The 138630-nt window shown below is 42.4% G+C and overlaps 3 protein-coding genes and 1 pseudogene across 9 annotated transcripts; 1 reads left to right on the top strand and 3 right to left on the bottom strand.

Moving 5' to 3' along the window:
- Window positions 1-16600: 16600 nt before the first annotated feature.
- usf2 (upstream transcription factor 2, c-fos interacting) lies at window positions 16601-45786 on the top strand. 4 transcript variants are annotated; one of them, XM_036971298.1, is made up of 12 exons: window positions 16601-17093; window positions 35039-35120; window positions 35295-35347; window positions 35457-35569; window positions 35853-35972; window positions 36055-36217; window positions 37392-37479; window positions 37756-37800; window positions 38347-38405; window positions 44017-44111; window positions 44346-44474; window positions 44781-45786. In XM_036971298.1, exons 1-12 carry the CDS (start codon window positions 17066-17068, stop codon window positions 44868-44870), a joined length of 1065 nt encoding a protein of 354 aa, XP_036827193.1. In that variant the 5' UTR covers window positions 16601-17065; the 3' UTR covers window positions 44871-45786. The 4 variants fall into 4 exon arrangements, with proteins under 4 accessions (XP_036827193.1, XP_036827194.1, XP_036827195.1 ...); XM_036971299.1 differs by having other exon boundaries at window positions 16602-17093; window positions 35295-35335; XM_036971300.1 differs by lacking the exon at window positions 35039-35120 and having other exon boundaries at window positions 16602-17093.
- Window positions 45787-51282: 5496 nt separating this feature from the next.
- Window positions 51283-52179, bottom strand: LOC110488463 (annotated as a pseudogene).
- Window positions 52180-73741: 21562 nt separating this feature from the next.
- tekt2 (tektin 2 (testicular)) lies at window positions 73742-85520 on the bottom strand. 3 transcript variants are annotated; one of them, XM_036971582.1, is made up of 10 exons: window positions 85307-85520; window positions 83831-84050; window positions 83485-83610; window positions 83081-83286; window positions 81589-81732; window positions 77730-77844; window positions 77268-77369; window positions 74791-74934; window positions 74542-74621; window positions 73742-74415 (listed from the first exon to the last, which is right to left on the bottom strand). In XM_036971582.1, the coding sequence occupies exons 2-10, from the start codon at window positions 84032-84034 to the stop codon at window positions 74217-74219; spliced, it is 1320 nt and encodes a 439-aa protein (XP_036827477.1). In that variant the 5' UTR covers window positions 84035-84050; window positions 85307-85520; the 3' UTR covers window positions 73742-74216. The 3 variants fall into 3 exon arrangements, with proteins under 3 accessions (XP_036827477.1, XP_036827475.1, XP_036827476.1); XM_036971580.1 differs by having other exon boundaries at window positions 77268-77375; window positions 85307-85517; XM_036971581.1 differs by lacking the exon at window positions 85307-85520 and adding an exon at window positions 84474-84724 and having other exon boundaries at window positions 77268-77375.
- A 3519-nt stretch (window positions 85521-89039) lies between these two features.
- LOC110530849 (protein argonaute-3) lies at window positions 89040-131147 on the bottom strand. Of its 2 annotated transcripts, none has more exons than XM_036971833.1 (19): window positions 130564-131147; window positions 113996-114167; window positions 113734-113854; window positions 113400-113608; window positions 107940-108076; window positions 104795-104929; window positions 104437-104524; window positions 104096-104243; window positions 103730-103849; window positions 103307-103450; window positions 102616-102782; window positions 99163-99347; window positions 97258-97417; window positions 93458-93548; window positions 93062-93256; window positions 92735-92869; window positions 92533-92634; window positions 92072-92271; window positions 89040-91874 (listed from the first exon to the last, which is right to left on the bottom strand). In XM_036971833.1, the coding sequence occupies exons 1-19, from the start codon at window positions 130580-130582 to the stop codon at window positions 91766-91768; spliced, it is 2637 nt and encodes an 878-aa protein (XP_036827728.1). In that variant the 5' UTR covers window positions 130583-131147; the 3' UTR covers window positions 89040-91765. The 2 variants fall into 2 exon arrangements, with proteins under 2 accessions (XP_036827728.1, XP_036827729.1); XM_036971834.1 differs by having other exon boundaries at window positions 102616-102749.
- Window positions 131148-138630: the final 7483 nt, after the last annotated feature.

The following is a 138630-nucleotide window of genomic DNA, read 5'->3' as shown; positions in this document are numbered from 1 at the left end:
AGAAGAACTACTGAATATAAGATCAGCGTCAACTCACCATCAGTACGACCAAGAATATGTTTTTCGCGACGCGGATCCTGTGTTCTGTCTTACAAACAGGACAACGGAATGGACTCCATGCAGCAACCCAAAAAAACGACTCCGAAAAAGAGGGAAACGAGGCGATCTTCTGGTCAGACTCCGGAGATGGGCACACTGTGCACCACTCCCTAGCATTCTTCTTGCCAATGTACAATCTCTTGACAACAAGGTTGATGAAATCCAAGCAAGGGTAGCATTCCAGAGGGACATCAGAGACTGTAACGTTCTTTGCTTCACGGAAACATGGCTCACTGGAGAGACGCTATCCGAGGCGGTGCAGCCAACGGGTTTCTCCACGCATCGCGCCGACAGAAACAAACATCTTTCTGGTAAGAAGAGTGGCGGGGGCGTATGCCTCATGACTAACGAGACGTTGTGATGAAAGAAACATACAGGAACTCAAATCCTTCTGTTCACCTGATTTAGAATTCCTCACAATCAAATGTAGACCGCATTATCTACCAAGAGAATTCTCTTCGATTATAATCACAGCCGTATATATCCCCCCCAAGCAGACACATCGATGGCTCGGAACGAACTTTATTTAACTCTTTGCAAACTGGAAACCATTTATCCGGAGGCTGCATTCATTGTAGCTGGGGATTTTAACAAGGCTTATCTGAAAACAAGACTCCCTACATTTTATCAGCATATCGATTGCGCAACCAGGGGTGGTAAAACCTTGGATCATTGTTACTCTAATTTCCGCGATGCATATAAGGCCCTGCCCCGCCCCCCTTTCGGAAAAGCTGACCACAACTCCATTTTGTTGATCCCTGCCTACAGACAGAAACTAAAACAAGAGGCTCCCACGCTGAGGTCTGTCCAACGCTGGTCCGACCAAGCTGACTCCACACTCCAAGACTGCTTCCATCACGTGGACTGGGATATGTTTCGTATTGCGTCAGATAACAATATTGACGAATACGCTGATTCGGTGTGGGAGTTCATTAGAACGTGCGTTGAAGATGTCATTCCCATAGCAACGATTAAAACATTCCCTAACCAGAAACCGTGGATTGATGGCAGCATTCGCGTGAAACTGAAAGCGCGAACCACTGCTTTTAATCAGGGCAAGGTGTCTGGTAACATGACCGAATACAAACAGTGCAGCTATTCCCTCCGCAAGGCTATCAAACAAGCTAAGCGCCAGTACAGAGACAAAGTAGAATCTCAATTCAACGGCTCAGACACAAGAAGCATGTGGCAGGGTCTACAGTCAATCACGGACTACAAGAAGAAATCCAGCCCAGTCACGGACCAGGATGTCTTGCTCCCAGGCAGACTAAATAACTTTTTTGCCCGCTTTGAGGACAATACAGTGCCACTGACACGGCCTGCAACGAAAACATGCGGTCTCTCCTTCACTGCAGCCGAGGTGAGTAAGACATTTAAACGTGTTAACCCTCGCAAGGCTGCAGGCCCTGACGGCATCCCCAGCCGCGCCCTCAGAGCATGCGCAGACCAGCTGGCTGGTGTGTTTACGGACATATTCAATCAATCCCTATACCAGTCTGCTGTTCCCACATGCTTCAAGAGGGCCACCATTGTTCCTGTTCCCAAGAAAGCTAAGGTAACTGAGCTAAACGACTACCGCCCCGTAGCACTCACTTCCGTCATCATGAAGTGCTTTGAGAGACTAGTCAAGGACCATATCACCTCCATCCTACCTGACACCCTAGACCCACTCCAATTTGCTTACCGCCCAAATAGGTCCACAGACGATGCAATCTCAACCACACTGCACACTGCCCTAACCCATCTGGACAAGAGGAATACCTATGTGAGAATGCTGTTCATCGACTACAGCTCGGCATTCAACACCATAGTACCCTCCAAGCTCGTCATCAAGCTCGAGACCCTTGGTCTCGACCCCGCCCTCTGCAACTGGGTACTGGACTTCCTGACGGGCCGCCCCCAGGTGGTGAGGGTAGGCAACAACATCTCCTCCCCGCTGATCCTCAACACTGGGGCCACACAAGGGTGCGTTCTGAGCCCTCTCCTGTACTCCCTGTTCACCCACGACTGCGTGGCCACGCACGCCTCCAACTCAATCATCAAGTTTGCGGACGACACAACAGTGGTAGGCTTGATTACCAACAACGATGAGACGGCCTACAGGGAGGAGGTGAGGGCCCTCGGAGTGTGGTGTCAGGAAAATAACCTCACACTCAACGTCAACAAAACTAAGGAGATGATTGTGGACTTCAGGAAACAGCAGAGGGAACACCCCCCTATCCACATCGATGGAACAGTAGTGGAGAGGGTAGCAAGTTTTAAGTTCCTCGGCATACACATCACAGACAAACTGAATTGGTCCACTCACACAGACAGCATCGTGAAGAAGGCGCAGCAGCGCCTCTTCAACCTCAGGAGGCTGAAGAAATTCGGCTTGTCACCAAAAGCACTCACAAACTTCTACAGATCCACAATCGAGAGCATCCTGGCGGGCTGTATCACCGCCTGGTACGGCAACTGCTCCGCCCTCAACCATAAGGCTCTCCAGAGGGTAGTGAGGTCTGCACAACGCATCACCGGGGGCAAACTACCTGCCCTCCAGGACACCTACACCACCCGATGTTACAGGAAGGCCATAAAGATCATCAAGGACATCAACCACCCGAGCCACTGCCTGTTCACCCCGCTATCATCCAGAAGGCGAGGTCAGTACAGGTGCATCAAAGCTGGGACCGAGAGACTGAAAAACAGCTTCTATCTCAAGGCCATCAGACTGTTAAACAGCCACCACTAACATTGAGTGGTTGCTGCCAACACACTGACATTGACACTGACTCAACTCCAGCTACTTTAATAATGGGAATTGATGGGAAATGATGTAAATATATCACTAGCCACTTTAAACAATGCTACCTTATATAATGTTACTTACCCTACATTATTCATCTCATATGCATACGTATATACTGTACTCTATATCATTGACTGCATCCTTATGTAATACATGTATCACTAGCCACTTTAATAACTATGCCACTTTGTTTACATACTCACCTCATTTGTATATACTGTACTCGATACCATCTACTGTATCTTGCCTATGCTGCCCTGTACCATCACTCATTCATATATCCTTATGTACATATTCTTTATCCCCTTACACTGTGTATAAGACAGTAGTTTTGGAATTGTTAGTTAGATTACTTGTTGGTTATTACTGCATTGTCGGAACTAGAAGCACAAGCATTTCGCTACACTCGCATTAACATCTGCTAACCATGTGTATGTGACAAATACAATTTGATTTGATTTGATTTGATAGTGTGGCAGACTACACGGTGGATTTTTACACGTTGACGACTGAGAGTGCCTGGAACCCGGAAGCATTGTTCGACATGTGCTTCACAGATTATCGGAGGTGATCAAAGATGAGCTCACAGCCTGGGAGTTTCCCATGGACCTCAACTCCCCCATAGCCTTGGCCATCTGGATTGATGGGCGGCTACGAGAACGTAGGAGGGAGAGGAAATCTGTTGCGTCGCTTTCACTCACACTCGATTCCCACCTCGACTCCCGGACTCCCAGAAAACCCAGAAGGCAGTTCCTGAGAAACTCCGACGTCACCCAAGTGCTCACGAGAATTGCTGAGGGCGGTCAACCCGCCTCCTCCAGAGCCCAAGCTACTGGGAAGGGCTCGATTGTCTCCAGATTAACGTTTACGCAGACTGAACACCAGGAGCTGTCTGTATTACGGGACTACAGAACATCATCATCACACCACCACAACCAGCCTGCAATGTTGACATGCGGCTTGATGGATGCATGTACTCATGTGGTTTTCTCCATAACCTAGTGCAGTCATAAACTGCGATCATGTCAGCCGACACTCAAGCCATCAGCTCGCTGTCAAGCCATCAGCTCTTCAGTTTCCACCTGAATTTGCGTATGTGAATAGACAACACTTTACAGTATCGAATGTTTTCTGGTAGGGAAACTGAGTCATATGCAATCTCATGCAGCACTCCACCAATCAGGCCTTCATGGTAGAGTGGCCAGACAGAGCAACTCCTCAGTAAAAAGCACATTATGGCCTGCTTGGAGTTTGCCAAAAGGCACCTAAAGACTCTCAGACCATGAGAAACAAGAATCTCTGGTCTGATGAAACCAAGATTGAACTCTTTGGCCTGAATTCCAAGCGTCACATCTGGAGGAAACCTGGCACCATCCCTACTGTGAAGCATGGTGGTGGCAGCATCATTCTGTGGGGATGTTTTTCAGCGGCAGGGACTGGGAGACTTGTCAGGATCGATGAACAGAGCAAAGTACAGAGATCCTTGATGAAAACCTGCTCCATAGCGCTCAGGACCTCAGACTGGGGTGAAGGTTCACCTTCCAACATGAAATTTGCAAAACATTCTAAAACCTGTTTTCTTTGTCATTATGTGGTTTTGTTTGCCACACCATTACAGAACATCATGATGAGTGGGCTGTAACTTAACATTTAGAAAAAGTCAAGGGGTCTGAATACTTTCCGAAGGCACTGTAAAAGCTAGATTTTAGCAAAAGTATAAACAACTGTTTCACAAATCCTCTTGTTACTTTTGATAAACAAATGTATTGAGCTAGCGATCTGCCATTCTGGGCATTACATAATAGGCTGCACTAGCACAACTAGCTTGTGTCCACAACTAGTTTGCTTATAACTTTATTTGAAAAAAAAAAAATGAAAAAAAAAAGCTTTATCCACTGCCTCTCACATTACCCAAAGCCAACAGGACAGTGGTACTGTAGGCTCAGCTGGAGCAATCCTTGAGTGAAAAGTAAATGGCAGCACTGCAAATAAATGCAATGCTAATTTGTGGTGAAGCCAAATCAAGTAACACTACTACCAAATATTTATATAACTAACCCAAGGTACTCTAATTTCTCCAATTAATCTGTTTTTGCTGTCTTTTGTCACTTGAGTGGCCTCTATTGTCATAATGTGGAACTGAAGACTTGACTGTTTTGCGAGAACAAGGAGAAGTCCTTTGTCATGTATGGCCAAATGCTTAATTCGTAGGTTGATAACAGAAATTGACAGAGAAATATTTGAGTGAACATTTTATTTCAGGGTATAAGGGGAAGAGACATTACAGGCTATCCAAAAGAAAACCATCGTCCTCCCCCTGGCAGATATCAGACCTAAATCATTAGATGTAAAACCTGCATAAATATATGCAGGTTTTATCACATCTCAGCGATATGCTGTCTTATATCAGGTGTTTGACACTTAAAAGCAAATCAAATGAGTGCATTAAATGATTAGAGTATACTGTACAGCGCGTGTCTGACTATTATTACAGGAGTTAAAAAAACAGTAGCCTACTTTGAGCTAAGAATAAGTGCTAACAAAGTAACAAGAAGCAGACCCCTAAACAGTAATAGGACAATAAGAAATATAGGATATCTTAAAAAAACAAAAAAAAATGGAAAACCTATGTGCAACTATAACACATTGACGAGATTGGTTTGACATGAGCGAGACATACTGTAAGAACAATGTGCTGGTGTTACATCAATACATATTATGGGTACATGGGCTTCGATACAATACAGGAACGATACTTTTTAGGGTAAACCTACCTAACCACACTAAGGATGATTACAGTTGAACACAATGTACATCTGTTGAGGCAGGGAACTTTGGCTAGCTACGTTATGGCCCACTTAAACCCTTAGATTCTGCCACTCAAATGAACATGCAGATGCAACAAAATAGTGAAATAAAATGTTCAAAAGTTATGGGGTGGCAGTATGTGCTTTGCGCAACTGAACCCCTTCTGCAGAATCCATACTGTGACCTGTAAGATAATGCACACAGAGATGGTGCATTGGCTGCAAAATGTACACTTATAACACACAGAAACATCCAATAGCACATTTCATTACCTCACAGAACATAACTGTTGAGATGAAGTAGTAGATGCCTGCGTCAAAGTCCTTGCCATGCGATGACTCTGTATATCTTCCTTATGAGGGCCTCTTCGCACTTGGAGACTGCAGGATGAGCAAACTTGGACCCTTCTTGTCTCATCCTGAAGGATCCAGCCACTTGCTCATCCGGTCATTTGTGACTGTGCCGTAGGGAAAGCTCTCGGTATGCAATATAATAGTTAAGTGAAAGGGTACTGTTAGTCATGCAAATTGTAGTTGAGAGACTCATCAAGACAATCAATTTCTTCAGACAAGAAAATTGTCTCAATGTCTTCGTCAGTGAGGGCATCAACGCCGAGGTGGCGGTGGAGAGCAAGTGTTCTGGAAAATACCAAGTGATAAAGGTCATTTTTTATTGATCAAATGTTGTACTCCAATAGCAAAATTTCTGCATGAAGAAGCCGGGTGGCTGTACCGACTCTGATGACGTATTAGTTAGCCATGTTTCCGTGAAACAACGAACGTTACAATCTCTGATGTCTCTCTGGAAGGCAACCCTTGCTCAGATTGTCTACCTTGTTGTCAAGAGACTGGACATTGGCGAGTAGTATGCTCGGAGCGGTGCGTGATGTACCCGTCTACGGAGCCTGACCGCTCCGTCTGCCCCTTCTGCGGCGCCGTTTGGGTCGCCGGCTGGGATCCAATCCATTGTCCTGGGTGGTGGACCAAACAGAGGAGCCGCTTCGGGAAAGTCGTATTCCTGGTCGTAATGTTGGTGAGTTGACATTGCTCTTATATCCAATAGTTCCTGTATGTAATATAAGCTAATATTTCCTGGGGTAAGAATGTCAGAAATAACACATTAAAAAAAATACTGCATAGTTTCCTAGGAACGCGAAGCGAGCATCTCTGTCGATGCCGGAAGTTAGAGCATGCACAGACCAGCTGGCTGGTGTGTTTACGGACATATTCAATTAATCCTTATCCCAGTCTGCTGTTCCCACATGCTTCAAGAGGGCCACCATTGTTCCTGTTCCCAAGAAAGCGAAGGTAACAGAGCTAAATGACTAAATGAAGTGCTTTGAGACTAGTCAAGGACCATGTCACCTCCACCCTACCTGATACCCTAGACCCACTCTAATTTGCTTACCGCCCCAATAGGTCCACAGATGACGCAATCACAATCACACTGCCCTAACCCATCTGGACAAGAGGAATACCAATGTAAGAATGCTGTTCATCGACTACAGCTCAGCATTTAACACCATAGTACCCTCCAAACTCGTCATCAAGCTCGAGACCCTGGGTCTCGACCCCGCCCTGTGCAACTGGGTCCTGGACTTCCTGACGGGCCGCCCCCAGGTGGTGAGGGTAGGTAACAACATCTCCACTCAGCTGATCCTCATCAATGGGTTCCCACAAGGGTGCGTTCTCAGCCCTCTCCTGTACTCCCTGTTCACCCACGGCTGCGTGGCCATGTACGCCTTCAACTCAATCATCAAGATTACAGACGACACTACAGTGCTAGGCTTGATAACCAACAACGACGAGACGGCCTACAGGGAGGAGGTGAGGGCCCTCGTAGTCTGGTGTCAGGAAAATAACCTCACACTCAATGTCAACAAAACAAAGGAGATGATTGTGGACTTCATGAAACAGCAGAGGGAGCAGCCCACTATCCACATCGACGGGACAGAAGAGAAGAAGGTGGAAAGTTAAGTTCCTCGGCGTACACATCACGGACAAACTGAAATGGTCCACCCACACAGACGGAGTGGTGAAGAAGGCGCAGCAGCGCCTCTTCAACCTCAGGAGGCTGAAGAAATTCGGCGTGTCACCAAAAACACACAAACTTTTACAGATGCACAGTTTAAAGCATCCAATCGGGCTGCATCACCGCCTGGTACGGCAACTGCTCTGTTCACAACCGTAAGGCTCTCCAGAGGGTAGTGAGGTCTGCACAACGCATCCCTGGGGGCAAACTACCTGCCCTCCAGGACACCTACACCACCCGATGTCACAGGAAGGCCAAAAAAATCATCAAGGACAACAACCACCCAAGCCACTGTCTGTTCACCCTGCTATCATCCAGACGGCGAGGTCAGTACAGGTGCATCAAAGCGGAGACTGAGAGACTGAAAAACAGCTTATATCTCAAGGATGGTGAATTTTACTAAAGTAGGAGGAGGAGGCCGTACTGACCAAGATGCATGCTGGCCATTTCGGAGTGAAGGGCAAGTTTGACAAAATCAACCCAAGCTTCTTCAGACGTAGACTTGTCAAGGAGGTGGACAGCGGCAAGTGAAATAATCTTTTGTTTATCAAACACATTCTATTGTATTTGAATTTATTATGATATCAATTAATGTCATATCAGAGGACACAATGTTTAAATTTGTCACTTTGTGCTTATAGGTCAGTACCTCAAGCCTGCCAGAAGTTTGAGAGGGTGAAGACTGTGGTGCCGGAGTTGAAGCCCATCAAAGTTGTTTCACCATGATACATGATCGGAAAGTGTCCCAATTCAAATTTTGCCCTGATACAGTGGATATTTAGTCAGCCATTTAGTCAGCCACCAATTGTGCAAGTTCTCCCACTTAAAAAGATGACAGAGGCCTGTAATTTTCATCATAGGTACACTTCAACTATGACAGACAAAATTAGAAAAAAATCCAGAAAATCACATTGTAGGATTTTTTATGAATTTATTTGCAAATTATGGTGGAAAATAAGTATTTGGTCAATAAAAAAAGTTTCTCTCAATACTTTGTTATATACCCTTTGTTGGCAATGACAGAGGTCAAACGTTTTCTGTAAGTCTTCACAAGGTTTTCACACACTGTTGCTGGTATTTTGGCCCATTCCTCCATGCAGATCTCCTCTAGAGCAGTGATGTTTTGGGGCTGTTGCTGGGCAACACGGACTTTCAAATCATTCCAAAGATTTTCTATGGGGTTGAGATCTGGAGACTGACTAGGCCACTCCAGGACCTTGAAATGCTTCTTATGAAGCCACTCCTTCGTTGCCCGGGCGGTGTGTTTGGGATCATTGTCATGCTGAAAGACCCAGCCACGTTTCATCTTCAATGCCCTTGCTGATGGAAGGAGGATTTCACTCAAAATCTCACGATACATGTCCCCATTCCTTCTTTCCTTTACACGGACCAGTCGTCCTGGTCCCTTTGCAGAAAAACAGCCCCAAAGCATGATGTTTCCACCCCCATGCGTCACAGTAGGTATGGTGTTCTTTGGATGCAACTCAGCATTCTTTGTCCTCCAAACACGACGAGTTGAGTTTTTACCAAAAAGTTATATTTTGGTTTCATCTGACCATATGACATTCTCCCAATCTTCTTCTGGATCATCCAAATGCTCTCTAGCAAACTTCAGATGGGCCTGGACATGTACTGGCTTAAGCAGGGGGACACGTCTGGCACTGCAGGATTTGAGTCCCTGGCAGCATAGTGTGTTACTGATGGTAGGCTTTGTTACTTTGGTCCCAGCTCTCTGCAGGTCATTCACTAGGTCCCCTGTGTGGTTCTGGGATTTTTGCTCACCGTTCTTGTGATCATTTTGACCCCACGGGGTGAGATCTTGCGTGGAGCCCCAGATCGAGGGTGATTATCAGTGGTCTTGTATGTCTTCCATTTCCTAATAATTGCTCCCATAGTTGATATCTTCAAACCAAGCTGCTTATCTATTGCAGAGTCTTCCCAGCCTGGTGCAGGTCTACAATTTTGTTTCTGGTGTCCTTTGACCGCTCCTTGGTCTTGGCCGTAGTGGAGTTTGGAGTGTGACTGTTTGAGGTTGTGGACAGGTGTCTTTTATACTGATAACAGGTTCAAACAGGTGCCATTGATACAGGTAACGAGTGGAGGACAGAGGAGCCTCTTAAAGAAGAAGTTACAGTATTACGGTTTTCTTCTGGTGAAAGAGAGGCGGACCAAAAAGCAGCGTGGTTATTTATAAACATCTTTAATAAAGATGATAACGTGAACAATATACTTATACAAAACAAGAAAACGTGGAAAACGGAAAACAGTCCTAACTGGTGCAAAACACAGAGACAGGAACAATCACCCAGGAAATACCCAAAGAATATGGCTGCCTAAATATGGTTCCCAATCAGAGACAACGATAAACACCTGCCTCTGATTGAGAACCACTCTAGGCAACCATAGACTTTCCTAGACAACTCTACTAAACACAACCCCATAAATCTGATAAACCCCTAGACAAGACAAGACACATAAAATCACCCATGTCACACCCTGGCCTGACCAAAATAATAAAGAAAACACAAAATACTAAGGCCAGGGCGTGACAGTAGTACCCCCGCTCCCAAAGGTGGCGGCTCTGGCGCGGGACGTGGACCCCACTCCAACATAGTCTTAGTCTGCTTTCTTAGCGTCCTTAGAGTGGCGACCCTCGCCGCCGACCTTGGCCTACTAATCTTAACAAAGGGCCCCACTGGACTGAGGGGCAGCTCGGGACTGAGGGACAGCTCGGACTGAGGTAGCTCGGGACTGAGGGGTAGCTCGGGACTGAGGGGTAGCTCGGGACTGAGAGGAAGCTCGGGACTGAGAGGAAGCTCAGGCAGGTTGATGGCTCTGGCAGATCCTGGCTGACTGGTGGCTCTGGCAGATCCTGGCTGACTGGCAGCTCTAGCAGATCCTGGCTGACTGGTGGATCCTGGCTGAATGGCGGATCCTGGCTGAATGGCGGCTCCTGGCTGACTGGCGGCTCTGGCGGATCCTGGCAGACTGGCGGCTCTGGCGGATCCTGGCAGACTGGCGGCTCTGGCGGATCCTGGCAGACTGGCGGCTCTGGCGGATCCTGGCAGACTGGCGGATCCTGGCTGACTGGCGGCTCTGGCGGATCCTGGCGGCTCTGGCTGCTCCATGCTGACTGGCGGCTTTGGCTGCTCCATGCTGACTGGCGGCTCTGGCTGCTCCATGCTGACTGGCGGCTCTGGCAGCTCCATGCTGACTGGCGGCTCTGGCTGCTCCATGCTGACTGGCGGCTCTGGCTGCTCCATGCTGACTGGCGGCTCTGGCTGCTCCGTGCTGACTGGCGGCTCTGGCTGCTCCGTGCTGACAGGCGGCTCTGGCTGCTCCATGCTGACAGGCGGCTCTGGCTGCTCCATACAGACGGGAGACTCTGGCGGCTCATGACAGACGGGAGACTCTGGCGGCTCATGACAGACGGGAGACTCTGGCGGCTCATGACAGACGGGAGACTCTGGCGGCTCATGACAGACGGGAGACTCTGGCGGCTCATGACAGACGGGAGACTCTGGCGGCTCATGACAGACGGGAGACTCTGGCAGCGCTGGACAGGCGGGAGACTCCGGCAGCTCTGGACAGACGAAGCGCACTGCAGGCCTGGTACGTTGTGCTGGCACTGGTGGTACTGGGCTGAGGACACGCATAGGAAGCCTGGTGCGGGGAGCTGCCACCGGAGGGCTGGTGCGTGGAGGTGTTACTGGAAAGACCGGACCGTGCAGGCGCACTGGAGCTCTTGAGCACCGAGCCTGCCCAACCTTACCTGGTTGAATGCTCTCGGTTGCCCTGCCAGTGCGGCGAGGTGGAATAGCCCGCACTGGGCTGTGCAGGTGAACCGGGGACACCATGCGTAAGGCTGGTGCCATGTATGCCGGCCCAAGGAGACGCACTGGAGACCAGATGCGTAGAGCCGGCTTCATGGCACCTGGCTCGATGCCCACTCTAGCCCGGCCGATACGAGGAGCTGGTATGTACAGCACCGGGCTATGCACCCGCACTGGGGAACCCGTGCGCTCCACAGCATAACACGGTGCCTGCCCGGTCTCTCCAGCCCCCCGGTAAGCACAGGAAGTTGTCGCAGGTCTCCTACCTGGCTTCGCCATACTCCCTGTGTTCCCCCTCCCAATACATTTTTGGGGCTGACTCTCGGGCTTCCATCCACGCCGCCGTGCTCGTCTCTCCAACTCCATTCTCCTATAACCCTTCTCGCACTGCTCCAGCGAATCCCAGGCGGGCTCCGGCACTCTCCCTGGGTCGACCGTCCACCTGTCTATTTCCTCCCAAGTCGTATAGTCCTGACTTCGCTGCTCCTGCTGCCGCTGCCTGTCACCACGCCGCTTGGTTCTGTTGTGGTGGGTGATTCTGTTACGGTTTTCTTCTGGTGAAAGAGAGGCGGACCAAAACGCAGCGTGGTTATTTATAAACATCTTTAATAAAGATGATAACGTGAACAATATACTTATACAAAACAAGAAAACGTGGAAAACAGTCCTAACTGGTGCAAAACACAGAGACAGGAACAATCACCCACAAAATACCCAAAGAATATGGCTGCCTAAATATGGTTCCCAATCAGAGACAGTGATAAACACCTGCCTCTGATTGAGAACCACTCTAGGCAACCATAGACTTTCCTAGACAACTCTACTAAACACAACCCCATAAATCTAATAAACCCCTAGACAAGACAAGACACATAAATCACCCATGGCACACCCTGGCCTGACCAAAATAATAAAGAAAACACAAAATACTAAGGCCAGGGCATGACATACAGGTCTGTGAGAGCCAGAAATCTTGCAGGTTTGTAGGTGACCAAATACTTATTTTCCACCATAATTTGCAAATAAATAAATTAAAAATCCTACAATGTGATTTTCTGGATTTTTTTTCTCATTTTGTCTGTCATAGTTGAAGTGTACCTATGATGAAAATTACAGGCCTCTCTCATCTTTTTAAGTGGGAGAACTTGCACAATTGGTGGCTGACTAAATACTTTTTTGCCCCACTGTAAATTGTTTTGTAATGGTTGACCACAGCAGAGTTCAGTATTATAGAATGTGTGTGTGTGTGTGTCAGTATCCTTACAAATATGAAAATCTGCATACTGTATGGCACAGATATGGGTAAGAATAAAGTGATATTCTCTCTAACACTTTAAATGTTTGGGGTGGACCTCATCGGACCGTTCACGAAATCCAGCAATGGCAACAGCTAGTGTCTGACGGCGAACGATCACTTTACCAAGTGCGTGGAGGCCACACCATTAAGGTCAGTAAAGCAAGAGAACGTGCTTAACTCTAAATCACCTTCTGCAACCCATTAAAAAGGGTCCTTGTAACCAAAAATGTATTTCCGTTTTGTATGATACCTATCAAGGACGAGACTGGAGCCGCAGCTGTTGACTGAGGTAAACAATGCAATTGTATAAACAATTATTGCATATACTGTAGTCTTTCAAATTTGTGATTGACTATAATGTACTTTCAGATCACTGTTGATGAACCAGATCGGAACTCCTTTGAGGACCACATTCAAGCACAGACTGAGAAGGATGTGGAGGTTTTCGACCAGGTAAAAATTGTAATTTATTTTCTGGCCCTCGAAGAGATATGTAAGAAATGTATTTGTAATATGAAATATAATTGCATATATTCCTGTTATCAATCAAGGTGAGACTGAACATCGAAAAGGCAAAGGAGAAACAGAAGGAGAGCTACCGGAGGAGAATCAAGCAGACCAAGTGCAGGAGACATCCAGGCAAATTACTTGGTTTGGAAGAAGGAAGAAATTATGGCAAGACCTGGGGATCAGGCTATACCTTCCGAAACTGTTGAAAAGTGCATATCTCCCATTTACAACCCTGCACTAAGTCATACATTTTTTTCACAGTAAAGTTTAACCTGTGTTGCTTGTTTACGTCTGTCTCCTACCATGTTCCCTTTAACTAGATTGGAAAGCTGCCGCGGTCATCCCCCTCTTCAAAGGGGGAGACACTCTAGACCCAAACTGCTACAGACCTATATATCCTACCCTGCATCTCTAAGGTGTTCGAAAGCCAAGTTAACAAACAGATTACTGGCCTCCCGGGTGGCGCAGTGGTTAAGGGCGCTGTACTGCAGCGCCAGCTGTGCCATCAGAGAGACTCTGGCTCTGTCGTAACCGGCCGCGACCGGGAGGTCCATGGGGCGACGCACAATTGGCCTAGCGTCGTCCGGGTTAGGGAGGGCTTGGTCGGTGGGGATGTCCTTGTCTCATCGCGCACCAGTGACTCCTGTGGCGGGCCGGGCGCAGTGCACGCTAGCCAAGGTTGCCAGGTGCACGGTGTTTCCTCCGACACATTGGTGCGGCTGGCTTCCGGGTTGGATGCGCGCTGTGTTAAAGAAGCAGTGCGCCGGGCCTCCCGGGTGGCGCAGTGGTTAAGGGCGCTGTACTGCAGCGTCAGCTGTGCCATCAGAGTCCTGGGTTCGCGCCCAGGCTCTGTCGTAACCGGCCGCGACCGGGAGGTCCGTGGGGCGACGCACAATTGGCCTAGCGTCGCCCGGGTTAGGGAGGGCTTAGAACCAGCTGCCAGTGTTCACAGTGCTCAGGTGTTCGTTAAGCTACACAGCGATTATTATTATTTATGATCACAGATCATTGCACCTGTTCATAGCCCATCTGTATAAAGCCCATCTATCTACCTTATCCCCATACTGTATTTATTTATTTAGCTCATTTTGCACCACAGATCTCTACTTGCACATCCATCTTTTGCACATTTACCATTCCAGTGTTTAATTGCCATATTGTAATTACTTCGCTACCATGGCCTATTTATTGCCTTAACTCCCTTATTTGACCTAATTTCCACTCACTGTATATAGACTTTGTTTTCTTTTTTTCTACTGTATTATTGACTGTATGTTTTGTTCATTCCATGTGTAACTCTGTGTTGTTGTATGTGTCGAACTGCTATGCTTTATCTTGGCCAGGTCGCAGTTGCAAATGAGAACTTGTTCTCAACTAGCCTGTCTGGTTAAATAAAGGTGAAAAAAAAGAAGAAAAAAACTGCTCCTGTTCTCCAGGAGCTAGGGGTTCTGCCCAACACCCAGGACTGGATGCACCTGATGTCCTCCATTACCAACCACCCTGCAACTTTTTATTACATCATCTACAGATACTCTTATTGTCATGTTATTATATGCCAAGAAAGTGGTCTTGCTCTATCATACTGGGCACACAATATGTGAGATAACACTAGTACTGCAAACACTCAGAACAAAGATAGCAGGCCCTGGACTTTTCAGCCTCTCTCTTCAAGTCCCCCTTCCGAGACTGGCTGCCTGTTGAAAACAAGTGACAGGCATAACCTCCCACCCACACAGCAACCTCCTCTATATCCCACGCACCAGAATTTAGTATTTTAGTCTATGATTGCCATGTGAGTGTAAAAAAAATGGCACAACTGTACCCAAAACATATCAATGTTTATATATAAAAATCTTAAATACTACCAGGTTGGTTTTCACAGCTGTTTCACCAGGTGTTCATTATTGTAAGTTGTAAGGTTTCCTTTGAGGGTATTTATTAGTTCCAGCAGCCTAGTGGTTAGTGTTGGACTAGTAACCGAAAGGTTGCAAGATCGAATCCCCAAGCTAACAATCTGTCATTCTGCTCCTGAACAAGGCAGTTAACCCACTGTTCCTATGCCAATCATTGAAAATAAGAATTTGTTCTTAACTGACTTGCCTAGTTAAATAAAGTTTTTTTTATTTTTATAAATAAATATCCTAGGACCTACAATAGATACATATATATTCAACATCAAGGGTGTACTAATGAGCTATGCAAGAAATTATATTATTTCAGTGTAATAATAGGGCAGGTTAAAATACTGACTTTGTAATCTGTAAGGTAAGTAACATTAATGTGTCAAGCAGATTACATTTTCTTAGCTATTTCCGAAATGTAGTAACATTTAAGACATGGATGTTATGTTGTTAACAAGATGCCCAAAAGTAGTTAGAAGTAATGTTTTCATTTTATTAGCTAAACACAACTCGTTGAAACAGCTACATTTTTGCGGAAATCAGCCTTATTTGCATAGCAGGGATGAAAAGAACATAATTTAGACATGTAATGATCTCCAAAATTCAAATCATTAGATCATCATACCATTGATACAGCAATGAAAGTGACCGTGGGACACTTTTTGGCTGGGGGCCATTATTTGGCATGACAGGCCCACAACCTCCAGGGGACCAACAACCCCCCAAAACAATGTCTGTTGGCCCTTACAAAAAAATATAGCAGTTTTAAAACTGCAATTAAAGTGCAGTAACTACAGTCGACTGTGGTATTGTGGACACAGTAATTGTGGAATAACTGCAGTGTTCTGTAATTATACTGCACTCTGACTGCAGTTACACAGCAAAATTACTGCAGTAAAAAAAAAAAAAAATTTAGACGCAGTATTTCTTTGACAGAAACTTTTTTGGTAATGTGGGGCTGTGGAGCTCAGGGGTCCCCGTGCATGTGCACAACATGCTCATTAGTAAAGTTAGGCTGCTGATTTCAATTGCACTAGACACTGTGCTTGACTCTGCCATGAGCTCACCGGAGCTGAGTACCAGCACCCCAAATGTTATACTCCTTGAGCTTCTGTTTCTCTTATAGAATATTAGCTCAAAAGTATTGTGGAGCTCCTGCACCTAAATATAAACAGGACTTAGACCCAACATGAATACCGGAACCTATTTCAGTCAGTCCAGCACTGACTACACAAACTTTTGTTCAAGGCTGAGCTAGAACTATTCGGATACAATACTTTAATTTCACAAGTTCAGCGGAATCAAAAGTCAACCCGTGCTTAGAATAGACTCCACTCCATACTTTATTATCCACAACGACAAGGCAACTTTAGACGCAGCCTTGCGGATGGATACATTTAACAGCACTACGAGTGCAAATAGCCCGACCAGGGAACAATAAATAAAACATTTATAGAAATCAACCAGTTAATCACGGAAATATCTGCCAAATTCCCATCTATAAATCCGACGGTAAATGTCGTTAGAAGCTTTTACAGTAGCCAATTCTGACACCAGAATCTCGCATTTTCCAAGAAGAGGGGGACGTGATAGAGTCAAAAGAACACACAAAAACGAAAGCACCCTTCCAGCTCTGCAGCGGTCTCCATTTTAACTGTTTGCCCAGTCGGTACCTCACGTGTTCTGGACGGTCTTTCTCACATGACCCTTGTTTGTCCCCGTGATCAGTACTTCCAACTCCGTTTTTCAGTGTCGCTGAATATCACATTTTAAACTGTAACCTTCATGGATATGCATGAACAGAGTTTGGACAGCTCTACAGGGTAAGAAAACGCATTCTACGCTCACAATAGCTTCACAGGCCTAGGCACCGTCTTTGCAACACATTAGCGCTAGCTATATGAACAAATGTTTTATTTTCTGTAATATATTTCGTTTTGTAAATCCAATGCATAAGACCAATATCTTAACGTGTTTGTCTAATATGTCGTGCTTTGCATTCAGTTATTATTGCTATGGTTTATTTACTCGACTCAGTCAAGCGAGACCAGCGACAGTCGTGTAGGTCAATTGTGTAGCTGTAACTGTCAAATTATTACAACCGTTTTAATGTCAGTGATGTGATTAGAAAATGTATGATGTCGCTTTTTTTTTGTTGAGAAATACATCAAAATAAGATTCATAATAATGCACGATTTATATACACAACTTCTATACTTCTCAGTGTTACGTCAGTAGAAAAATTTACATTATCCTCCTGTGATTTGTTTGCAACCCATGATGAACAGCAATGATAATATCATTATGGGTTACATGAAACTGGCTACATTTGAATAATGCATTTGTTTCAATGATTCCATTATATTATTGTGCAATATTCCACTATTGGTTTAATAATAATTTCTAATTTGTAAAGCGCGTTCTCACACCCAAGGCGCATCCTTATAAAGCTTTTCTGAACCGCACGGTCTTGAGCTGTGCCTTCAGTTCGAAGGATTAAAAGTGGCCGTTACCAATTTGTCAACGTTTTCGAAGTGGAGGGAAAGTCTAGTGTTGACCTGCTGATGCATGCAAATCTGATTACAAAAAACGTCAGCCAATATGCGTCAATTTGACTAATTCAACTTTAGCAGTCTAGTATGGTGATGAGTCCACTTTTTTTCCCGTAACACAACGCCAGGGGCACTCTTGCTACTTATATCAGTGCACAGTAACACGGAACACAAACCGTAAAATATCAAAACAAACTCTGAACATTAATTTGGGGACAGGTCGAAAAGCATTAAACATGCTTGCACTTGCGAGCTAATTTGTCCTATTTAGGTAGGTTGCTGTTGCTAGCTAATTTGTCCTGGGATATAAACATTGAGTTGCTATTTTACCTGAAATGCACAAGGTCTTCTACTCCGACAATTAATCCACACATCAAATGGTCAACCGAATCGTTTCTAGTCATCTCTCCCCGTCCAAGCTTTTTCATCTTTGAACTTATATGGTGAATGGCATCTACACTTTCATAGTATTACCATGACAACTGGCAAAACAGTTCATCTTTCAATCATCCACGTGGGTATAACCAATGAGGAGATGGCATGTTGGTACCTGCTTCTATAAACCAATGAGGAGATGGGAGAGGCAGGACTTGCAGCGCAATCTGCTTCAGAAATAGGAATTACTTCTATTTTAGCCCTTGGCAAAGCAGACGTGCACAAGCAGTGTGGGTGCAATAATGGAATAACAAATATTCCTACATTTATTTTGCAACGCGAGCGGTATAGTCAGGGTATAAGAAGTACACAGTAATGCACGGATTGACTCCTAACCCGCAGTCTCCTGTTATATCCGCAGGGCTGACTGTTTTAGGGTTGTTAGGCTAAATATTGTGTGGATGAAGGGCAGGCGGGTTGAATAAAGAGAACAATACATTAAAAAAAGTCCATAAAGGTATAATATTATGCAATTTATATCTATAGGCTACCTTGAGGTTTTTCTTTAATTATGTTTGGCTATTTAGGGCCTAACTACGCACACTAAATACCCAACACGCCAATCCCCAAATACTTTTGGGAACGGGCAGAAAAAGGTAATGCTGATTTTTGGAGGCAAAAAGCAGAATGTCGGAGTTTAATTCAATATTAAAAAGCTGCGAAATGTAGAGTGGAAAATAAGAGAAGGGAGGGCAAGAAAAGTAATGTTTGGGAAATATTTGTTGAAGTGGTAAAAGAGGATGATACCATTGCCGGTGTTGTGCCAAATCTCCCCCATGCCAGGAACCCCCCCTCTTTGCACACTCACTTCATTGCTGCGACTTCTTTGCTAGTTGAGATTTCTAATCACGTTAGGCTGCGTTTCATTAGATTTTTTATGTCGGTTTGATCACGGGGGAGGCACTAGTAATGTCTGCAGTTTTTGGTTTGGCTATTTGTTTCAAATGTATGAGTCTATAAATAAATCTCTTTGACAAAATTTGCCATCTCTCCCATGTCTTATTCAACTAGTAATTGTTCTGAAATGTTTATTGCTTGCCTACATTTTACTCCCTCCTCTATGTTTAATATAACACACATATATAAATTATACATTTCGTTTGCCTATCCTGACGTGAAGTTTGTTCTATAGAAAATATTTGACTATGATGTGTGCAACAGAAAGTATTTGACTCTAGCCACAAAATTAAGGAAATTAGAAAGGCCATTTTCTTGCCTGCCGAAATCTCCCCCTAATAATTTCCTTAATTTTGTGGCTAGAGTCAGATACCTTCTGTGCCACACATCAGAGTCAAATACTATCTATAGAACAAACTTCACGTCAGGATAGGCAACCAAAATGAATAATTAATGTACAGTTGAAGTCGGAAGTTTGCATACTTAGGTTCAAACTTTTCAACCACTCCACAAATTTCTTGTTAACAAACTATACTTTTGGCAAGTCGGTTAGGACATCTACTTTGTGCATGACACAAGTAATTTTTCCAACAATTGTTTACAGACAGATTATTTCACTTACAATTCACTGTATCACAATTCCAGTGGGTCAGAAGTTTACATACACTAAGTTGACTGCCTTTAAACAAAAATTCCAGAAAATTATGTCATGGCTTTAGAAGCTTCTGATAGGCTAATTGACATAATTTGAGTCAATTGGATGTGTATCTGTGGATGTATTTCAAGGCCTACCTTCAAACTCAGTGCCTCTTCGCTTGACGTCATGAGGAAATTAAAAGAAATCAGCCAAGACCTCAGGGAAAAAAATGGTAGACCTCCACAAGTCTGGTTCATCCTTGACTTGTGGAGGTCTGAAGGTACCACGTTCATCTGTACAAACAATGGTAAGCAAGTATAAACACCATGGGACCACGCAGCCGTCATACCGCTCCTAGAGATTAACCTACTTTAGTGTGGAAAGTGCAAATCAATCCCAGAACAACAGTAAAGGACCTTGTAAAGATGCTGGAGGAAACAGGTGCAAAAGTATCTATATCCACAATTAAACAAGTCCTATATCAACATAACCTGAAAGGCTGCTCAGCGAGTAAGAACGATTTGCAACTGCACATGGGGACAGAGATGGTACTTTCTTGAGAAATGTCCTCTCGTCTGATGAAACAAAACTAGAACTGTTTGGCCATAATGATCATTATGTTTGGAGGAAAAAGGGGGAAGCTTGCAAGCCGAAGAACACAATCCCAACCATGAAGCATGGGGGTGGCAGCATCATGTTGTGGGGGTGCTTTGCTTCCGGTAGTGACTGGTGCACTTCACAAAATAGATGGCTTCACAAGGAAGGAAAATTATATGGATATATTTAGGCAACATCTCAAGACATCAGTCAGGAAGTTAAAGCTTGGTCGCAAATGGGTTTTCCAAATGGACAATGAGACCAGGCATACTTTCAAAGTTGTGACAAAATGGCTTAAGGACAACAAAGTCAAGGTATTGGAGTCGCCATCACAAAGCCCTGAGCTCAATCCTATAGAAAATGTGTGGGAAGAACTGAAAAAGCATGTGTGAACAAGGAGTCTTAAACACCTGACTCAGTTACACCAGGTCTGTGAGGAGGAATGGGCCAAAATTCACCCAACTTATTGTGGGAAGCTTGTGGAAGCCTACCTGTAACGTTTGACCCAAGTTAAACAATTTTAAAGGCAATACTACCAAATACTAATTGAGTGTGTGAATCATAAAACACGGGACGAGATGTTAAAAACTGTCCATTGTGCCAATAGATGGAATGCACTCACATGAGATTTGCCGTGATGTTGACAGAGTGGCATGGGAGGTTTATTTCTTAGACTGGGTTAAGATGTCAATTTTGGGACACGTCCTCAGTAGTGTGCCTTCGAATCAGTGGGTGTTTCGGCCTTTAATCACTAAACACCCTCATCAAAGGTGGCCAGCTAAAGGGTGATCAAGCCTTAGTTTGTGTCCCATGCCCAATTAAGATGTCTCATGGGACTATGCAAGGCAGGGGCGTCCTCTTCCCTGAGCCAGCCCTACAGCTGACCGCATACCTTGTATGCCCTCCTCAAGTTGTAGGGATCTGAATTGGGTTCTCATGTGGGGGTGGGGGGGGGGGGGGGGGGGTCATGAAGTTATAGCCCAGCAAGGGTCCTTCCGTTTGATCCAGATCCACTGGCTGCCTCTTTCAGCTGCTTGAGAAACTGCTCGGACGGTCTGCCGCAGAGCCTGTCCATGGATTCCAAGTTCTTTCAGCAACCTGATGGTGGAAGAAGCCACAAATCCTCTGCATCCCACTTCAACTGGCCAGACTTTTGCATTCCAGCTACGCTGAGATGCATATGCTGCCAACTCTGTGTAACGCAGTTTCTTACGCTCCTAGGCCTCTTCAACAGAGTTTTCCCACGGGACTGTGAGCTCTATGATGTACACAGCCATGTCTGGCCTAAGGTTGGTAGAAGCAATCTCAGGTGGAAAAATGAGTTGCTGGCCAAAATCGACAAGCATCTCCCAGTCCCGGCCATGGCTAGGTTTCTGGCTTTGTAGGAGGATGCTTGGGCCTTTTCTGTCCCTCCCAGATGAATATTGTCATTTTGATGGGATTGCTTGTTTTTGGAGGTAATGAATTGGTTGCACTCCTCTTGGTCTCAAGTGCTGCAGCCTGGCTCTTGAGGACCTGATTGTGCCTCCAGGTGTAGCAGCCTTGTGAGAGGCTGGTCTTGCAACCTGTCATTATATGCCTGAGAGTCGCTGGAGCTGGGCAGAGGGGGCAGGTCGAGTCCTCGCCATACCATTGTTGTAGGTTTTTTGGTGATGGAAGCACATCAACTCTTATGATGAAGTTGATGTTGCTTGCCTCCATTTGCCAAAGCTCACTCCAGTGGATCTTTCTCCTCTCCAGGCCTTCCCTCCATGTCCATTGCCCTTGTTTAGCAAGAGAGACAGCCTTTGCACTTCTTGCAGTCTCCTCCTGTCTGCGCACCTCCTCGACCACCAGCTTCCTGCGTTCAGATGTTGTTGCCTTATGGAACGTTGGTTTGCTTGCTGCCAGGTCAAAGCCTCCTCTTCCATGCTGGATATTCCCCACAATGTCTTGGTGTCTCAGGGCTGATGTTGCTTGCTGCACAGCCTTGGATGATGTCCATTTCTGTCCAGTTTGTAGAGGAGGTGCAGCCTTGCTAATGGTCTGGTCTTTGGAGTCCTTCAATGTCATCTGAAGTCTTACTTTAGAGCACTTGTACTCCTCCGTTAGACTTGTAAGAGGTAGTTCAAGGACCCGTTTGCCATAGAGGCCGATGTTACTGAGGCATTGTGGGACACCCAGCCATTTCTTCACGTATGAGGTAATGGTTTGCTCCATCTTCTCCACTGTTGTTATTGGGACCTCATAGACGGTGAGTGGCCATATTACCCGGGGGAGAAGTCCAAACTGTAGGCACCAAAGCTTGAGCTTTCCAGGCAGTTGGGTCTTGTTGATGTTCTCAAGACCGTCGGCAATGTCCTGCCTTACTTGCTGCACTTGATCTTTATCCCGGAGGCTTTCGTTGTACCATCAAACCCAGGCTCTTGACGGGTTGCTCAGACACCGTTGGTATCGGGTCATCTCCAATGCAGAAACTCACATCTTTAAGCTTGACTATGGAGATGCTTCGAGATTTGCTTGGCTTGATTTTCATCCGGGCCCACTTGATGTTATCCTGCAGTTTTGCAAGTAGCTGCCTGGTGCATGCTGCAGTGGTGGTCAGTGTAGTCATGTCATCCATGTATGCTCGGATAGGTGGGAGACGGAGCCCTTCCTTAGTTCTCTCACCGCCGACCACCCATCTCGATGCCCCGATGATGACTTTCATGGCCATAGTGAAGGCCAGAGGTGAAATTGTACAGCCTGCCATTGTGCCTACTTCCAAGCACTGTCATGTTGTTGTGAAGTCAGGTCTTGGAAATAGGCCTTTACCAGTGTAGTGATGGGTTCTGGTACTTGGAAAATGTTGAAGGATTCCCAGAGGAGTTCATGGGGAACTGAGCCAAAGGCATTGGCCAGGTCGATGAAGATGACAGAGGTCTCTCTTGTTCTTCTTAGCTGTTTGGATCTGGTGCCAAATCATACTAGTATGTTCCAGGCAACCAGAGAAACCAGGAATGCCGCTTTCTGTACAGATGTATCAATGTACTTGTTCCTTTCCAGATAAGTGGACAGCCTCTGTGCTATTATACTAAAAAAGATCTTCCCTTCGACGTTGAGAAGGGAGATTGGTCGGAATTGACTGATGTCTGTCGCATCCTTCTCTTTCGGGATTAGCACACCACCAGCCCTTCGCCATGCCTTTGGTATTATTTCCTTCTGCCACACTATCCTCATGAGCCTCCTAAGAAAGCGTAGAACATCCGGGGCGTTCTTGTAGAGCTTGTATGGTACTCCATTAGGACCAGGAGCCGAGGCCGATCTTGCTCTTCGGACAACGTTCTCTACTTCCTTCCATTTTGGAGGGTCAGTGTCCAGATTGAATTCTGGTTGTTGAATTGGTGGGATGTCATGTGGGATGATTATCTGCTCATGCCTTTTCATGTCCTGGTGGACCTTTTCCAGATGTTCTTCCAGTTCTGGCTTTGGAGTTTTTAGGATTCCGCACTTTTCCTTTGCGAAGAGGTCTTTGACAAACTTAACGTTTTTTTTTATAGAACCGTGTTCTTGAGTGTTCCTTCCTCCTACGAAGTTTCCTTAAGTTTTCCGCTCTTTGCAAGGTTGCCAGCTGACATTTTAATGTCTGCTTGGAGTAGCATGAGACCTTCTCTCTCTGCATCAGAGACCTTCTTCCACTGCTTTCTCAGCTGCCTTCTCTCTCTGACAAATATCTTGATCTCTTGCTGCCTCCTAGATTTGGCTGGCGCGGGTGGTGTCTTGCCACTTCTCCTTTCTTTTACTCCAAAGCGCTCTTCCCCATAGTGGTAGATGTCTCCCATCCTTTCAAGCTTTTTCTCTGCTGTTCCAGAGAACCTGTTGTTCCAAGATTTGTCAGGTCGTTGTTGATTGTTTCCCACTCTCTCTTTTCAACAGCTTTGGGCCACTTCACACTCGGTCTGTGCCCTTTGATCTTTTCCTCTTTTAGAGGTCTCTGTGGTTGGGTGAGTTCATCCACCGGCATTTCTGTGCTTGTGTTATCCTCCTCCGTTACAAGGATGCTGATGCTCTGCGAACTTTGGTTTGCGTCCCGTCGCTGTGCTTCATTCGACTGATTTGACTGGCTGCTTTGTAAGAAGTACTGCGAGGTCCCTGTCTCTGCTCTCCCAAGCACCTTTTCCTCCCTTGATGGATCCTTAACCCCCTTGCTGATGTTACTCTCTCCCAACCACAGCTGCACACCTGAAGTGTGTGTCCTGCTGCTGTTATGGTTGTCTCATGTCTGTGTTCCTACTCGTAGTCGTTTCCGTTCCTGGGTCCGTAACTGTGTGATCAGTCATTGAGCCATCTTGCGCCCCAGCTCTCGCAGGCTCTAGGGGTATGTTCCTTTGTTGACTTTCAGTAGCACTTAGCGGGTGTTTCCAACATACTGAAGCAGTGTCGGAGAAGTCCAACATGGGTAGCTAGCCCATGACAGCCCCAGTGGGGTCTATTCCCTCCGGTCAGCTGTCTCTCCAAGCTGTCACACAGACTTTCCTATGTTGTCAGCTGTCCTTTCACAGCAGTCACTGGACTGGTCCAGATAATCAGAATCATAAAACACGGGACGAGATGTTAAAAACTGTCCATTGTGCCAATAGATGGAATGCACTTACATGAGATTTGTGAACTTCTGACCCACTGGGAATGTAATGAATTAAATAAAAGCTGAAATAAATCACTCTCTATTATTCTGACACTTCACATTCTTAAAATAAAGTGGTGATCCTAACTGACCTAAGATAGGGAATTTTTCCTAGGATTAAATGTCAGGCATTGTGAAAAACTGAGTTTAAAAGTATTTGGCTAAGGTGTATGTAAACTTCCAACTTCAACCGTATTTATTTTAGCATCTTGAAAGAATTATACCGTCTGAAGGTGCTATGTTTCAGCGTCATAAAAACTGATAGTATTCCAACCACATAAAATAGGCCTATTCATCCAAGCCAAACAGAAATCTTATCAGAAACATTTTGGGTCATTTTCACAGATTTCTCTTTCCTTACAACCGGTGAAACTGATGTAATATGGCCATTTTGCAAAGAAAATATTTCCTGTTATTTTTTTTGGCGGGGGGGTGGTTGTTACATTTTCATTAGGGATGGTAATTGAATAACCGTGTAACTGACGGTTATGGATGAAGCCCGCCATGAAAATAAAATAACCGTCAAAACTGTTTAAATAGGTCTACATGCATTTGAGGATTTATTTTATGTCAACTTCATTTTCATGTAGATAAACATGACCTAATAGCGGGAGTGTTGACTTATGACAAAAGCAATTGTTTTGCTAACTTTGTCTGGCTATTAAATGTACTATGTCTCCTCTTTCCAACTTTCCTTTGATGCTTGAGCAGCTCATCCCTAGATGTGCGGGGTGTAGAGCACTATAGGCAACAAAAAAAATTATGTGTGGACTTTCTTTTATTCAATGCACATTTTCATTGCTTGCTAGTAAATAAATCGGCTTTTAGACAAACTTTTTTTACTTTTTTTATTTTTTACTTCATTAATTATTCAACAGCAGTCAACAAGATTGTTCTGGCTCTGTGGCCTAAAATGCTCAGATTTTGTGTCAAGTGGACACGTGCCATCCTCTCCAACCTGGCATGGTATTATTTGATACAGAATATTTTCTTAATTGATAGACTGGCCGATATACCACCCTAGACGAGACAAAAAAAAAATGCCACCCACATATACCCACAAAGTAGAATACCGTTAATCCCTGTCATTTGGTTACATACATTTCTGTTAATGCAATGTATTAATTACAGTAATATACCCATCTCATTGTCAGAGTGGAAATGTTGTTTGCAGAGCTCACAACTTGCTACACTTGTGAGAAACAAGTTTTGGTTTATTTCATACCATAATTTACATGCTCCATGTGAGAGCAATGAGCATGTGTCTGGTTTCTCTATCCTGTTAGTGTTGATGGCACGCAAGTCCTGAGCACACATAAAAGTATCTGGCCTGCTTAACGTAAATGTCAAATGTAGGAAAGTGCCCCGTTGGGCTTCTGTCATTTTTTTATTTTCTTCACCTCACACAGTAAGACAATGAATTCCATAGAAGTATTATAATAATATTTATATTTTACATGCATCCTTTCCAACACTCTCCCCTTTGATAATCAGTATTGCTGATAAATATGCTGTTGCGTGTATTTGTTTCTTTTAGTGATTGTCAATGTCATCTTCATGCTATAGCATAGCTGTCCCCTTCATACTTTCCTTGTCAATTCATTATCTTCTAGCCTACTTTTGGTAGACCTAGGTTTTTTAATACATTTAAGGAAAGGCAAAATATTTGCTCTTGAGTCTGACATGCGTTGGTGGCTTTGATTGACGTGTGCTTTTACAGGGGTGGGTGTGTGAGTTTGCTGACTCTCTATAGGCCTATATGTCCATTTAGAAAGTTTCCTTAACCTCTAGCTTCGAGCAATCCCGTATCCGGGAGCGTAATCATAGCCTCAAGTTCATTACCATAACGCAACGTTTCCTATTCATGAAAATCGCAAATGAAATAAATATATTCAAACACAAGCTTAGCCTTTTGTTAACAACACTGTCATCTCAGATTTTCAAAATATGCTTTTCAACCAAAGCTACACAAGCATTTGTGTAAGAGTATTGATAGCTAGCATAGCATTAAGCCTAGCATTCAGCAGGCAACATTTTCACAAAAACAAGAAAAGCATTAAAATAAAATAATTTACCTTTGAAGAACTTCGGATGTTTTCAATGACGATAGATAGCAAATGTTCATTTTTTCCAAAAATCTTATTTGTGTTGACGAAATAGCTCCGTTTTGTTCATCACGTTTGGCTAAGAAAAACACCGGAAAATGCAGTCACTTACAACGCCAAACTTTTTTCCAAATTAGCTCCATAATATCGACAGAAACATGGCAAACGTTGTTTCGAATCAATCCTCAAGGTGTTTTTCACATATCTATTCGATAATCTATCAGTGGTGGCAGTTGCCTTCTCATCAGAAGCAAACGGAAAAATACTGCAGCCGGAGATTACGCAATAATTGCGACGGAGGACACCAGGCGACCCACCTGGTAGATGTAGTCTCTTATGGTCAATCTTCCAATGATATGCCTACAAATACGTCACAATGCTGCAGACACCTTGGGGAAAACGTGGAAAACGTAAGCTGACTCCTAGCTCCTTCACAGCCATATAAGGAGTCATTGCCATGAGGCGGTTTCAAAAAATGCGGCACTTCCTGATTGTATTTTTATCTGGGTTTTTTCTGTAACATCAGTTCTGTGGCACTCACAGACAATATCTTTGCAGTTTTGGAAACGTCAGTGTTTTCTTTTCAAAGCTGTCAATTATATGCATAGTCGAGCATCTTTTTGTGACAAAATATCTTGTTTAAAACAGGAACGTTTTTCATCCAAAAATTAAAACAGCGCCCCCTATATCCAAGAATCAAGTATCTTGTCTGGACACCATCTCTTTATTAAAAAGTAAATGCTGCTGTCCTGATTTAATATTGTTGAATACCAATTTTTAGGAGCTTAGGCTACATTATTTCTCTGATTACGGTGTCCTCTCTTTGAAGAACATATGCCAATGCCATCGAATGACAGCAACCGGGTTTGTGACGTTATGTGAATATTTCGGGAAAAGTGGGAGAAAGCCCATCAGAATTTGTTTGAATGGTTTTGTGCGTCGAAATAGGATCTGCATTTATTTTTTTTATATACAGAAAAGCCAACCTATGATGAAAATTACAGGCCTCATCTTTTCAAGTGGGAGAACTTGCACAATTGGTTGCTGACTAAATACTTTTTTGCCCCACTGTACTGTACTCTATACCATCTTGCCTATGCCGTTCGGTCATCGCTCATTCATATATTTTTATGTACATATTCGTGTTCATTCCTTTACACTTGTGTGTGTATAAGGTGGTTGTTGTGAAATTGTTAGGTTATATTACTTGTTAGATATTACTGCATGGTCTGAACTAGAAGCACAAGCATTTCGCTACACTCGCAATAACTGCTAACCATGTGTTTGTGACAAATAAATTTGATTTGATATGTCTTTGTTTTGACTCTGTTAATGTTGTCAATACGAAAATGCGCAGATTCTCTCCAACCTGGCACTTCTTTAATTTGTTCATTTTAATAAGTAATAACCTGAATAATAATGAAACGCCATGATAGTTCAAAGTGTATTGGCTTGTTTCAAATAGGTTTTATTAAGAAGCATATCTATGTAAACAAGTGTACAAACATTATTTTTTTTCTCTTCCCCATCCCCGAACAGTTGTTGGTGACCGTGTACATTGGCCTGGCCAATTATTTAACCTCATATTACAAGACGTCATAGCTCAAATTTTCATCTCAGTCCCAAAGCATCTTTGCTCCACGAAAGAACCAGAAATTATGTAACTTTACCGATGTCAACTAGATAGATTGAATGCTTCAATCATTTATGACATTCTGGTGAGCAAGGGTTTATTTAGTTATCTAGGACAACGTAATGACAGAAATGGGGCCTCCCAAGTGACGCAGCAATCTAAGGCACTGCGTCGCAGTGCTAGAGGTGTCACTACAGACTTGGGTTCGATCCTGGGCTGTTTCACAACCGGCCGTGATCAGGAGTCCCATAGGGCGGCGCACAATTGGCCCAGCATCGTCCGGGTTTGGCCAGGGGGGCTTTACTTGGATCATTGTGCTCTAGCGAGTTTTTCTGGTGGGCTGTGCGCCTGGAGCCTGACGTTGAACTGTGTTTCCTCTGACACATTGGTGCGACTGGCTTCCGGGTTAAGCGGGCGGGTGTTAAGAAGCGCGGTTTGGCGGGTCATGTTTCGGAGGATGCATGACGAAACCTTTGCCTTCTGAGCCCGTTGGGGAGTTGCAGCGATGAGACAAGATCTAAATTGGGGAGAAAAAGGGGTGTAAAAAAATTATATAATGAGGAGAGGTTAATGTAACAAATAGCCTAAATTGGTTGAAATTATATGCAGAAACATATCAAAATCAGTCACAACAAATCCTTCACCCCCGTCAAAAAAATAGCTCTGCCTTTCCTGCATTGCATTTTCTATATTAACGGGTTAGTCGGGTGCGGGCTGCCGATTTTTTTTATTTTTATTTTTTATTTTTTTTATTTTTTAAACTTTTTCATATATAGTCTGCCGGTTGCGGATGGCTTATTAGCAACTGCAGGCAGGTGAACAGATGGCTGACTCATTGCACCACTAGTACACACAGTCACTTATAGTCCAGCGAATAGGTTAAATAATTGTTCAATTGTATGATAAAAGTATCAGACTTGGTACATTACTACTAGATACATTAAGGAACATTTTTAAAGATTGGAGGCAGTATGGGAAGCTTGTCAGTTAATCTGGATGTCCTGTTCAAAGAAAAATAGGGTAGTCATTCCAAACGATATAAAAATGGATTTGTAATATAATCTACCTACTATATAAACTGGTACGGTAATCTAGACAATTATCATCATAAAGTACTCTTAAGGCCTTCATGGAGGTCACACCAAGTTTGTTTTGACCATAGACCAGTGGTTATTGGGGGGGTGGACTTTGAGAGAGCCACCAAATTTTACACACACCTAGGGCATGTCTAAATAAGTATTTTGGGCTAAAGTGCCATCACAGATGTTGTCCTTTACCCCCCCCCCCACTGGCGGTCATTTCCAATGTGGCCGCTGAAAAATAGGCAATGATGAAAGACACCCATGATGGGGGAACTTTTTGGATAGATTTCACCAGGGATACTCTGATAATGTTAGGGAGCAAGCAGACACCAGTGTTCCAATATGTATTAAGGACATGTGGTTGGACATGGTGAAGTTGGATTTGTTTGTGGTTCTGTAACAAAGGAGACATTATAAGCAGGTTGCATTACATAATGTAAAGGTGATAAGGACGAATCAGGGCAGGCCTTATAATGTGACAAGTGTGTGGCATTGAGAGAGTCAACAGGTGAAATCAACTTGGTTGATAAAGTACATTTCAGTAGTATGCTGCTCCAATCACGATTCACATCTCCTAAAATAATTGGTACATACAGCCCAATGATGGCTTAAAATGTTTGAGGGGGGTCTGGAAAACAAAAATAAGATGCCATATATACATATTCTTAAATTTTTTGTAGAAAAATGCTGAAAATGTGTGCAAAACAAATTGGCTAGTTCTAGTAGTTGACATGTAAACACTTTTTAAAAAGTAATATGGGTGTTCGCTGAAGCTTATTGATTGCAATGATACAGTTGAAGTCGGAAGTTTACATACACCTTAGCCAAATATATTTAAACTCAGTTTTCACAATTCCTGACATTTAAATCAAGTAAAAATTCCCTGTCTTAGGTCAGTTAAGATCACCACTTTTTAATTAAGAATGTGAAATGTCAGAATAATAGTAGAGAGAATGATATAATTCAGCTTTTATTTCTTTCATCACATTCCCAGTGGATCAGAAGTTTACATGCACTCAATTAGTGTTTGGTAGCATTGCCTTTAAATTGTTTAACTTGGGTCAAACGTTCAGGGTAGCCTCCCACAATAAGTTGGGTGAATTTTGGCCCATTCCTCCTGACCGAGCTGGTGTAACTGAGTCAGGTTTGTAGGCCTCATTGCTCACAAATTTTCTATGCGATAGAAGTCAGAGCTTTGTGATGGCCACTCCAATACCTTGACTTTGTTGTCCTTAAGCCATTTTGCCACAACTTTGGAAGTATGCTTGGTATCATTGTCCATGTGAAAGACCCATTTGTGACCAAGCTTTAACTTTCTGTTTTGAGATGTTGCTTCATTATATCCACATAATTTTCCTCCATCATGATGCCATCTATTTTGTGAAGTGCACCAGTCCCTCCTGCAGCAAAGCACCCTCACAACATGATGCTGCATCCCCTGTGCTTCACGGTTGGGATGGTGTTCTTAAGCTTGCAAGCATCCCCCTTTTTACTCCTAACATAATGATGGTCATTATGGCCAAACAGTTCTACTTTTGTTTCATCAAACCAGAGGACATTTCTCCAAAAAGTACGATCTTTGTCCCCATGTGCAGTTGCAAACCGTAGTCTGGCTTCTTTATGGCAGTTTTGGAGCAATGGCTTTTTCCTTGCTGAGCCGCCTTTTCAGGTTATGTCAGTATAGGACTTGTCTTACTGTGGATATAGATAATTTTGTACCTGTTTCCTCCAGCGTCTTCACAAGGTCCTTTGCTGTTGTTCTGAGATTGATTTGCACTTTTGGCACCAAATTATGTTCATCTCTAGGAGACAGAACGGATCTCCTTCCTGAGCGGTAGGAAGGCTGCGTGGTCCCATGGTGTTACGTACCATTGTTTGTACAGATGAACGTGGTACCTTCAAGCGTTTGGAAATTGTTCCCAAGGATGAACCAGACTTGTGGAGGTCTACAATTTTTTTCGGAGGTCTTGGCTGATTTCTTTTGATTTTCCCATGATGTCAAGCGAAGAGGCACTGAGTTCTAAGGTAGGCCTTGAAATACATCCACAGGTACACCTCTAATTGCCTCAAATTATGTCAATCAGAACCTTCTAAAGCCATGACATCATTTTCTGGATTTTTCCAAGCTGTTTAAAGGCACAGTCAACTTAGTGTATGTAAACTTCTGACCCACTGGAATTGTGATACAGTGAGTTTTATAAGTGAAATAATTGGTCTGTAAACAATTGTTGGAAAAAGTACACTTGTGTCATGCACAAAGTAGATTTCCTATCAGACTTGCTATAGTTAGTTAACAAGAAATTTGTGGAGTGGTTGAAAAATGAGTTTTAATGACTTCAACCTAAGTGTATGTAAACTTCCGACTTCAACTATATACAGTTCCTTTAGAATGTATTTACAACCTTTGACATTTTGCTGTGTTACAGTCTGAATTTAAAATGGATTATATTGAGATTTTTTTGTATGTTTAATAAAAAATGTGAGGCTGAAATGCCTTGAGGCAACAAGTATTCAACCCCTTTGTTATGGCAAGCCTAAATAAGTTCAGGAGTAAAAATTTGCTTAACCAGTCACATAATAAGTTGCATGGACTCTGTGCAATAATAGTGTTATACATGATTTTTGAATGACTACCTCATCGCTGTAGTCCACACATAAGGTAAGGTCCCTCAGTCGAGCAGTTAATTTCAAACGCAGATTCAACCTCAAAGAGCAGGGAGGTTTCCAATGCCTCGCAAAGAAGGGCACCTATTGGTAGATGGGTAAAAATAATAAAAGCAGACATTGAATATCCCTTTGAGGATGGTGTATTAATTACACTTTGGATGGTGTATGAATGCACCCAGTCTCTGCAAAGATACAGTGGTCCTTCCTAATTTAGTTGCCGGAGAGGAAGGAAACCACTCAGGGATTTCGCCATGAGGCCAACAGTTAGAGTTTAATGGCTGTGACAGGAGAAAACAACCGAGGATGGGTCAGTAAAATTGTACACTACTGGTCATAAGTTTTTTAACAACTACTCATTCAAGGGTTTTTCTTTATTTTTACTGTTTTCTTCATTGTAGAATAATAGTTAAGACTTCAAACTATGAAATAACACATGGAATCATGTAGTAACCCAAAAAGTGTTAAACAAATCTAAATATATTTTATATTTGAGATTCTTCTAATAGCTACTCTGGCATTCTCTCAACCAGCTTCATGGGGTAGTCACCTGGAATGCATTTCAATTAACAGGTGTGTTTTCTTAAGTTAATTTGGGGAATTTTGGGATATACACAGAAGATAGCCCTATTTGGTAAAAGACCAAGTCCGTATTATGGCAAGAACAGCTCAAATAAGCAAAGAGAAACGACAGTCCGTCATTACTTTTTATTACTTTGTCAGTGACTACAGAAAATGTCAAGAACTTTGAAAGTTTCTTCAAGTGTAGTTGCAAAAACCATCAAGCACTATGATGAAACTGGCTCTCATGAAGATCACCACAGGAATGGAAGACCCAGAGTTACCTCTGCTGCAGAGGATAAGTGCATTAGACTTACCAGCCTCAGAAATTGCAGCCCAAATAATTTCTTCACAAAGTTCAAGTAACAGACACTTCTCAACATGAACTGTTCAAAGGAGACCGTGTGAATCAGTTCTTCATGGTCGAATTGCTGCAAAGAAACCACTACTAAAGGACACAAATAATAAGAAGAGACTTGCTTGGGCCAAGAAACACGAGCAATGGACATTAGACTGGTGGAAATTTCTCCATTGGTCTGATGAGTCCAAATGTGAGATTTTTGGTTCCAACCGCCGTGTCGTTGTGTGAACAGATGGTCTCCGTATGTGTATTTCCCACAGTGAAGCATGGAGGAGGAGGTGTTATGGGGGTGCTTTGCTGGTGATACTGTCTGTGATTTATTTAGAATTCAAGGCACACTTAACCAGTATGGCTACCACAGCGTTCTGCAGCGATACGCCATCCCATCTGGTTTGGGCTTAGTGAGACTATCATTTGTTTTTTAATAGGACAATGACCTAACACACCTCCATGCTGTGTAAGGGCTATTTGACCAAGAAGGAGAGCGATGGAGTGCTACATCAGATGACCTGGCCTCCACAATCCCCCGACCTCAACTGAATTGAGATGGTTTGGGATGAGTCGGACCGCAGAGTGAAGGAAATGCAGCCAACAAGTGCTCGGCACATGTGGGAACTCCATTAAGACTGTTGGAAAAGCATTCCAGGTGAAGCTGGTTGAGAGAATGCAAAGCTGTGTGTGCAAAGCTGCCATTGAGGCAAAGGGTGGCTATTTTGAAGAATCTCAAATATAAAATATATTTTGATGTGTTTAACACTTTTTTGGTTACTACATGAATCCATATGTGTTATTTCATAATTGTGATGTCTTAAAATAGTAAAAATAAAGAAAACCCTTGAATGAGTAGGTGTTCTAAAACGTTTGACCGGTAGTGTAGTTACTTCACAATACTAACCTAATTTGACAGAGTGAAAAGAAGGAAGCCTGTACAGAATAAAATAAATATTCCAAAACATGCATCAGGCACTAAAGTAATACTGTAAAAAATGTGGCAAAGCAATTCACTTTCTGTCCTCAATTCAAAGTGTTATGTTTGTGTCAAATCCAATACAACACATTAGTGACTACCACTCCATATTTTCAATCATAATTTGTATGCTTGGAAACGTTAAGGATTGGAGTTTTTAGGATAAAAAATAAACCGAATGGAGTTAAGCAACAATAAAATCTGTAATAAGTCAAGGGGTATGAGTACTTTCTGAAGGCACTGTAATATAATATTATGTTTTGTGTAAATTTTTGGAAAAACTACAGCAAACCTTCCCTGTACACGTCACTCTTTATGTAAAATCCCATGGCAATGTATTATGTCCTGGTGGCCTTTGGTCGCCAGGGGGTAATGGACAAAATATACGATGGCTCTAGCCAAAAATACTTCTTTAGACATGTCCCAGCTGTGTGTGTATTTTAGTGGCTGTATCAAAGTCCACAATTTTTCCCGTAGACACTGGACTATGATCAAAATAACCTCAATTATGACCCCCATGAAGGTCTTAAAGCTATTTTATGATCAGAATTATTGTCTTTATTATCTGTGGGGTTTATATAGTGGGCAGATAAAAACATTGTTTGGAGTGATTTTACCCTATTCTCTTTTAACAGGAAATCCGATTGGCAGCCATTTATTAAAATGGCCGCACTGGTTGACTGACATGCTTCCCAGACTGCCTCCAATCTTTAAAATGTTCGTTAAGGTATTTAGTATTAGTGTATCAAGTTTGATACTTGTATCATAAAGTGGAACGATCTTGGTATATTACGTTCTTATCTGCTGGACTATTATTAATTAGCCTATTGCACACAGCTGATCAATTGAATAGGAGTGTTATAACAAAAAAATCCCTTCTCTTTCCGTCAGTCACGAGAAACAGGAAACAGAGGAGATTCTCCAACTGGAAGGTAGGTATCGGGGTGTGTGAAATTTACTCAGTTCAAACAGATAATTATGGAATTTGTATGTGTGTGAGAGAGAGAGAGCTTAAGTGTGAGTTCTAACATGCTAGTGTGTTTTTCTCAAAAGGTGTGGGGACGGAGGAGCAGACTGCAGCTACCATAGAGAGTGTACAGCAGGCCGTAGCTTTTGCGGATCATAATGTTCAATACCAGTTCCGCACAGAGAACAGTGGAGGACAGGTGAGCTCAATCAATGACCTAGCTAATTTTGAACACACACAGTTCTTACTACCACAGTAACACAAAATCCCCCTTGTCTGGATGAACAAATGACAAGAAGAATCTGTAGATTGTGTAAATGATTTTGTCTGTACATTCTGTTTATTGTTGTCAGCACCATTTCTCCAGGTCAAATTCCTGGTACATGTCAAATGTACTTGGCGAAGAATCAGAATAAACCATATATCTGAAATGTTTGCCATACTCCTGTCCGGACCTCTCCCCTTGACTTTCTTCACTCCAGGTGACCTATCGTGTGGTCCAAGTGACAGATGACCAGCTAGAGGCAGCAGGCGACGGGACTGGGGCAGTCAGTGTGGTTTCCACTGCTGCATTTACTGGAGTACAGCAAGCAGTGGCACAGGTGTGTGTGTTGGCATGGCATACCCTATCATCTTAGGGGAGTAGTGCTGTCTAATTTGCCTTTTCTCTCGCTCTCTCTCTAGGCTGTCATTCAGAACCCCTTCAGTAATGAGGGTAGTCCGGCGGGGGAGACAGTGGGTGGGGAAACGCGTTTTGCCTATTTCCCTGCTGCCACAGTCAGTGTCAGTGATGGGGCAGCCACAGCAGTGTCGGTGCAGGCTGACCCAACACTCACACAGGCCGGAGGTGAGTAGCCACCAATCCTAGTATGAAACCCACATATAGTGTACCCATTCACTAGTGCAGCTCACTTAATGTTATGGTATTGAACAAAGATATACTGTATACATGTATTTTTTTTTTTTACAAATTAATTTGTAACCATCTCTTCTGAGTTCCAATCATTTTTAACCTAGTATCTTGGTGTTGGGGTATGTTCGTCTGTAGTCATAATGTGAAGGTTAATGTGTGTATAACCATAAATAATGTAGTGCAGTGCCTCCACCTAATAAGTAATGTAACCCTAAAGATATATATTTACAGGGGAAAAAAGCACAAATAGATATCCCCTTGAACTATGATAAAGAATGATCACAACAAACAAGATGTAGTCATTCTTTATTATTAAAGTCAAGACGTATCAATTCAGTTTCAATCCAAAACTCAAGCTTGAATCAAGTTATTAACCAAAAATGATCAACATAATTTTAATTACATCTATGTACACTTAATTAGTAAGGACCTGATACTCACAGCCCTAAATCCAGACCGTGACTGATGAGAAGCGAACGGGCCAATGGCTGTCCCATTCAAACACGGTAGATAAAAAGTCCCTCTTCTGAAAAGGATAAAAACACAGTACTCCTCGAATAATGGAGACTGGTCCCAATGTAGCTAATTATATAGCTACAGTTCATTGTTTGTTTTACCACAACCAGCAGATAACATTAGTAAAATCACCCAGAGCTCAGTCTCTCACAGCATCTGTCTGTCGAGCCTCTGAGCGGAGAGAAAAAACAGAAATCATCCAATGATAGTTGAACCAAAAACAAATCCAATGCTGTCCTCACGGTGGTCTGGGATGCGGGACTAGCTAAGAGTTCATCACTTTGGTTTACCGCATTACAACAGCTTTTTAAAGCAATAGCTAAAACAATGAAATAGCCGTCTTGCTAGCTCACGGAGTACACAGGGTGGTCCTCCCTTCACTCTCTCGTGTGTCTAACTGTTGCCTTGTGATGGTCTATCTCCAAAATATGTCCCACATGCAACAGTAAATAATTGTCTGTAAAAATACATGTATTTGACTGAATATAGTTTTGACTATTGCCTTTATCTCAATAGGGCCAGAGACATTAAGTCACAATAGTCTTTCTTGGGAATCCTATAAATCCCTGATTTGTATTACCTCTGACACCAGGTCAGTTCTATGTGATGATGAGCCCACCTGATGTGTTGCAAGCTGGCACGCCAAGGACCATTGCCCCTCGCACACAAACCTACACCACGTGAGTAAGGCTTCACCTGCCACACAGTTTAGTGTTCCATACACATTCATCACACCCCAATGCTCCTCCATCTATGTGGTTCATCTCACTTCTCCCTCCCAACTCCACATTGGAATGGACTTTCCCTAGCTAAACCTTCACGAAATTATCACCTCTTTGTATTTACCTGCCAAATTTGGCATGATTGGTTTGTGATTGTGTGTATCATGAGAAAACATTCAATTGAAATCAAAACGTGAGAAAACAAAAACTGTCCCACTTGCCTGCCATCCCCAGAGACCACGGTGAAAATGAGATACTACAGCATGGCAGTTCAAACTGGTGAGGACAACTTTCGCTCGCATTCTCTAAAACTAACCCCCTCTCCTCCCATCCTTGGCAGATGTGTGGTGAATCCACAAGTCGTGATGAATCATATGTTTTAGTGTACCTGTCAGGTGAACGTGATGTATAGTGTGTGTGTGTGTATATAGCTTTGGGTTATAGGTTCACCGAAGGAGTCCACTTCAATGGGGCGAGGAAACGTCTCGGGAATACTTTATTTGGATAGTCCATCCATAGATACTCTGCAGTCAGTAACATTTCAGATCACAATCTACTAACCCTAGCCTTATCTTAACCCTAAACTTAAGCCTTACTTTAACCATAACCCTAACATTAACAAGCAGTTGTTAATCAATAGATAATTTGTTGATAGTATGATGGATTCATGCAGGTCCCGTGTGGCTCAGTTGCTAGAGCCTGGCACTTGCAATGCCAGAGTTGTTGGTTCAATTCCCATAGGGGGCCAGTACAGTGTTTTTATGAGTGTGTATTTTACAGTGCTTAACAGGGACATAATGTTATCATTTATTTGTCTCTTTGCAGGAAGATGGATGGTCCACGGGCACCTAGGGATGAGAGAAGGAGAGCGCAACACAATGAAGGTAAACTGATTACAGAAAGTATGTATCTGGCAAATGGAAACTTGAAAGTAAAAGTTCAGATTTACCATGGGCATAGAGAGAAAAAGGAGGAGCATTACGATTTTTTTTGTTGTTGTATAATAACACTGAACAAAATTATAAATGCAACATGTAAAGATTTCGTCCCATGTTTCATGAGCTGAAATAAAAGGCCCTAGAAATGTTCCATGCGCACAAAAAGCGTATTTCTCTAAAATGTGCACATATTCGTTACATCCCTGTGTGGCTGATCAAGAAACTGATTAAACAACATGATCATTACACAGGTGCGCTTTGTGCTGGGTACAATAAAAGGCCACTCTAAAATGTGCAGCTTTCTCACACAAAAAATACCACAGATGGCTCAAGTTTTGAGGGCGCTTGCGATAGGCTTGCTGACTGCAGGAATGTCCACCAGCGCTGTTGCCAGATAATTGAGTGTTAATTTCTACCACAAACCACCTCCAACATCGTTTTAGAGAGTTTATCAGTACATTCAACCGGCCTCACAACCGCAGACCACGTGTAACCACGCCAGCCCAGGACTTCTACATCCAGCTTCTTAACCTGCAGGATTGTCTGAGACCAGCCACCTGGACAGCTGGTAAAACTGTGGGTTTCTGAAGAATTTATGCACAAACTGTCAGAAACCGCCTCGGGGAAAGTTCATCTGCGTGCTCGTCATCCTCACCAGGGTCTTGATCTGACTGCAGTTCAGCATCATAACAGACTTCAGTGGGCAAATGCTCTCTTTCGATGGCCACTGGCAAGCTAGAGAAGTGTGCTCTTCACGGATGAATCCCAGGTTTCAACTGTACTGGGCAGATGGCAGTCGTGTGGGCGAGCGGTTTTCTGATATCAACGTTGTGAACAGAGTGCCCCATGGTGGCAGGCATAAGCTACGGACAACAAACACAATTGCATTTTATCGATTGCAATTTTAATGCACAGAGAGATGCCATGATGAGATCCTGAGGACAATTGTTGTGCCACTCTTATGCCGCCATCACCTCATGTTTCAGCATTATAATGCACAGTCCCATGTCACAAGAATCTGTACACAATTCCTGGAAGCTGAAATTGTCCTGCATAATCACCAGTGGCCTGCATAATCACCAGACATGTCACCCATTGAGCATGTTTGGCATGCTCTAGATTGACGTGTACAATGGCGTGTTCCAGTTCCGGCTAATATCCAGCAACTTCGCACAGCCAATGAAAAGGAGTGGGGCAAAATCTTTCAGGCCACAATCAACAGCCTGACCAACTCTATGCGAAGAAGATGTCACGCTGAATGAGGCAAATGGTGGTCAAACCAGATACTTACTGGTTTTCTGATCCATGCCCCTCTTTTTTTTTATTTTTAGAATCTGTGACCAACGGATGCATATCTGTTTTCCCAGTCATGTGAAATCTATAGATTAGGGCCTAATGAATTTATTTGAATTGACTGATTTCCTTATGAACTGTATCTCAGTAAAATCTTTGAAATTGTTGCATGTTGCGTTTTTGATATTTTTGTTCAGTTGAGTATATTGTGTAAATGGTGTTGACCCGAGGCTTAATCCCTCTGTTCGTTATGTGATCTTGTATTGGAACCGTAGCTCCTTCAAATTATTAAGATATGGCATTATTAGAGTGCTATCTGAAAGCCACTAATAACATCATTCACATACTGTCAACACTCATTACATTTAGCATCAACTGATAAACCACGAGTACCATCAATCTTTCAATTTTATCACTCTCTTTGTTAGTTTCGGTAGTCTCCATATCTATTTCCTTCAACTAGGATCATTATACTCTTCCCGATAGAAAAACCCTGTCAATCACTACGGATCACTCTCGAACAATGTTTTGCTTTTACCCCTATTGTAAGGTTTAATGGATGGGGGATGATGCCATTGTCCCCCTTTTACATTTTAGTCTACCTTAGCAATGATATATATTTATTACCAATTTCCGTTGGATATTCACTTTCTGCCTCACACTCATTAACTGTCTATTATTTTGAGATTTAATATGACCGAAATTATAAAATACATCGGTCAATTCAGAAATGGAGACATTATTTAAGGTAACTCTTGAGACTTGAGTTTCTATCTGGGATCAACATTTATTATAACTGGGCTAGCACTGCCTAACAGTCCACTGTTAAAGAAGTACTCTGTGCATAAGGTTTCTGGTACCTGAGACAGAATCGACTGAGAGACCGAGCCAGTTTCCCACTCCGTCTTGTGGAGTTGTTCAATTTAGCCTACTCGCGGATTGGTATAGAACTTCATTGCTGGGGATATCAACGAAAACTCCATCAGGAGTACAATAAATTGTAGCCATAAGTTAAACAAGTCTACCTATCAAGTTAAAAGGTTGCGTGGGTGAATACAGAAAATCATGTTCAACATTCAATGGTCCTATTGAACACGGCATGGGTTTTGTTTCAGAATGTATTACCAGGGTGGTATTTATTTAATTCTTTACGAAGGCTCTGATTAACGTGGCAATGATATTTGTCATTGGAAGCTGTTTAAAAAGCATAGAACATGCTCCAACCTTTGTTTAAGACATTATTTCACAGACCCTTTAGACCAGGGGTGTCAAACTCAAATACCCAGTGGGCCAAAATGTAAAACCTGAACAAAGCCACGGGCCAACATTGAACAAATTAACCTTTTAATATGGACCCAAACAAGTTTTGCTTTAACATTGAATATGGAACAAGCATCGCTTATTACCATACAATATATAATTTAATAGTGGAGACATGCAAAATCGAATTTCAAATGAAAAAACACATCAATGGCATTCATTTATTAAATAAATAAAATTGAAATAAAAATTGTATGCCTCTTTTCTATTTGCAGCCTTCTGATTTAAATACCAAAATAAACTTTTTCCACTGGCTAATAATTTTACAAATAAAATAATAATAAATCAATCAACCATTCAAGCCCATGCCTTGTCGCAAGAAAAAGTGCATAAAGAAAACGTTAATTATTGCACACTGGTCTAATCTGATGTGCCCAAGCCAGATACTTGGCATCTCTTCTTGGATGCTAGTTCATCAATGTCTGGGCTCAAGCTCTGAGCTGAAGAAATCCTCAGTATCGAGCGAAGATGTTCATCAGTCAGACGTCTCCTGTGAGTTGTTTTGGTCATGTTCATCGAGGAGAAAAGTTGCTCGCATAGATAAGTGCTGCCGAACATGGAGAGCATCTGAGCAGCTTGGGTGCGGAGCTGAGGCATTGTGTCAGGGATGAACCGTGGAAACTGTGCGGCGCCCACAGCATCATACTTTGACTTCAGCGTGTCGTTGCACTGGAGTTCAATCAGCTCCATTTGGATGTTGGTTGGTGCATTTTCCACATCAACTGCGAAGGGATTACTAAGCAGTTCAAACTTGCATTTCTGGGCATCGAAGTCGGCAAATCGCCGGCTAAACTCAGCGGCGAGAACACTGAGTTTTTCAGCAAACTGTGCGCATGGGAACACGGCGGTAGAGATCTGCGCTTTTATGGATTGGCAGCAGGGAAAATGGCAAGGGTTTCCTTGCAGCATCTGATTCTCCCACAGGCACAGTTTAGTTTTGAAGGCCCTCACTGCAGCGTACATGTCTGTGATGATGCGCCCCCGCCCCTGAAGCTGCAGGTTCAGCGCATCGAGATGGCTCGAGATGTCACAGAGAAAGGCCAGCTCACACAGGAACTTTTGCTCCCGGAGCTCTGCTGTATCCTTCCCTTTGGTTTCCAGGAATTGACATATTTCCTCACGCAGCTCGAAACATCTGTTCAGTACTTTTCCTCTGCTTAGCCATCTCACCTCTGTGTGATACGGCACGTCTGCTTATTCCGAACCACACTCCTCCAGAAAAGATTTAAACTGGCGGTGATTTAGACCTTTGGCTCTTATAAAGTTAACTACCTGTGTTACTGTGGTCATAACATGTTCCATCTTTAGGACTTTGGCACACAGTGCTTCCTGATGTATGATGCAGTGGTAAACAGTTAGCTCACCTGCACAGTTCTCTTCCCGCATCTTCTCCCGAACCATGCCCACCAGTCCACTCTTTTTACCGCACATCGCGGCCAGAGTTTGACACCCATGCTTTAGACTGTCATTCAGTGCTTTAACCTTATCATTATCAAATGATCCGTAAAGGGGCCACTGAACATTTCTCCAAATACTTTTTACACCACCTACATACGTCTAGGTGTGGGTGCACAAGTGTGTATTGTTTTTTGTTTAGTTTTTTACTTTATAAAATCTCTAGTAACCCATTATATACGCATACTTTTTCATCTCTCTTTATCCAACTACACCTCTCAACCGACACAATTCTACCAACTTCATTAACCGTACCTTCAATGCAGTCCAACCGATTCCTGCTGTAAAGTAGTCTAAACTATGTGTATTCAATGTAGGCTCTCTGATTCCTGCTAATACATACAGTATCACAACTAACTTTTCACTTATTACCAATCTAATAATTTGTTAACTTCCTGTAATTACATCAACCTTCTCACTTACAGTGCATTCGGGAACTATTCAGACCCCTCGACTTTTTCCAAATTTTGTTATGTTACAGCCATTCTTAAATGGATAACATTGTTTTTTCCCCTTCGTCAATCTTCCACACAAAAATGGAAATTGACATTTTACATAAGTTTTCAGACCCTTTACTCAGTACTTTACTCAGCACTTAATTTACTCAGTGACAGCGATTACAGCCTCGAGTCTTCTTGGGTACAAGCTTGGCACACCTGTATTTGGGGAGTTTCTCACATTCTTCTCTGCGAATCCTCTCAAGCTCTGTCAGGTTGGGTGGGGAGTGTCACTGCACAGCTATTTTCAGATCTCTCCAGAAATATTTGATCATGTCCAGGCTCTGGCTGGGCCACTCAAGGAAATTTAGAGACTTGTCCCGAAGCCACTCCTGCATTGTCTTGGCTGTGTGCTTTAGGGTTGTTGTCCTGAGCGCTCTGGAGCAGGTTCATCTAGTCTCCTAGCCGCTGAAAAACATCCCCACAGCATGATGCTGCCACCACCATGCTTCACCGCAGGGATGGTGCCATTTTTCCTCCAGACGTGACGCTTGGCATTCAGGCCACAGAATTAAATCTGGGTTTCATCAGACCAGAGAATACTGTTTGTCATGGTCTCAGAGTCCTTTAGGTGCCTTTTGTCAAACTCCGATCAGGCTGTCATGTGCCTTTTTACTGAGGAGTGGCTTCCATCTGTCCACTACCATAAATGCCTGAATGGTGGAGTGCTGCAGAAAATGGTTGTCCTTCCGGAAGGTTCTCCCATCTCCACAGAGGAACTCTGGAGCTCTGTCAGAATGAGTTCTTGTTCACCTCCCTGACCAAGGCCATTCTCCCCCGATTGCTCAGTTTGGCCGGACAGTCAGCTCTAGGAAGAGTCTAGAATAAGCCTGTAACATGACAAAATATGGAAAAAGTCAAGGGGTCTGAATACTTTCCGAATGCACTGTATCCCTTGAAGTTACAACAGCTCACCCCAAATTCTACCACCACAGGAGTATGGCTCATGCTGTAGTTTTGACAACTAAAATATGGGATTATTGTGTTTGCAGTGGAAAGACGGAGAAGAGACAAGATCAACAACTGGATTGTCACCCTCTCAAAGATCATCCCAGACTGCAACATAGACAGTACCAAGACTGGAGCAGTGAGTGTGGTCAATTTGCCTATAGAGATTAAGTCCCATAGAACCAACTTTATCAGGACACAGATTAAGCCTAGTCCTGGACTAGAAAACATGCTCAATGGAAACTCTCCATTGAAATAGGTTTTTAGTCCAAAACTAGGCTTAATCTGTGTCTGAGAATCTGATCCGCAATGGCAGATTGTTCAAAATCACGGTTTCTTATAATAGAAGTAATGTGCAACCTCTTCTCTCCAGAGTAAAGGAGGGATCCTGTCGAAAGCGTGTGACTACATCCGGGAGCTGAGACAGAATAACCAGAGATTGCAGGACAGCTTCAAAGAGGTGTTGAGAGTTCAGGCAGACAACGAGCTACTCAAACAACAGGTACACACTTATATGTGTAACTCGCACATTCCACTATGCTGTCTGTTTCGTCAACACGTCCGGTGTATTCATTGGTTCACATTGTAGCAAAACATTTTACAACAGAAAAATGTTGCAACGAAAAAGATAATTGCTTAAATTTATTTTAGTCCCTCCCTGTTTCAGCCCGTTTGCATTTGTTTGGTAATTTTTCATGCCTATGTATGAAGGTCTTATAAAATGCCTACATTGAAGTCTTCTCACATTTGGAAGTGTTGGCATTTGGTTGTTAACATTGTTTAATTGCGACGTTCTGTCATGTTATAGATTGAGGAGATGAAGAATGACAATGCACTGCTTCGAGCTCAGCTACAACAGCACGGCATAGAGATCAATGGAGATACGACACCACAGTGATCTACTGGACACACACACACACACTTACTCACTGGAACACTGGTAAAATACAAATACTTATAGAATGCATGAAAGTACACATGCTCACGTGTATGCATCATCAGAAATTGCCACGCATACACACAGAACAGAGGGCTTGAGAGGAAGAAGTGGACTGCTGACTGATCAATCCCCCTCCAACCTCCACACACACTCTCTTCCAAGGCTGAAAGCTGAAATTCATGACTCTAACTAAATTAGTTCCCCACTTCTGCTCAAAGACATTTTCCAAATGTCGTGCATTCACCTAACTCTGTTTTTGTTATGGACAATGACAATTCACATTTATTCTGTTTTAATCTGCTGCAGTTTTCCATGACTTTTTTTGGCATTTGTTGTGAGTTATACTACTGTGTCTGACATGAATGAATCATTTTGTTTGTCATTTAATGTATTAGTTTACAATCATGCAAATATAGGGCTGAACTTTGCTGTTCCATTTTCTCTTAGAGATTACAAACCATGGTAGACATCAGGCACCTTCATCCTTTGATGCACACCATTTCAAAGGGTTGTTTCATTGTCAAGTGGGGGTAGATAAGAGAATATTGATCTAAGCTGTTTTAAAGGCCTGCGATGTAAAGGTATGGTTGTTGTATTAACACTAGGCCTGACATCGCAGACGATCAGGGCAGTAGGTGATAGCATAGCTCAGGTCATTAGGACAATATATAATATTGGTTCCCAAATGAATTTCAGTCCCCTCTTCCTTGCTTTAATTCCTCTTATCTCTTGTATTGTCCCATCTGGTGCACAGTAAATCATTTAACCTGAATATCAGTCTCACTATATGGTAATGATGCATATTGGGCATGAAATCATGGTATGTATCTGCTTGTGATAGGTCACTTACCGGAATTCAATACATTAATTGGAGCATGTGTCAGCATTGCCATGTATTTTTTATTTATTTTTATTTCACCTTTATTTAACCAGGTAGGCTAGTTGAGAACAAGTTCTCATTTGCAACTGCGACCTGGCCAAGATAAAGCATAGCAGTATGAGCAGACAACACAGAGTTACACATGGAGTAAACAATTAACAAGTCAATAACACAGTAGAAAACAAAGGGGGAGTCTATATACAATGTGTGCAAAAGGCATGAGGTAGGCGAATAATTACAATTTTGCAGATTAACACTGGAGTGATAAATGATCAGATGGTCATGTACAGGTAGAGATATTGGTGTGCAAAAGAGCAGAAAAATAAATAAATAAAAACAGTATGGGGATGAGGTAGGTGAAAATGGGTGGGCTATTTACCAATAGACTATGTACAGCTGCAGCGATCGGTTAGCTGCTCAGATAGCTGATGTTTGAAGTTGGTGAGGGAGATAAAAGTCTCCAACTTCAGCGATTTTTGCAATTCGTTCCAGTCACAGGCAGCAGAGTACTGGAACGAAAGGCGGCCAAATGAGGTGTTGGCTTTAGGGATGATCAGTGAGATACACCTGCTGGAGCGCGTGCTACAGATGGGTGTTGCCATCGTGACCAGTGAGCTGAGATAAGGCGGAGCTTTACCTAGCATGGACTTGTAGATGACCTGGAGCCAGTGGGTCTGGCGACGGATATGTAGCGAGGGCCAGCCGACTAGAGCATACAAGTCGCAGTGGTGGGTGGTATAAGGTGCTTTAGTGACAAAACGGATGGCACTGTGATAGACTGCATCCAGTTTGCTGAGTAGAGTGTTGGAAGCCATTTTGTAGATGACATCGCCGAAGTCGAGGATCGGTAGGATAGTCAGTTTTACTAGGGTAAGCTTGGCGGCGTGAGTGAAGGAGGCTTTGTTGCGGAATAGAAAGCCGACTCTTGATATAAGATGATAAATATCCCTGAGTCTCTATGATAGGGGATGTTCATTTACAGGCATTCAATTCAAATTTGGGACACTCAACTAAATATTGAGGATCTGAGGGAGAGTTGTCTATTATGGAATTTCACCATGTCCTCCAGTAATTTATATGTTTGGGAACCAGTGCTATGAAGGATAATTGTAGCACATCCCAGGTCAGCAGTGCTTTAAGGAATTGTTTGTGAGTGAAGGTTGTCAGCATCCTTGTTTTATCTCCACTGAAAGCAATCACAGCATGGCATTCTAACCACTGGCAAAATTTATTCCAATTGTACAACATTTCAATGTTTATACCATAGCATTGGATTGGTTCTGTAGTAAGGTGGAGGTGCATTTTCAAGAGCTATATGCCCAATTCCAAGTCGATCCCTAGGCCCTACACTTGGATTGGATAGGTAAGCAATGTGGTGTTTGCATTCTGATTGGCTAGGTGACATTTTCCGCATTGCTTACATCATATCCTTTTACGCCTAGTGCCTTGGGGATAGAGGCAGGAGGTGGGTTTGGAATTGAGTTTCTGAACCAATCCTTTATTGGTTCTGTTTTGAGGGGTCCAGACACGCTAGCGATTTCACTTGGTTTTGAGAAACTTGGACCACCCGAAATAGACTTCCTCATTGCTCGTTCTGCAGTTTTTTTTTTCTTCTTTTTTTTTTAAATATATATTTTTTTTTTTTAATTTTTTTTTTTAACCTTTTATTTTACTAGGCAAGTCAGTTAAGAACAAATTCTTATTTTCAATGACGGCCTAGGAACAGTGGGTTAACTGCCTGTTCAGGGGCAGAACGACAGATTTGTACCTTGTCAGCTCGGGGATTCGAACTTGCAACCTTTCGGTTACTAGTCCAACGCTCTAACCACTAGGCTACCCTGCCGCCCTGTGTAGCCCACTCAGCAGAGCTGGTAGGGGAAATGGCTTGAGTCGAATCAAATGGAATATAATGTTGCGGATAAAGTTGAAATTGTGTTATTCCGAAGTGTACAACATCTAAAGACCTGCATCACTATACTGAGAGTGTGGCCATTTCTAAAATAATGTATTTTTCCGTAGCTCCTATACTGCAGAACGAGCAATGAGAAAGTCTATTTCGGGTGGTCGAAGTTTCTCAAAACCAAGTGAAATCGTTAAAAAAGTGGACCCTTATATAACATACTATTTACATTTAAAAAAATATTTGTTCGGACATGGTGAAGCAATCCTTTACCCCCTTATAAAAAAAACTTGGGGGCATCTTGTCTGTTTAAAACACCTTATCCAGGGGAGTGGCTAACCTAATGTTTACTGCTCGCTATAATTATCCCTATCTGGCTCGAAGTACCATGAAAAAGAGTGGTCCTTTGAGACAGATATGGACAACAATATACTATATAACTGAAACAAATATGGACAACAGACTTTAGTTTCATTAGCATGAGCTAGCAGGGAGAATATAGTTGCCATGTAATTTTGAACTTGTAGGTCAATTTGACTTGTATTGCCAATAGGGCTGTCCCCGACTGAAGAAAACTCTTGGTCCACCAAGAGTCAGCTGTTCTTTCGACCAATCGATTGGTCAAACATTTTTAAACATGTATTTTTCCATATATAGACACACCCAATGTGTTTTAATAAATTCTACTATATGCATTGAGCATGTCTGATGCTTTAAGACACAAATGACTCAAGAGGGAGCCAGAGATAAAGATAACCAAAAAGAAGGCCAAGTAAAACGCTGGAGAAAGCTCTCACTGAAGATTCAGTTAAGCACCTTGGGGAGTGCCACTGCAGCGGCCGCTGTCAAGCATATAAAACCTGTCAATGTTTTAGCCTACTCCGTAGTTGCATTCTACCTTACTGTTTTCAAGTGGTATGTCATATTCGTTGTTGAACTATGAGCAAACCGCTGTTTGCACTATTTGCATTCTACTTTTTGTTTGTCTTAAGTAGGACGTAGACACTGTATGTACCGGTAGGTAAATCTTAGGCTATGATTAGGCTCATTTGCGTGTGCCGTCTGGAAAGAATCTGCCGGATACACAGTTGAATGAAAGGGGATGTTTGGCATATATGTTATTAGTAATACACCATACAATTCAGGAAAACGCATTTGTTATAAAATATTTTTATTAGTGTTACACCATTGCTATTACATAACTTAACCATATACAATTTCAGTAGCACAATTAGTGCCTTCAGAAAGTATTCATAACCCTTGACTTATTACACATTTTGTTGTGTTAAAGGCTGAATTCAAACTCTATTACTTTTTTTCACCAATCTACACACTACCCCATAATGAAAAAATGAAAATATGATTTTAGAAATGTTTGTAAATGTATTAAATTAAATACAGAAATATCTAATTGACATAAGTATTCACACCCCTAAGTCAATACTTTGTAGAAGCAACTATGGCAGAGATTACAGCTGTGTGTCTTTCTGGGTAAGTCTCTAAGCGCTTTCCACACCTGGATTGTGCAACATTTTCCCATATATTATATTCAAATGCCTTCATACTTTGTCAAATTAGTTCTTGATCATTTTCAGGATTTGCCATAGGTTTTCAAGTAGATTTAAGTCAACTGTAATTCGTCCACTCACTGTCTTCTTGATAAGCAACTCCAGTGTAGATCTAGCCTTGTTTTAGGTTATTGTCCTGCTGAGAGATGAATACATCTCCCAGTATCTGGTGGAAAGCAGACTGAACCAGATTTTCCTCTAGGATTTGTCCTGTGCTTAGCTCCATTCTGTTTATTTTTTTATCCTGAAAAACTCACCAGTCTTTAACGATTACAAGCATACACATAACATGATGTCGCCACCACTATTTTTGAAAATATGGAGTGTGGTACTCAGTAATGTGTTGTATTGGATTTGCCCCAAGCATAACACTTTGTATTCTCGACAAAAAGTGAATTACTTTGCCACATTTTTTTGCTGTATTACTGTAGTGCTTTGTTGCAAACAGGATGCATATTTTGGAATATGTGTATTCTCTGCAGGCTTCCTTCTTTTCACTCTGTCAATTAGGTTAGTTACTACAATGTTGTTGATCCATCCTCAGTTTTCTCCTATTACAGCCATTAAACTCTGTTACTGTTTTTAAGTCACCATTGGCCTCATGGTGAAAACCCTGACTGGTTTCCTTCCTCTCCGGCAACTGAATTAGGAAGGACGCCTATATCTTTGTAGTGACTGGGTGTATTCATACACGAACTAAAGTGTAATTAATAACGTCACTATGCTCAAAGGGATATTCAATGTCGGCTTTTATTATTTTTACCCATCTACCAATAAGTGCCCTTCTTTGCAAAGCATTGGAAACCTCCCTTTGGTTGAATCTGTGTTTGAAATTCACTGCTCGACTGAGGGACCTTACCTTATGTGTGGACTACAGCGATGAGGTAGTCATTAAAAAATAATGTTAAACACTATTGCACAGAGTGAATCCTTGCAAGTTATTATGTGACTTGTTAAACACATCTTTACTCCTGAATTTATTTAGGTTTACCATAACAAAGGGGTTGAATACTTACTGACTCAAGGCATTTCAGCTTTTAATGTAAACGTTTTGAAAAACATCATTCACTTTCACATTATAGGATATTGTGTGTTGGCCAGTCACAAAATGTGGAAAAAGTCAAGGAGTGGGAATACTTTCTGAAGGCACTGTATGGACTTTGATGTCACACTAAGATGGCACACTCCATCACACTGGATTGGTCCACTGAGACAGGCACGAATCAGACAGGTGTCTTGTGTGCCGTGAAGAAAATATAAATACGCGACAGCTCAACCGAAAAATGATCTGCCGACCAACAGCCTATTGACCAAGCAATTGACCATTTGACTGATTAAATGGGGTCAGCCCTAATTGCCAATCTGCTGCGTCAAACAAGGCACTAAACTGAATTCAATCCCATTGTATCTATAATGTTAGAATGTACTGGTAAACTAATAACCAACACATAGTTCACTGAATATACAGGACTCAAAAAGAGCATTTATCTGTATTTATCTAGACCAGCACAAAGGAGTGCAGGTGTCTATTGGCGTGGATTACAGTTTGGAGAAGGAGCTCATGATTGCTGAATGGATGTCAAACGGTCCTTATCAGTTCTTTTGCATCACTGAACCCCTGTCTTGTTTACAGTTCCTATCATTGGAAAGAGGAGCCTGGTACACTGTGACACTGCTGTATAATCTCCCCATGTTTGCACATCCTGCTTTACATGTTTGTTACATTAAATTAACTCAATTATAGACATCTTTCACACCCACTTCTGGACTCATACAGCCTCTGGTTCTAATTTATTTCTTCCAAGCCCCATAGAGCAAGTATATTTTATGGGTGTTGCCTACTGGTCAGAGCAAAATTTAAGTGATAAGGGAGATCGATTTATTCGAACTGCACAAACTGTGGTTTGTTGAGGCGTGGGTAATGGTTGTACCATAATTGTGGCACTCCTTTTGGTAGCGTAATCAATCATAGGTAGGAACTTTGATAACATTAATTATCTTCGCAAACTTTTCCAACAGTTTCATAACATAACAGAATACACCTAATACATACTGTATAGAATACATAATTGCACTTAAAACATACATAAACCTTCATACACACTCAAGGGGGTCATGTTTCTCTGTATTTATCAGTCTTGAAGGCTACCAATGGGGGGCAGCAGTGAAGCTCCTGAAGCTGTGACTGAGCATGCCTCTGACAGACGCAGAGAAGTAGAAGATGATGGGGTCCAGGCAGGCATTGATGGTACTGGAGAGCAACGCTACATCACTCCAACTCTCGCCCTCTTTCCGAACGAACCCCACCACATGGGAAATGGTGTAGGGTCCAAAGCAGAGGGCAAACACCAACAGCTCGATGTTGGGCAGCGGAGACAGAATGCAGATGAAGTTGACATAGCAAAAGAGGCAGACGAGGAAAGGTACCAGGAATAGCTCCAGACGCACTGGGAGAAGGATGCTGAGCTGGTCTTGGGTGAAGTTCAGGTAGAACGTTGTCTGGGGATTATCCATTACGATCCCATTATTGTATATCCACTGGGAGCATAGCACAATGTTCATGATGCTGAGGTTCAGTGAAGACACCACCACCCAACGTATCTGATAGGGAAGGCCACATCAAGCTAGCGCTCCACACTCACCGCGGTCTGGAGGAGGGTGCTGTCGTAGATGGTGGAGTAAAACAGGAAACTAGTGACTGGACACAGGATGAAGGGGAGGTTCCAGTTCATATCATCCTTCATCTTGAGGGGCAGGAAGATTAGGTCCAAGATGGTCAAGTTGAGTAGCAGGATGTCAATGTAGGCAGGTTTGCGGTGCACGTTTTTGGCAAAAGTTGCAGAATGCCAGGATGTTGGCAGGTACTCCAATCACGAAGGTGACAATGTAAACGGACAGCAACAGATGAATGATTGGCATGGCGATTAGCCTACTCCATCAGTTATTGACACTTGGAGGCTCAACACAGCTGAGTGTTGAGTTGGAATGTGTAATATCTCTTTTGGGACTGTTGCAGCAATGTGTTACCAAACAGATGTCCCATAACAATATCCCATGTGATGTCCCATGAGATACTAATTTTCAGACATTATCTGTCAGCATTTCAGTAGGTAACACTACTCGTTAGCCATATTTTTGTCTGATTTTGTGTTTGATTGTTCACCTGTATAAAAATATAAGCCTCAACTTGACTTTTTTATAAAACTTTAGTTAATGTAAATGTATTACCTGTGTTCTGAATAAGTAAAATCATTAGTAGAGATTGGATTGATGCATACATTCAGAATTAACTCAATGTTAACAATATACAAAATAAATAAATAAACTGAGTGTACAAAACATTATGAACACCTTCCTAATAGCACCCCTTGCACCCCTTTTACTCTCAGAACATCCTAAATTCGTCAGGGCATGGACTCTACAAGGTGTCAAAAGTATTCCACAGGGATGCTGGCCTATGTTGACTCCAGTGCTTCTCACAGTTATGTCAAGTTGGCTGGATTTCTTTTGGGTGAGGGACCATTCTTGAGACACAGGAAACTGTTGAGCATTAAAAACCCTATCAACGTTGCAGTTCTTGACAAACTAAAACTGGTCTGCCTAGCACCTACGACCATAACCCGTTCAAAGGAACTTACATCTTTTGTCTTACCCATACAATCCATGTCTCAATTGTCTCAAGGCTTTAAAATCCTTATTTAACCTGTCTCCTTCCCTTCATTTACAGTGATTGAAGTGGATTTAACAAGTGACATCAATAAGGGATCATAGCTTTCATCTGGATTCACCTGGTCAGTCCATGTCATGGAAAGAGCAGTGTATTGTCTGTTGTGGTGAAGTTTTATGAATAACCCCTCTTTTGTACTGATACAAAGCAAAAACAGTTTTTTAGAAATACCTTATTTGCATAAGTATTCAGACCCTTTGCTATGACCGTCGAAATTGAGCTTAGGTGCATCCGGTTTCCATTGATCATCCTTGAGATGTTTCTGCAACTTGATTGGTGTCACGGTTGTCGTAAGAACGGGACCAAGGCCCAGCGGATGTTGAGTTCCACATATTTATTGAAAAGTGAAACTAAACGTGACTACGTGGTGCACAGGCACAAATACAAAACAATATCCCACAAACACAGGTGGGAAAAATAGCTACTTAAATATGATCCCCAATTAGAGACAACGATTACCAGCTGCCTCTAATTGGGAATCATACAAAACACAAACATAGAAATATTTAACTAGAATACCCCCTAGTCACGCCCTGACCTACTACACCATAGAGAAACAAGGGCTCTCTATGGTCAGGGCGTGACAATTAGAGTCCATCTGTGGTAAATTCAATTGATTTGACATGATTTGGAAAAGCACACACCAGTCTATACAAGGGCCCACAGTTGGCAGTGCATGTCAGAGCAAAAACCAGGCCATGAGGTTGAAATAATTATCCGTAGAGCTCCGAGACAGGATTGTGTCGAGGCACAGATTTGGGGAAGGATACCAAAAAAGGTCTGCACCATTGAAGGTCCCCAAGAACATAGTGACCTCCTTCATTCTTAAATGAAAGAAGTTTGGAACCACCAAGACTCTTCCTAGAGCTGTCGGTCTGGCCAAACTGAGCAAGGCCTTGGTCAGGGAGGTGACCAACAACACAATGGTCACTCTGACAGAGCTCCAGAGTTCCTCTGTGGAGATGGGAGAACCTTCCAGTAGGACAACCATCTCTGCAGCATTCCACCAAATCAGGCCTTTATTGCACAGTGGCCAGACAGAAGTCAGTCCTCAGTAAAAGGGCACATGACAACCTTCTTGGAGTTTTCCAAAAGGCACCAATAGAACATGATTCTCTGGTCTGATGAAACCAAGATTAAACTTTTTGGCCTGAATGCTAACCGTCACGTCTGGATGAAACCTGGCACCATCCCCATGGTTAAGCATGGTGGTGGCAGAATCATGCTGTTTTTCAGTGGCAGAGACTGGGAGACTAGTCAGGATCGAGGGAAAGATGAACGGAGCAAAGTGAAAGAGATCCTTGATGAAAACCTGCTCCAGAGAGCTCAGGACCTCAGACTGGGGTGAGAGTTCACCTTCCAACAGGACAACAACCCTAAGTACACAGGAGGACGCAGGAGTGACTTCGGGACAAGTCTCTGAATGTCCTTGAGTGGCCCAGCCAGAGCTCGGACTTAAACCCGATCAAAAATCTCTGGAGAGACCTGAAAATAGCTATGTAGCGGCACTCCCATTCCAACCTGACAGAGCTTGAGAGGATCACATTTCTGCACTGCTAGAGATGTCCCGGTCAACTTTAAGTGCTGTCATTGTGAAGTGGAAACGTCTAGGAGCAACAATGGCTCAGCCTCGAAGTGGTAGGACACACAAGCTCACAGAACACGACTGCCGAGTACTAAAGCATGTAGCGTTTAAAAATCATCTTTCCTAGTTTGCATAACAAGTCCCTACAGCAATATTCATCATCAGTGTATTTTTTTATTTATTATGGATCCCCATTAGCTGCTGCCAAGGCCCCTACTCTACTACCACATCAAATCAAATCAAATGTTATTCGTCACATGCACCGAATACAACAGGTGTTGTAGACCTTACAGTGAAATCCTTAGTTACCAGCCCCTAACAGTGCAGTTTAAAAAATATGGATAAGAATAAGAGATAAAGGTAACAAGTAATTAAAGAGGAGCAGTAAAAAATAACAATATATACAGGGGGTGCCAGTACAGAATCAATGTGCGGGGGCACCGGTTAGTTGAGGTAATATGTACATGTAGGTAGAGTGAATTACAGTGAGTATGCGTAGATGACAACATAGAGTGGCAGTGGTGTGGAGAGGGGAGTGGGGGGGGGGGGGGGGGGCAATGTGAATAGTCTGGGTAGCCATTTGACTAGATGTTCAGGAGTCTTATGGCTTGGGGGTAGAAGCTGTTTAGAAGCCTCTTGGACCGAGACTTGGCGCTCCGGTACCACTTGCCGTGTGGTAGCAGGGAGAATAGTCTATGACTAGGGTGGCTGGAGTCTTTGACAATTAAAAGGGCCTACCTCTGACACCACCTGGTATAGAAGTCCTGGATGGCAGGAAGCTTGGCTCCAGTGATGTACTGGGCCATTCGCACTACACTCAATGTGTAGATGTCGGTGATCAGGCCTACCACTGTTGTCATCGGCAAATTTAATGATGGTGTTGGAGTCGTGCCTGGCCATGCAGTCATGAGTGAACAGGGAGTACAGGAGGGGGCTGAGCACGCACCCTTGAGGGGCCCCTGTGTTGAGGATCAGCGTGGCGGATGTGTTGTTACCGACCCTTACCACCTGAAATCGGCCCGTCAGGAAGTCCAGGATCCAGTTGCAAAGGGAGGTGTTTAGTCCCTGGGTCCTTAGCTTATTTATGAGCTTGAGGGGCACTATGGTGTTGAACGCTGAGGTGTAGTAAATGAATAGCATTGTCACATACAGTTTAAGTCGGAAGTTTACATACACTGAGGTTAGACTCATTAAAACTCATTTTTCAACTGCTCCACAAATTTCTTGTTAACAAACTATAGTTTTGGCAAGTCGGTTAGGACACCTACTTTGTGCATGACACAAGTAATTTTTCCAACAATTGTTTACAGACAGATTATTTCACTTATAATTCCCTGTATCACAATTCCAGTGGGTCAGAAGTTTACATACACTAAGTTGACTGTGCCTTTAAACAGCTTGGAAAATTCCAGAAAATATTTATAAACTTTGAACTTCAACTGTAGGTATTCGTTTTGTCAAGGTGTGAAAGGGGATTGTGGAGTGCAATAGGGACTGTGTCATCTGTGGATCTGTTGTGGCGGTATGCAAATTGGTGTGGGTCTAGGGTTTCTGGGATGATGGTGTTGATGTGAGCCATGACCAGCCTTTCAAAGCACTTCATTGCTACAGTCGTGAGTGCTACGGGTCGGTAGTCATTTAGGCAGGTTACCTTAGTGTTCTTGGGCACAGGCACTATGGTGGTCTGCTTAAGCATGTTGGTACTACAGAGTCGGTCAGGGAGAGGTTGAAAATGTCAGTGAAGACACGTGGTTGGTCAGCGCATGATCACAGTACATGTCCTGGTAATCCGTCTGGCCCTGCGGCCTTGTGAATGATGACCTGTCTAAAGGTCTTACTCACATCGGTTGTGGAGAGATTAATCACACAGTCTTCTGGTACAGCTGATGCTCTCATGAATGTTTCAGTGTTATTTGCCTCGAAGCGAGCATACAAGTAGTTTAGCTCGTCCGGTAGGCTCGTGTCATTGGGCAGATCTCGGCTGTGCTTCCCTTTGTAGTCTGTAATGGTTTACAGGCCCAGCCACATCCGACGAGTGTCAGAGCTGGTGTAGTACGACTCAAACTTAGTCCTGTATTGACGCTTGCCTGTTTGATGGTTCGTCGGAAGGCATAGCGGGATTTCTTATAAGCTTTCGGGTTAGAGTCCCTCTCCTTGAAAGCGACAGCTCTTGCCTTTACCTCAGTGCGGATGCTGCCTGTAGTCCATGGTTTCTGGTTGGGGTATGTATGTAAGGTCACTGTGGGGACGACGTCATCGATGCACTTATTAATGAACCCAATGACAGATGTGGTGTACTCCTCAATGCCATTAGAGGAATCCCAGAACCTATTCCAGTCTGTGCTAGCAAAACAGTCCTGTAGCTTAGCATCTGCTTCATCTGACCACTTTTTTATTGATCTAGTCACTGGTGCTTTCTGCTTTAGTTTTTGATTGTAAGCAGGAATCAAGAGGATGGAATTATGGTCATATTTGTCAAATGGAGGGTGAGGGAGAGCTTTGTATGCATCTCTGTGTGTGAAGTATAGGTGGTCCAGAGTACTTTTCCCTATGTTTGCACATTTAACATATTGATACAAATTAGGTAAAATTAAGTTTTCCTGCATTAAAGTCTCCGGCCACTAAGAGTGTCGCCTCTGGGTGAACGTTTTCTTGTTTGCTTATGGTGGAATACAGCTCATTAAATGTTATCTTGGTGCCAGCCTCTGACTGTGGTGGTATGTAAACAGCTACAAAGAATATAGATGAGATCTCTCTCGGTAGGTAATGTGGTCTGCAGCTTATCATGAGAAACTCTACCTCAGGTGAGCAATGGCTCGAGACTTCCTTAGATATCGTGCACCAGCTGTTGTTGACAAAAATACATAGACCGCCGCCACTTGTCTTACCAGACACCGCTGTTCTATCCTGCCGGTACATCATATAACCAGCCAGCTGTATGTTGATATTGTTGTCATTCAGCCACGACTCCGTGAAGCATAACATGTTAAAGTTTTTAATGTCCCGTTGATAGTTTAATCTTCCCAATAACTCGTCCATTTTATTGTCCAATGTTTGCATGTTTGCAAGCTGAATTGGGGGGTATGGGGGTTTATTCAATCGCCTCCTACTCCTCAGAAGGCAGCCTGTTCCCGAGGGAGCCATATATCCTCCGCCTCAGGCTGGTCAGAGTCTTGAAAGAAGAAAAAGGATTCTGCTAGTCAGTGGTGAGTAATCTCAGTCCTGATGTCTAGAAGTTATTTTCGGTCATAAGAGATGGTAGCGGCAACATTATGTACAAAAATAGTACAAAAATAAGTTACAAACAATGCAGATAAACAAAAAAAACACAATCGGTTGGGGGCACGTAAACGTCTGCCTTCTGCTCCGGCACCATTTTCTGCTCCGCCGCCATTTTACATACAGTGCCTTGCAAAAGTATTCATCCCCCTTGGCGTTTTTCCTATTTTGTTGCAGTACGAATCTATTAATAAACCAATTAGGCACATTTGGACAGTCTTGATACAACATTTTGAACAGATATGCAATGGTTCATTGGATCAGTCTAAAACTTTGCACATACACTGCTGTGCATACACTGCTCTGATGGTCAAAGTCTAAATTGCACCTGGGCTGGAATAATATATTATGGCCTTTCTCTTGCATTTCAAAGATGATGGACAAAAAAACAAAAACATGTTTTTTTCTTTGTATTATCTTTTACCAGATCTAATGTGTTATATTCTCCTACATTAATTTCACATTTCCACAAACTTCAAAGCGTTCCCTTTCAAATGGTATCAATAATATGCATATCCTTGCTTCAGGTCCTGTTAGATTTGGGTATGTCATTTTAGGCGATTATATTTTTTTAAAGGGGTGGATCCTTAAGATCAGTATAAAAAAGACATGGCAGATACAGTTGGTCAGCCATTAAATCATTGTGCTTTGATTGTGAAAATATTAGATATAGAAATAATTTGGGAATCATCTGTTTCTGCCCACCAGATGGCAGAGTCAATCGTTAAAGAGTTGCACCAATGTTAGGGACTCATTTGATCATGTGGTATGCTTAAAAGAAAACACGAGACACAAAAATGTGAGTTTGTTACATTTTGTGAAGACAAATGTATCTCATTCACACTACAACACACTTAAACTCCCATGAATAAATGTTTATTAAAGAGTCAAGTCTCGCATGCTCTAGTCCTGATGATATTCTAAGTGACTGACTGGCTATTAATAACAAAGGGTTGGTGATGGGGGTCAATCACATTTACACTGCATTCACTATACAGGCTCATAAATGACTGGATCCAGCATTTTCAACTAATGACAATAGAGAAAAGCAATGAAATTACATAATGATATTTATAAGTCTTAATAAGTATTTCGCAGCATACCACATCACAGGCACTTGTCAGTCTGACTATCAGCATCACTTTGTGCTGCCAGTACGTTTGAGGATCAATCGGATGACTTTGGGGTCTTTGTGGCTATATATTTTCAAGATCCATGGAGGTGAGTTTGTCATTAGAATACTCAAACGTAACATTTTGAATATACTAACCTGAGGTGTCAATAATTAGACAGGATACAGTCCATTTCGCAATTTTCTTCAAAGTCACCTACTCAGTATCCCAGGGTCACTAAGACATTATGGTAACCAGACAATCAGATCAAATGAAACAATAATCTGTTTTACCCTGGTCTAGGGAGATGGAAGTGGTTTTGCTCAAGGAAGTGGAAAGTGAGAGCAAATTAGTCACGAAAAGTATCAAAGTATCAAAAGTATCAAAATCCAAACCAAAAAGGAACCCTTTCCCTCTCCACTAGCTCTCTTTGGGCCTAGTTATAGGACCTTAAAACTCCTGTCAATCATAACTCACCACCCATCTACCTTATTCTATTGGCCGTCTACTATTTGTTAAGTTGAGCCAGTTTTTACATTCAGCATCACTCCATCATAGGAAGTATAGTATTCTTTCTAACAAAGATATCTAGATATACTCTATTTCAGGATGTTGTGTATGCATGGAAATAAACAGAATTCATGTGAACATTACACTTTTCAGAACATAGCTTGTGACCTCTTGGCACAACTTACCCTGGGTATGGGGTAAATTAAGCCACGGGACAGGGTTAGTTAAGCCGCATTATGAAACTTCTAACACATTAATTTGTTTTACATGGTGAAAATCTGTTTTTTTGGACCTAACTTGCTTACCATTTTTTCCATGTGGTTTCTTCCTTCACAGACTCCATGAAACGTCTTCCTAAATATTTGGTAAAATTATAATTTTGTGTATGGTTTCCTAGAAACAAGGGTGGCTCAATTTACCCCACTCTCCCTTACATACATGTTTGGTTTCAGTGTCACATTTAACTCGTACACGAACACCAATACATGCAAGTGTGTTGTGGTATTGTTCTTTGCTGAATTTGCTGACTTGAAACTTAGTCATTAAGAGGTCCGGAAATAACCTAAATTAAATAACGCAGGGCCCCGGAGCTGGAAGCTGAAGTAGGGGTAGGTGGTACTGGTGGAGGGAGCGCTGGAAATGAGGTGGGAAGGCCACTCCTCTCCCATCGGTCCATCCTCTCCATCATCTGATCCATGGCTGACCAAAGTGAAGAACAGTGGTGTGATGAAGGACCCTCTCCTCCATTGATGGGAGAGGAGGTGTGGCTGCTCCTGCTGATTCCATAATGAGGTGCGGGATTCTGTCACGGCTGACTAGGTGTGTAGATAAAAATCAGGCGCAGAGAGTTCCAGGGGAAAGATGCACTTTAATCCGGCACCAAAAGTAAATGCCCAAACACACAGGGCGCAAAACACTGACCAACTCAAAACACAGGGTAACAACGGTCCGGAGAACAAACAACACCAACGACACAAATGTAATCCCATACAACAACAAAGGGGCGGATTCCACTCGCTAAATAGGGAAGCAAATCAAGAACACACAAAATAGGAACAGGTGTAACTAATGAAACAAAACTAACCGAAAGGAAAAAGGGATCGGTGGCGGCTAGTAGGCCGGTGACAACGACCGCCGAGCGCCAACTTCGGCGGGAGTCGTGACACACTGCTGCTCGATCATCCTATTTTTCCAACTTCATTGAGGAAAATAAAAACAATCCAAAATGTATTTTCGATACTGTCGCAAAGCTAACTAAAAAGCAGCATTCCTCAATGAACTTCTTTGAAGAAAAGATCATGATCATTAAAAAGCAAATTATGGACTCCTCTTTAAATCTGTGTATTCTTCCAAAGCTCAGTTGTACTGAGTCTGCACAACTCTGCCAGGACCTAGGAACAAGGGAGACACTCAAGTGTTTTAGTACTATATCTCTTGACACAATGATGAAAATAATCATGGCCTCCAAACCTTCAAGCTGCATACTAGACCCTATTCCAACTAAACTACTGAAAGAGCTGCTTCCTGTGCTTGGCCCTCCTATGTTGAACATAATAAATGGATATCTATACACCGGATGTGTACCAAACTCACTAAAAGTGGCAGTAATAAAGCCTCTCTTGAAAAAGCCAAACCTTGACCCAGAAAATATTTAAAAAACTATTGGCCTATATCAAATCTCCCATTCCTCTCAATTTCTTTTGAAAAAGCTGTTGCGCAGCAACTCATTGCCTTTCTGAAGACAAACAATGTATACAAAACGCTTCAGTCTGGTTTTAGACCCCATCATAGCACTGAGACTGCACTTGTGAAGGTAGTAAATTATCTTTTAATTGCGTCAGACCGAGGCTCTGCATCTGTCCTAGTGCTCCTAGACCTTAGTGCTGCTTTTGATGCCATCGATCACCACATTATTTTTGTTAGCGCTGCAGTCATTACAAGAGAGAGGAGAGCATAATGATATACTGACCTTTCAACCCAAAACTGTTGGGAGACAGCTATCTGAACGGAATTATTCAACTAACATCTCAGCTGACATTGCTGTCTCATTCACTTCCTGTCATGACTCCAAACTAAGATATTACATGGTAGATTTATAATGACAAAGTTCTGCTACTTCTTTCATTTCTATTGAAGTGTTTGAAGATTATTTTCAGGAACACCTGTCACGTTCTGACCTTAGTTCTTTTATTATGTCTTTGTTTTAGTATGGTCAGGGCGTGAGTTGGGTGGGTTGTCTATGTTCTATGTTGTGTTTGCGTTTGCGTTTGGCCTGGTATGGTTCTCAATCAGAGGCAGGTGTCGTTAGTTGTGTCTGATTGAGAATCATACTTAAGGTAGCCTTTTCCCACTTGTGTTTCGTGGGTGTTTATTTTCGGTTCTGTGTTTTATTTCACCGTTCAGGACTGTTCGTTTGTCGTTTAATTGTTTTTGTTTCAGTGTTCACTATTCGTATTAAAAATCAAGATGAACACTTACCACGCTGCGCTATGGTCCTCTCCTTCATACGACGACCGTTACAACACCTGTACAAAGGAAATGGATAATGGCTACGAATAAGGGGCAAAATTAAAAGAAAAAAAGAAAAAAAGAAAGATACCCAGTTTCTTACAGTAAATAGAAAAATATACCAGAATACATTCAAACTATTTTTATGAATCTGACTTTTTAAACAACGTCTCCATTGTAATTAGTCACTCAGCTGATAATAGTTCTCCTGCCCTCACTCTTGGTGGCGCAATCCAGACCAGACCATCACAGTAGAGGGCTCAACACTAGCTCATCTCAGAACACTTTTGGTAAATGTCCTTTCCACCTGTAAAAATCTTTCCACCTCTCATAAGCAACAAAGGTTCTTCATATGATCACTGTGGTTTGTTATCAAGAGCTTTCTAAAGATTTCAGAGCATAGAAAGCATAGAGTATAATTTTGTCCTTAACTATTTCCCACTCCCACATCTTGCATGTCTTGTTTGTACAGATTATTCCTGATTTAACTTGGAAATGTTTGCTCCGGTCTGACTGTCGGTCAGCGACGCCACTCCCCTCACATTTGCCAGAGGGTCCCATGTGATGGTGTTGCTACCATGGTGGTGGCACCCTTCTGTCCGGGTGTATCTGCTGGGCCTACCACAGAGCCTTCCCATGAGGTTGTGGGGCGTTGCCGGAGACCGCATCAGCATGACCACAGGAAGACGTTACAGGAGCTGGACAGCATGGTCTCAGTCCTCTAGTGGACTTTCAACTGCAGCACAAAGCCCACAATGTGTGAGGCGTTGTAGGGTGTGTAGCACACCACAAACACAGCCAGAGTGGAGATAGCTGTGGCCAGGTTGCGACTCTTTTCTATGGTGGGCAGGACCGCCACACCAGAGCCACTCAGCGTAGCGTGTAGAAGGTGGTCACGACCAGTGGCAGCCAGAAGAGGAGGAGTGCCATCTCCAAGCGCAGCAGCAGCAGCAGGTCTAGCCGGTCCTGGATGAAGTTCTCAAAGCAGACTGACGTGTTACGGCTGGAGGTGGACACAAAGCCACCCCGCCTTCTGCCACCAGACCCAGACCACAAGGCGGCGCTGATGAAGTAGGAGATGCAGCCCTGCCGGTACAGCTTGTTGCTGATTGGAAAGGCGATGCTGAGGTAGCGGCCCACCGTCACAACCATGAGGAAGAGGCAGCTACCGTAGATCGAGGCACCAGCAGGTTGGAGGGGAGGCCCAGCAGGACCGTGAAGGAGTTGCCTATCAGGGAGACACTGTCCTCACACCTCCTGCTCAGTAGTCCAGGAGCATAGAAGGCACTGCATCAGAAGCAACTTCTGAAGTCTCGATTCTGCAACGCTCCATTTCTGCAAGTAAAATCATTTGAGATGGGTAGAAAAAAAACATCTGCCCTGTGGCAGACGTAATGGATGTTAAAATATAAGCTCTCTTGAAGCAACTCGGTTGAAAACAAATTCCAAAGCACATATGGTAAATACTCACAGATCCTCTCCTGTTAATCAGTCCTCTAGCTTCAATGTGTGGACAGCATTCCTCTTGTGAAGTCAACGCGCATCAATAGTACAGTTTCCCACCGTGCAAGCACATCGCTCTTGAGCAAACTCCTATCTCCTCCACACACAGGCTTGGCACTGAGCCAGATAGAGCAGTTAGGCAGAATCAACTCTTTGGTGACGGAGAGCGGAAGTGGGGTAATACTGGCGTGTGTTTGTGTGTGTGGGCATGAAGGGGCAGGGTGCAGCATGACAGGTAGACAGATAAGGGAAGGTGCCCATTCAAGCATTTAGGAGCAACCAGCCTGTCTTCTCTAGGATAGGGGGCAGCATTTGGAATTTTGGATGAAAAGCATGCCCAAATTCAACTGCCTGCTACTCATCCCCAGAAGAAAAGATATGCATATTATTAGTAGTTTTGGATAGAAAACACTGAAGTTTCTAAAACTGTTTGAATCATGTCTGTGAGTATAACAGAACTTATGTGGCGTGGCAGGCAAAACCCAGAGGACAAACCATTCAGAGGTTGGATGGTTGTGTGTGCAAAAAAAATATATATATCTTCGAAGAGAAGAGGATAACTGATATATGAGTGATATGTGAGAAAATAAAGGATGACTTGTGAGTTCTATTATTTAAAAAACATATCACTGATATATGATATATCATTACAAAAACAATACCCCCCCTCAGTGTGCAGCTTTGTTCAAAGAGAGAAACCTGAAAAGACAGCTACCCTTATCTACAAGTATTACATTTATTCCTCCATCACCATGGGACAGTTTCCCAGACACAGATAAAAGCCTAGTCCTGGACTAGAAAGCAAGGTCAATGGAGAATCTCCATTTAAATATGTGTTTAGTACAGGACTAAGCTTGATATATGTCTGGGAAACCTGCCTTTTACGTTTTACTTGTCAATTTGAGGTAGCTTTAATCTCTGAATTGGTATTTAGAATAGCCTTTATTTCCTTTATTCAATGAAACGCAAATAATAATTAAATATCATTGCTGTTGGTTTGGTTTCTACATCACTGACACATTGACACACACACAGGTGTGATAGAGAGCAGAGGAAGTCCATTTTTACTTAAAAGCAAAACCATCCTTCACCTGAAGTGTGCAATGTGATCTGTGCAGGGTGCAGTATGATATGTGCAGTGTGATGTGTACAATGTGATCTGTTAATTGTGCGATGTGTGTGTACAGATATAGTATCTTAATTTGATCACTCTGTTGTTGTTGACAAATTCAAATGAGCCTCGTGATTTACAGTACCAGTCAAAAGTTTGGACACCTACTCATTCCAGTGTTTTTCTTGATTTTTACTATTTTCTACATTGTAGAAATAATAGTGAAGACAACAAAACTATGAAATAATACATGTGAAATAATGTAGTAACCAAAAAATATTATATTATATTTGAGATTCTTCAAATAGCCACCCTTTGCCTTGATGAAAACAGAGGATAAGTTAATAAGTTAAGTTAACCGGCTCAGAAATTGTAGCCCAAATAAATGGTTCATAGAGTTCAAGTAACAAACACATCTCAACAACTGTTCAGAGGAGACTGTGTGAATCAGGCCTTCATAGTCAAATTGCTGCAAAGAAACCACTACTAAAGGACACCAATAAGAAGAAGAGACTTGATTGGGCCAAGAAACACGAGCAATGGACATTAGACCGGTGGAAATTTGTCCTTTGGTCTAGAGTTCAATTTTGAGATTTTTGGTTCCAATCGCTTTGCCTTTATGAGGTGTAATGTGGGTGAACGGATGATCTCCTCATGTGTATTTCCCACCGTGAAGCATGTTGGAGGAGGTGTTATGGTGTGGGGGTGCTTTGCTGGTGACACTGTGATTTATTTAGAATTCAAGGCACACTTAACTAGCATCACTACCACAGCATTCTGCAGCGATACGCCATCCCGTCTGGTTTGGGCTTACATTTCTTTTTCACCATGACAATGACCCAACTCACCTCCAGGCTGTGTAAGTGCTATTTTACCAAGAAGGAGAGTGACGGAATCAGATGACCTGACCTCCACAATTCCCCGACCTCAACCAAATTCAGATGATTTGGGATGAGTCGGACTGCAGAGTGAAGGAAAAGCAGCCAACAAGTGCTCAGCATATGTGGAAACTCTTTCAAGACTGTTGGAAAAGCATTCCAGGTTAAGCTGGTTGAGAGACTGCCAAGAGTGTGCAAAGCTGTCAAGGGAAAGGGTGGCTACTTTGAAGAATATAAAATATATTTAGATTTTTTTTGGTTACTACATGATTCCATGTGTTATTTCATAGTTTTGATGTCGTCACTATTATTCTACAATGTAGAAAATAGAAAATAGTAAACATAAAAACCCTTGAATGAGTAGGTATTCTAAAACTTGTATCCAAAATCCAACTATAGCTTACTGTAGCCTAATTTCCTGTTAGAAATTCTAACTTTAAAAAAAAATATATCTAATCGTCCTGCTGCAGGGATATTTCACTCCTGCGACAAAACTGGTCAAATTAAGATCCCAAGTGGCAAGAAAAAGTATGTGAACCCTTTGAAAATATCTGGATCTGTATAAATTGGTCATAAAATGTTATCTGATCTTCATCTAGGTCCCAACAATAGATAAACAGTCTGCTTAACCTAATAACACACAAACAATTATACATTTTCATGTCTTTATTGAACACACTGTGTAAACAGTCACAGTGCATGGTGGGAAAAGTATGTGAACCCTTGGATTTAATAACTGGTTGACCCTCCTTTGGCAGCAATAACCTCAACCAAATGTCTTCTGTAGTTGTGGAACAGACCTGCACAACGGTCAGGAGGAACTTTGGACCATTCCTCTTTACAAAACTGTTTCAGTTCAGCAATATTCTTGGGATGTTTGGTGTGAACTGCTCTCTTGAGGTCATGCCACAGCATCTCAATCGGGTTGAGGTCAGGACTGGGCCACTCCAGAAGGCGTATTTTCTTATGTTTTTGATTTACTTTGGTGTTTTGGGTCGTTGTCCTGTTGCATCACCCATCTTCTGTTGAGCTTCAATTGGCGGACAGACAGCCTAATATTCTCCTGCAAAATGTCTTGATAAACTTGAGAATTCATTTTTCTGTCGATGATAGCAAGCTGTCCAGGCCCTGAGGCAACAAAGCAGCCCCAAACCATGATGCTCCCTCCACCATACCTTACAGTTGGGATGAGGTTGGTCATAAAGTGCAGTTTTTTTATTTTATTTTTACCTTTATTTTACTAGGCAAGTCAGTTAAGAACAAATTCTTATTTTCAATGACGGCCTAGGAACAGTGGGTGAAGCTGGTTCAGGGGCAGAACGACAGATTTGTACCTTGTCAGCTCGGGGATTCAAACTTGCAACCTTTCGGTTACTAGTCCAACGCTCTAACCACTAGGCTACCCTGCCGCCCCAGTTGGTGTGCTGTGCCTTTTTTCTCCACCCATAGTGTTGTGTGATCCTTCCAAAAAACGAAACTATAGCTTCATCTGTCCACAGAATATTTTGCCAGTAGTGCTGTGGAACATCCAGGTGCACTTTTGCAAACTTCAGACGTGCAGCAATGTTTTTTTTTTGGACAGCAGTGGCTTCTTCCGTGCTGTCCTCCCATGAACACCATTCTTGTTTAATTTTTTTTTACGTATCGTAGACTCGTCAACAAAGATGTTAGCATGTTCCAGAGATTTCTGTAAGTCTTTAGCTGACACTCTAGGATTCTCCTTAACCTCATTGAGCATTCTGCACTGTGCTCTTGCAGTCATCTTTGCAGAACGGCCACTCCTAGGGAGAATAGCAACAGTGAACTTTCTCCATTTATAGACAATTTGTCTTACTGTGGACTGATGAACATCAAAGCTTTTAGAGATATTTTTGTAGACCTTTCCAGCTTTATGCAAGTCAACAATTCTTAATTTCAGGTCTTCAGAGATCTCTTTTGTTTGAGGCATGGTTCACATCAGGCAATACTTCTTGTGAATAGCAAACTCAAATTTTGTGAGTGTTTTTTATAGGGCAAGGCAGCTTTAACCAAAATCTACTGTCTCGACTCCCTGATTGGACTCCAGGTTAGCTGACTCCTGACTCCAATTAGCTTTTGGAGAAGTTACATGTATTAGCCTAGGGGATCACATACTTTTTCCAACCTACAATGTGAATGTTTAAATTATGCATTCAATATAGTCAATAAAAATATAATTTGTGGGTTATTAGTTTTAGCACACTATGTTTGTCTATTGTTGTGACTTAGATGAAGTTCAGATCAAAATTGATGCCCAATTTTGCAGAAATCCAGGTTATTCCAAAGGGTTTTACATACCTTTTCTTGCCGCTGTATGTAATTCTAAAACATGTGCTACTTGACTGAAGAGAAAGTTTCATTTAAAAAAGGGTGATAAAAAGGCTTCTTATATCTATAGATGAACTGTATATACAGTTGAAGTCGGAAGATACACCTTAGCCAAATAGATTTAAATTCAGTTTTTCACAATTCCTGACATTTAATCCTATTAAAAATTCCCTGTCTTAGGTCAGTTAAGACCACCACTTTATTTTAAGAATGTGAAATGTCAGAATAATAGTAGAGATAATGATTTATTTCAGCTTTTATTTCTTTCATCACATTCCCAGTGGGTCAGAAGTTTACATATATACATATCCTGACAGAGCTGGTCTAACTGAGTCAGGTTTGTAGGCCTCCTTGCTCGCACACGCTTTTTCAGTTCTGCCCACACATTTTCTATAGGATTGAGGTCAGGGCTTTGTGACAACAATACCTTGACTTTGTTGTCCTTAAGCCATTTTGCCACAACTTTGGAAGTATGCTTGGGGTCATTGTCCATTTGGAAGACCCATATGTGACCAAACTTTAACTTCCTGATTGATGTCTTGAGATGTTCCTTCAATATATCCACAAAATGTTCCATCCTCATGACGCCATCTATTTTGTGAAGTGCACCAGTCCCTCCTGCAGCAAAGCACCCCCACAGGATGCTGCCACCCCTGTGCTTCACGGTTGGGATGGTGTTCTTCGGCTTGCAAGCTTCTCCCTTTTTCTCCAAACACAACAATGGTCATTATGGCCAAACAGTTCTGTTTTTGTTTCATCAGACCAGGGGACATTTCTCCAAATAGTACGATCTTTGTCCCCATGTGCAGTTTTAAACCGTAGTCTGGCTTTTTTAATGGGGGTTTTCTTCCTTGCTGATCGGCCATTCAGCTCATACCTCTCCTTCCTGAGCGGTATGACGGCTGCGTGGTCCCATGGTGTTTATACTTGCGTACTATTGTTTGTACAGATGAACGTGGTACCTTCAGGCATTTGGAAATTGCTCCCAAGGATGAAACAGACAATTTTTTTTGTCTGAGGTCTTGATTGATTTCTTTTAATTTTCCCATGATGTCAAGCGAAGAGGCACTGAGTTTGAAGGTAGGCCTTGAAATACATCCACAGGTACACCTCCAATTGACTCAAATGATGTCAATTAGTCTATCAGAAGCTTCTAAAGCCATGCCATAATTTTCTGGAATTGTCCAAGCTGTTTAAAGGCACAGTCAACTTAGTGTATGTAATCTTCTGACCCACTGGAATTGTGATACAGTGAATTCTAAGTTAAATAATCTATCTGTAAACAGTTGTTGGAAAAATTACTTGTGTCATGCACAAAGTAGATGTCCTAACCGACTTGCCAAAACTATAGTTTGTTAACAAGAAAATTGTGGAGTGGTTGAAAAACGAGTTTTAATGACTCCAACCTAAGTGTATGTAAACTTCCGACTTCAACTGTATGAAAAAACAAATATTATGAAAAACAAATTCTTAGAAATATCTGTCACCTTCCTCCTCTTTAAAATACTATCTGACATGAGCACATTTGGAGAAATTAAGACAGGTAGTTTGGGAGGCTTATCATCAATGATTCTCTTTCCTGTGCGTATTTATTTTGTTTTTATCAAGCTACCTCCTAGTATGAGACAAAGGTCATGGCCTAATAACCACCAAGCCCAGGACTCTGGATCAAAACAACCTCTTTTGGGTTGCATCCCAAAAGAGGACCCCTTGACTTTTTCAACATTTTGTTACGTTACAGCCTTATTTTAAAATGAAATAATTTATTTCCCACATCCATCTACACACAATACCCCATAATGGTTTTAATACCCCATAACAGTACCCCATAACAGGTTTTTAGAAAATTCTGCTAATTTATAAAAAATAAAACACTAAGACATACATACAGTGCCTTGCGAAAGTATTCGGCCCCTTGAACTTTGCGACCTTTTGCCACATTTCAGGCTTCAAACAAAGATATAAAACTGTATTTTTTTGTGAAGAATCAACAACAAGTGGGACACAATCATGAAGTGGAACGACATTTATTGAATATTTCAAACTTTTTTAACAAATAAAAAACTGAAAAATTGGGCGTGCAAAATTATTCAGCCCCCTTAAGTTAATACTTTGTAGCGCCACCTTTTGCTGCGATTACAGCTGTAAGTCGCTTGGGGTATGTCTCTATCAGTTTTGCACATCGAGAGACTGACATTTTTTCCCATTGCTCCTTGCAAAACAGCTCGAGCTCAGTGAGGTTGGATGGAGAGCATTTGTGAACAGCAGTTTTCAGTTCTTTCCACATATTCTCGATTGGATTCAGGTCTGGACTTGGCCATTCTAACACCTGGATATGTTTATTTTTGAACCATTCCATTGTAGATTTTGCTTTATGTTTTGGATCATTGTCTTGTTGGAAGACAAATCTCCGTCCCAGTCTCAGGTCTTTTGCAGACTCCATCAGGTTTTCTTCCAGAATGGTCCTGTATTTGGCTCCATCCATCTTCCCATCAATTTTAACCATCTTCCCTGTCCCTGCTGAAGAAAAGCAGGCCCAAACCATGATGCTGCCACCACCATGTTTGACAGTGGGGATGTTGTGTTCAGGGTGATGAGCTGTGTTGCTTTTACGCCAAACATAACGTTTTGCATTGTTGCCAAAAAGTTCAATTTTGGTTTCATCTGACCAGAGCACCTTCTTCCACATGTTTGGTGTGTCTCCCAGGTGGCTTGTGGCAAACTTTAAACAACACTTTTTATGGATATCTTTAAGAAATGGCTTTCTTCTTGCCACTCTTCCATAAAGGCCAGATTTGTGCAATATACGACTGATTGTTGTCCTATGGACAGAGTCTCCCACCTCAGCTGTAGATCTCTGCAGTTCATCCAGAGTGATCATGGACCTCTTGGCTGCATCTCTGATCAGTTTTCTCCTTGTATGAGCTGAAAGTTTAGAGGGACGGCCAGGTCTTGGTAGATTTGCATTGGTCTGATACTCCTTCCATTTCAATATTATCGCTTGCACAGTGCTCCTTGGGATGTTTAAAGCTTGGGAAATATTTTTGTATCCAAATCCAGCTTTAAACTTCTTCACAACAGTATCTCGGACCTGCCTGGTGTGTTCCTTGTTCTTCATGATGCTCTCTGCGCTTTTAACGGACCTCTGAGACTATCACAGTGCAGGTGCATTGATACGGAGACTTGATTACACACAGGTGGATTGTATTTATCATCATTAGTCATTTAGGTCAACATTGGATCATTCAGAGATCCTCACTGAACTTCTGGAGAGAGTTTGCTGCACTGAAAGTAAAGGGGCTGAATAATTTTGCACGCCCAATTTTTCAGTTTTTGATTTGTTAAAAAACGTTTGAAATATCCAATAAATGTCGTTCCACTTCATGATTGTGTCCCACTTGTTGTTGATTCTTCACAAAAAATACAGTTTTATATCTTTATGTTTGAAGCCTGAAATGTGGCAAAAGGTCGCAAAGTTCAAGGGGGCCGAATACTTTCGCAAGGCACTGTATGTATTCAGACCCTTTACTCAGTACTTTGTTGAAACACCTTTGACAGCGATTACAGCCTCATGTCTTCTTGGATAGGATTCTACAAGCTTGGCACAACTGTGTTTGGGGAGTTTCTCCCATTCTTCTCTACATATACTCTCAAGCTCTGTCAGGTTAGACGGGGAGCGTCGCTGCACAGCTATTTTCAGATCTCTCCAGAGATGTTCGATCAGGTTCAAGTCTGGGCTCTGGCTGGGCCACTCAAAGACATTCAGAGACTTGTCCCGAAGCCACTCCTGCGTTATGTTGGCTGTGTGCTTAGGGTCATTGTCCTATCTGAGGTCCTGAATGCTCTAGAGCAGGTTTTCATTAAGGATCTCTCTGTACTTTGCACCATTCATATTTCCTTCGGTCTTGAGTAATCTCCCCGTCCCTGCCGCTGAAAAACATCCCCACAGCATGATGCTGCCACCGCCATGCTTCACTGTAGGGATTGTGCTATCATTGCGTTTACTTGATAGCTACACAAATAGCTAGCTAGAACAAAGTGTTAATAAGATAAATTTATTAAAAAGATTAAAAGCAATACAAAAGATTTCCTCCAGATGTGATGCTTGGCATTCAGGTTAAAGTGTTAAATGTTGGTTTCGTCAGACCAGAGAATCTTGTTTCTCATGGTCTGAGAGTCCTTTAGGTGCCTTTAGGCTACATCCAAGTGGGCTGTCATGTACCTTTTACTGAGGAGTGACTTCCATCTGGCCACACTCTACCATAAAGGCCTGATTGCTGGAGTGCTGCAGAGATGGTTGTCCTTCTGGAAGGTTCTCCCATCTGGAGCTCTGTCAGAGTGACCATCAGGTTCTTGGTCACCTACCTGCCAAGGCCCTTCTCCCCCGATTGCTCAGTTTGGCCGGGTGGACAGCTCTAGGAAGTCTTGGTGGTTCCAAACTTCTTCCATTTAAGAATTATGGGGGCCCACTGTGTTCTTGGGGACCTTCAATGCTGCATAATTGTTTTGCTACCCTTCCCCAGAGCTGTGCCTCGACACAATCCTGTCTCGGAGCTCTACGTACAATTCTTTCGACCTCGTGGCATGGTTTTTGCTCTGACATGCACTGTCAACTGTGGGACCTTGTATAGACAGGTGTGTGCCTTTCCAAATCATGTCCAATCAATGGAATTTACCACAGGTGGACTCCAATCAAGTTGTATAAACATCTCAAGGATGATCAATGGAAACAGGATGCACTTGAGCTCAATTTCGAGTCTCATAGCAAAGGGTGTGAATACTTATGTAAATAAGATATGTTTTAAACATTAGAAACCTGTTTTTGCTTTGTCCTTATGGGGTATTGTATGTAGATCGATGAGGAAAAAATACAATTTAATACATTTTAAAATAAGGCTGTAATGTAACAAAATGTGGAAAAAGGAAATGGGTCTTTATACTTTCCGAATGCTCTCTTCCCAAATTAGGATGCCATTTGGGATCAAGTCTTGGCCAAACAATGTGTGGATAGATGGAGTATAAACAGGGTCATTAATGCTAATGCTCAATGAACATAGATTACCTTAAACATGTGTTATGGAATAGGTTAGGTAGTTTAGTTCTTAGGAGCACAATTAGACCACACTCCATCACCAGGTGGCAGCAGCAACCAGTCAGTTGCTGTACTCTGCCAGGAAGTCTTGATTGTGCACAGATGTGGCAATTAGAGGGTGTGGCTGCTTGCAGAGCCGTGAGTCTGCTGGAGTTTGATGGCCATTTCGTTTACTTTTTGCATGTACTTATTTTAGTCACCATAAACTGAACACACAATAATCCTTTTGGGCTGGCTGACCAAGAGTCAAGACAGAGCTGGCCCTGGACCCTGGTAAGGTTGCCATCTCTTGGGGCACATGCATACAACACAGTCTGCATACTCTGACATCTCACATAAATGCACACAATAAATCAGGTAACAGACTATTTAGCTAGGCCTAGGACTCCTAGAATTAGCAAGTGAAGAGGTGTCAGTAGGCAAGCTAGCTGATTTCTTAATACATGTGCAAATTAGTCATGGTTCTTGAATGAAATCACATTCAGAGATAATCTGCCTCCCTGAGAAACTAGATAGGCCAACCTGTCAATTGGAAAATTATTTTCAGATTATTCAGAAAATGATCATGTAATTTACATCAATAGCATCCCATTCTATTGATATCAATATCTTTACAAATGTTGATGATACATTTGAACTGAATGAACTCTTAGGAGAATTACTTACATTGAAAAGTTTACTTAAAGATGCACTGTGCCGAAATTGCTCCACCATTTCCTGGCCGCTAAACTTCTAAAAGTTCGCCTAATTTCAGTTCATGTGACAAAACAAGAAAGTATCGCCTAATTTCAGTTTGTGACAAAACAAGCAAGTATGTGTAGAGAATCATTGTACCACCTAAACCACTTTAATATATTTTCAATAACCAATAATATTGTATTTTCAGCTGTTTTGAAACAAAACCGAAAGACACAAAAACATAACTTTAGAACGGGAGGCATCGAAATAAGGCACATAGAACAGACCTACTGCTTCTTAGACTTGCTTTCAAAGAAAATTACATAGCTATAATTCATATTTCTATGTAAAACTGGTCAGGTCGCCCAAAAAGTTACATATTGCAGTTTTAATATGATGCCAATCTTTTTTGATACACTATGTTCAATTGATAACACATAACGGAACTTACAGAAGATAGGTGTAAGGCTTTGACCGCTGTAAAACGCACAGGAAAAAAAGATAAACATAGACACAAAAACACAATTGAGATGCGAATGTGCATATTTATGGTATGGTTAATAAATTGAGGGAAATAAGGTTACGGTCAGAGAACCCTAAGGTTGTGTGTGAGATGAATTGGTGAGCCTAGGCCAGCTCCAGGTTGTGTCTCCCGCTGGAGATGGTGAGGGGGACCACGGCGCCAGAGGACACGTCAGTGAAAGCAGCGGAGGCGAGGCGGCTGCGTGTCTCAAGGCTGCGCTGCTCTAGAGAGAGGGCGTCCTTCTTACGGGACAGATCCTCCCCCATTTGGGCCTGGTGCAGCTGGAGAGCCTGGAGGGCATACCTGGAGAGGAGGAGAAAGGAGGAAGATAGACATGGGACATGTTATTGGCATGGGATGGTTCATTCTCATTTTGTTCATAAGAATCAATAGTCTACATTAGATGTAATTCAGAAAGACATTACTCACTGAGCCTGGGCCAGTTTCTGTTTCAGAGCCAGAATGGTGGCCTCCAGCTGATTGGCTTCATCCACAAGCCCATACTGAACCTGGTTCAAACACAACAAGCTGATAAAGTCCCGTTTTAAATCTGTTGACCTCTCCAATTCAACATTCCTGTTAATTTTTTCAATTGTTTTACAGTACAGTATTTTCACGACCACAAAACCTATTGAAAATGGCAGTAAATGAACCAGTGCCCGTCCAGGTGTAGCCTACCTCATCCCTACAGAGATCGACTCCAGGCCTCTTGGTCCTGTTCTCCAGCCGGGTGTGGACCAGCTTTAGTGGGGCCATCTTAGCCTGGAGATCATTCTCTAGACTACGGATGTCCCTCTCCATATCTGAGATCTCATCCTGGGACTAACAAAAAAAACAGACATCCATATGATCCCGGCTAGGGATTTTGTCAACCGGTGATTGTCAAGCAAATAACAACCGGTCTCACGTAATTGACCGTTAATTAACATAAACACATTTAGCATCTCCTGGCTTACAAGGATAGCCTACATGCCACTGATGCAGACGTTTGGAGCATCTACATTTTAAAATCCATGTAATCTAGCCGCCACCATCCCAATAAATCCATTATTTATTTTAGACAGGTCTAAAGAAACATGATATGACGAAAATGTAGTCTATTTCAGAAGAGCCAAATAGCATACTCAGAGTTGTCCTTATATTAGGCCCTGATCTGGCGAAGCCATATGGCTGTGGGCTACACAGGTTCATTTAGCGGACAAGATTTGCTGGCATTATGTGGCATTATTTCCTATTTTATAGTATGAAGAATACAATTGAACATAGCTGAATAAAATAGAAAGGATATTTTCTCCAAACCATTTAACCGCACATGCGGTTATTACTTTGGCAAAGTGGGTGGGGTTGTATCCTGCCTGGTTGGCCCTGTCCGGGGGTGTCGTCGGACGGGGCCACAGTGTCTATGAACGTGTGAACATCTTGGCCATGTACTGTTATCTCCACCCGGCACAGCCAGAAGAGGACGGGCCAACCCTCAGAGCCAGGTTTCTTCCTAGTTTCCTGCTTTTCTAGGGAGTTTTTCCTAGCCAGCGTGCTTCTACATCTGCATTTCTTGATGTTTGGGGTTTTATGCTGGGTTTCTGTACAGCACTTTGTGACATCGGCTGATGTAAATAAGGGCTTTATAAATACATTTGATTGACTGATTTTGTGTTGAGCGGATAACAAAGAAACAGGTTATCCTATATGCTTAATTTAGAGTTATTTATGTAACTTTAGTTGTGATACAAAGGCTATTTCTTTTGATTTTGAATACATTCTAAGGCTGCATGATGCGACTCTAATGATGACTTGAATCCCCTTTCAGTGGCCATTGTGCCCTTGGGAATTATAATTATTATATTCAGCGCTTCTCCCAGTTGCATGCTCCGAAGCACCACTAACTCACATGACTCTCTACTATCCCCCATAGTACAAAAGTTGACATATTCTGTGTGAGAAATAAATATTCCAAACATAGTCTGGGAAAGTTGTGGAATGTGATAGATCCCAAATTAATACAACCACTTAGCATTAAAAAAGAAATGTAACAGATCAGAATGTTTAGCTTAAAATGTTGATAAACTATTAGACTAATTCTTCACATTATAGCGCAAATGTTCCTATTAGCAGGAAAACACCATTCTCAAAAGTGACCGAAAATATGAATATGTATGTAATGCTTTTATGTTAAAATGTGCATTTTTATGGTGAAAATTATCCTCCCCAAACTTGAAACTCACGCGCTGCGCACGTATGCCAGTTAGGCTCTACACCTGTTGTAAAGCTGATTAATGTGCTTAATTTTAAGAAGTTATTTGGTCACTTCTGTTGTGATACAAACCTTATCAAAACATATAGGCCTATGGGCTAGGCTACATGGTGTGCAACTATGATTTAAAAGCCGCAAGAAAAAAAAGGTATGCACTGTTTATAAATCGGACTATTATTGATTTAATCTTGTCTTTACATATAGTAAATAATATATGTGTGAAATTTGTTTGGATTTGGAATGGACCATTATCATGTCTCGAAAAAGGGACAGGGGAAAATTGAGGACGCTTTTCCCGTGGCTAATTTTCATGCCAGCCTGTTGTAAAGAGATGCAATGTGTGTAATATTAGGACAGATGAGAAATAAATATAGTAGGCCTAGCCTATAGAAAGCTGATGGGATCTTCTTTTTAATAGAGGCCATCACTCTGTTTTCATGCAATTGCATAGCCTATAGAAATGTTGCGCAACATGAGCTCTCATGAAGTGTTTGATTAGATTTTTGATTACATTTGCATTGATGTCAGAGTGATTAGAGGGACAATAGAGTGTTGAGTAACAGACAGTTAGCGAGTTTGGAGGCTACTTATGACCATGAGCAGCATCAGAGCTTGAAGCCTAATTACCGTGACTAAATGCTCACATGAAATTTAACTGACATTATGTCTCGTGACCGCCAGTGTGGCGGTAATACGGTCACCGTAACAGCCCTAATCCTGGCCACTCTTCTAAACATTCGACCCCACTGTCAAGCCAGGTTAGGCCAAGCCACAGTTAATTTTGACCTGCAGCCTAAAGCGTTGTCCCTAATTCTGCAAGTTCACGCCTTGCATGTCTTCAACATTGATAAAATCAGTTTGGCACTGAGGAGGAAGAAGAGGTGGAGAAAGGTTGACTACTCACGCTCTTCATCTGCCACTGCGTCTCATCGTGAGCCTGCTCCAGGTGGTGAGTGCGTTTACGGATGGCAAACACTGTGGCGATTCGCTGAGCATCCAGCTCATTCTGCAACTGAGGGATGACAACCCAGATATAACACACATCTTTACCTAACTCTCACTAGTCTTACACGGACACATTCTAGCAATATCTATGAAGCAGACCCAATCAGATACCACACACAACAACAGAGAACCCTGTGAAAGCAGTGAGAGTGCATCCCAAATGGCACCCTATTCCCTATGTAGTGCACTACTTTTGACCCTTTGGGACCTGGTCAAATGTAAGGCAATAGGGTGACTTTTGAGACGCAAAAAGAGACAGTGCTGTTTTATAGGAGCCAATACAGAAAAGTGATATTGATATAGGGCTGGCCATATGTTAACGCTACACTCCTCTCTCCCTACCCCAGGCCCCATTTCACACCTGTGCCCTGGTGACACTCATGTCCTCCCTCAGCTGCAGTGATGCCTGCATCTCCTCCTGAGCTCGGGCCACGTTGTACTGGCTGAACTGCTCCCACTGCTGGGGGGTGGTGGAACTGCAACAGCACATTTTACACATTCAGATACAGGTATTTTACAGCAGTGGCTAAAATAAGGGAGGATGATTGTTTTTTCTATGAGCATGACCTTATTTCTATTACAGCATATTGGATGACTGTCATTCATATTCCATTAACCAAGCTCAATTTAACATTGATAGGCTTAGGCTACTGTATGATACTCAAATTTTCCCTGTACCCATCACAAGGTTGCTACAAACTATGAATGAAAGTTTACAACGTAGGTGCACAGGGTGAGAGAATTTTCAGTAATCAAGGTGACAGACATTGATACGTTCAATACCGCCTTGCACACTATTGCCTGCATCTAACTGATCTACGGTATAATCATTAGTCAAACAATTGCAAATGTGAGTTTTTACAGGTATGTTTATCCTTGTTTTGTTTAATTCCGATTAAGAATCATTTTTTTTCAATAGAAACAACGGGATGAATACACCTCTGAACACACGCAAACACAGTTCACTTTCATAGCAACCACATAGAAACAGCACGATCACTTTGCTCGTATGTATGTATGTACAGTGCCTTGCGAAATTATTCGGCCCCCTTGAACTTTGCGACCTTTTGCCACATTTCAGGCTTCAAACATAAAGATATAAAACTGTATTTTTTGTGAAGAATCAACAACAAGTGGGACACAATCATAAAGTGGAACGACATTTATTGGATATTTCAAACTTTTTTAACAAATCAAAAACTGAAAAATTGGGCGTGCAAAATTATTCAGCCCCTTTACTTTCAGTGCAGCAAACTCTCTCCAGAAGTTCAGTGAGGATCTCTGAATGATCCAATGTTGACCTAAATGACTAATGATGATAAATACAATCCACCTGTGTGTAATCAAGTCTCCGTATAAATGCACCTGCACTGTGATATTCTCAGAGGTCCGTTAAAAGCGCAGAGAGCATCATGAAGAACAAGGAACACACCAGGCAGGTCCGAGATGCTGTTGGGAAGAAGTTTAAAGCCGGATTTGGATACAAAAAGATTTCCCAAGCTTTAAACATCCCAAGGAGCACTGTGCAAGCAATAATATTGAAATGGAAGGAGTATCAGACCACTGCAAATCTACCAAGACCTGGCCGTCCCTCTAAACTTTCAGCTCATACAAGGAGAAGACTGATCAGAGATGCAGCCAAGAGGCCCATGATCACTCTGGATGAACTGCAGAGATCTACAGCTGAGGTGGGAGACTCTGTCCATAGGACAACAATCAGTCGTATATTGCACAAATCTGGCCTTTATGGAAGAGTGGCAAGAAGAAAGCCATTTCTTAAGGATATCCATAAAAAGTGTTGTTTAAAGTTTGCCACAAGCCACCTGGGAGACACACCAAACATGTGGAAGAAGGTCAGATGAAACCAAAATTGAACTTTTTGGCAACAATGCAAAATGTTATGTTTGGCGTAAAAGCAACACAGCTCATCACCCTGAACACACCATCTCCACTGTCAAACATGGTGGTGGCAGCATCATGGTTTGGGCCTGCTTTTCTTCAGCAGGGACAGGGAAGATGGTTAAAATTGATGGGAAGATGGATGGAGCCAAATACAGGACCATTCTGGAAGAAAACCTGATGGAGTCTGCAAAAGACCTGAGACTGGGACGGAGATTTGTCTTCCAACAAGACAATGATCCAAAACATAAAGCAAAATCTACAATGGAATGGTTCAAAAATAAACATATCCAGGTGTTAGAATGGCCATGTCAAAGTCCAGACCTGAATCCAATCGAGAATCTGTGGAAAGAACTGAAAACTGCTGTTCACAAATGCTCTCCATCCAACCTCACTGAGCTCGAGCTGTTTTGCAAGGAGGAATGGGAAAAATGTCAGTCTCTCGATGTGCAAAACTGATAGAGACATACCCCAAGCGACTTACAGCTGTAATCGCAGCAAAAGGTGGCGCTACAAAGTATTAACTTAAGTGGGCTGAATAATTTTGCACGCCCAATTTTTCAGTTTTTGATTTGTTAAAAAAGTTTGAAATATCCAATAAATGTCGTTCTACTTCATGATTGTGTCCCACTTGTTATTGATTCTTCACAAAAAAATACAGTTTTATATATTTATGTTTGAAGCCTGAAATGTGGCAAAAGGTCGCAAAGTTCAAGGGGGCCGAATACTTTCGCAAGGCACTGTATATATACACACACACAGTACCAGTTAAGTTTGGACACACCTACTCATTCAAAAGTTTTTCTTGATTGTTACTATTTTCTACATTGTAGAATAATATTGAAGACAAAAAAAATATGAAATAACACATGTAGTAACCAAACAAAGTGTTAAACAAATCAAAATATATTTTATATTTGAGATTCTTCAAATAGCCACCATTTGCCTTTGACAGCTTTGCACATTCTTGGCATCCTCTCAACCAGGTTCATAAGTCACCTGAAGTACATTTCAATTAACAGGTGTGTCTTGTTAATTTGTGGAATTTCTTGTGGTATTCCTTCAAGACTGTTGGAAAAGCATTCCTCATGAAGCTGATTGAGAGAATGCCAAGAGTGTGCAAAGCTGTCATCGAGACTAAGGGTGGCTACTATTGTGGAGAAATTACAAGATTGTTAATAATACTGTTATTGCACCAAATTGTTATTTTATGCAACAAAATAGGGTTCTTAGAACTCTATTGTGTCTGTGTGAACTGAGAGGAGCTTCAGAGATTTAACTCTAGCAACTGATTTATGATGGTCTTGTCCTCTCTCGGAGCCCACATTCCATAGAATTAGTTGGTGTTTGTGTGCCGGGAGGTACCAGGGTGGAGATGGCTCCGGTATGGATAACGATGATAGGAACTTTGTTTTGGGGGCCAGACCCTGTTTCTACATAATGAGAGCAGTCTTTACAGCAGATACTGTCGGCTGTGAATTATTAGTATCTTTCATACAAATCCTAACCTTGTGACCCATTCCATACATCTGTTGTTTGTCATGAACATTCAGGAGGATGTACTTTGCTATAAAATAGTGTGGCTAAAATCAGCTCGTTGGCTCTCAACTAATCATCTTGGGGTGATTCGTCAACCAGCTTCATTATTGCAATAATTAATCTGTTATTAATACATTTTTAATAAAGTCATATCCTGATTGGTGATTGTCTCTCCTCATTATTGATTAGAATTAGAATTCCCACGACAAATATATTTTGATTTGTTTAACACTTTTTTGGTTACTACATGATTCCATATGTGTTACTTCATAGTTTTGATGTCTTCACTATTCTACAATATAGAAAATATAAAAAATAAAGAAAAACCTTTGAATGAGTAAGTGAGTAAGTTTGAGCTGGGTGTTTGAGTAGGCTAAACTAGCTTGCTGCATTCACTTAGCTAAGTGAAAGTGAAAGTTTAAAAAATGACAACCAAATATAGCCAGGTCTCTCTTCCTCTTGCTTCTCCTTAATTTTAGGACATTAATTTGTTCAAAATTGTTAAACTATTGTATTTCTCTCTCTTGGAGTAAAAAACTCTATGTACATTCAAATCTTTTGAAAGGCAAGTGGTGGCTTTGCAGAAAATCATTGGATGAGTTGAGAGCCTGGTAAATTAATATTGTAGCTAGTTAGACATGCATATGCATGTAAGAATGGCAATTGTACGAGGTGCTCATTGACAACAACAGATAAGTAGGTTTGATCTAGAGATCCTGCTCTGAATTTCAGAACGCCTAGTATTTCTTTGTATTGTACTGTACACCCTCATTCCAGCTCACCCTATGGGTATGCGCAGGGGGTTGGGCTTCAGGGAGGTCTTAGGTGATGTCACAGTGATAGACAAGCAGGAGAGGTCAATGTCCTGGGCCTCAATCTTGTTCTGAAGGTCATGGGTCAGCTGCTGCCGGGACACCTGAAGAAGACTGGAGAGAACAGCCATTGACAAGTACTGAAATCGCTAAATATGTGATAGAGCGGCACCAGAGTTTAAATCAAAACATGTCTTACCTTTTTGTAGTTCATAAATTCAATGTGAAACATGATATCTATAATATGATTAACATGGTGGCGCATCGTACTTCCGCGTGGTCTCCGTGCTGCTGTGCAGTTTGTCGCTACTTGGCTACCTACCAAACTCACTTTTACTCTTAATAACCATTTAATAAAACTCTGTATTTAACAAGTTTAGAAACAGCTTAGTTTTGTCCTCACATAAACACTTTTAATTAAAATTTTTCACCCCGGGGCTTTATCTGCACATGGATCTGCAGGACCTCCTCCAGCCAAAAAAGCAAAGTAACATTATGCCTTCTCATGGCAGTTGCTGTAGTCATAATATATCGCCTTATATAGTGAGAATAGGCGAGTTGCAAGCTCGGCTTTAGACACATTCGTTAGGCAAGGGCAATTTAAATGTAGAAAATAATGATACAGCATCGATGCCACGAGTAAATACAGGTAAACTCTGCAAAAAAAGAAACGTCCCTTTTTCAGGACCCTGTCTTTCAAAGATAATTAGTAAAAATCCAAATTAATTTCACAGATCTTCATTGTAAAGAGTTTAAACACTGTTTCCCATGCTTGTTCAATTAACCATAAACAATTAATGAACATGTACCTGTGGAACTTTTGTTATGACACTAACAGCTTACGGATAGTAGGCAATTAAGGTCACAGTTATGAAAACTTAGGACACTAAAGAGGCCTTTCTACTGACTCTGAAAAACACCAAAAGAAAGATGCCCAAGGTCCCTGCTCATCTGCGTGAACGTGCCTTAGGGATGCTGCAAGGAGTCAGGAGGACTGCAGATGTGGCCAGGGCAATAAATTGCAATGTCCATACTGTGAGATACCTAAGACAGCGCTACAGGGAGACAGGATGGACAGCTGATGGTCCTCGCAGTGGCAGACCAGGTGTAACACCACCTGTGCAGGATCGGTACACCCGAACATCACACCTGTGGGACAGGTACAGGATGGCAACAGCAACTGCCCGAGTTACACCAGGAACGCACAATCCCTCCATCAGTGCTCAGACTGTCTGCAATAGGCTGAGAGAGGCTGGACTGAGGGCTTGTAGGCCTGTTGTAAGGCAGGTCCTCACCACACATCACTGGCAACAACATTGCCTATGGGCACAAACCCCCCGTCGCTGGACCAGACAGGACTGGCAAAAAGTGCTCTTCATCGACGAGTCACGGTTTTGTCTCACCAGGGGTGATGGTCGGATTTGTGTTTATGGGACACAACATTGGTCAAACGGTTTCTTACCACAGCTGCTCGAACGCCTTGTCGATGCGCTGCTGGAGCACCCGCTGTGCTCCGTCGATCATCTCCACTTCCTTCTTCAGCTGGGCCTCCACTGGGTCGCTGACCAGCTCGTTGCCGCGGCGACCCTCCCTCAGGGTCAGGCACTCCACTGTGACCTCTAGAGGCACAGCGGTGGCTGTCAGAGCCCGCTCAGTCTCCTCCTTCCCCTGAGACACAGAGGCAGAGCAGCCAAACTCACCTACACTGTACTAGCACGTCAATACATCACCCTACAACCTGGTTTATTGCTAAGTCTAATAAATGTAGAAAGCTGCCTGAATGTTTTTTTTTTTACCAGGTACTTCACACTTTGTTTTTACGTAGAAACAATGGCATGCCAGATTAATACTAATCTGAAATCTCACCAGGGTTAAGGCATCCATCTCTTTCTCCACTTCCTGTATGCATGATTCCAAAGTCTCTCTCCAGCGGGAGATATCCCAGATCCTATCACTCAGTCTGCGAGAGCTGTCACTCTTATCCCAGTTAGTCTGTGGGAGATGAGGTAGAGAGAGAAAGAGGAGGGAGAGAGATTGAGGGGGAGAAAGAGGGAGAGTATAGAGAGAGATGGCATGAATAACTGTGATGATAATAAATAATAGTCCATGACAATTTGTGTTAACTAATTTATAAGGCTTTGTCTGTACAGTCACAAAGTCAAGCAAGCCCTTACTGAATTGGTTGTTTCATTACATAGTCACAAAATCTTACCTTGCTGGTTGTCTCATTGCGTAAGGCCCTCCCTTCCTGCCTTGTCATGTGTGACATGTGTCTCCTGTGTTCTGCTGTGTCAGATATCTGCTTGTTACTGGTGTCCCAGTCAGACACACTGTACCTGAGCCCAGGCTTGGAACTACAGTGCTCTACACTCTCATGCTCTGAGTGCATTCTCTGACCACGTTCTCTTAAGTACATTCTTGTGAGGACAAGACTGTGGAGAATGGATAAAACAACACATTTGAGAAGCACTCACACTCAACTGTAGCACCTCATGCTTTATTCGTGGTTATCTGGCTAGCTAACAATACTGGTAGCTAGACAGTTAGCCCTATTGACTTATGTGATCGCTATATACAGTACGTAGGCAGGTAAACATGCCAAAATTAACTCCGCATGTATTTATTAACGTATGAAGTTTAAATATTGTAGGCAACATATGAGATGTGAATAGGCAACATTTCAATCCGAATTCGGAGTGCATTTTGTCTGGCCAAATAGTGTTCGCCATTGATTTCAAGAAAGTTTGCATAATTTATTTTGAAGCTTGCATCGAGCCATGCTTCAAAATATGTACAAACGGAGTAGGCATTCGCGAAGTGCCCCTCGTTTCGCATAATTTGATTTGGACTCGTACCCCGTTTCTCCCGTGCTCCAATTTGCATTGCTCGGGGCATGGTCAGAGAGAACAACGAGACAGACATTTCACCGGATATATAAATGTGAAGCGTCCACTTGGCGTTTCCACTCGTAGTGGGGAAGCCAAGTGTCCGGCAGTTGGAGAAGCAGGAACTAGGTGGATTTGGCCGATATTCTGCACATTTTCTCATCGATGAAACATTTGATCTCATTAACAGTTTTCTGTTCCCAAAACTATCCTCTGTTTCGAACAGCGTGGACTAAATTTTGTAGGTTTACCCCTTAGTAAAGTAAGAAAAAACGTGCATTGTTTAGGAGTGCGAAGGCGAATTTAGCCACTTTTGAGTCGGCGTTCCCTTACAGAAACATGAAAATATATGCTACAACGCTCCAATAGGATCTCGCAAGCTCCTGCTTGGCCTCTGCCCAGGTCCTTGCTTGTTCTGCCAACTATGACTAATTTGTTCCCTATCTTGGTTTAGTTATAACACATGTTTGGCACGGTAGTATGCATTTTGAGAAACACCTGCAACTTTTCCTCAGAAAAGAGACTAGGCCTAATCAAATTTAAACTAGATACGGTTTCTCCGTAGCCTATGCTTAATTCAGCACACAGACTAGGCTACTGTCATTAACATCAGGTGTTTGAATAATGGAAAATACCTGCAGTCTTGTTTTTATGGTGGCTGTTTTGATAGTTAGCCTAATAAATTGGTGTTCATTTGATATTGAACCTATAAGTAGACAACCTTTATCCATTCAACATGGCTTTGGCATTATGGCACAAGCTAAATTGTTACATAATGGAACTTTCGAACTATATTTACTTACCCAAAGTTCTCGAATTTGCGGAAATCCTGGAGTGTCTGCACCGGTGTTTCATAAACTGTCCCTCACCAACTCTTGCAGACTGTCTCCAGGTAACGCACAGACGCAACGACTAAATAATTAAAATGCCATGGCAACGTTAAACAAATATCCCTATGAGGGGCTTTAGCGATTGACAATCTTTGACTGTCAGATGACGCAACACTGTAGCCTACATCATAATGTGGAGCTCTATGACTGTCAGCTGATGCAAAAAGGTACCCAAATAGAATAGTTGGCGACAGATTAGTCTCCAACTTGGAGAAATAAATGTATGCTGTATCCTGGGCCATTAGTGCTCCCCTATATGCTTTTCTTTTCTGTGAAGCCAACTATGGCCTTACTCTAGTTCTAGAAGTACAACTAAGTCATTTAAATGAAGAAATGCTTAATAGAATCGTACACTTAAGTGTAACACCCCATCACAGTTGAATACCGTAGCTACAGTATCTCAGTCTGGCTAGGAATGAAGCAGAAAAAACTGCAAGAGTCAACATGCATCACTTATCCAGTCGCTCAATGAATACACCAACAGATTTCATACATTGTTTTAATTAAAACTATTACATATGACAACCAAATAAAAAGGCTAAACAGCATCACAGACAAAAAATTATATTTGCAATTTTTTTTGCATATTGTTACCAAATGAATTTGTCATTTGCATCTTATGAATAAGTACGATATGCAGCCAACCACAAGAAGAGGTGCAGGGTTTGGAGATTTTCAGAGGAATTCTTTCCTAGGCAAGCAGGCATTCTTGTGGCAAAATTGCATGTTGTTCTCTGTCTGTAAACCTCTAGCTGTAAGATATTGAGAAGAAATGTATACATGCAAGAGCAGTGGTTCTAAACAAATATAATGCATTTTTGTTTAGGCCTGGAATAAATGGTTGGGTTCACCAGAGTTACTTCCCAAATTGCACTATTCCATCCATCTATATAGTGCACTACTTTTGATCAGAGCCAATATTAGTGCACTATAAAAGAGAATAGGGTGCTATTTGGGACATAACCAAAGGTGTTTGAAAGAATTTAGCATCAACATGTGGCAAATGGTATGCAAAGTGGCTCTCACGGGATAGTAATTCAAAAGAAGAGGTACTCTGGTCAAAAGTAGTGCACTATAAGGAATATGGTGCCATTTGGGAAGCACCCCCTGGTGTAATCCCAACAGCTAGTTGCTCAGAGCCTAAAGATCACTTTGTTTATTGCTGTTCACTTTGGGTAGAACACCATCACTGAACATCTATCTACTAAAGGTTTAAACAAAGGGAACCAGGGTTTGAAATCCCATGCATTACAGAAAACTATTTTCCACCTGAGGAGGGTGGCAGTCTAAAATATCCACTATAGTGTCATGCCCAGTTATTAAATGCTACTTTTTTGGTTGTGCCATGCGAGTGCCTGCCTACCTTACCATCCCCATAAGCATTTTTGGTCCTGACACCTCAAAACTGGTTGGTTCTGCATATTATTGTGTTCTTATACTGTATGTCAGTGTCACAAACAGACACCCAGGCACCCACACAAAATTGTCATGTATCAATATATACGTATCAATGTAGACATAGGCATATTGCCCTCAACGTTTTGAAAGTAAGATCTCTTTGATTTACTTGTTTTCAGCACCATCAGGAAAAGGCACAGTCTACAGACTATTCTGTCCAAGGATAAAACCTTCACTCCTTCCACAAGAAAAACTTTGAGGGATGCACACAGTCAAATGTTGGAGGAAATCAATCAAAATGTAGGTCACATTCACTACAGGTTCTAGAAGACCAGGCTCTGTGAGATGAATGGAACCTACTGAATGGAAGCTAGGCTACTCTCCAGAGATTGTTAGTTCATTGAACAGAGAGGAGGGTGATGGGAAATAGCAGGAGGTTCATCCAATCAGTCACAAGACAACAGCTGCCACAAAAAAAACATGCCCCCCCCCCCCCCCCCCCCACACAGTAGGTCATTTAAATGCAGCAGATGTAGCTTCGATATGACACGCTTTGCTTTAAAAGCTGCAATATGTAACTTCATTGGCGACTCGACCAAATGCACATAGAAATGTGAGTTATAGATCTGTCACTCATTGAAAGCAAGTCTAAAAAGCGGTTGATCTATTCTATGTGCACTTTTTCTAGGCTTCCCGTTCTTAAGTTTCGGGTTTACTTTCAGTTTTGTACACCAGCTTAAAAAAGCCAAAAAGCCAATTTTTTTGGTTATTAAAAAGATATTTCACAGCAGTTTAGATGGTACAATGATTCTCTTGCTTGTTTTGTCACAAACTGAAATTAGGGGAACTACTAGAATTTTAACAACCAGGAAATAAACGACAGTCTATTGAATTATTACATTTGGATTATTATCAGTGACTATATCACTATGGTCTTTATTTCATTATTATCGTCACTATTGTTCTACTTTTCTAGAATTTATTAGCAAAAATAAGTGGCTCATTATATTATTCCATATTTTAAATATACAAATATATCTCCATTTCGGAATTAAAAATGCATTAGAATAACAAAAGAAGGCATCTGATGTCCAGCTTTTAGTGGGGGGGGGGGGCAACACATGAAGGAGCCTGGTTCAACCTCAAATGCAACCCTACTTCCCTATAGTGCACTACTTTTGCCAAGAGGCCTATGGGTCCTGGTCAAAAGTAGTGCATTATATAGCCATGTATTACCCCCCTGCCTCAGAATGATGCTGCGTTCGTAACCAAGTGGGAATTTACCACATTCGACTGGGGAAAATCCACTGGAATGGCCCTCCAACCAGTAATTACTAGTGTGAAATTCATCTATCAAGCCGATCTCACACATGGTGACCTCTGACATCACCTACTAAGGAAATTACCTGTTCAACAAAACATAAAACAAAACATGTATCTATTAATATGGTTTTTGAACACTAATTTGATTGGAACCATGATCCATTATATATACATAAAAGGTATGTGGCCACCACTTCAAATGAGTGGATTTGGATATTTCAGCCACACCCGTGGCTGACAGGTGTATAAAAACAAGCACACCGCCATGCAATCTCCATAGACAAACATTGGCAGTAGAATGGCCTTACTGAAAAGCTCAGTGACTTTCAATGTGGCACTGTCATAGGATGCCACCTTTCCAACAAGTCAGTTCATAACATTTCTGCCCTGCTAGAGCTGCTCTGGTGAACTATAAGTGCTATTATTCTGAAGTGGAAACGCCTAGGAGCAACAACATAAAAAGTGGTAGGCCACAAAAGAGCACAGAAAGGGACAACCGAGTGCTGAAGTGTGTAGCGTGTAAAAATAGTCTGTCCTCGATTGCAACACTCATTACCGAGTTCCAAACGGCCTCTGGAAGCACAAGAACTGTTCGTCAGGAGCTTCATGAAATGGGTTTCCATGGCCGAGCAGCCGCACACAACCCTAAGTTCACCATGCTCAATGCCAAGCGTCAGCTGGAGTGGTGTAAAGCATCGCCCCGCCATTGGACTCTGGAGCAGTGGAAACGCGTTCTCTGGAGTGATGAATCGCTCTTCACTATCTAGCAGTCCAACGGACGAATCTGACCTCAACCCAATCAAACACCTTTGGGATGAATTGGAAGGCCGACTGCGAGCCAGGCCTAATCGCACAACATCAGTGCCCGACTTCACTAATGCATACTTCACTAATGCTAGTGGCTGAATGGAAGCCCCCTCAGTCCCCTCAGCAATGTTCCAACATTAGGTGGAAAGCCTTCCCAGAAGAGTGGAGGCTCTTATGGCAGCAAAGGGAGGGCAAACTCCATTTTAATGCCCATGATTTTGGAAAAAGATGTTCGACGATCTGGTGTCCACATAATTTTGTAGTGTAGCTGTACTTTTAGTTTATGGTTTACGCAGCTTGTTGGACATTAGACAAAATCGGCATTTCTCAATGAGTTAAAAGTGTGTGAACGCCTCCAAATGGTATTTATAACTTCACAACTGGTAAATTCCCACCTTCCACTTGGTTACGAACACAGCACAAGCTCCCAATGCTCTGCCTCCTAGATGCAAAACCCGACCCACTGGCTCTAGAGGTCGATTCCGTGGCAACGTGAGTGTAGAGCGAATTCCTTCCTGTACTACTGCTGTACAGACTTAAATTATTCACACAAGCAGGGCAGTTACACATTAGCCCACAGTTGCAGTTGATCAGATCCTACCTATGCTGTTCAAGTAAAATCAAATGCTGGTAATGTCTGACATCTTGCAAGAAAGTAACAATTTTAGCTGTGACAATTCGCACAAACCGCAGGGGCGGAGCTGTATTGTATTGATGTCCACAAACCGGTGTAAACCATGTTACTAAACAATCGTACCCTCTGGGAATTAAAGTATGTCCCCTGTATCATAGTGAGAGAGTACTCTCTATTGTTACTCCTGATCCTTGAAAAACACCCAATGAATCTCAATCTCTGACTACAAGAGACAGTCTGTCTACTAAACCCCCCCATAACAAACTGCATCTCTCAGCACCAGGGCATGTGTCTCACCTGAAACACATGCATCTTTAAGTGCAGTAAATTGTCATTCTTATAGTCTCTTTGTACAAATATATATGAACAAAATAAAAATGTAGTATAGCAGCTAGTTTTGTTCTGGTAACACGTGGCTATAGGACAATGAGTGTGGCAAAACATCGGCCATGCTACAACGTGGCTGCTTCTTTTGCAAAGGCAGTGAGAGCAGGGATCAACTGTATCCCAGTTAGACAAGGCCCATACAATCCATTCCCCAAGCAGATGACCCCAGGCACGTTGGTTTGGTCCAAGTGGAACGAGATGAAACTCAACAGCCTCACCTGGAGGATACTTCACAGCAAGGCAAATGGAGAGACAATGCCCTTCAAATACAATGTGACAAAATGGCTTGATAAAACTCTGAAATATGAATGCTTACTTTTAACAGTGCAAAATGAATCCTACCACCAGTGTTAAAATGAATGAGACAGATCCGTTAGCTAACTGTCCCCCACCTTCAATTGGTCAGTCTACATACTCAATAATAATTCACATTAAAAACTAAATCATGAAACTGAATCAATGCAGCCACACCCGCTCTGCTCTCTAACCCCAGACAGTCCTGGACAACACATCATGCTTACAGTAATGCTTGGATGAAGTAATATGACTGTATAACTAAACAAACTAACTAATCTCACAGGCGCTCTAACGAAAAGAAATACACCCTTTGTCTTTCAAATTCTTCTTCACACCCAAAACAGGCACTCATTCACCCAATTTACAAAAAAGCTTTGTCATTTGTCACCCCCACAACAATTTTATGGCATAAATTTTTGGCCCAGTTTACATTCTTTATCCGTTATAACTTGCCCATGTCCGATCATAATGGCCCAAAAATATCAAATTGGCATGTTAACCATTGGACCGGCTTTCTGCATTAACGACGTATTGCACTTAAGGATTGCATGACATCATCAGTTCCTTAGTTAAAAATGTGAAAAACCTCTTCGGCCATTGACAGACAAACTAACGGTGTTCTATTTGCTGAAAATGAATGTTAAATAAGACTAATCTCTTAAAATAGCAGGAGTAAAACTAAGGAAAAGTTAAATCTGTAGCTACCACAGTGAACTCTGTAAAGGTTCTGAGTAGGTCCATGATGTGGGTAGGGTTGATATTCTAACAGTACTTAACAGGTAATCCCTAAAACAATGGCTGTGGCTGTATGTAAAAAACAACAACTCTGTTGATATTGATAGAGAATGCAGTGTTAAACTTTGACTGGCGCATTGACTACAAGTAAGTCACCATTGGCTTAGAGAGAGTAGAGTAACTGGGCGAGCAGCTTGCCGTATGAAAAATGGCATAGCTGTGATTCACGAGCGTTCTTGACAAACGGGCATCATCATGGCAATCAGACCTCTACAGAACATAAGACGCACATACAACAACAAGCTAACGGAGACATGTATAAAGAGGACAACTTATACAAATGAACCCCTTGGATAGACAAGTCAGCATATCATTCATCACTTTGTTGAGGAAACAAGACTGATCCTCACTGGACCTGCTATGCCCCCACACCCTGAAACCATCCTTATCAATTCCCCTGTCTTGTCTTCTACACTCTGGCATTTTGAAAGTAACACAAAGCAAAAGTTGAGCTGCTGTCAAACCTGTAAGGCGAGGACATGACTTGCACAGCTCAAGGAGCAATATCAGAGACAATCCATAATCAATTAAAAACACAGCAGAAGAGAACAGGCCGGGAGAGGATTGGCTGGTTTCGTATTGCATAACGTTTCTGTACTCCACTCTGGCTGTTGTAGTTGTTGTTGCCTTTAGCAGCTTGGCATCCCCTTGTCAGGACCAGAGCTGTGCCAGCCCGGGGTCCAATGTGAGATTGACAAGGCTGACAGAATACCCCTCCCAACACCCAACTCTCAGGCGAAGTACATGGTCCTCAGTGTGTCGTGATGAATCTGAACAGCCTTGGCGAGGGCTGTGGGGTCTCGGCCATTACTCTGCCCCGAGACGTGGCTGCCCTCCGCACTGCGTGTGTTCAAGAGAAGGAAGTGGGGAAACGAGAAAGGGAAAAGGACAGAAAGGGAGGGAGAGAGCCTTGAATGAACATTTTAAAGTCAATACATGATATCGACCTCCAGTTTATTTTTACCTGATAAACAGCAAGACATTGATTTTAGCCCCACAGAAAAGTATACTGATCACAATGAAATGAATCCCCCCACCTGTCATGTTCTTTGTCCACCAGGTGGTAACGGGCGCGGAAGGCCACCAGGTGGGCGTAGTAGGCTGGCGCGGGAATGGAGACTGAGCGGGTGCAGCGGACGTAGGTGTGGCACAGCTGGTAGGTGAGCAGCTGGAACTCGTCAGCCGTGAAGCAGTTGTCGTCCCACAGAACATGGTAGTGGGAAGGTCTGCTGGTACCCTGGAGGGAGTATGCGAAGTCAGTAATACCACAGGGACAATGCAGGTTCCATGGAGAGAATACCAGCATTGATTCAACACTGACAATGAAGTTCAGTGGAAATTAATAGAAGCCGATAAACCTCTGAGAAAATATGACGGCAAGAGTCAACATTAGGGAGAAATAAGCAGGAGATACTACCTGAACTTGTCCAATAAGAATGCTGACTTAGTTTAATAAAATGCTATTGAACACAACCCTGGTATGAGTCTTGACACACACCTGTATTCCTGCATGGCTGCAGAGGTAAAAGTCAAACTCATAGGGGTGGGTTATATCTGTGTCCACAGTGGTGCCTGCAGGAATGTTACCACTCCGTCCAACCTGCCAAATAAACACTCCATTTAAAAACAGTTCAACAACCAATCTATACCTAGCAAAGTAAATCGTTAATGTACAACGAGAGATCCATAGCACCCCTTACCCGCTCGTTCCGGTCAGCACAGAAGAGTCGTGTGTGATGGCGCTTCTGCACTACAATGTAGGTGATGCCCGGCTGGTACTCTTTCTCCAACATGATACAGGCTTCTCTGATGGCCAGCAGCTCATAGTACAGCACCTGCCACACAGAGAGAAGTCAACACATCAGCAAAGAGTGGCGAGCAGTGAAGAATTTAGGGTTGATGACCAATAGCTAAAGATTTAAGATTAAGACTTTTGTAATAAATGCATTTCAACATAGGGATATCCTTTGGCTTAGCTGTAAACTTTAAATGAGAGATTGAAGGAGGTCATAAGTATTTTAACTAACCTGTCTGAACTGTCCCTCTGACACACCATCCCTATAAAATATGATTCTGGTTGGTTTGTAGCGGGTAGACTTGTAGAACTGGATGAGGAGCTCCCGCACCATGGAGGCCAGGTCTTGGATCACCTCCTGTCTGGGTCTCTGGACCCTCACTGTGGCACAGTACCTGCTGGGGTGGGCGTCCATACTGCCCACCACCTGGATAGGGCCAGAGAGAGGGAGATGGTCAGAAACATGACTTCTGACACCATGTTTCAGAATGCCATTGTAGGGGTCTGGGTAACAAAACAAACGAGTAGATTACCAATGTACTAGATGCCTCAGACCCCTTGACAACTAGATAGACAGACAAGGCAGTGTTTGTGAGGAAAGTGGCAATGGAAACAGGAAGAAACTGACTGCTGCGATGGATGGCTTCTTTCCGTCTCCGGCTGGAGGATGAGTGACGTCGGCCCCCAGGAAGATAACAGGCTGCTGGAACACTGAGGGACTGGGTGGAGAGAGCGACAAACACAAGGCACATAAATCCTAACTCCAACACCATCATTAAGGTTGCCGACGACAACAGTGGTAGGCCTGATCACCGACAACGATGAGACAGCCTATAGACAGGACGTCAGAGACCTGGCAGTGTGGTGCCAGGATGACAACTTCTCCCTCAACGTGATCAAGACAAAGGAGAAGATTGTGGACTACAGGAAAAAGAGGACCGAGCACGCCCCCATTCTCATCGACGGGGCTGTAGTGGAGCAGGTTGAGAGCTTCAAGTTCCTTGGTGTCCACATCACCAACCAACTATCATGGTCCAAACACACCAAGACAGTCGTGAAGAGGGCATGACAATGCCTATTCCCCCTCAAGAGACTGAAAAGATTTGGCATGGGTCCTCAGGTCTTCTAAAAGTTCTACAGCTGCACCACCGCCTGGTATGGCAACTGCTCTGCCTCAGACTGCAAGGCACTACAGAGGGTAGTGCGTACGGCCCAGTACATCACTGGGGCTAAGCTTCCTGCCATTCAGGACCTCTATACCAGGCGGTGTCAGAGGAAGGCCCAAAAACTTGCCGAATACTTCAGCCACCCTAGTCACTGTTCTCTCTGCTACTGCACAGCAAGTGGTACCGGAGCGCCAAGTCTAAGTCCAAAAGGCTTCTTAACAGCTTCAACCCCCAAGCCATAAGACTCCTGAACAGCTAATCAAATGGCTACCTGGACTATTTGCATGGTCCCCCCTTCTTATGCTGCTGCTACTCTGTTTATTATCCATGCTTAGTCACTTTACCTCTATCTACATGTAGAGTTGAAGTCGGAAGTTTACATACACCGTAGCCAAATACATTTAAACTCAGTTAACAGTTCCTGACATTTAATCCTAGTAAAAATTCCCGGTTTTAGGTCAGTTAGGATCACCACTTTGTTTTAATGGGAAATGTCAGAATAATAGTAGAGAGAATGATTTATTTCAGCTATTATTTATTTCAGCTATTATTTATTTCATCACATTCCCAGTGGGTAAGAAGTTTACATACACTCAATTAGTATTTGGTAGTTGAGTGAATTTTGGCTCATTCCACTTGACAGAGCTGGTGTAACTGAGTCAGGTTTGTAGGCCTCCTTGCTCACACACACTTTTTCAGTTCAGCCCACAAAGTTTCTATAGGATTGAGGTCAGGGCTTTGTGATGGCAAATCCAATTCCTTGACTGTTGTCGTCATTAAGCCATTTTGCCACAACTTTGGAAGTATGCTTGGGGTCATTGTCCATTTGGAAGACCCATTTGCGACCAAGCTTTAACTTCCTGACTGATGTCTTGAGATGTTGCTTCAATACATTCACAGTTTCCCTTCCTCGTGATGCCATCTATTTTGTGAAGTGCACCAGTCCCTCCTGCAGCAAAGCACCCCCACAACATGATGCTGCCACCCCTGTGCTTCACGGTTGGGATGGTGTTCGTTGGCTTGCAAGCCTCCCCCTTTTCCTCCAAATATAACGATGGTCATTATGGCCAAACAGTTCTATTATTTTTTCATCAGACCCGAATACATTTCTCCAAAAAGTACGATCTTTGTCCCAGTGTGCAGTTGCAAACCGTAGTCTGGCTTTTTTTATGGCGGTTTTGGAGTAGTGGCTTCCTCCTTGCTGAGTGGCCATTCAGGTTATGTCGATATAGGACTCGTTTTACTGTGGATATAAATACGTTTGTACCGGTTTCCTCCAGCATCTTCGCAAGGTCCTTTGCTGTTGTTCTGGGATTGATTTGCACTTTTGGAACCAAAGTACATTCATCTCTAGGAGACAGAACGAGTCTAATTCTTGAGCAGTACGACGGCTGCGTGGTCCCATGGTGTTTATACCTGCATACTATTGTTTGTACAGATGAACGTGGTACCTTCAGGTGTTTGGAAATAGCTCCCAAGGATGAAACAGCCAAGCAAGGAGGCACTGAGTTTGAAGGTAGGTCTTGAAATACATACACAGGTACACCTCTAATTGACTCAAATTATGTCAATTAGCCCATCAGAAACATCTAAAGCCATGACATTTTCTGGAATTTTCCAAGCTGTTTAAAGGCACAGTCAACTTAGTGTATGTACACTTCTGACCCACTGGAATTGTGATACAATTAATTATAAGTGAAATAATCTGTCTGTAAACAATGGTTGGAAAAATTACTTGTCTCATGCACGAAGTAGATGTCTTATCCGACTTGCCAAAACTAAAGAATTTGTGGAGTGGTTGAAAAATGAGTTTTAATGACTCCAACCTAAGTGTATGTAAACTTCCGACTTCAACTGTACATATTACCTTAATTACCTCGACTAACTTTGGGTTGTGCCGTGGCGGAGATCTTTGTGGGCTACACTCGGCCTTCTCTCAGGATGGTAAGTTGGTGATTGAAGATATCCCTCTAGTGGTGTGGGGGCTGTGCTTTGGCAAAGTGGGTGGGGTTATATCCTGCCTGGTTGGCCCTGGGTATCATCGGATGGGGCCACAGTGTCTCCTGACCCCTCCTGTCTCAGCCTCCAGTATTTATGCTGCAGTAGATTATGTGTCAGAGGGCTAAGGTCAGTCTGTTATATCTGGAGTACTTCTCCTGTCTTATCCGGTGTCCTGTGTGAATTTAAGTATGCTCTCTCTAATTCTCTCTCTCAGAGGACCTGAGCCCTAGGACCATGCCTCAGGACTACCCGGCATGATGACTCCTTGCTGCCCCCAGTCCACCTGGCTGTGCTGCTGCTCCAGTTTCAACTGTTCTGCCTGCGGCTATGGAACCCTGACCTGTTCAGCGGTCGTGCTACCTGTCCCAGACCTGTTTTCAACTCTCTAGAGACAGCAGTAGCGGTAGAGATACACTCAATGATCGGCTATGAAAAGCCAAATGAAAAACCCTCGACAACTACTGTGATTATTATTATTTGACCATGCTGGTCATTTATGAACATTTGAACATCTTGGCCATGTTCTGTTATAATCTCCACCCGGCACAGCCAGAAGAGGACTGGCCACCACTCATAGCCTGGTTCCTCTCTAGGTTTCTTCCTAGGTTTTGGCCACCGTTCTTCTACACTTGCATTGCTTTCTGTTTGGGGATTTAGGCTGGGTTTCTGTACAGCACTTTGAGATATCAGCTGATGTAAGAATGGCTAAATAATACATTTTATTTGATTTAACCTGTGCCCCGGTACCAGTAGCCCCTGTATATAGCCTCGCTACTGTCAGTTTATTGTTGCGCCTTAATTATTATTATTATTTTTATTTCAGTTTATTTTAGTAAATACTTTAACACTTTTTGGTTTAGAGCTTGTAAGTAAACATTTCACTGAAAGGCTTACACCTGCTGAATCCGGCGCATGTGACATTTTATTTGTATCAAGATTAGTCCACCACCCAAAGGACATCCAGCCAACTTGACAACTGTGGGACGCATTTAGTCAACATGGGCCAGCCAGCATCCCTGTGGAATGCTTTTACAAGGTATTTTACCTTGGTGTCAGAGTCCATCCCCCTACAAATTGAGGCTGTTCTGATGGAAAATGGGGGGGGGGGGGGGGGGGGGGGGGACTCAATATTAGGAAGGTGTCCTTAATGTTTTGTATACTTAGTGTATGTATCTCTGCTAAATAGCACATAAGTGTTTTCAAATCACCCAAATAGGGGTTTTCTGCCAGTGGAAACACACTCTTTCACTCTGTGCGTTACCGTTGGTGTGGCACCAGGATGTTGTTGATGCCCCCCAGTTTGACGTTGATCTTGAGGCAGAGGTTGGAGAGGGTCTGAGGGGATGTCTTTACCACGTTCTTCACCTGGACACACTGAGTGGCCATGCCCAGGAGGGTGTCTCCAACCCGCTTCACCTCAGCTGTGGGAAAGAGGGAACTATTTTACAGCTGTAGGACACAGGTAACCATTTTACACCTGATACCATCTTGTACATGGCACATACAGTACCAGTCAAAAGTTTGAAAACACATACTCATTCAAGGGTTTTTCTTTATTTGTACTATTTTCTACATTGTAGAATAATAGTGAAGACATAAACTATGAAATAACACATATGGAATCATGTAGTAACCAAAAAAAACAGTGTTAAACAAATCAACATACATTTTTATTTGAGATTCTTCAAAGAAGCCACCCTTTGCCTTGACAACAGCTTTGCACACTCTTGGCATTCTCTCAACCAGCTTTTCCAACAGTCTTGAAGGAGTTCCCACATCGGCTGAGCACTTGTTGGCTGCTTTTCCTTCACTCTGCAGTCCAACTCATCCTGAACCATCTCAATTGGGTTGAGGTCGGATGATTGTGGAGGCCAGGTCATTTGATGCAGCACTCCATCACTCTCCTTGGTAAAATAGCCCTTACACAGCCTGGAGGTGTGTTTAAGGTCATTGTCCTGTTGAAAAACAAATTATATTCCCACTAAGCGCAAGCCAGATGGGATGGCGTATCACTGCCGAATGCTGTGATGGTTAAGTGTGCCTTGAATTCTAAATAAATCAAGGACAGTGTCACCAGTAAAGCACCCCCACACCATCACACCTCCTCCTCCATGCGTCACGGTGGGAACCACACATGCAGAGATCATCCGTTCACCTACTCTGCATCTCACAAAGACACGGTGTTTGGAACCAAAAATCTCAAATTTGGACTCATCAGACCAAAGGACAGATTTCCACCAGTCTAATGTCCTTTGCTCGTGTTTCTTGGCCCAAACAAGTGTCTTCTTCTTACCGGTGTATGTTAGTAGTGGTTTCTTTGCAGCAATTTGACAATGAACGCCTGATTCACTCAGTTTCCTCTGAACAGTTGATGTTGAGATGTGTCTGTTACTTGAACTCTGTGAAGCAATTATTTGGGCTGCAATCTGAGGTGCAGTTAACTCTAATAAACTTATCGTCTGCGGCAGAGGTAACTCTGGGTCTTTCATGTGGCGGTCCTCATGAGAGCCAGATTCATCATAGCGCTTGATGGTTTTTGCAACTGCACTTGAAGAAACTTTCAAAGTTCTTGACATTTTCCAGATTGACTATCCTTCATGTCTTAAAGTGATGGACTGTCGTTTCTCTTTGCTTATTTGAGCTATTCTTGCCATAATATGGACTTGGTTTTTTACCAAATAGGGCTATCTTCTGTATACCACCCCTACCTTTTCACAACACAACTGATTGGCGCAAATAAATTAAGAAGGAAAGAAATTCCACAAATGAACTTAAGGCACTCCTGTTAATTCAAATGCACTCCAGGTGACTACCTCATGAAGCTGGTTGAGAGAATGCCAAGAGTGTGCAAAGCTGTCATCAAGGCAAAGGGTGAAGAATCTAAAATATTAAATATATTTAGATTCAACACGTTTTTGGTTACTACATGATTTCATGTGTTAGTTAATTCATAGTTTTGATGTCTTCACTATTATTCTACAATATAAAAAATAGTCAAAACAAACAAACACCCTGGTGTGTACAAAATTTGGACTGGTACTGTATATACTCAGGCTATGGAAATAACATACAAATAAATAGTATGTGAATAGAGTTTTTAGAAAATAAAAGTAAAAAAACAAATTCATCAAATGTAAAACAAAATTAAACAGTGTCTAGTCTGTACCATAGACTGGGGTCTTTCCAGGTAGGATGACGATGATGAGCTGCAGGCCAGCGTAGGTGTTCTTCAGGTGCCTGAACATGGGCTCTACGCTGTCTGATCCCTGAGCGTACTTACAGAAACATGGCTGGCCCTGGATGGGCATCCCAGCATCCTTAGAGATCTTACGCAGCTGGTCAGTAAAACCTCTGTAGCGATGTAGGGAAAGAGAGTGAGAGGATGAGAAAAAGAGCAAGAATGAGAAAGAGAGGGAGGATGAAGAGACCCAAAGAGACAGTTACAGAGACGAGAGAAGTTTAGACACTTACTAATTCAAGGGTTTTTCTTTATTTGTACTATTTCTGACATAGAATAATAGTGAAGACATCAAAACTATGAAATAACACATATGGAATTATGCAGTAACCAAATATATTTTTATTTTAGATATCCAAAGTAGCCACCCTTTGCCTTGATGACAGCTTTGCACACTCTTGGCATTCTCTCAACCAGCTTCATGATAGTCACCTTCTTAAGTTCATTTGTGGAATTTCTTTCCTTCTTAATGCTTTGAGCCAATAAGTTGTGCTGTGACAAGGGGGTATACAGAAGATAACCCTATTTGGTAAAATACCAAGTATTATTATTAAGGCAAGAACAGCTCAAATAAGCAAAGAAAAACGACAGTCCATTACTTTACATTCCAAGAACTTTGAAAGTGCAGTTGCAAAAACCATCAAGCGCTATGATGAATCTGGCTCTCATGAGGACCGCCACATGAAATACCCAGAGTTCCTCTGCCGCAGATGATAAGTTCATTAGAGTTAACTGCACCTCAGATTGCAGCCCAAATAAATGTTTCACAGCGTTCAAGTAACAGACACATCTCAACATCAACTGTTCAGAGGAAACTGAGTGAATCAGGCAATCATGGTCAAATTGCTGCCAAGAAACCACTACTAACGGACACCAATGAGAAGAAGAGACTTGATTTGGCCAAGAAACACGAGCAAAGGACATAGACTGGTGGAAATCTGTCCTTTGGTCTGATGAGTCCAAATGTGTGATTTTTGGTTCCAACTGCCGTGTCTTTGTGAGATGTAGAGTAGGTGAACGGATGATCTCTGTATGTGTGGTTCCCACCGTGAAGTATGGAGGTGGTGTGATGGTGCTTTGCTTAACCAGCATGGCTACCACAGCATTTTGCAGCGATATGCCGTCCCATCTGGATTGCGCTTAGTGGGACTATCATTTGCTTTTCAACAGGACAATGACCTTAAACACACCTCCAGGCTGTGTAAGGGCTATTTGACCAAGGAGAGTAATGGAGTGCTGAATCAGATGACCTGGCCTCCACAATCACCCGACCTCAACCCAATTGAGATAGTTTGGGATGAGTTGGACTGCAGAGTGAAGGATAAGCATCCAACAAGCTCAGCATATTTTTATTTTACCTTTATTTAACTAGGCAAGTCAGTTAAGAACAAATTCTTATTTACAATGACAGCCTACTGGGGAACAGTGGGTTAACTGCCTTGTTCAGGGGCAGAACGACAGATTTTTACCTTGTCAGCTCGGGTATTCGATCTTGCAACCTTCCGCACTAACCACTAGGCTACCCTGCCACCCCATATACAGTGCCTTGCGAAAGTATTCGGCCCCCTTGAACTTTGCGACCTTTTGCCACATTTCAGGCTTCAAACATAAAGATATAAAACTGTATTTTTTTGTGACGAATCAACAAAAAGTGGGACACAATCATGAAGTGGAACGACATTTATTGGATATTTCAAACTTTTTTAACAAATCAAAAACTGAAAAATTGGGCTTGCAAAATTATTCAGCCCCTTTACTTTCAGTGCAGCAAACTCTCTCCAGAAGTTCAGTGAGGATCTCTGAATGATCCAATGTTGACCTAAATGACTAATGATGATAAATACAATCCACTGCAAATCTACCAAGACCTGGCCGTCCCTCGAAACTTTCAGCTCATACAAGGAGAAGACTGATCAGAGATGCAGCCAAGAGGCCCATGATCACTCTGGATGAACTGCAGAGATCTACAGCTGAGGTGGGAGACTCTGTCCATAGGACAACAATCAGTTGTATATTGCACAAATCTGGCCTTTATGGAAGAGTGGCAAGAAGAAAGCCATTTCTTAAAGATATCCATAAAAAGTGTTGTTTAAAGTTTGCCACAAGCCACCTGGGAGACACACCAAACATGTGGAAGAAGGTGCTCTGATCAGATGAAACCAAAATTGAACTTTTTGGCAACAATGCAAAACGTTATGTTTGGCGTAAAAGCAACACAGCTCATCACCCTGAACACACCATCCCCACTGTCAAACATGGTGGTGGCAGCATCATGGTTTGGGCCTGCTTTTCTTCAGCAGGGACAGGGAAGATGGTTAAAATTGATGGGAAGTTGGATGGAGCCAAATACAGGACCATTCTGGTAGAAAACCTGATGGAGTCTGCAAAAGACCTGAGACTGGGACGGAGATTTGTCTTCCAACAAGACAATGATCCAAAACATAAAGCAAAATCTACATTGGAATGGTTCAAAAATAAACATATCCAGGTGTTAGAATGGCCAAGTCAAAGTCCAGACCTGAATCCAATCGAGAATCTGTGGAAAGAACTGAAAACTGCTGTTCACAAATGCTCTCCATCCAACCTCACTGAGCTTGAGCTGTTTTGCAAGGAGGAATGGGAAAAATGTCAGTCTCTCGATGTGCAAAACTGATAGACATACCCCAAGCGACTTACAGCTGTAATCGCAGCAAAAGGTGGCGCTACAAAGTATTAACTTAAAGGGGCTGAACAATTTTGCACGCCCAATTTTTCAGTTTTTGATTTGTTAAAAAAGTTTGAAATATCCAATAAATGTCGTTCCACTTCATGATTGTGTCCCACTTTTTGTTGATTCGTCACAAAAAAATACAGTTTTATATCTTTATGTTTGAAGCCTGAAATGTGGCAAAAGGTCGCAAAGTTCAAGGGGGCCGAATACTTTCGCAAGGCACTGTATGTGGGAACTCCTTCAAGACTGTTGGAAAAGCATTCCTCACGAAGCTGGATGAGAGAATGCCAAGAGTGTGCAAAGCTGTTATCAAGGCAAAGGGTGGCTACATTGAAGAATCTAAAATATATTTTTATTTAACACTTTTTTGGTTACTACATTATTCCTTATGTGTTACTGTCTTCACTATTATTATACAATGTTGAAAATAGTTTTTAAAAAAAGGAAACCATTTGAATGAGTAGGTGTGTCCAAACTTTTGACTGGTACTGTTAGTGTTGCAGACACCAACCAAAAGAAACTAAGAAATGTGATAACATAATAGATATGCTAATAATGCAATTTTTTAGTTGATTATAATGTTATTGCATTGGGTTGAGTATTTATCTGTTGAAAAAGAGACCTGTGTGTGTGTTTATGATGTATGTTTGTATAAGACAGACAGCACTCACTTGAGGATCTCCTCACGACACTGCCTCTGTGTGGCAAAGCAAGCGATGGCCCACATCTTGATCTCCACCCCAGTGTGGAACTGTTTGCCCCTCATGTCCCACACGCCGTGGCTGGGCGTGGCCACCGTGCGGTTCTGCAATGACACCGCAGGGTTCATCTGCTGGGACTGCCACCCACACACACACATACATAAATACAGACAGTACAGACATTGACAAAGGTGGAGAGACCATTTGGTTCTAAAAGATTGAGAAAATGTTGTTTTGTATTTTCTCCGAAATGGTCATTTAATGAATCTAAAAACATTGTCATGCCATTTGTCATAGCCTTCACACAAGTAAAGTAGTAATCATTATTTTCAGAGAAAAAAAACAGAGGTGGGTGAAAGAGAGAGGGTGGTAGAGATTGACAATTGGCGGCAGGTCGCCTAGCAGTTAAGAGCGTTGGACCAGTAACCGAAAGGTTGCTGGTTCGAATCCCCGAGCTGACTAGGTGAAAAATCTTTCTATGTCCTCTTGAGCAAGACACTTAACCCTAATTGCTCCTGTAAGTTGATCTGGTTAAGACCGTCTGCTAAATGACGTAAATGTCAAAAGTGACTAAATGAAAGAGCCAGGGGCATGAAAGAGAGAGATGGGGAAGCTAAATTACAGAAACATGTGGATGAAGGATGATTTAAAAGGTAGGTACCATGAAGTGTTCCAAGCTTGCCCTGCCGCCGTACTGCAGCCCGGGGGCCGGCAGCACACGGCCCGTCACCTGAGCCATCTCGTCACGCACGCGGAACTGAAACTCCTGGACGAACGGGTCCGCCTCATAGTTCGCACTCCGCACCTGGATACAGAGTTGGAGTGAATGAGAGAAGAGGAGGATAGAGGGGTAGGACGGAGGGAGGGGTAGTAGCAAAACAGGAAATTATTCGTTTGGAGGAGATGATAACTTAAGCAGGTGCATCATATTGGTGGTGGATGAGAAGAGTTTCCCCCTTACTACAGTATGTAAGTAATTTGAGTATCTGGAAAAGTGCTATATCAATTAGTAAGATGAATTATAAAGACATGTCACTCAGTAGTCATAACACCTCGCAGTCATTCAAGGATAGATAGTACTCACCAGCCTGCTGATCTCCTCCTGTCTGTCTGGGGCAGAGCGGGCCGTGGCTTTGATCATGGTGGACGTCTGGTTATCAGTGAGTTTTTTAATACAGCGCTGGCCAGCTACTATGTTGCACACCTGCAAGGAGACACATAGGAATGTGAGTTAAAGTAACTTAATACAGTAGAGAGAGCAGAACTGGTACAGTTTTATGCTTAGGGCCCTGAGTTGATCCTGACCACATGAAAGACAATAACTCAGGTCTCTACTTATGCTGACTAAGATCACGGCTGCTGAGCGCAAACTCCCATAAACAAAGCAATAATGCACATAATCAAAGAGGTTGATAATTGGTCAAAAGTACAAAGAGCCAGTAGTACTCACCTCCAGAGGCAGGTAGGTGTGTTTCTGCTCCTGGCCCACCTGTAGGCAGGGGAGGTGGGGGTACTTCAGCTGCAGGCTGTACTTCTCTCTGAAGTACTGGGCCACCGTGCGCTCCACTGTCTGACCATTCTCCAGCTGCAGGGGGAACCTGGGTGTTCGGGGAAGAGGAACATGGAGTTGATGTTTTTGTGACTTTGTGCTCATCTAGTTCTCATGTTTAACTCTTTGGGGTGGCTTCCTGGACACAGATTGCTTTTTATTCCAGGAATAAACTTCATCTCAATGGAGAATGTGTCAGAGTTAAACTACACATATCCCCGTCTCTCTGTGTAGGTACTCACGTCTGGTGGCTGGCAGGACGACGAGTCACATTACACACTCTGTACTTCCTCCGCATCGTCCCGCAGTGGGTCACTTCCACCTTCAGACCTGGACACAACAAAGGAAGGAGGGGAATATGTGTGAGAAGAACTATCCAACTATATTTATATAGTTTGAGGGGCTTCCAATGCCCAATGCAAACACATTTTCATGTGGTGTGTACAATTTGGTAGGTAGTAAAACAATTACCAATATCCCTACAACCAAAACAAAGTCAGAATGACAAAAACATTAGCCCTGGAGTTCAACAGTGATGCAAGGAGTCTAGCAGTGTTAGCACTCCCGAGCCTGGGGTGGTGGTGACGTCACTCTGCATACCTTTGATCTCTTTGGTGAACTTGACCCTGTGGGAGTCGGTGAGGGGCCGGGGCTGCTCGTCTATGTTGTGGATGTCCAGGACCTCGCACATGAACTGGATCACCGGCTGGGCCTTGTAGAACGCTGTGGCTGATACTATAGATGAGAAGTGGTCAAATGAAAATAAGTTACTTCAATGCGGAAGGATCCAAGTTATGATAGTCTACAACCAAATCCAAAGAGTAAGAGTTAGATTAGGTTCATTCGAAATCAGGGACTTCAATGTAGCTAAGGAACCCAATTCTGATAGCTTTACAACCAAAGAAAAAATGAGGGATAGGCTGAATTCTATTCCAATTGGACTAATCAAAGACATAAGTAAACACGATGCAACTCAGACACTTCCACGCTGCCTCCGTGCTGTTTGATGCTACTTGGCAGGAGCCAAACACTTTTAATAACTATTAAATCAAACTCTGTATTTAACACATTTACCAACGTCTTAGTTTTGTCCTCACTCAACGTTTTTTCAACCAAGTTTTCCGCCCCGGACACTTTCTGGACATGGATCTGTAGGACCTCCACCAGCCGAAAAAGCTGAGTAAAATGATGACTTCGAATTGCAGTCGCTATAGACCTACTCATAATATGCAGGAGAACTATCCCCTTATGGTGAGGATAGCCAAGTTGCGAGACGCAATCGTTAGGCAAGTGCAATTCTGTGCCACCAGTAAGTACAGGTAGTAGTGTGAAATCCCCCCCACAGTTCCCGCAGCAGGACATTTTTTCCACAGCTTCTGGAAATAAATGCTGCCGGCAGTCTTAACCAGTGTCGCTCATTCAGCCAACAGTGACTTTCAACCGGTTTTCCCCACTAAGCAGCGAGTCGGAGTCAGAGCCCGAGCATTCTCAGGTCTGTCCTCCACCCGTTTACGGGGTCTGAGCGGCCGAAGCCTCCCACCATTAGCTCTGAAAAATTTAAAACCCTAGTCATTGCCAGCTTAGTGGTGTCTGCCCATAGCACAGTCATTGTAGTCAGCTCAAGACAGTGTATGTCTCTCCCCTCCTGGAGGATCTGAGCCATAGGACCATGCCTCAGGACTACCTGGCCTGATGACTCTTGGCTGTTGCCGTCCCCAGTCCACCTGGTCGTGCTGCTAGTAGTTTCTGCTGTTCTGCCTATGGAACCCTGACCTGTTGTCCTGCTGTCTTTAACCTCTGAATGTTCAGCTTTCAGCTGACAAGAGGAATACCTATGTGAGAATGCTGTTCATTGACTACAGCTCGGCATTCAACACCATAGTACCCTCCAAGCTCGTCATCAAGCTCGAGACCCTGGGTCTCGACCCCGCCCTGTGCAACTGGGTACTGGACTTCCTGACGGGCCGCCCCCAGGTGGTGAGGGTAGGCAACAACATCTCCTCCCCGCTGATCCTCAACACTGGGGCCCCACAAGGGTGCGTTCTGAGCCCTCTCCTGTACTCCCTGTTCACCCACGACTGCGTGGCCACGCACGCCTCCAACTCAATCATCAAGTTTGCGGACGACACAACAGTGGTAGGCTTGATTACCAACAACGACGAGACGGCCTACAGGGAGGAGGTGAGGGCCCTCGGAGTGTGGTGTCAGGAAAATAACCTCACACTCAACGTCAACAAAACTAAGGAGATGATTGTGGACTTCAGGAAACAGCAGAGGGAACACCCCCCTATCCACATCGATGGAACGGTAGTGGAGAGGGTAGCAAGTTTTAAGTTCCTCGGCATACACATCACAGACAAACTGAATTGGTCCACTCACACAGACAGCATTGTGAAGAAGGCGCAGCAGCGCCTCTTCAACCTCAGGAGGCTGAAGAAATTTGGCTTGTCACCAAAAGCACTCACAAACTTCTACAGATGCACAATCGAGAGCATCCTGGCGGGCTGTATCACCGCCTGGTACGGCAACTGCTCCGCCCTCAACCGTAAGGCTCTCCAGAGGGTGGTGAGGTCTGCACAACGCATCACCGGGGTCAAACTACCTGCCCTCCAGGACACCTACACCACCCGATGTCACAGGAAGGCCATAAAGATCATCAAGGACATCAACCACCCGAGCCACTGCCTGTTCACCCCGCTATCATCCAGAAGGCGAGGTCAGTACAGGTGCATCAAAGCTGGGACCGAGAGACTGAAAAACAGCTTCTATCTCAAGGCCATCAGACTGTTAAACAGCCACCACTAACATTGAGTGGCTGCTGCCAACACACTGACACTGACTCAACTCCAGCCACTTTAATAATGGGAATTGATGGGAAATGATGTAAATATATCACTAGCCACTTTAAACAATGCTACCTTATATAATGTTACTTACCCTACATTATTCATCTCATATGCATACGTATATACTGTACTCTATATCATCGACTGTATCCTTATGTAATACATGTATCACTAGCCACTTTAAACTATGCCACTTTGTTTACATACTCATCTCATTTGTACATACTGTACTCGATACCATCTACTGTATCTTGCCTATGCTGCTCTGTACCATCACTCATTCATATATCCTTATGTACATATTCTTTATCCCCTTACACTGTGTACAAGACAGTAGTTTTGGAATTGTTAGTTAGATTACTTGTTGGTTATTACTGCATTGTCGGAACTAGAAGCACAAGCATTTCGCTACACTCGCATTAAGATCTGCTAACCATGTGTATGTGACAAATAAAATTTGATTTGATTTGATTTTGAAAAGCCAACTGACATTTACTCCTGCGGTTCTGACCTGTTGCACCCTCTACAACCACTGTGATTATTATTTGACCCTGCTAGCCATCTATGAACATCTTGTAGAACGATCTGGACTTAATGTCCATGTACTCCTATAATCTCCACCTCTCACAGCCTGGTTCCTCTAGGTTTCTTCCTAGGTTTCTGCCTAGGTTCCTGCCTTTCTAGGGTGTTTTTCCTAGCCACCGTGCTTCTACATCTGCAATGCTTGCTCTCTGGGGTTTTAGATTTGGTTTCTGAATAAGCACTTTGTGACAACTGCTGATGTAAAAAGGGCTTTAGAAATACATTTGATTGATTGAGACCTCACAGACAACATGGAAGGAAACAAGTCCCTGCCAACAGTAAAGAATATATATTTTTTAATCATTGTCCATGTTCACCGTCAATGTTGAGCATCATCTTCCACATGGCGGGCCGCACCGACTGGTGGAAGCCGAACCACACCTCCCTACCCCCGCCCAGGGGGTGGTCGTAACCCTCTGGGGCGGAGAAGAAGGAGCGCCCCACTGGGGTGTACCTGGGGAGAAGAAAGAGGGTCACCTTTCACAGACAGAAAATTAATTGAATTACTCTACTAATCATGTTTTATTCAAGATCTAGCTTCATTGGGTTATACATAATCATTGAAATAATCTATAGTATAGATATATAATACAATGCTCAAAAAAATAAAGTGAACACTAAAATAACACATCCTAGATCTGAATGAATGAAATATTCTTATTAAATACTTTTTTCTTTACATAGTTGAATGTGCTGACAACAAAATCACACAAAAATGATCAATGGAAATCAAATTTATCAACCCATGGAGGTCTGGATTTGGAGTCATACTCAAAATTAAAGTGGAAAACCACACTACAGGCTGATCCAACTTTCATGTAATGTCCTTAAAACAAGTCAAAATGAGGCTCAGTAGTGTGTGTGTGTGGCCTCCACGTGCCTGTATTATGACCTCCCTACAACGCCTGGGCATGCTCCTGATGAGGTGGCGGATGGTCTCCTGAGGGATCTCCTCCCAGACCTGGACTAAAGCATCCGCCAACTCCTGGACAGTCTGTGGTGCAACGTGGCGTTGGTGGATGGAGCGAGACATGATGTCCCAGATGTGCTCAATTGGATTCAGGTCTGGGGAAAGGGCGGGCCAGTCCATAGCATCAATGCCTTCCTCTTGCAGGAACTGCTGACACACTCCAGCCACATGAGGTCTAGCATTGTCTTGCATTAGGAGGAACCCAGGGCCAACCGCACCAGCATATAGTCTCAGAAGGGGTCTGAGTATCTCATCTCGGTACCTAATGGTAGTCAGGCTACCTCTGGCGAGCACATGGAGACAAAGAAATGCCACCACACACCATGAGTGACCCACCGTCAAACCGTCTGGAGGATGTTGCAGGCAGCAGAACGTTCACCAAGGCGTCTCCAGAACGTTCTCCAAGGCGTCTCCAGTCTGTCACATGTGCTCAGTGTGAACCTGCTTTCATCTGTGAAGAGTACAGGGCGCCAGTGACGAATTCAATTCAACGGCTCAGACACAAGAGGCATGTGGCAGGGTCTACAGTCAATCACGGACTACAAGAAGAAATCCAGCCCAGTCACGGACCAGGATGTCCTGCTCCCAGGCAGACTAAATAACTTTTTTGCCCGCTTTGAGGACAATACAGTGCCACTGACACGGCCTGCAACGAAAACATGCGGACTCTCCTTCACTGCAGCCGAGGTGAGTAAGACATTTAAACGTGTTAACCCCCGCAAGGCTGCAGGCCCAGACGGCATCCCCAGCCGCGCCCTCAGAGCATGCGCAGACCAGCTGGCCGGTGTGTTTACGGACATATTCAATCAATCCCTATACCAGTCTGCTGTTCCCACATGCTTCAAGAGGGCCACCATTGTTCCTGTTCCCAAGAAAGCTAAGGTAACTGAGCTAAACAACTCACTTCCGTCATCATGAAGTGCTTTGAGAGACTAGTCAAGGACCATATCACCTCCACCCTACCCGACACCCTAGACCCACTCCAATTTGCTTACCGCCCAAATAGGTCCACAGACGATGCAATCTCAACCACACTGCACACTGCCCTAACCCATCTGGACAAGAGGAATACCTATGTGAGAATGCTGTTCATCGACTACAGCTCGGCATTCAACACCATAGTACCCTCCAAGCTCGTCATCAAGCTCGAGACCCTGGGTCTCGACCCCGCCCTGTGCAACTGGGTACTGGACTTCCTGACGGGCCGCCCCCAGGTGGTGAGGGTAGGCAACAACATCTCCACCCCGCTGATCCTCAACACTGGGGCCCCACAAGGGTGCGTTCTGAGCCCTCTCCTGTACTCCCTGTTCACACACGACTGCGTGGCCACGCACGCCTCCAACTCAATCATCAAGTTTGCGGACGACACAACAGTGGTAGGCTTGATTACCAACAACGATGAGACGGCCTACAGGGAGGAGGTGAGGGCCCTCGGAGTGTGGTGTCAGGAAAATAACCTCACACTCAACGTCAACAAAACTAAGGAGATGATTGTGGACTTCAGGAAACAGCAGAGGGAACACCCCCCTATCCACATCGATGGAACAGTAGTGGAGAGGGTAGCAAGTTTTAAGTTCCTCGGCATACACATCACAGACAAACTGAATTGGTCCACTCACACAGACAGCATCGTGAAGAAGGCGCAGCAGCGCCTCTTCAACCTCAGGAGGCTGAAGAAATTTGGTTTGTCACCAAAAGCACTCACAAATTTCTACAGATGCACAATCGAGAGCATCCTGGCGGGCTGTATCACCGCCTGGTACGGCAACTGCTCCGCCCACAACCGTAAGGCTCTCCAGAGGGTAGTGAGGTCTGCACAACGCATCACCGGGGGCAAACTACCTGCCCTCCAGGACACCTACACCACCCGATGTTACAGGAAGGCCATAAAGATCATCAAGGACATCAACCACCTGAGCCACTGCCTGTTCACCCCGCTATCATCCAGAAGGCGAGGTCAGTACAGGTGCATCAAAGCTGGGACCGAGAGACTGAAAAACAGCTTCTATCTCAAGGCCATCAGACTGTTAAACAGCCACCACTAACATTGAGTGGCTGCTGCCAACACACTGACACTGACACTGACTCAACTCCAGCCAATTTAATAATGGGAATTGATGGGAAATGATGTAAATATACCACTAGCCACTTTAAACAATGCTACCTTATATAATGTTACTTAGCCTACATTATTCATCTCACATGCATACGTATATACTGTACTCTATATCATCGACTGCATCCTTATGTAATACATGTATCACTAGCCACTTTAACTATGCCACTTTGTTTACATACTCACCTCATGTATATACTGTACTCGATACCATCTACTGTATCCTGCCTATGCTGCTCTGTACCATCACTCATTCATACATCCTTATGTACATATTCTTTATCCCCTTACACTGTGTATAAGACAGTAGTTTTGGAATTGTTAGGTAGATTACTTGTTGGTTATTACTGCATTGTTGGAACTAGAAGCACAAGCATTTCGCTACACTCGCATTAACATCTGCTAACCATGTGTATGTGACAAATACAATTTGATTTGATTTGAATTTGCCAATCTTGGTGTTCTCTGGCAAATGCCAAACGTCCTGCACGGTGTTGGGCTGTAAGCACAACCCCCACCTGTGGACGTCGGGCCCTCATACCACCCTCATGGAGTCTGTTTCTGACCGTTTGAGCAGACACATGCACATTTATGGCCTGCTGGAGGTAATTTTTCAGGGCCCTGGCAGTGCTCCTCCTGCTCCTCCTTGCATAAAGGCGGAGGTAGCGGTCCTGCTGCTGGGTTGTTGCCCTCCTACGGCCTTCTCCACGTCTCCTGATGTACTGGCCTGTCTCCTGGTAGCGCCTCCATGCTCTGGACACTACGCTGACAGACACAGCAAAACTTCTTGCCACAGCTCGCATTGATGTGCCATCCTGGATGACCTGCTCTACCTGAGCCACTTGTGTGGGTTGTAGACTCCATCTCATGCTACCACTAGAGTGAAAGCACCGCCAGCATTCAAAAGTGACCAAAACATCAGCCAGGAAGCATAGGAACTGAGAAGTGGCCTGGTCACCACCTGCAGAACCACTCCTTTATTGGGGGTGTCTTGCTAAATGCCTATAATTTCCACCTGTTGTCTATTCCATTTGCACAACAGCATGTGAAATTTATTGTCAATCAGTGTTGCTTCCTAAGTGGACTGTTTGATTTCACAGATTTCACAACACATTGTGTTCTTTAAGTGTTCCCTTTATTTTTTTGAGCAGTGTATATACATTGTAGACTACTAGTATATTCAGGACTATAAGGGTATATAAATTAGAGGTCGACCGATTATGATTTTTCAATACCGATACAGATTATTGGAGGACCAAAAAAAGCCAATACCAATTATTGGAGGACCAAAAAAAGCCGATACCGATTAAGCGGCCAATTATTTTTTTTATTTGTCATAATGACAATTACAACAATACTGAATGAACACTTATTTTAACTTAATATAATACATCAATAAAATCAATTTAGCCTCAAATAAATAATGAAATATGTTCAATTTGGTTTAAATAATGCAAAAACAAAGTGTTGGAGAAGAAAGTAAAGTGCAATATGTGCCATGTAAGAAAGCTAACGTTTAAGTTCCTTGCTCAGAACACGAGAACATATGAAAGCTGGTGGTTCTTTTTAACACGAGTCTTCAATATTCCCAGGTAAGAAGTTTTAAATTGTAGTTATTATAGGAATTATAGGACTATTTCTCTCTATACGATTTGTATTTCATATACCTTTGACTATTGGATGTTCTTATAGGCACTTTAGTATTGACAGTGTAACAGTATAGCTTCCATCCCTCTCCTCGCCACTACCTGGGCTCGAACCAGGAACACATCGACAACAGCCACCCTCGAAGCAGCGTTACCCATGCAGAGCAAGGGGAACAACTACTCCAAGTCTCAGAGCGAGTGACGTTTGAAACACTATTAGCGCGCACCCCGCTAACTAGCTAGCCATTTCACATCGGTTACACCAGCCTAATCTCAGGAGTTGTCATAAACAGCGCAATGCTTGAAGCACGGATGGCATCCCTAAGTCTAAATATTGCTGTTACATTGCACAACCTTCAATGTTATGTCATAATTACGTAAAATTCTGGCAAATTAGTTTGCAATGAGCCAGGCGGCCCAAACTGTTCCCTGACTCTGCGTGCAATGAACGCAAGAGAAATGACACAATTTCACCTGGTTAATGTTGCCTGCAAACCTTTCTTTTAGCTAAATTTGCAGGTTTAAAAATATATACTTCTGTGTATTGATTTTAAGAAAGGCATTTTTGTTTATGGTTAGGTACACGTTGGAGCAATGACAGTCCTTTTTCGCGATTGCGCACCACATTGATTATATGCAACACAGGACACGCTAGATGAACTAGTAATATCATCAACCATGTGTAGTTATAACTAGTGATTATGATTGATTGATTGTTTTTTTTATAAGATATGTTTAATGCTAGCTAGCAACTTAACTTGGCTTCTTACTGCATTCGCGTAACAGGCAGGCTCCTCGTGAGGCAGGTGGTTAGAGCGTTGGACTAGTTAAAAGTAAGGTTGCAAGATTGAATCCCTGAGCTGACAAGGTAAAATTCTGTCGTTCTGCCCGAACAAGGCAGTTAACCCACCGTTCCTAGGCCGTCATTGAAAATAAGAATGTGTTCTTAACTGACTTGGCTTGTTAAATAAAGTTGTACATTATTTTTATTTTTTTTTAAATCTGTATGCCAGTGCTGTCCACTAGGGCGGCAGCAGTCACTCACTTCATGGAAGGCAGGTGTCGCAGCACCACATCCACTGCGTGTACAGGGTTGGTGCTGATGGGCTTGTCCAGCTCCAAGGGCTCAGGCATGGTGCGCCCCATCAGGACCTCGTGCAGCAGGTGCCAGCTGACTAGCGACACAAACTTGATGGACACTTTGAAGGGGCGATCCTTACCCCCCTCCCCTGGCAGGGTGACATCCAGATCCACCTGAGGAGAATATATATGGGAGCTCAAGCAACTCAATGTATCACTAGCACACCCATCTGACATTCAACATTGTAAATTACACTAGAAATGTTATCATGTGTATCTTGTGTGAACGCGCAACTCACCCCCGCTGTGGCGACTGGTAGGGGGTTGGCTGTGTAGAGGCTCCTCTTCCCATCGTAGACTGGCCTTCGGTCCCCAAAGATGGTCACCTTGAAGTGCTTCACCATGGAGTCCACCACCTCCCTATAGGGGCACCAGAGAGACAAATATATCAACTCCAACACTGCTCCATAACCCTGGTCTTTTAAGTGGGTAAAGTGATGCAAAGTACAGTTCATGAGATCACATGAAAGATCTGCAGCTGACTGACGGACAGCTGTTTACCTGTTGACGCGACGTGGGCACTTCTCAGGCTTGATGTCTACTTCATAGAGGTAGACGTCCATCTTGGGGATATCCACCTGGAAGCAGTTGGCCAGCAGCTTGATAGGCTTCCCCATGGTGCCAAAGCCAGGCCTCCGTGGCACTGAGAACAGGGCCTGGGCCCCAACATCTCCTAGAGGGAGAGAGAGAGAGGGTGCCAGTACTCAATATAAAAACACTTATGAAAGAGGTTGTGGGGGAGGAGAAGGACAGAAAGGGATCAAGAGAGAGTGAGTGTGACGAAGTGAGAACAAGAGCAAAATCAAACTGTAGATAGGAAGTAGTAGATAATGTGGCGAAAGGCAGATATAAAAAGGCTGTGAGGGTATTGTGGGATCCCACTTAAGGTGGTGATGAAATAGGAGTCATGAGTAGCCTAGTTTTTTTTTCCTCCCCAGAGCTATTGACACTAAAGGCCAGAGTTTTATGGTAAATGTCACCACGTTAAGGCATTGAATTATCCTAACTGACAAACACAAGCTTTGGATGAGAGTAGAGTAGGGGTGTGCCAGCCACACTACGCCAATTCTACCAAAGCACTTTCATTGACAGCCTCGTCGGAAACTACTCCGGTAATCATGACGTCACAAAACCACACACTACCCACACTCAGATGAGCCGTAAACGACCTACTCTGACACCCACACAAAAGACATGACATCCACTCATATAGTGTCATGAGTCATCTCTCAGAAAACATCCAATCAAAATCATGTGGAAAGAAGAATATAATAAACCATATTTTTGACCTATGAGTTAAATAGGATGTGTTCTTCACATATTGTAGACCTTAAACGTAGAATTACATGTAGAACATTTATTATAGGATCTCTATGACCTCAAATTGAAAAAAAAGATGACTAGGTCTAAAGGGGAAACTGAAAAGGTGAGGCTGTCCTGGTTCAGAGCACTGTGTCAGGGTCAGAGAAGGACCCTGTAGTAAAGTGCTCCGGGATAAAGTTTCCCCTAGGTACAGATCTAGGATAAGCTTGCCTTTCCCCAATACTAAACTTAAGCATTAGGCCTCATGGGGGAAATTACCCAGCATTTAAGGGGCAACTTCACCCTACTCCCAGAAACACGGTGTAGTGGAGTGGGATCATCTGTGATGGCGCGTCCCCCAGTGTCTTATCACTCGCTCCTGTGTCGTTTCCATGCCAACATCACCTATGTTGTTGCCACTTCTCCATGGTAACACAGACCATGCTAACAAGAGGGAGTCCAAGAGCGGGTGTATTTGAACGTATGTCTCGATAAACCAGGAAGATTATGATCAATATTCAAAGATTTAATCTTTTTGGGGGGGTAATCTGAACCTTGCCTATATGAAGTAACAGAAGGTGACTGGAAAACACGGTGATCACACACATGGGCAGAAGAAACCGAAAAGGACAAGGCATGGCTGAATAGATGCTTATCACCTCAGATGCTAGTAGCCCACGTGAAGACTTTCCAGAACTCAAGGCAAAATGTCTAATTATTCTCACTACTGCCACCTACGCCGTAAGAGCCTTCCAGCCAAATACAGAGCAGTCAAAAATGGTTCTACCAACCCTGACATTCCCAAAGCCATCTTTGAGAAACTGGCCATCATTGAAAAAAACAACAGAGACTACCTCCAAATTAATAGTCTCTCTCAGCCACTGTGCAGCAACATCTCAAACAGGTGTCAACCCAAAGCAAAAACAATATTGACCATTGAAGCTGAAATACAGAAACTGCAACAGGTGAATCTCCAAATGCAACAGAATATCATATCATCGAAGTCCAGCGCCACAGCCGGAGATGGAACCTGAAACTGCATGGGATGCGAGAAAAGGACTGGGAGAGCATACGGAGCGTTACCATTGACATCCTCGGGAAAGTAGCACCCAGGATTCGAGACAAGCTCCCAGATGTCATCGACGTGGTGCACCGCCTGGGAAAGCAAAGAGATGACGGATCTCCGCGGACAACCATCATGTGGTTCACAATGTGGGGTGGCAGGTAGCCTAACGGTTAGAGCGTTGGACTAGTAACCGGAAGGTTGCAAGATCGAATCCCTGAGCTGACAAGGTAAAAATCTGTCGTTCTGCCTCGGAACAAGGCAGCTAACCCACTGTTCCAAGGTGGTCATTTACAATAAGAATTTGTTCTTAACTGACTTGCCTAGTTAAATAAAAGCTAAATATAATAAAACTGTGAGAATCTGCAGAGATGTTGTATGGAAAGAAGCCAAGGAGTCCAGGTTTCTTATGGAGAATAAACTACGCATCAAGAGGCTCTCACTCCAGGAGATGCTGTTGCAATGGAAAAACTTTGGCCAGTGGTAAAAAAAAGCTAGAGAAGAAGGTTAGAGATCCTTTTGCATTTATCGATGGAAAGAAGATCGATTGTCAGGACGTCAAGTGAATGTATGCTGAATGTTTTGAAAACACTGCTCAGGGATATAACTACACTAACTCAAAATTGATGTCCTATTCTTTTTAAGTCAAATGAAAACTTTAGCTAAATGACTGAGTTAAGTCAATTGCCATTTTTACATTCACCCCGTTTTATATCACCAGGTTTGTCAATGAATACAGGTTCACCATATTGATCATAACTACCTCGGTTTAGGGTAGTCCAGTTCTTTCTCTAAGCTCAGGTTTCCTTACTAGCTACCTAGTTTACTAGTTCAGTTATTATTTTCACTAAACTGTATTTGTTTTATTTTTGTCAGGTTTTGCAACGTTTTGAATAAAATGCACTAAATAGTCTCTCTAAATGCCAGGGGTTTACGAAACATAACTAAAAGAAAATTACTTTTTACTTTGTAAAAACTAAATGCAGATTTCATTCTACTCCAGGCGAATTGTGATTCAGATTCTAGAGTTTGGAAATCTCAATGGGGAAACACTGTTTATTATAGTCACTGGTCTAACCACTCAGCTGGTACTATGATACTGCTTCAAAAGTTTAGAGGTGATATTTCAGAGTTGTGTACGTCCAAAGATGGGAGATGGGTTATATTGATTTCAAAACTAGATAATGCTTGTTTCATTATATGCAATGTACAGTTGAAGTCAGAAGTTTACATACACTTAGGTTGGAGTCATTAAAACTCAATTTTCAACCACTCCACAAATTCTTTAGTTTTGGCAAGTCGGTAAGTCGGATAAGACATCTACTTCGTGCATGACAATACATTTTTCCAACAGTTGATTGCAGACAGATTATATCACTTATAACTCACTGTATCAAAATTCCAGTGGGTCATTAGGTTAAGTTGACTGTGCCTTTAAACAGTTTGTAAAATTCCAGAAAATTATGTCATGGCTTTAAAAGGTTCTGATAGGCTAATTGACATGATTTGAGTCAATTGGAGGTGTACCTGTGGATGTATTTCAAGGTCTACCTTCAAACTCAGTGTCTCTTTGCTTGACATAATGGGAAAACCGAAAGAAATCAGCCAAGATCTCAGAAAAATAATTGTAGACCTCCACAGGTCTGTTTCATCCTTGGGAGCAATTTCCAAACGCCTGAAGGTACCACGTTCATTTGTACAAACAATAGTACGCAAGTATAAACACCATGGGACCACGCAGCCGTCATACCGGAATTAGACGCGTTCTGTCTCTTAGAAATTAATGTACTTTGGTGCGAAAAGTGCAAATCAATCCCAGAACAACAGCAAAAGGACCTTGTGAAGATGCTGGAGGAAACGGGTACAAAAGTATCTATATCCAATATCCACAGTAAAAACAAGTCCTTTATCGACATAACCTGAGAGGCCGCTCAGCAAGGAAGAAGCCACTGCTCCAAAACCGCCATGAAAAAGCCAGACTACGGTTTACAACTGCAAATGGGGACAAAGATCGTACTTTTTGGAGAAGTCGCCTCTGGTCTGATGAAACAAAAATAGAGCCGTTTGGCCATAACGACCATCGTTGTGTTTGGAGGACAAAGGGGGAGGCTTGTAAGCCGAAGAACACCATTCCAACCGTGAAGCCCGCATCATGTTGTGGGGATGCTTTGCTGCAGGAGGGACTGGTGCACTTCTCAAAATACATGGCATCACGAGAAAGGACAATTATGTGGATATATTGAAGCAACATCTCAAGACATGAGTCAGGAAGTTAAAGCTTGGTGGCAAATGGTTCTGGATGGACAATGACCCGAAGCATACTTCTAAAGTTGTGGCAAAATGGCTTAAGGACAACAAAGTCAAGGTATTGGAGTGGCCATCACAAAGCCCTGACCTCAATCCTATAGAACATGTGTGGGCAGGACTGAAAAAGTGTGTGCCAACAAGGAGGCCTTCAAACCTGACTCAGTTATCTTAGCTCTGTCAGGAGGAATGGGCCACAATTCACCCAATTTATTGTGGGAAGGTTGTGGAAGGCTACCAGCAACATTTGACCCAAGTGAAACAATTTAAAGGCAATGCTACCAAATACTAATTGAGTGTATGTAAACTTCTGACCTACTGGGAATGTGATGAAAGAAATAAAAGCTGAAATAAGTCACTCTTACTATTATTCTGACATTTCACATTCTTAAAATAAAGTGGTGATCCTAACTGACCTAAGACAGGGAATGTTTACTAGGATTAAAATGTCAGCAATTGTGAAAAACTGAGTTTAAATGTATTTGGCTAAGGTGTATGTATTCTTCCGACTTCAACTGTATATGGGTAAAAGTCTTCCTCCTCATATAAGACTTTATTTTTGGATCTTGCTGATAAGCTTACTGAGCTGCAAAACAAGAATACAAAATGCATGGCTTATAATAGCTGGAGACTTTAACGAAACACCTGATACTCTTTAGATAGATTTCCACCTAGAATAGCTCAAAGATCTCAGAATAGTGACGTCTCATTTTGCTGTAAACTGACAGTGATCAATACATGGCGCTTCTTTAATACTAACTTAAATAATACACCTGGTGTAATAGGTCAATGACGAATCAGATCCAGAATTTATCTGTTTTTCATTTCTCCCCCACTTTTACAGTGTGTACAAGAAGTAAATCATAAACATGCTCCTTTGACTGATCATAAAATGATATTATTAGAATGTTCTGAAAAATCCAGTGGCACTCGAGGATACTGGAAATGTAACAATTCACTTCTAAATGATCCAGTCTTTAACAAGAGCATACATAACTTGACCATAGACTTGTTTAACTCAAATGATTTAGAACCAAAGCATGGAAGTAACTGGGAAATATTTAAATTCAAGATAAGATCTAAATCACCATTACATGCAGTAAGGAACTAAAGAAGCAAAAATGTTTTCAAAATGAGCTTGTGAATAAATGTAATGTTCTCTTAGAAAAGGATACCCTTTCAACAGAAGAAGAAACGGATTTGAATACATCTCGATTAGAACTAGATCAAATGTACATTTATTTAGCTAAAGGAGCCTTTATTAGATCTAGAGCAAAATGGGTTGAGGAGGGTGAGGAAAAAAACAAGCTATTTTTTCTCTGAAAAAAAAGGAACTGTAAAGAGAATCTCTTTCTGCCTTGATTTTTATTTTACCTTTATTTAACTAGGCAAGTCAGTTAAGAACAAATTCTTATTTCCAATGACGGCCTAGGAAGAGTGGGTTAACTGCCTTGTTCAGGGGCAGAACGACAAATCTTTACCTTGTCAGCTCAACCTTTCGGTTACAAGTCCAAGACTCTAACCACTAGGCTACCCCTCCCCCCCCCCCCCCCCCCCCCCCCTTAAATATTGGCAATACCTTGTGTAAAGACCCAAAGATAATCTCTAACTTTGTGTATTCTTTCTGTGAAAATCTGTAGAAGTCAAATTTGAATGGGATTGAATGTGAACATTTTATAAAACATGTCCATGGTCATGTTCCAATGATTTCTGATGAGTTCAAGTCCATATGTGAAGAGGAGTTTTCGATTGTAGAGATTTAGAGATGTTCTTAAATCTATGAAGGGCACCTGGAACAGATGGTCTTTCTGTGGAATTTTATTTACACTTTTGGGAACATTTAGAGGGAGAGATGATTACTACCATAAAACAAGGGGTTATTTCCTTAATACCAAATCCTGATAAAGATCCTTTTCATAGGTAATTGGAGACCCATTACATTATTAAATACAGATTAGAAATGGATAACTTTAGAATATGCTAATAGACTTAAATGGGCCTAAACCACCTTATTAATGAAACCCAAACTGGTTTCATGAAAGGTCGCCACATCAGCTGTAACATTAGGTTAGTTTTAGACTTGATTGATTACAGTTGACCCAGAGGCTATTATTTTATTCCTCAACTATTTGATACAATTGAACACAAATTCCTAATACATTCGTTGTACACATGGTTTCGGGACTAACTTTGTCTCTGTTATCAATGTTTTATAAAGATATTAATAGTTCCATTATGATTAATCGTAACACATCTAAAATATTTAATATTCACCATAGTGTACGCCAGGGTTGCCCTATTTCAGCACTTATAGTAATTCTACAACTAAAATAAATATCTAACATTTTAAACAACCCTGAATTAAAAGGTATTTCATAATTTGAAAAATAACTAATATAAAATTAGCAGATGATACAGCTCTGTTTCTAAAAGACAAGGATCAAGTTGCTATTGCACTTAATATAATGAAATCATCCTCTTCTGCTTCTGATCTGGATCTTAAATCATGCAAAATATTGTCCCTGCATGACTCAAATTACCAATCTGTTGAGAATATTGCAGTGAAAGACAATGTGAAATATTTAGGGGTGTACATGGTGAAACACCATATTGTCCGTCAACATCTCAATTTCGCTCAGAGATTAAAGTAAACAAAATCCACCTTTAATAACTGGCTCCAACGTATTATTGGAATGGTTTTATTGTCCAAAGCAGAAGGTCTGTCACGTTTTGTCTACCCTGCTATCCCTATTTGTAGCTGATCAAACCAGCAAGGATATCAACAACAAAAAACTTTCCTAGACTTTATATAGAAAAATAAAACGCAAACTTAAGAAGTCTGTAATATCAAACCAAAGAGCTGATGGTGGGCTTGAAGTACTAGATTTCATTGACGTCAACAATATCTTTAAAGTAAACTGGATAAAAATATGTATACTTAGATCGGAATCTATATGGTACTTCATTCCCTGTCATATTTTTATGAAATTGGGTGGTCTTTGTGGAAGTGCAATTATTCTCCAGCAAAATTACCCATCAAACTGTCCAAATTTCATGAACAAGCCCTTTTAGCCTGGAAACTGTTATGTCCACAACTTCTCCCCACACAAGCCACTTCTGTGGAACATCTATTTGATAAAGAAGGAAATATACTCTTATAGAAAGTTCTTAGAAACATAACTTCCCAACACATTATAAATAATTTAATTCTATATGCAAAGCAATATCTTCAGGACTTAATTAATGAAATCTAATTTGTGTTTTGCCAAACATGTCATGATAGATGCACAACTTATGTTACAAGGTTTCCCCCTGCTGGATAAGAAATGTAATACATTCATAAGATAACTTTTTCACTCCAAGAACAAGATCTCCTAGAGGGAAAATATTCTGGTACGCACATATTACTGAAATTGAATGGAAGAAAGCTTGGGTGCTTCCCCACCCATTTTGTATGTCAAATAAAGTTTTTTTTAAATCACTTTAAAATTCTGCACAAAATATATCCTTGCAATAACTTCATGGATTTAGAGGACATTTTCTGTGATAATGGAGAAACTATCATACACATTCTGTGTGTGTGACTCTGTGAAGATATTTTGGAGCAAGTATTTACAATTTTTATTTAATCAATAAGACCCATGTATTTACAATGAAAGATGTAAAATGTTATTATTCAAATGAAAACAAAACCACTGAATTAGTCTATTAGTTATAATTTCTTCATTCTCGCTGGTAAATTGTATATACACAAAAACAAATATTTGAAATCTGTCCCTAAATGCAATATATTTTCACTTGAAATCCAATATTTAATAAAATCTCTAGAATTAGTCAATAACAAAAAAACACTATTCTTACAACTCTATCATAAGTTTATACAACTATAACCCCTGGCTTCTTTCATATTTTTTTGTCATTTTCTTTAAGAACTTTAACTTTTAAAATCAATCTTTCATTTTTTCACTTTTAATGCTATTTTATGTTTATTCAGAAAAAATACACATGCAGCAGCATACCACCCTGCATACCACTGCTGGCTTGCTTCTGAAGCTAAGCAGGGTTGGTCCTGGTCAGTTCCTGGATGGGAGACCAGATGCTGCTGGAAGTGGTGTTGGAGGGCCAGTAGGAGGCACTCTTTCCTCTGGTCTAAAAACAATATCCCAATGCCCCAGAGCAGTGATTGGGGACACTGTCTTTCAGATGGGATGTTAAACGGGTGTCCTGACTCTGGAGGTAATTAAAGATCCCATGGCACTTATTGTAAGACTAGGGTTGTTAACCCTGGTGTCCTGGCTAAATTCCTGATCTGGCCCTCAAACCATCATGGTCACCTAATAAGCCCCAGTTTACAATTGGCTCATTCATCCCCCTCCCCTGTAACTATTCCCCAGGTCGTTGCTGCAAATGAGAACGTGTTCTCAGTCAACTTACCTGGTAAAATAACAGCTAAAAAAATAAATAACCATGTAGTGATGTAATTTGAAATGTTATATGTAGAAAATGCTGACGAGGAAAAATGGACAAAAACAAACAGCGATCTCATCAAGGGTCTAGCTTAGCTTACCTGTGGAAAGGAAAATGGTGTGTTGGAAAATGAAGTGTCAGCCAGGAACAGAAATAGCCTATGCGCTCAAACCTTAACTTATACACCGACTGCACAACAACCAAGTGGGCAGCAATGGAGGTGTGGATGGCTAACTGCCTCTTCTTTCTCCTTCCCTTTATAGTTAGGGCTCTGTTGGTTTACACATACAAAACAAACACCATGTGAAAGCTGTAGGCTTTCATCATAGTGAGTCTGCCAGTTGTTTTCAGCCAGGTACAGGCACTCGGCAGCTTTGACGAAGATGTACTGTGAAGGAGCCTACCGTTAATCCTTTAGCTCCAAGGACATTACAATGCCTTCAGAAAGTATTCATACCCCTTGACTTATTCCACTTTGTGTTACTGCTTGAATTCAAATTAGATTTGATATATTTGTTTCCTCGCCCATCTACACACAATACACTATAATGACAAGTGAAAACGTGGTGTTTTTAGAAATGTGTTCAAATTTATTGAAAATGAAATACAGAAATATCACATTTTCTTAAGTATTCAAACTCGAGTCAATCAATACATGTTAGAATCACGATTACAGCTGTGAGTCTTTCTGGGTAAGTCTAAGAGCTTTGCACACCTGGATTGTGTAATATTTGCAAATAATTATTTTAAAAAAGTCTTCAAGCTCTGTCAAGCTGATTGTTGATCAATGCTAGAGAACCATTTAAGTCTTACCATAGATTTTCAAGAAGATTTAAGCCAAAACTAAACTAACTAGGTCACTCAGGAACATTCAATGTCATCTTGGTAAGCAACTCCAGTGTATATTTGGCTTTGTGTTTTAGGTTATTGTCCTGCTGAAAATGTGAATGTCTCCCAGTGTCTGTTGGAAAGCAAACAACCAGGTTTTCCTCTAGAATTTTGCCGATACCTAGCTCTATTCTGTTTTTGTATCCTAAAACACTCCCTGGTCCTTGCCGATGACAAGCATACCCATAACATGATGCAGCCACCACCATGCTTGAAAATATGAAGAGTGGTACTCAGTGATGTGTTGGATTTGCAGTTTTACTTTAGTGCTCTATTGCAAACAGGTTGCATATTTTGGAATATAATTTGTGTACAGGCTTCCTTTTCAAACTGTCATTTAGGTTAGTATTGTGGAATAACTACAATGTTGTTGATCCATCCTCAGTTCTCCCCTCATAGCCATTAAACTCCTATTCCTGTTTTAAAGTCACCATTTGGCCTCATGTTGAAATCCCTGAGCGGTTTCTGTCCTTTCTGGCAACTGAGTTAAGAAGGACACCTGTATCTTTGTAGTGACTGGGTGTAATGCTGCAACATCCAAAAGCATACTTAATTACTTCACCATTCTCAAAGGGATAGTCAACATATGCTTTAAAAAATATTGACCCATCTACCAGGGTGCCCTTCTTTGCGAGGCATTGGAAATCCTCCCTGGTCTTTGTGGTTGAATCTGTTTGAAATTCACTGCTCGAATGTTTACTCCTAAACTTATTTAGGCTTTCCATAATAAAGTGGTTGAATATTTATTGACGCAAGACATTTTAGCTTTTACATTTTTGCATTTGTAAAAAATATCTACAAACAGAATTCCGTTTTGATATTATTGTATTGTGCATAGGCCAGTGACAACATTTTTATTTAATATATTTAAATTCGGGCTGAAACAACAAAATGTGGGGGGAAAAAAATAAAGGGTTGTGAATACTTTGGTAGACTGGCTCCGGCAACCAAAACAGCCAAATATTCCATCCACATCTGGATTGATTCTCAATTGCAAAACAATTCTAGAAACATAAAGCCCTTTCATACCACATCAAAATAATTTAACAAATTTTTAACCAGCTTTACCACAGTTGCAGCCAACAGTATTTTTCAGTGACACCTTCTGGCGGCCACAGGTGTTCGGCGCATGCTAGATAGCTAATTAGCACCGGTGGTCCCTCGGTCTTCCGTACACCCTTGCTGTAACATGAAGATATGGCCCTGTGGGAACACTAACCCTAGAAAGGTGTATATCAAGTTAACCTTCATGCCATTTTAGTCTTGCTGATATAAAACGCCCTTATGCACCCAAAACCCTACCACAAGCAATGCGTGTTTATGTTCAGACCGAGCGTCGGACCTTTTAACAAAACTCCCTTGTACAGAAGACGCCTTTGTCCAATGTGTAAAGTAATGGAACGGAGAGTCATGATCAAGAGCTATCGGCAGCTGTATCCTACCTTTGGCTCCTCTCTCGAGCCACATTAACACACGTGTCATTTGGTGTGTGCAAAATGTATAATTTTTTCCCCTAAACACAGTGTCCTTTGGAGGAAGTAGGCAATTTTATTAATCTATGCATAATTTATCTACCACGCCTCATTTAAGACACCAAATACAGATTAAAGCAGAACTATGCAGAAATTGCTCTACCATTTCGTGGTTGCTAAAATTCTAATAGCCTAATTCAGTTGTTACAAGACAAGCAATTATAGTGTAGAGTAATACATTTGTGAAATCTATTTTCCATATCCAAAAATACTGTATTTTCAGCTGTTTGAAGGTGTAAATAAAAAGACGTAAAAAAGACCGGGGAGTATAAAAATAGCGCACATAGAACAGATCTACCGCTTCTTAGACTTGCTTTCGATGAGAACGACAGCGCTATAACTCACATTTCTATGTGAATTTGGTCAGGTCGCCCAAAACGTTGCAGCTTTAAGATTTGATGTTAAACTGACAGAATAAGGTGGACCTTATTAACCTAATGACATGGCCTCTTGATTCCCATAGTCTCGTAAGCAGTCATCCTGTTCGTCAGAAAACATGTCGATCCACCAGACTGTGTCGAATGAGTGCTAAGAAAGCAGACAGCACAAATCATGTCCATCTCCAATCATGGTTGGTTTCAATGTTAACAGCTCAAAAGTACACCAACAACCATTACTCTCAAAGCAGCTGCCCATTGGTTATAGTTAACTGACTTTGTGGCTGATCTGATTATTGAGCGAGGCTACAGTGAGCACCACTCAATAACTTCCGACACCAGATGGTGTGGAAGGCAGGCAGGCAACCTCCAAACACACACACACAGCCAGCCAGTCTCTCACGGGCTCCAGATGAGGCACACCTGATGGGCCTTCCACCTGCCTATGACAGACATCTGCAAAACGTTTACCAACTGGCTAAGCTAACATAGCAGGCATAAAAGAAACCCTGAAACTATACTTAACAAAAATATAAAAACATAATTAAATAATTTACTGAGTTACAGTTCATATAAGGAAATCAGCCAATTTAAATAAATTCCTGGATTTTACATGGCTGGGCAAGGGTGCAGCCATGGGTGGTCCTTGGAGGGCATGTTCAGTGTACTGGTCTTGACGAGAAGATAAAAAAAAATATTTAAATAGCTGTCTTAGGAGGTTTTCTACTATACTGTTCAACCAATCGAGTAAATGTGGAGAAGGAGTTAAGATGGAGTGTCGTCTTGTTTATGTCCAAAAGCGGAAGTCACGTCACAGGCTCTTCCATTTCCCCTGAAAACTCAAACATCCGGTTGATGCAATAGGGTCCAGCTGCAACATCATCTCTCAGAGCAGTCATCCCTCAGGTCTCTATGCTGCTACCTACTGATATGTCATCTCTTAGCACAGTGCATCTCTCAGGAAAAGTAGGGGTGTGAAAGGAACCATATAAGGAGAAGTGGGGTTTTTCAAGGAGTCTTATAACTAGAAGCGCTGGAATTCCATAACTACTAGAACCGCCATGACTTGATATTTCAATTATTATGATTTAAAATACTGATTAATAAAATAGTCGAATGTATGAATTTTTTTAAATAAAAAAGGTAGCTAACGTTAGCTAGCATTTTCATTTATGAAAAAACTAAGTTACCTACCGGTAGCCATGGATGTAACATTCAAAGACACAGCTCACAGCTCAGTGAATACATATTTTTTTTAATTACTGAAATATCATACTGTCATTTCTGCAGACTAACGTCCGATAACCCAAATAACGTTGAGTGGCAACTTTTGAAACGCCCACTTCTCCTTATATAGAGGGCTTGCAGTTGATGTACGGCGGCTCCTGACGGCCATGTAGGAAGAGCAGCGCATTAATTATCACCCGAGTGACTATCGCAAACTGCATGATAACAGAACCTAAAACTAGTTGATTCGTCAACCGTGATTCATTTGATTATGTACTACTGTAGGTTCAGCAGCTAACCTTTATCAAGACACCCATGTCGACTGGATTCCCACTGTGAAGATGTGCAGTGCTGCAGCAGCATTAGTTTATACTACTTGGTCCTTTTCCAGATATGAAAGGAGACGTCCCTACAATTATACGAGATGGTTGTTATATGCCGCACTTTGGTCAAATCTGAGCGAGTCGGTTGTGCCATTTGAGTAGAGCACCTTTACCTTGTCGTCAGGACAAAAGTGCCCCCTTAAACCATATGAATATCTAAAATCTAAATTTGGAACATGTGAAAGACTATTGTAAACATACTGTACTTTAATTATAGCGAATATTATTGTATGGGTGAAAGAAAATCATTGTCATCTCTGCTTTGCCTAGCCCCATAAAAACACATTTAGCATTGACAATGTAATTGTTGTAGTTATCACAGTGGCACCTCTAGGTGCCACTCAGATTTTCTTGGAGAAAAGTCTCTGGCATTGAACTTGGCAGTAGTAATTGTGTGTATGTTTTAATCTAAGGATCTTATCTCCAGCTTTCAGACATTTCACCACCTAGATTACAAGGGTTGGATTTTTTTAAACCAAAAATGTAATATCAGTACACGGCCTGTACAAAATCTAGTATAATGATTAGCCACATATACATTGTCTACTGGTATCGTTTTAAAATGTAAAACAAATAGCTGAACAATATGTAAACAGTGTGTGAGTTAAGCTATTTTCTGCTTCAGATGGACAATGTCATGGGGTGGATTGCAAACGCCCATGAGGCTTAAAGGCACTACATGGTCAATCCGACATCTGCATTGGCCATGCAGCATTTACGCTGATATGGCCTCTGCAGAAGTCGGGGCATTCATAATTATTGTGGTACGTGGAGCAGAGCTGTTGTGAAGGAAGTTGTCAAGGAAGTGAGTGTGTTTATACAGGACCTCCCGCCCGCCCTCACCTACCAATCATGTCAATGCAGAGTTATACGGAGCCCTCCACATTGTTACAAAATTTGAGAGGTGCACGGCGATGCGGTACGGAGCTCAAGTTGGCCTCTGCGTACCTCCGGAGGCTACACATTGTGTCATATCATCCAAAAGGTCATGCATAAATTTGCTTTAATGCCATCATACTGTAGGCCAGTGGTTCCCAACTCTGGTCCCCGAGTACCCCACAACAGTACAGTTTTACTGTAGCAGCAAACACACTTGATTCAACTAATCATCAGGCCCTCAATGAGTTGGATCAGTATGTTGTCAGGGGCTACAGAAAAAGTGCTTGCTATTGGGGGTACTCAAGGACTAGAGTTGGGAACCACTGCTGTAGGCCTTTGGCTGCATTGGCATTGCATGCAATTAAAAAAATGGGTTCACAATCAAATAAAACTAATTGGAGAATGTATGACTAAACAGAAAGGTGATGTTAATTTGAGAATACAACACAAGAACAGACAAATTAGAGAGATTCCCTTCCCCTCTTTATTGCTGGATTGCGATCTGTGATTAAATCAACATAAGCGCTAGTTCATCCTGAATAATAGTTAAGTTAACAATTAAAACAAGTTTAAAAACACTTCACTTCAAAGAATCAACACTTTCATATAATTTCAAAGTGTAAAAGTAAGCTAATCCATATGTAAACGTGTAGACATTTTAGCAACAAGTAGGCTACCATTACTAAAACAATTTTGGGGGTGGAAATGTCAATACCAACCTCGCTCCACCGATCCCTGACTACTGGGTGTGCAGAGTTCTGCTTGAATAAGGTGCATTAGTGCTGGGCTGGAATAGAAGCCTGCACACCCAGCAAGGTTGGCCTGCTCCAGTTGTAATAGGTTTATACATTGTGTGGCTTTTAAACTATTTTTGTTGACAAAATTTGCTAACATATATCCATGGTATCTCTTGTGAGCTCTTCATCTGCAGACAAGGGTTTGACAGCTCTCTGTATCTGAAGACAGTAAACACAAAAGAAACAGGCTGCATTATACTAAAGTTTTGACATCCCTGAAAAATCCGTCCTCAGTTTCTCCTCACTAGGGACTGGAACTGGAGAAGTTTCATAGTGTACTCCCACAAAGTTATCTGCCATATCCAGAGTAGCCTACTCTCCCTTCTCAGACAACTGGAAGTGGTAGCTAATCCTGTCACCCTCTTCCATGGCTGTTAGTTAGCTATCTACAGTACCTAGCTACAAATGCATTTGGAATTACAACAAATACGTAAAGATAGCTAACTAACTAATATGACGTTCGTAAACTGGTGATATTTAATTCACGTAGCTAGCTACCTATACAGTATGTAAAGTTAGCTAGCTAGCGAACATTACGTAAGGAGCTCATTTAAGTTAGCCTGCACACTAAGTTTCTGTAGCAAGCTAGCTAGCTAATAATACATTGATCATTTTAAAAATATGTTTACTTACTTGAATAGGTTCTACCCCGACTCTGTTTTCTGGGTCCTTGAAAAACAAAATAACGGGCAATCTTTCCAATGTTCATGGTGGTTTCAAAACACAGCAAGCCATTTGGACAATTGGAGAACTTTCAACAGACTGACATGCTGACCACACCGCTCGCGTCGCATACATATTATTCAATAATTTCACCCACACTGCTTGCGCACTTCAATGAGTGCTTGCACTAAAATAGATATTGGTTTTATTTGTGACGCTTGACGTGCTGCCTCTTCCATCTCCTCATTGGTTTTTAGGAGCATATACCCACGTGTGACTTAAAGATGAATTGAGGTCCACACGCCAGTCCAGTTGGTAGTGGTAATGCACCTTAAAGTTGGTTGCCAACCACAATATAAAGTCCAAAGAAGAAGCATCTTGAAGGAGGTGAGATTACTAGAAACAAACTTGGTTTACCCTTTTATCTGCAAATTAATTGTTGTGGATTACATGTCGGAGTAGAGGACCTTGTGCATTTCAGGTAAAATAACAACCCAATGTTTGTATCCCAGGACAAATTAGCTAGCAAGAGCTAGCTAGCTAATTTGTCCTGGGATATAAACATTGGGTTGTTATTAGCAACAGCTAGCTAAATTGCCATAAATGTTTGCTTTTTGACTGGTCCCCAAATTAATATATTTGGTTCAGAATTTGTTTTGATATTTCAACCTGCTGTCCTGGTAGTGTTTGGTGTGCGTGGACAAAAACAACATGCGTGCAATGGCGAGCACGCTGTCTGGTCAGCATGCGAGTTTGGTCTTCCAACACGAAGCTTGGGGTTGCTAGGTGATTTGTGACGCAACTGCAAGCACTCTATGGTTCCGTTCGAATCCCCCACTTTTCCTGAGAGATTACATATCAGTAGGTGGCAGCATAGAGACCATGAGAGATGACTGCTCAGAGATTATGTCGCAGCTGGACCCCTCGGTTGAAGGGGACCCGGCAGAGGCTACCAACCAGCAAACAATCTTACCAACGACAGTATATCTGGTCACCCAAATTAGTTTTCTAACCCAGACAGTACAGTGAAAGGACTGAATGAGTTGATATTTAATTTAATCTGATTGGCATAGTAGGTTTGATCGTATGCTATATGCTATAAACTGGTAACGTTAGTCAGCCTACAAAACTTCAACACCAAATGTAACAATTTAATATGGCGTTCCACAGACGATGTAAGAATATACCTGAAGTTCCGATTTCCATTCATGAGGTCTCTGTCCGGATACTCCCCGGCTCCCAATGGTCAAATATCGGCGCAGCTCCTGTTCGCACGACGCTATTTAGTCAGCGCTGTAGCTCTAGTGTTGGAGATTTTCCACCCGAAGACTCTCAAGCCGACACCCCGGCTTCTGTTGCTGATGTGGACACGGGCCGCTTGCGGTGTCCACTTAACCAGAGGTCCTCCCAAATTTCCCCAGTTGTTGTCAACCCGCACAAGTTAAACGACGTATCCCATTATGATCGTTGGAGTATTAATTGTTTCCAGCAGACAAATCTATTTATTTTCAAAGACAAGTCTCTGAAAATATTTCACGGAGACTCAACAGACGGCGCCTATTCCTGAACGGCTTTAATGCTACCTGATGACGTTTTGCCTCGTCATCAGTTGCCAGGATAATAACAATTACTTGACATTTGTTCTTCGAACGATAAACGTGAACACTTTGCCGCTCTTTTGGTGTTGTTCTGCCGGCAAATTTGTGTTTCACACCCCGGTACGTTCTCGGTACTACCGCTGTGAAGCAGACAAGAATAATGAAGTACTTTCCGGGTCATGGTTTTTGGAATCCTTCAGAATAAGAGTCCTTTCTATACTTTGAAAATTAACAAATATATTTGTGTATTTATATATATTTTTTAACTAGGCAAGTCAGTTAAGAACAAATTATTATTTACAATGACGGCCTACCCTGGCCAAACCCTAACCCCGATCATGGCTGTTTGTGATACAGCCTGGAATTGAACCAGTGTCTGTAGTGATGCCCCTAGCACTGAGATGCAGTGTCTTAGACCGCTGCGCCACTCAGGAGCCCTTTCACAAATCAGACTGTTGAATAAACTTAATTGAATGTACTTTACCTGTTGTCTCCAGATTTTGTCTTTATGTAGAGGAGGTAATATGAGACGAAATATCCACAGGGAAGTGTTATTACAATGCGAGCGTTGCAAAATAAATGTAGAAATCTATATTATTCAGTTATTGCGCCAACGAGCGCCTGCGTTGCCAAGGGCTAAAATAGAAGTCAGTTCTATTTCTGACGCAGATCACACTGCAAGTCCTGCCTCTCCCATCTCCTCATTGGTTTACCCATGTGGGTGACTGAAGACAAACGAGATCAGTGACGGTAATGCACCTAATTTATGAAAGTTGCCAATCACAATATAAAGTCAAGAGAAGAAAAAACCTGGAAGGAGGGAGAGATGACTAGAAACGATTCAGTTGACCGTTTTATGTGTGGATTAATTGGTGGAGTAGAAAACCCTGTGCATTTCAGGTAAAATAACAACTCAATGTTTATATCCCAGGACAAATTAGTTAACAACAGCAAGCTAGCTAACAAAATTTCCATAAATGTTGAATGCTTTTCGACCTGTTCCCAAATTAATATATTTGGTTCAGTGTCGTGATCGCATTTGGGGTGGGGGGACGAAATACATTTATGCACGATGGCGCATGCGCGCAGCCAGTTTGGGTTCCTTGTTAGCTTGATTTTCAGTAAACTAGTATGTACATTGTGTGTATTTCCTTTATTAATTTTTTTCAATACTGGTGCAATTCGCATGTGACATACACTAGCACAATATCGCAGAGCCTAACCGAACAACAGCTGATTGCGAGGAAACATCACAGATAGAACATAAGACATATTTCAGTGGATGTATAAATGTGAAGCATCTGATTAGTGTTTCCACTCACTACTAATATGGTAGTCAGAGGAAGCCCACTGGCCAGCAGTGGGAGAAGATGGAACGAGATGGATTTTGGCCAACATTGCAAATTTGAAACATTTGATCTCAATAGTTCTGTTCCCAAAACTAGAATATGTAATGAACAGAGTGGACTAAGTTTTGTAGACTTTACCCTTTGCTAAAGTTTTTAAAAAGTGCGTTATTTAGTAGGAGTGCAAAGACAAATTGAGTTAAAGCACTCGCGCACTTCATTGAGTAGGCGTTTCCTAACGGAAATATGCAGATGATGCTACAACACGCCAATAGGATCACGCTAGCTCGTGCTTGGCTCTGCCCATCTCCTTGCTTGTTCTGCCCACTATGACTAATTTGTTTCATTAGACCACAGCCAGTCGTTTCCATCTCTTTTGTTTAGATATAACAAATATTTGGAAACGTGCTTCGTTCGACTACCTTCGTTTGGCTATGTTGACATATTGTGCATCATGTGCAATACGTGAAAGAGATTGAAAATACAAAACAGAATTTACCGGTGCCGTAAAAGTTGGGTAAACAACCATTTCCTGTGGATTCCCTATCTCCACCTCCTACCAACCAAAAGGTACAACCGGTAAAGAAATTGTAAATATAATTTTATTCAACATTCTGGCATCTTCTTCTTTAAGGTTTTATTGGTGACTACATCCAAAAAGGTGTATTGCCGCCACCTACTGGTTGGGGTAAAAACTGAGATACTTTAACAAAAAAAGAACAAGATACAAATTAAACACTCATATTATTCGCACGTGTGCGCCATCGTGCGCAAATTGATTTTGTCTCCCCACACCAAACGCGATCACGAAACACAGGTTGCAATATCAAAACAAACTCTGAACCAATTATATTAATTTGGGAACATGTCGAAAAGCATTAAACATTTATGGCAATTTAGCTGGCTAGCTTGCAGTTGCTAGCAAATTTTTCCTATTTAGCTAGCTAGCTTGCTGTTGCTATTTAATTTGTCCTGGGATATAAACATTGAGTTGTTATTTTACTTGAAATGCACATTGTCCTCTACTCCAACAATTAATCCACACAGAAAACGGTCAACAGAATCGTTTCTAGTCAACTCTCCTCCCAGGCTTCTTTTTCTTCTTTGGACTTTATATTGCGATTGGCAACTAACTTTCATAATAAGGTGCATTACCACAACCGACCTCAGTTCATCTTTCAATCAACCAGATGTGTGTTCCTAAAAACCAATGAGAAGATTGCAAGTGGGTATATGCTTCTAAAAACCAATGAGAAGATGGGAGAGACAAGACTTGCAGTGCGTTCTGCGTAACCAATAAAATCAACTTCTATTTTAGCATCTGCTGCCATAGCTCAGATTTATCAATTGGGCATACCGCAAGCTTTTAATTTTAGAATCCTTTTACATTCAGCTTGTGTCATGTTAATTTAGCTTTTTGCGACCCGCGGAACCAATTTTGCAGAAGACCAAAACATGTAAAATCCTCAAAAATCGCTGCAAGAAGCCGCACCACACTGTCGACAGAGCTCTTATTATCGGATGTATTAGGTTACGAAATCATTATATATATTTTTTTATGTAATGTTAATATGTTAGAAAAAGACCCCACTGAACAATTCAGAACATAAAGAATGTATGGGTAAATCCATTTGAATTCAAATACTTTTTGACAGCACCCCTTTTGAGTTGAACGAAACCTTCCATACATATTTGCCCATTGCAGAAGTGCTCAGAAAGGGACTTTTTGGACCTGAATGGCAAACATTCAAGGGATAAAGGTGCTCAAAGTTGACCTATTTTGCATACCACGCCATTCTATGAGACATCCCACAAATTTCCCCCTAACTTCAGACGCCCTCTATAGTGGTTGGAGGACTAAATCACTTTGAGCTCAACATTTTAATGGACTGGAAATTAACAGTACATATTCAGATGGAGTTATCTTTCTAAAATGTATATAGTATGCCAAGTTATTTAGCTACATGAATTTCCCACAACAGTATGGAGAAAGTCAAAAGGAAGCAATGGAGTGAAGTGGACATGTTTCAAGCCATGGAGGAGTGCAGGGCAGGGATGGCTATCTGCCGGGCTGCCAAGGATAGTCATCTTTTGTTTTTAGGACATTACCACATGTATGTGAATTTCATCTGTTAATAACAGTTTTCTTTTCTTATCAACCAAGGTGCATGGTGTACCTCGGCAGACCCTGGCGGAAGGGCTGGGCGGCCGGGTGACCATGGTTGTTGCAGTGGACTGCAAACATTGCTTGCACCAGAGGATTACTATTATCTGGTGCAGTACTGTATCTACTGTGCCAGCTATTGGTTCAGCTTCACCAGACAGAGGCTGATGAAATACGCCGACAAACTATGCAAGTGTGTTTTATGTGTTTTATGCACATATGTTTTATGTGTTCATGTATGAAGAATGCTATGCTGACTGTTCTTAATGTATGTGAGGCCAAAATAAACATAATTCTGGGTGGACAATTTATATTCTATTCTAGGTTTCGGCACCCAAGGGAGACAATCACACCATTGGGGAAGAGGTGACGGGAAATGTTCAGGAGGAGGCCAGACACCCTGGACGGGGGGAGCTGAGCGTGCCACCCGTCTGACTATGGACACCTTCTTCACTTCTTATGAGAAGCAATTGGAGGAAAGCTGGTTGAGGGAGAAACCCAGACAAATCTATAACTGCGTTGAGTCTGGGTTTTGTAGCGGCCAGAGCAGGCACAGGTGCCAGAGCAGATGCGAGGGCGCAAAACACGTGTACCCGCAGGGGGCCAAGGAGCATATCACAGTGCTTCAACACAGCTGGGGAGGACCTCCCCCTATTTATCATCTACCCCAAGTGTTTCCCCGGAGGCCACTACACACTGGGAGGGCCCCCCCCAAGCCTTGGGAGGGCCCCCCCAAGCCTTGGGAGGGCCCCCCCACCAAGCCTTGTATGGACGGTCAAACAGTGGCTACATCGACGGGGACCTGTTCAGGAAGTCCTTTAAGCACTTTATCAAGCATGCTGTTGGGTTGTAATTTGAAATACTTGCTACACCATAAGTTAATGGTTATATGTTGGAGGAATGTATATGGTCGGGTCAATGGAGGATGGATATGAACCAGGGCTTGGAGAGTTACTAAGTAAGGGAAAAGGCAATCACATGGTCACTGATGAGGATGGATAGCTGTGGATTAGCGAGGAATGGGGGGCGAGGTTAGGTAAGTTCACATGAAGGGAGAAGGAACAGTTTATTACCCATATCACTTAACGTCCTGCCTAGCAACAAAGATGTAGTGTTTAGAGATAAGGAGGAGACTCCGCCTAAAAGGGGGAGGGGGCGTATAAACACTTTTGCTGATGGAAACATGTCTTTGTTTTATGCAGCTGTGTGACCCGGTGGGTGAATACACTTGGTTTGAGCTTTACTAGTCATCCGTGAGTTTTGCTCAGTTTATTTAGAACCTAAAAGGGTTCACCACAATTTACAGTCAAACTAGAGAGTCCAAAACAGTGAAACAGGAGCCAGCACCAAAAATCAAGGTAGGCACATTTACCACTCATTCTGACATCTTGGGGAGATAAGAGTCGTAGGCTGAACGGATTATAGGATATGGACCTGGAAAGCCTACATTTATTCAGTAATCCCATTGTATTACGACCGGTTGTAGATTAATGGTATATGGTAAGTCCCGGAAGGTAAACCCGAGCAAGCTGGTACCTGCAGAGAGTAAGTCCTAGGGGTTAAATCCTGAGTGGTTTGGTTCCTGCGAGTACCATAAAGAGTAGGGTAAGTCCCGGAAGGTAAGCCCGAGCAGGCTGGTACCTGCAAAGGGTCCATCCTAGGGGGTAAATCCCGAGTTGGGTTGGCTCCCTACTAGACCCGAAAGGGGGGTGAAAGCCCAGCCGTGGTGGCCGTGAGGCCGTAGAGTCTGTGTGTGTATGGATAAATTGTCATGCTTAGGTAGGTTGTAGAGAATAAGTCCACTTGATAAAAGGTTGCATATAATTTCTGGAGGAGAGCCACATTCATACATTCATGGTTAGAAAAGTAAGAAGATATTCAAACGTTGTTTGAAAGTGATTTATGTGGATTAACACTAGCAATAAAGAGAGAGATTGGTTTATTCCCTATTGGGACAGGGAACACTGACAGATTATATGGAAATAGGAAACGACTGTGAATAATTTCGGTAATGTGTGTTGTTAACAACAGTGATATTTCAGCCGTAACACTGGTATAAGACATTATGTCAACAGTAATCTCCAATAGTAAATTTACTTTTCAGTACTGGTTCTAATAAAAGGTATTAGGTGCTGTGACCAATTAATAGGCACAAATACCATAACTACTCCCCGGAGAAGTGCGTATCGCTACCTTTGAAAATAGTTCAGACTCCTTGCAAGCTCGGGGGAGAATTAGAGTTAATATTGTGAGTAATTGTTAGTAGAGTTTTGAAAAAACAATTCTGTCGAGTGACAGCATTTGGGTTACCAAACCTAAAATGACCTTTTAACAATTTTGAACATTAAGGGCATGGTAGGACAGTGGTCTTAGCATTATCGTGTTTTGTTTGTAATTAAAATGTTTGTGTTGCTGATTAAGTTTAGCATAAGTGAATACTAACGAAATGTACACTTTCTCTTCCAGGAGAGTATTCATTATCTCTCTCTTTGAAGTGTTTCCTGAGACTGTCCTGGAAGAGCAGTTAGTGAAATTCTGCAGTTTTATAAAGTATAAAGGTATACGGATCCAGCCGCAAAGGGAGCTCCCAGATAAGGAAGGCCTGGCCATTTGTGTGTTTTTGCTCCATGTTTTACCGCACACACACACACACACACACACACACACACACACACACACACACACACACACACACACACACACACACACACACACACACACACACACACACACACACACACACACACACACACAACAACGGTTATGAATATTAGTTAGTGGTGTTAGTACCGTGTTTGATTTATTGTGTAGGGTCTTTTGAATTTGGTTATAAATTGGGTATGCAGAATGATGGAAATGTTTGAAATGGTTTTTAAACCGAGGGAAAGAAAATACTTAATGGTGTTGAATGACCTTTGTTCTAACTTTCTGGTGAGGCCTGATCAACCTCACTAGAAAGGATAGACATTGGGTGAGATTTAAGTATAATATGAAGAAGTGTATAGCTGTTTATGTTTTGGTTTTTAACTTTGTTTCGATACAAATCTCACCAGATTGGGTCTACTGTATGGTCAGGGTTTCTCCCTAAGGGTTAGCTCTCCAAATCCCTGACCCGGTAACTGCAGTGAGATTGCCAGTATGATAAGGGTGTATAAGCCTATTTGGAAAATATTGTCAGCAGTGTGTTGGTATGCTCTTTAACATTTGTCTTAGAAATGTTGTATTAAGAAAATTAGGAAGGTAATAATTTGCCATTCGGTAAATAGTTGTTTGGGTTTTCCAATTCAGAAATTCCTTAAACTTTTGTTTTGGTCTATCCTCTCTCAAAGTTATGGTGATAGCATGGAGAGAGATCCCGTCCAATCTTCTTTCATGATGCTGGTGTACTGGTTGAAAAATGAACAAGTTATAATGGAATGTAAAAAACAGTGGCGGCTCAGGTGAGATACATTATCATGGGCCATCCACTTTGAACATGTGATATTGGGAGGACAAACTGAAACACTCTCTGAAGCAGAACATGAATAAACACCGGAAAAAGAGTACGGGGAAGGAGGGGGTGGTCAACTGTGCCTGTGAATTGATTTAAGGTTGCTGTAAACTGTTTATTTGGGGTATCATGTTGATTTTGGAGGTCTACACACGCTTATTGTAATTTAGATTAAAATGCATTTGTAACGATTTTCCTCTTCTTCTGACCGAGGAGAAAGAGAGGTCGGATCAATGTGCAGCGTGGTAAGTGTTCATTTTAATATATAAAACTGAACACTACAAAAATACAAAATAACAACGTGAATGAACAAACGAAAATCAAAACAGTCCCGTGTGGTACAAACAGACACAGGAAACAATCGCCCACCACTCAAAAGTGAAACCAGGCTACCTAAGTATGGTTCTCAATCAGGGACAGCTGCCTCTGATTGAGAACCATACCAGGCCAAACACAGAAATCCCAAATCATAGAAAAAGGAACATAGACAACCCATTCAACTCACGCCCTGACCATACTAAAACAACGACATAACAAAATAACTAAGGTCAGAACGTGACAGTCCCCCCCCCCCCCCCCCCCCCCCAAAGGTCCGGACTCCGGCCGCAAAACCTGAACCTATAGGGGAGGGTCTGTGTGGGTGTCTGTCCGCGGTG

This window comes from Oncorhynchus mykiss, chromosome 32, assembly GCF_013265735.2.
Source record: "Oncorhynchus mykiss isolate Arlee chromosome 32, USDA_OmykA_1.1, whole genome shotgun sequence".
Lineage (NCBI taxonomy): Eukaryota > Metazoa > Chordata > Actinopteri > Salmoniformes > Salmonidae > Oncorhynchus > Oncorhynchus mykiss.
This window is presented reverse-complemented; position numbering and strand designations above follow the sequence as displayed.

Excerpts from the sequence above, each read along its gene's own strand:
- usf2 (XM_036971298.1), top strand. The coding sequence starts at position 17,066 with ATGAACAGAGTTTGGACAGCTCTACAGG. Across the intron at positions 35,570-35,852 it reads CAGAGAACAGTGGAGGACAG|GTGACCTATCGTGTGGTCCA; the intron begins GTGAGCTCAATC and ends TCTTCACTCCAG. Across the intron at positions 44,475-44,780 it reads ACGAGCTACTCAAACAACAG|ATTGAGGAGATGAAGAATGA; the intron begins GTACACACTTAT and ends GTCATGTTATAG.
- tekt2 (XM_036971580.1), bottom strand. The coding sequence starts at position 84,034 with ATGTACTTAAGAGAACGTGGTCAGAGAATGCACTCAGAGCATGAGAGT. Across the intron at positions 83,611-83,830 it reads GCAATGAGACAACCAGCAAG|ACTAACTGGGATAAGAGTGA; the intron begins GTAAGATTTTGT and ends CATCTCCCACAG. Across the intron at positions 83,287-83,484 it reads AGATGGATGCCTTAACCCTG|GGGAAGGAGGAGACTGAGCG; the intron begins GTGAGATTTCAG and ends TCTGTGTCTCAG.
- LOC110530849 (XM_036971833.1), bottom strand. Across the intron at positions 104,930-107,939 it reads GATGATGCTCAACATTGACG|TATCAGCCACAGCGTTCTAC; the intron begins GTGAACATGGAC and ends TCTCATCTATAG. Across the intron at positions 92,635-92,734 it reads GTGCTGACCGGAACGAGCGG|GTTGGACGGAGTGGTAACAT; the intron begins GTAAGGGGTGCT and ends TTTATTTGGCAG.